This window comes from Heteronotia binoei, chromosome 19 (assembly GCF_032191835.1).
Source record: "Heteronotia binoei isolate CCM8104 ecotype False Entrance Well chromosome 19, APGP_CSIRO_Hbin_v1, whole genome shotgun sequence".
Classification (NCBI taxonomy): domain Eukaryota; kingdom Metazoa; phylum Chordata; class Lepidosauria; order Squamata; family Gekkonidae; genus Heteronotia; species Heteronotia binoei.
In genome coordinates, this window is record NC_083241.1 from 23,865,262 (window position 1) to 24,002,782 (window position 137,521).

Consider the following 137,521-nt stretch of genomic DNA (forward strand, 5'->3'; position numbering starts at 1 on the left):
CCTCTCTATTGGGTTAGGTGTGTCATGGGTTGATATTTTCTCCCCTGCCTATCAAAGCCTCTAGTCACCACAAAATGCAACTGAGAGAAAGAAGCAAGAGGATGTGGTAGAAGTAACATTTTTCTCTGGAACCTGTGGTAATGATATTAACACGCATTAAACCATTTTTCTTGCACTTTTCTTTTTATACAGAACCAGGGATTGGACCAAATAGGTAGCTGGTCGCTTCTGAGAAACAGTCCGCTTGCGGAAAGGGCGGGATATAAATGGAAAGTAATGAATAAATAAATAATAAATAAATAAGTTCTGTGTGATCTAAAACATGATGTTTGAGGGGCAGGGGCGCAGAGGGCTGCCTTGGCTGCCCTCCCCAAATGGTGCTTTTGTATCTTTCTAGCCCTACCAGTATGTTTACACTGGTTCTAGTGATGAATACACCCTGCCCAAATCTGCAGTTATTTCCCTGAGAAGAAAGAGTTAAATACAAGTGCTGGTATATTGTTGTTTTCTTTCTACAGCTCTACTGGTCACTTTTAGAAAGCCATTGTGGTACGGTGGTTAGGGTATTGCCTAGGATCTGGAAGACCCAAGTTTGAATCCCTGCTGCCATCAAGTTTGGGTGATTTTGGGTCAGTCACATGTTCTCAGCCTAACCTATTTCACAGCCTTGTTGAAAAGATAAAATGGGAGAGGAATGACACCAACTTCCCTGAGCTCCTTGCCAGAAAAGATGAGATAGCAATGTACTAAGCTGTAGGAATGCCACAGAATGAATGCGTTAAACATTTCCTGCCTCAGCGACCTTTCACTAGTTTTCAAGACTTTTTAAAATAGAAAACCTTCAAGAGGTTCATGGTCCTATTGAAATCTGATCCTCCAGAGATGGCTGTCTGCCGTCCATGAGCTCTTTGTGATCAAGCTGCTTGGTCATGACATTAGCATACAACATTCATTCCAGATGTGGTATAGTGGTTAGAGTGTTGGATGAGAAGCTTGGGGATATGGGTGTGAATCCTTGCTCTGTCCATGGAATCTCACCAGGTAGCCTTGGGCTTACATTCTCAATAAAACTTTGTTGGTCTTAAAGGTGCTACTGGACTCCCAACTTTTTTTTATAGCCTTGGGCTGGTTGCTCTTATCTCCTTAACCTACCTAGAGAATTTCCAGGAATGTAGCTTGAAAAAACTCACACGGAAACAAGTCCCATCCCTGTTTCTGCTGTGATCAGCAGTTTCACTAAGTTATAATAGGAGTCCACTCTCCAAAGCATCCATTTTCTCCAGGGGCATTGATCTTCGTAGTTTGGAGATGAGCTGTAATTCCAGGGGCATTCCAGGCTGGCATTTCTATCATCTGGAGAGAATTGATGCTTTGGAAGGGTGGATTCTATGGCATTGTACCCTGCTGGAGTCTGTCCTCCCTAGACTCCATCCCTAAATCTCCAGGAGTTTCCCAGCTTGGTCTGGCAACCCTATTCCTCAATCCTCCATGGGTGATCATGTGGAACCTGGCAACCCTAAACCAACCTCACAGGAGGGGTTGCCGGGTCTGTGTTGGAAAATACTTGGAGACTTTGGGGGTGGATCCAGGAGAGGGTGAGATGAGGGGAGGGGCCTCAGCATGGGGCAATGCCATAGAATCTGCCCTTAAAGCAGACATTTTCTCCAGGGGAGCTGATCTCTGCCAGCTGGAGATCAGCTGTAAAAGTGGGAGATCTCCAGGCCCCACTTGGAGGCTGGCAAGCCTACTCACAGGTTAGTTGTTGAGAGGATAAAGTGAAGGCCGTTTTAAGCCACATTGGGGAGAAAAGCAGAATATAAGGAAAGGAAGGTCCCCTGTGCAAGCACCAGTTGTTTCCAACTCTGGGGTGACGTTGCTTTCACAACGTTTTCATGGCAGACTTTTTACGGGGTGGTTTGCCATTGCCTTCCCCAAGATTTTACACTTTCCCCCCAGCAAGCTGGGTACTCATTTTACTGACTTCAGAAGGATGGAAGGCTGAGTCAACCTTGAGCCAGTTACTTGAATCCAGCTTCCACTGGAATCGAACTCAGGTCGTGAGCAGAGAGTTCAGACCTCAGTCTACATAGCTCACTTCACAAAGTACTTGTCACCTGCTGGGAACAAGGCAAATTACCACAGGACTTTCGCGATGCAATCATCATCACCCTATACAAGAACAAAGGGGAAAAGTCAGACTGCTCCAACTACCGGGGGATAACCCTGCTCTCCATCGCAGGCAAAATCCTTGCCAGAATACTCCTGAACAGACTGGTGCCCACCATTGCAGAAGAACTCCTCCCAGAGAGCCAGTGCGGCTTCAGAGCTAACAGGAGCACCACCGACATGGTATTTGTTCTCAGGCAGCTCCAAGAGAAATGCAGGGAACAAAACAAGGCTCTGTATGTGACTTTTGTCGACCTTACCAAAGCTTTCAATACCGTTAGCAGGAAAGGCCTGTGGCAAATCTTGGAACGTTTAGGATGTCCCCCAAGGTTCCTCAACATGATCATCCAGCTACACGAAGACCAAAGAGGCCAAGTCAGACACTGCAACGACCTCTCGGAGACCTTCCCAATAGGCACAGGTGTAAAGCAAGGCTGCGTTCTCGCGCCAACTCTCTTTACGATCTTCTTTAGCATGATGCTTCAAAGAGCCGCAGTAGATCTAGATGATGACGATGGTGTCTACATCCGCTATCGCACCGATGGCAGCCTGTTCAACCTGAGGCGACTAAAGGCCCACTCCAAGACAATGGAAAAACTCATCTGAGAGCTACTGTTTGCTGATGATGCTGCACTCGTCTCCCACTCGGTATCAGCTCTGCAGCATATGATGTCCTGCTTTGCAGAGGCTGCCAAGCTATTCGGCCTAGAAGTTAGTCTGAAGAAGACAGAAGTTCTCCACCAGCCTGCACCCCAGGAAGGTTATCACCCTCCCTGCATCACTGTGGGTGAATCAGTTCTGAAGACAGTCCAGCAGTTCAGCTACCTGGGGTGCATCATCTCCTCAAATGCTAAGATCGACAAGGAGATTGACAACAGGCTGGCAAAGGCAAACCGTGCCTTTGGCCGACTGCACAAAAGAGTGTGGAGCAACAAGCATCTGAAAAAAGGCACAAAGATCAATGTTTACAAAGCGGTTGTGATGACAACCCTCATCTACGGCTCCGAATCGTGGGTTTTATACCGTCATCACCTGCGACTCCTTGAGCGCTTTCATCAGCGCTGCCTTCGCACCATCCTCAACATCCACTGGAGTGACTTTGTGACCAACACTGAAGTTCTCAAGCAGGCGGAGGTTACCAGCATCGAGGCACTGCTGTTGAAGACGCAGCTGCGCTGGGCAGGGCATATTTCTAGGATGGAAAACCACCGCCTTCCCAAGATTGCTCTGTATGGCGAACTCTCCACCGGCCATCGAAATAGAGGGGCACCAAAGAGGTACAAGGACTCCTTGAAGAAATCCCTTGGCACTTGTCGCATCAACCATCACCAGTGGTCTGACCTAGCCTCAGATCGCAAAGCATGGAGGCACACCGTCCACCAGGCTGTCTCTTCTTTTGAGAATGCATGCATAGCTGGTCTTGAGGACAAAAGGAGATTGAGGAAGAATCGCACTGCTACAGCACCAACCCTAAATCAGACTTTTCCCTGCAGCCACTGTGGCCAGACCTGCCTGTCCCGCATTGGTCTTGTCAGCCACCAGCGAGCCTGCAGCAGACGTGGACTATTGCACCCTTCTTAAATCTTCGTTCGCGAAGCCAAGCCGAGACTGCAGTACTACTGCTTTACCACTCTGCGCCACAAGGCAGAATATAAACATCTAAATAATTAAAGATATCAAAGCAGTGTGTGGTCATGTGCCATGAAACCCATTGAACTTTTGTGCTGATACTTCATTTTCTCATTCCGCTGCTGTTGGTAATGTAAAAAGGGCCTAGTCTGAGGGAACCTGACTATTATAACTAACTTAGTGGAACTGCTGATCACAGCAGAAACAGGGATGGGACTTGTTTCCGTGTGAGTTTTTTCAAACTACATTCCTGGAAGTTCTCTACACTGGGAGATTTATGACCTGACAGTTTTAAGTCAACGTTTACTTCAGTAGTGGACTGGTTGCAGCTTCCTGCTTGAGCAGGTTTGAAGCACCTAAGCTCTTTGAACACTGTCTGTTCCTGTGTCCTAAAGATCAGTGTTGAATAAATTACAGGGGTCATGTGAAGGAGGGAAGAAACTACGCTGTTCCACCACTAAACATACTGCAGCCACTGGTAGCAAATGCAACTTTTCACTGGTATCCATAGCTCTGCCACATAAAGAAGGATAAGCTGTTGGACCACTCCCGCTCTCTCAAAATGGTGGAATATGCTTATTGTGATGGAAATGAGACCAGGTGGCAGCTATTAAGCCAAATGTAAGGATTTTCAGAATTTCTACTTGTGGGTAGTCCCCACACAAATACTGCACACTGCAGAAGATACGTTTTTTTGAAGCTCTGTGTTTATGTTCTGAAGTACACAAGCCTTTTTAGTGGGAGAGTTTACCTAGGCCTCACTGCAAGCTGGCATTGCTTGAGGGAACTTGGCTAATGGGCTGAGGAAGCTGGTGGTGCCAGGGGGAGTTTTATCAGGAAAAGTGCCTAGCAGGGATTAGTGTCAACCCCTCTCATGAGGCAAACTGCCTCTCTTGAAGACTCATCTGTGAGGTCAAGGCAACATGTGCTTTCCTTATACGTTGAAGGCCACAGCTAGATGTGGGGAGAGAGATTATTTGCATACAACATTTATGTATAAATGGGAAGTGGGTTTGTTAATCACCTCCATTCAGAGCTCCAAATAGGGTTGCCAGTAGGGTTGCCAATCTCCAGGTGGGGGCAGGGGATCCCCTGCCCCCGCTTCAGGGTCATCAAAAAGCGGGGGGAGGAGAGGGAAATGTCTGCTGGGAACTCTGCTATTCCCTATGGAGACACATTCCCATAGGAAATAATGGAGGATTGATCTGTGGGTATCTAGGGCTCTGGGGGAGCCTGTTTCTTGAGGTAGATGCCCCCAATTTTCATTATAGCATCCAGAGCCCATCCCCAAAATACCCCCCCAAGTTTCAAAAAGATTGGACTAGGGAGTCCAATTCTATGAGCTTCAAAAGAAGGTGCCCCCATCCTTCATTATTTCCTATGGAAGGAAGGCATTTAAAAAGATGTGCAGTCCCTTTAAATGTTATGGCCAGAACTCTTGGAGTTCATTTATGCTTGTCACACCCTTGCTCCTGGCTCCACCCCCAAAGTCCCCAGATTTTTCTTGACTTGGCAACCCTAATTGTCAGGTCCCCCTTGGCCACCAGCAAGGGGGTAAGGGTGGGAGTGAAGGTTGCCAGCTCCATGTTAGGAGACTCCTGGAGACCTGGGAGTGGAGCCTGGGGACAATAAGGACCTCAGTGGGGTACAAAACCATGGAGTCCACTCTTCAAGGTGGATTTTCTCCAGAGGAACTCTCTATGGTCTGGAGATGAGCTGTAATTCTGTGGAATCCCCACATCCCCCCTGGATGCCGGCATCCCTAGCTCCAGGCCCCACCTGGAGGTTGGCAATCCAAGTTTCACTGTCTCATGTACTTCCCTACTGTCCTCTCCTGTCACTGGCAATACTGCTAATAAATTAGGATGAAAAATCTTCAAAACACTGAAGAATTGAAAGGGCAAAGGATTTTGCTGCCTTCTTCCCTTTCAACAGAAAAGTAGGTTCATTATTTTTTTTTAAAAAAGCACCTATCCCCATCTTGTCCTTAGTGCAGCCCTTTTGGAGCACACCTCAAGCCTCCCTGCAGCAGTGCATTGCAGGGAAAGGCAGATCAGGGTCAGCAACCTGTTGCCCAAGAACACTGGCTCGCTGTTTTTGATCTTTGCATTGAGGAACTTATTTGTTTCCTTGGAATAGAGTCTAAAACACACAGCTTTGTGGACTGCTCAGAGTCTCCGCATGTTTTGGGACGCTTCCTGTCAGACGTTTGCTGCCAAATGTAACTTCCTGATAATGGAATTTAAACCGTACCGAGGCCTTGAATTCAGAAAGGTCACTCTGACTCTAAGTTCTGTGCTAGAAGGAGATGCTGAAATTTTTATAGTCTTTATACATAACTTTATACCAGGAATTGTTCCAGGATCTACAGGGTAAAGTGAGGCGGGATCGGGCATGCATTGACTTGCAGTTGAGTGTGTGAGGAGGAGACCTTCTAAGTGTCTCAGTTTGTGTGTCACGGAGAGCCATCTGACATGGCAAACCATGATTGGAACCAGAACTGGAAATCAAGGATCAGCACAAACCAAGCACATACTTGGCAAGCTATGGTTTTCTGTGGAGTGGAATCAGAAAGACAGAGAGCGTGAGCCTAATGCGGCCTCTTCATTTATAAAGAGTATATAGGTTGGGCCTGGTTCAGTACTGTGTGTCAGGCTAAGTAACACTTGTACCTAGGGGTTGTCATCAATCCCCAGGTGGGGGCAGGAGATGCCCCAGTTTGGAGGCCCTCCCCCCGTTTCAGCATCATCAGAAAGCGAGGGGGGGGAGGGAAATATCTGCTGGGCACTCCATTATTCCCAATGGAGACTGATTTCCATAGGGTATAATGGAGAATTGATCTGCAGGTATCTGGGGCTCTAGGGGCCCTATTTTTTGAGGTAGAGGCACCAAATTTTTAGCATAGCATCCACTGCCTCTCCTCAAAATTCCCTCTAAGTTTCAAAAGGATTGGACCAGAGAGTCCAATTCTATAAGCCCCAAAGAAGGAGCCCCTATCCATTATTTCCAGGGGAAGGAAGGCATTTAAAAGGTGTGTGGTCCTTTTAAATGTGATGACCAGAACTCCCTTTGGAGTTCAGTTATGCTTATCACATCTTTGCTCCTGGCTCCACCCCCAATGTCTCCTGGCTCCGCCCCCAGATCCCCAGGTATTTCTTGAGTTGGACCTGGCAACCCTAAGAGAAACTGCTTCTGTCTTCCCCACTGCACCATTTTCCTGGCCTGAAACAAATTGCCCCAGCAGGTTGCTACATATATCCTAGGAAACATGTAGCTTTCCACAAACACCTGCTGGAATTATTCCAGGTTGAGAAAAATGGCATAGGGAGGAGAAGGCAGAAGCACCTTTTCCACATACACGATAGCCTTTTTCTGAATCGGGGAGAACCCATACGTGTTACACAATTCCTATAACACCAAACTGTTGTGGTTAAAGTGACATGAAGAGATAGAGAATATCTTCTGTTGTGGTCAGAACTATGGACCCTGCCCCCCGCCCTGGCTGAATAGGAACAAAGGATTTTTATCTCATTACAGAGGCTAACTGAACAGAGTTTAGTTCATTGGCACATTTAAGACCAACAAAGTTTAATTCTGGGTGTATAAGCGTTTATATGCATGCACACTTCATTAGATAATAGAGTAATTAATATTCTGCCCTGAGCATTTCCCCTCTGTTCTAATCAAGCTGATTACAATAGGCATGGTACCTTAGCATCCTTTATAAGCATTCTTTACAATGTCCATCCCACCTTCTGACTGGGATAAAGAGACTCAGATCTACATTTCTCCTCTACTGTGTCTAAGCAAGCTCTGACGCTCAACAGCTGATACCCTGGAATTTCTAAGGCGTTACTAATGTCCAGTTTAACGGTTCTACTGCAGACCCTCTGAAAATATATTCTGTTGTGTTGTAGGTATAAATGAGTCCCACATACATTTTGGAGATTCAGAAAATATTTAGAGGCTTACGGCATCTCCAAAATGTATGTGGGACTCATTTATACCTACAACACAACAGAATATATTTTCAGAGGGTCTGCAGTAGAACGGTTAAACTGGACTCTAGTAACGCCTTAGAAACCAACAGGAATTGATTGATTGAATATTTCTTCATTATGGCTTGGGTTGGGTGTTTTGATGGACAATGTTTATTATCAACCTTTGTGTTTTTTGGTTTCGCTGTTTATAGATACTGATCATTTATAATATTTGTTGCTCTTTGTTTATTCTGACATTCATTTTTTAAAAAATGAAACCTATATATGTTTTCTGTATCTTTGCTCCACTCTTCCTAAAAGGGATTCAAGGCAGTGTGCTCTAAGAGGCAAACTAGACTGTAAACGTATGGCTGGCCCAAAGTTACCCAGCGAATAAAGTGAGGGGGGATTTGAACCCAGATGTTTCCTCTGACATTCTAACCATATTACCATGCTGACTTGGATATAAGTAATTGTCTGTTGCTGAAAGTACGAACAATCAAACATAAACTAGCCCTGTATGTAGTTGATAAAAAAGATGCATATGCTTTTTAGAATATGGCTATGACTTCTACAATAGAATGTAAGGGAAGAGGCATATTTTCAGGGCCTCTGCAATATGTTTCTTATCATTATTGGCAATAGTATTTGCGGAATTGATGGTAACAGTCATAGGATTAGAAGAAGCACTTTCAGTTAGCATACGGTGCATGAATAAATAATCCCACTGGTTCAAGTGCAAAATGTGCATGCAGACATTTTTTAAAAGCAGAGAATGTATTTTCTGTGACTTCCAGTAGATGTCCTGCTAATTGTTACTATAAAAACACAGCTTGCACCTTTAGAACTAAGAACAATTCATTGTCAGAGTTTAAAGGTTTACTAGCATTGACCGATATACTCTTCAGAATCTGTTGTGATGGTGGAAACACAGCCTGTGCCCTGTCCTACATCCTGTTAGGAATATAAAGAATACTATACAAATCCAGCTAGAGTAATTGGCTGTTGTAGATTTTCGGGGCTCTGTGGCTGTGGTTTTGGCATTGCGAGACCTGATGTTTTGCCAGCAACTGTGACTGGCATCCTCAGAGGTATAACCCAGAAACCTGGAGTTCTCTCTGGCAAGAATTTGATAAAAATCTACTTCTGAAACTACAATTTTTAAGGCAATGAGGACAGAGGTTAAGACTACTTTTGCCACTGTTCATACTCTGCAGAATCCTTTATTTGAATGTCTACCATATTTTTCATTGGTGTGGTTAGTGGTTAGAACATTGGATCATGAATTCACATCCCCATTTGCTATGAAACTTACTGGGTGACTCAGGGCTAGTCATCTTCAGCCTAACCTACTTTGCAGGAGCGTTACCAGCAAGGCTTTTTTTGTAGCAGAAACACAGAGGAACACAAAGATTTTTTTTAAACTTAAAACATGCTTAAAAGATTAGCAATTTTGTGATGTTTTGTTTAACAGTTTCTGATAACTCTTACTCTGAATTATTGCATCAAAATATGGAGACAATGTCTGTGCTGTAGCAATCTTGAGTATGCTGTTCAGGTGTGTGTCTATAAATTGCAAACCTACTTTTGATTTATTGACATTCATTACAGAAATCTCATGGTCCATGCTTTGAGCCTAAGACACAGGGGAAAACACTAAATGGCAGGGCATTGCGAGTTTTTGTACAAAAGTTGCTTCATGTGCTGGTCAGTCATTGGAGAAAACAGAGGCTTTGCTCTGTAGCTCTTGTGCGATTGAGCAAGCCTGGCAAAGCAAGCTGTGATGCAGAAGGAAGCAAGAGAGAGCGAGAGAGAAAGAAGCGGATAACAGTGAGTTGCTCATGGACCTGATAGGTATCTTCTAGGGGCCTGATCTGGCCCTCAGGCCTGCGCATCTGACACCCCTGTAGGGCCTTCAGAACTGGCTTTATGACTTTCAAAAGTTTCCTTAGCAGCTACCTGGATTGGAAATCACAGCACTGACCTGAATCACTTATTCCTCTCCCCTCTCATTGCTAGGTTCTGCTGCTTCTGCTAGGGGTGCCAGCCTTCAGGTGGGACCTGGGGATCCCCTGGCATGATAGCTCATTGCCAGACTACAGAGATCAGTTTTCATGGAGAAAATGGATGATTTAGAGGGTGGGCTTATGGTATTGTACCCCATTGAGGTCCTGCCCTCCCTGGGCCCATCCCCAAATCTCCAAAAGTTTCCCCACCTGGATCTGGCCACCCTATCCCCCCATCTTCCACCGGTGGCCAGGGACAACCTAGCAACCTTTGTTTCCACAAACATCTTCCTTCATTTTCCCTCTCCCCCATCCCGCCCTCCCTCATCACAGCACATACCACTGTGTGAGTGCTTTCTCCTATCCCATCTATTCCAGCTACTTTTTCTGTACTAACTTCTTATTCATTCAAAAGTGTAGCCCTTCACCTTGTGTTTGAGGACAATTCTTTTTATTTTTGTTCCCTTCCAGTCCACTCCTGCCCCATTCTGCAGATTAGCGCGTAAACATCCCTGCACACATCACATACCTGCAGCCCATGGGGTGCTTCACAGTTGTATTCCAATCCTGGTAGGTGTAAATTATAAACAACTCAATTGATTTAATTACAATAGCAGCTATAGAGTGCTCCCATGCTGGCTCCTTGTCAGTCTTTATTTAGCTTGGTTAATTGTGCAACTTTTTAAAAAAGGAAATGAGCAAAAATACAATGGAGGAAGGAAAATGTCATAAACTGCTTTAGTTCCTCATTGGGGTGAAAGGCAGGGAATGAATGAAATAAATACCTAAATACCTAATCTACATAGTGAGGTTTTAGCAGTCACAGTTACAGCTCCATCTTCCGGAGGGGCAGAGGTGTTAGTGAGCCTGTTGTAAAAAAACAACTGTGGGGCTTGTGACATCTAAAAGGCTTTGTGGCCTGAGACGCCTGATTGAGATGCATGTGAAGTGTGTAGTGATACTCTCACTTGGCAGATAATCATCCAGTGAAGGGGAAAATGGCAACCACTATAGGGGGCTGAGGGTCAGAAAGTGTGCACCAACTACTGTGTGTGGGTCCCATTACTAATGTGCACGGCCTCAGCATTTACACCTGCTGTGAGAGCAACATGAAAACAGCCCTTGCTGCATGGAGGCAGCCAAGAAGATAATCTCTGTCCTTCATACAGACATAACCAGTTTTAATTATTCTACCTCCTGTTATTTAATCTGTGTCTGTTAGGTTGCAGGTACTCCTTGGCCACCATTACGGAGTGGAGAGGTAGGGCTGCCAGCTCCCCCTGTGCTGCTACCCTTCTCCACAGCACCTTCACTGCCTCACCTGAAAGGCAGAATCTGGGGAGGACAGGGACCTCAATGGGGTACAATTCTTTTTGACTTTTTAAAGTTTTTTAATAGTATTTTTGTGTGCATGTGTGCACAGGGCTTTTTTGGGGGGTAGAAAAAGCCCAGCAAGAACTCATTTGCATATTAGGTCACATCCCCTGACATCAGCATTGTTTCACATGGGGCTTTTTGTAGAAAAAGCCCAGCAGGGACTCATTTGCATATTAGGCCACACCCCTGACACCAAGCCAGTCAGAACTGCATTCCTGCTCAAAAAAACCCCTGTGTGTGCATGCCTGGAAGTCATGGTTGACTTCTGGCAACTCCTAGTGGGACCTGGACGTTTCAGAGAGGTGCCTTGCTATTCCCTGCCTCTGTATCCCAGCCCTGGTATTCCTTGGAGAACTCCCATCCAAGTACTTGCCAGAGTCAACCCTGCTTAGCTTACGAGATCTGACAAGATCAAGCTAGCCTGGGTTCAGTTCCATACAGTTTACCTCTATAGCATCCTTTTCTTCAGGGGATCTGAGATTTGCAGCTGGAAATGAGCTGTGATTCCAGGGCATCCCGAGATCCCATCTGGAGGCTGGCACCCCTAGGTCTATAGGAATTTTTGTTGTCATGTTGCATTGATACAGCATCATGATTGTAAAACTTTAGTAAGCCATCTAAAGGAAGGTGGGTCAGCAGTAGAAGTAAATTAGAGTCAATGTGGTGTAGTTAAGAGCTGTGGACTCTAATCTGGAGAACCAGATTTGATTCTCCACTCCTCCTCCATAAGAAGCCTGCTAGGTGACCTTGAGCCAATCACAGTTCTTTCAGAACTCTCTCAGCCCCACCTGCCTCACAAAGTGCCTGTTGAAAGGCGAGAAAGGGAATGTGATTGTAAGCAGGGCAGCCCTAGGGCATATGGTGCCCAAGGCAGGACCTCCCCCTGCCCCCCCACTGTGCTGCTGCCCTCCTCCACGGCACCTTCACTGCCTCACCTCCTGCACCCTTCCCCCTCCCCAAGGGCACATGCAGTGGAGGAGGAGGAGGACAGGGAGGGTGCACACGGCAACTTTATGGTTTGTAATTAGAAGTAGTGAGAAGCGAAACTAAGTAATCAGCACCTTCCCATACATCCCGACAAGGGAGTGAGAGTCATCTGGGAAAGCAAGGAAACAGTCTGATAACACTATGGGAATGTAGACAGTTATGATGGTTTATATGTGAATGCTACTCCGCAACCCCATCCCTTGGAATCCCTTTGAAGTAGGCCTTAAAAGTATTGTATCAATGTATGACTGGCATTACTCTCAAGAGCCTGTTACACCAAAGTATCTGTCTATAAATAAACGCAGTCTTTGTATCAACTTCGACTTGTCATTGAACCTGCATGCTTGACAGGGTGGTGGGGTGTGGGCAGGGGGACGGTGAGGGTACCCCAGAGGAGGGCGAGGGGGCAGTGAGTGGCTCTCCACCTGGGTGATATCAATCAACCCGGACGCAGGGAAGGGGGAAGGCCTGAGACCCATGCCCTAGGCAAATAATAATCAGGGAAGGCCACCCCTGATTGTAAGCCACTTTGATACAGGGTCATTACTGTATAGGCGTAATGTTACTCATAACCTCTCAGCCTTCTTTCTGCAGAATCTTGTCTTGTTTAAGAAGTTAAGCAATCCTGTATCTTTAGCCCATTGTAGAAATCCAAGCCAGTTACAGGAAAAAACACGTTCTCACTGAAAACCAAATTGCACAATCTATTTAGAGGGATCAGCCGTGTGGTGGTGCTTTCTTTCTCTTACAAACTGGGTGGAGCAGATTTCCTTGTGTCCCAACCTAGCTGAATGGATATGAGTTAATAAATAGCTCTTGGAACCAGCGTGTTCTGCTGTATAGGAGAACTCTACCTATATGTATGGACTGATGGAGAGCCAGTTTGGTGTAGTGGTTAAGTGTGTGGACTCTTATCTGGGAGAACTGGGTTTGATTCCCCACTCCTCCACTTGCACCTGCTAGCATGGCCTTGGGTCAGCCATAGCTCTGGCAGAGCTCTGGTTGTCCTTGAAAGGGCAGCTGCTGTGAGAACTCACTCCATCCCCACCCACCTCACAGGGTGTCTGTTGTGGGGGAGGAAGGTAAAGGAGATTGTGAGCCGCTTTGAGACTCTTCGGAGTGGAGGGCGGGATATAAATCCAATATCTTCTTCTTCTGATAACTTCCATTTCAATGTATCTGAGGAAGTGTGCCTGCACATGAAAGTTCATACCTTGAATAAAACTTTGTTGGCCTTAAAGGTGCTGCGGGACTCTAAACTTTGTTCTGCTTCTGAATGATAGACATAGATATCTCTCTAGGAGAAGCCGGGCTTTTTTTTGAGCAGGAATGCACAGGAATGCAGTTCCGACTGGCTTGGTGGCAGGGGTGTGTGGCCTAATATTCAAATGAGTTCCCGCTGAGGAGGAGTATCTTATAGACAGGGTATCACCACTGAGAAGGCCATGCTGTTTATGTTTCTGAACCCAGTGTTGGAAAGGAAGGCAGAGTGAGCAGTATTTGACCAAGTGATCTAGGTGCCTAAGGAGATTAATATGGGAGGAGATGTTCCCTAAGGCACCCTAACTCCATGACTTTAAAGTATACAACCAGGACTTTGAATTTAGCCCTGAAACAAACTTGTGGCCAGTAGAAGTCTTGGCACAAGAACGTAATACATACTATGGTGATATAAGTGGGAGGCACTGGTGCAAGGGGGGGGGGGGTGTTTCAGTTTTTTTCTTCTTTTGCTACCAGCAACACCCCGCCACACCTCTTTGTTTTTTTCTCTGGACCAGTTCCCTGTTTCAACACAAGTAAATAAATTCCTGGAGACCGGGAAGCAGAGTCTAATGAGGGTGGAGTTTAGGGAGTGGAGGATGCTCAGCAGGGAATTAGTGCCACGAAGCCCACCCTCCAAACTACCATTTTCTCCAGCAGAACTGATCTGTGTAGTCTGGAAATCAGTCATAATCCTGTGGAATGATGCCATTTTCTCCAGGGGAAGTGATCTCTGAAGTCTGGGGAAACTCCAGGTCCCTCCTGGAGGTTTGTAATGTACTGCGTGACGAGACGGTTTAAAGGCAACATGCTTTATTCGGTGGTACATTACAAGAGAGAGAACATGCGGGCCGGGTCCCGCTTATAGACATTTCCCGGAACTGCCCCCCAGTCTGACCAGTCCAATCCTGGCCAGTTAAACTTCCCGCCACAGATCTTGATGGGCGGGGCGTCTAGCGAGCTACATCCGGGGACCCGTGGGTTTCCCTGGGTTGCCTCTGTAGCGGTCGCCATGCGGTACATTAGCTTATGTTTCAAGACATAACACTCCTCCCCCCCTAATTCAGGACAAATAGTCTTGTAAGTAAGCGGGGGCCTTGCATTCTCTGGTCAACCTCCTTGGAGTTACTTGTGGAGTAGGAGTGGTCACCGGGGCTACCGGGGCCGCAGCTGCTGCGGCGGATGGGGCGGCGGTTTCCCCGCGTGGGGGTAGCGCTGGCCTATGGCTGTCTGCCAACTGTTGCCCTTCTGGTGGGCCTACTCCGGGGGGGGGTCACCCCCGCCTCTGTGCTGCTCTTCTGCCCGATTGGTCGGAGCGGTCAGCAGGGGCAGGGTAGCCCTCAGCGTGGGTGCTGCTGTTGGTTCATCCTCATTTCGTACTACAGCCGGCTCTTCCGGCAAGGTGCGGCGGCGCATCTGATCTATATGCCACCGCAGGATTTGGCCCCCCTCCGTTGAGACATCGTAGTGGCGGGACCCGGTCACATACAACACCCGACCCGCTACCCACTCGGGGCCACTTACATAGTTCCTTGCGTACACTGGATCCCCCGGAAAGAATCCCCTAGCAGCTTCCCTGATCTCAGGAGAGCTGCGAAGGTCGGTGGCCCAATCAGGGTGCAACCGGTCTAACCTTGTGATCAGCTTCCTTCCCATTAACAACTCGGCTGGGCTCACGCCTGTGACTGGGTTGGGGGTGATTCTATTGTCAAATAAGACATGCGTCCCAGGGCCCCCTTTGTGGTGCATACCATCCGCTCTGCTTGGCCGTTGGTGGCCAGATGAAAGGGGGCGGACCGTATATGTTTTATTAGATATCTCTGCAAGAACTCCCGGAATTCCCGGGAGGTGAACGCGGTCCCATTATCCGAGCCAATGGTGTCAGGAATCCCGTGTGTGCAAAGGACCCTGCGTAACGCTCGGACCGCCGTCGCCGTTGAGATGGAGGCGACGGGGATAACTTCCAACCACTTGGTGTAAGCGTCCACCAGAATGAAGAATGTTTGGCCCTGAAATGGCCCCGCAAAGTCAATATGTAACCTAGACCACGGCCTCCTATGGGCTTCCCAGCGGTGGACCGGGGCACTGGGTGGTTCGGGCTGGGACTCCTGGCAGGCTTGGCACCTTTGAACCCACCCCTCGATCTCTTCGTCCATCCCCGGCCACCATACATAACTGTGTGCTAGGGTCTTCATCCGTACAATCCCAGGATGAGTTTCATGTAGGGCCTCCAGCACTTGTTTCCGCAATGGGGGGGGGGGAACTACCACCCTACTTCCCCAGAGAAGACACCCCTTATGCGTGGACAGTTCTTCCCTGCATGTTGTGAATGCCCTGAATTCTTCCGCCTGTTTTCCCTCGGGCCACCCCTTCCCACCCAGTCGATAACCCGCACAAGTATTTTGTCCCGCCCTGTGGCCTTCGCTACCTCGGCAGCGTGCAGGGGTCTCTCCGGTAGCGTTTCAATGAGCATCACATCGTGGGCTGGGGCCGGATACATGGAGGGCAGCGGCAGGCGACTGAGGGCGTCCGCATGGCCCATCGCCTTGCCCGGGCGGTGGACCAGGGCATACGAATAAGAGTTCAGGAACTGATTCCACCGCAGGACTCGCTGCGACAGAATCTGTGGCGTCTGGCGGTCTGGGGCGAGGAGGCCCAGCAGTGGCTTGTGGTCTGTGGCGATCATAAAACATCTACCGTACATGTAGTCATTAAACTTATGCACCCCCGCCACTATTGCCAAGGCCTCCTTATCAATCTGGGCATAGTTGCGCTCTGCGGGGGTCAGGGTCCTGGAGTAATATGCTATCGGGACCTCCCTCCCGTCCGGGAGTTGGTGACCCAGGATGGCGCCCACCCCGTACGGTGACGTATCGCACACTAAGATCACCGGCAGGGCTTCATCGAAATGGTGGAGCACGTTATTGGATACAAGGAGCTCCTTGACTGCCTGAAAAGCGGCTGCCTGCTTCTTTCCCCAGACCCACTGGGCATTTTTATCTAAGAGCCTGTGGAGGGGTTCTGCTATGGCTGCTTTGTGGGGCAAAAATGAATGATAAAAATTCAATAACCCCAAGAAACTTTGTAGCTCCGCCTTGCATGTGGGGGCCGGGGCATCTACTATGGCCTTGGTTTTGTCGGTCATCGGGTGGATCCCTGCCACGTCCACCGCAAACCCCAAGAACTCCACCCTCGGCACCCCGAGGGAACACTTTTCCCGCTTGACTTTCAGTCCGGCCGCCTGGAATCTGCGGAGTACCTCTCGCAGACGGTTGCTGAACACCGCCTCGTCGGGTGCAGTGATCAGAACGTCGTCGAAAAAATGTTGCACCCCGGGGATCCCTTTGAGGAGAGAATCCATCAGGCTCTGAAAGACCCCCGGAGCCACACTCACCCCAAATTGCAACCGCCGCACCCTAAAAGCTCCCCTGTGGGTCACTATGGTCTGGGCCTCCGCCGTTTTGGCATCCACGGGGAGCTGTTGGTAGGCCTGGGCCAAGTCCAGCTTCCCAAAAAATTTTTGACCCCGCTAGTGCTGCCAAAACGTGACTGACCACGGGGACAGGGTAGGGGTTATCTTGTAGTGCCTTGTTTATGGTGCACTTGTAATCAGCGCATATGCGCACGTCCCCATTTGGCTTTACCGGGGTAACTATTGGGGTTTCCCATGTGGCTTAGGAAACCGGTTCTAGCACTTCCTGGGCTGTGAGGTGGTCCAGCTCTGCTTCGATTTTGGGCTTCAGAGCGAATGAAACCCGCCTGGCCTTTAGCCGTATCGGCCTCACGTGGGGGTCGAGGGGGAAGGATATGGGAGGACCCTTGTAGCACCCTAGGGCCCCATCAAACACCTCCAGAAATTCCTGGCACACATGCTCGAATCCCTGCGTCCCCAGCTGCTGCATCCCCACAATCTGAATTCCCAACGGTCGAAACTAGGCTAGCCCAGCAGTGTGGTGAGCTGGCGTTTAACCACAAGTATATCCAGTTTCCCCCTAAAGCTCTTAAACTCCACCCCCACGTGGCCCATCCCAGGATCTGTACGGGGTTCTTTTGGAAGTCCTGTAGTATGAAACCAGCCGGTCGCAGCCTGGGCCGACCATGTGGGCACAGTTTTCTTAGGGACCCCTCCAAAATTATGGAGATGGAGGAGCCCGAGTCCAGTTCCATCAGGCAGGGGCTGCCCTCGATCCTGATCGATACCTTGACCTTGTCGGGGGTATTGTTGGGCAAGTTCATTACCTGCAGGCTGGTCAAGGCGGTCGAGTAGCCCTCGGTCGAGTCTTGGTTGGTGGACTGGCGTCTGCGGGCAGCCTTGGCCCAGCAAGCCCTCGCGATGTGGCCCATTTTCCCGCAGTTCCTGCAGTCCACGTTGCGATAAGGGCAGTCCCGCCACTCGTGTGGGTCCCCACAGCTTGTGCACTTGTTGGTAGTTGGTTTCTCCATCGCTCGTGGCCGCTGGGTTGCTCTCGGTCCCATCCCTGGTTGGCGGCGTAGCTGGTGTGTTTCCTCCTCCTCTGGGGTGCTCGGCGCCATCTCCTGGTGGACGGCTTCTGCCCGCGGGTTGTGGAAAGCTTTAGTGGCTCTCTCAAATGTGGTGGCCTCTTTGAAGGCACCCTGGAGGGTGAGCTCTTCCTTCGCGAAGAGCTTTTGCTGTAGTCTTTCGTCCCTCAGGCCCCAGGCGAAACGGTCCCTCAGGGCCTCCTCTAGCTTCTCAAAGCTACGGTTTCCCGCAATTTGGCAGAGAGTGGCCAGGTATTCGGCTGCCGTCTCTCCCACCTCTTGATCCCTCTTGTGGAAGAGGAATCGGCGGGCTATGATTGAGGGTTGGAGCAAGAAGTGCCCAGTAAGGAGTCAAACTATCTCTTCGTACGTCTTCTCCGTGATCCTCGCAGGAGCCGAGAGACCCTTGGTGATCTCGAATGTGGCCTCTCCGCAGACGCTCAGAAGCACGTCTCTCTTACAGCTGTCATCCGTTATCATGTTTGCTCGAAGGTAGCAATCTACCCGCTCCGTGTAGGTCTCCCACCTCTCTGGTTTAGCGGGGTTGAACTCTTCGAGGCAACCCGTCATTCTGCCCTGGTTAGCCATGGTGGCTGCGGCGGCGGTTGCTTCCATCTCCCCAGACAGTGTGCCTTCTTCGTCTCCAGCCAGCTCCACGAAGTCCCTCTTCAGGAGTTACCTGGCTAGGATCCCACCTTCGTCGCCACTGTAATGTACTGAGTGATGAGACGGTTTGAAGGCAACATGCTTTATTCGGTGGTACATTATAAGAGAGAGAACACAGTTCTGGATGGCTTGGCACCAGTAGGTGTGGCCTAATATGCAAATGAGTTCCTGCTGGGCTTTTTCTGCAAAAAAAGCCCTGATCACACCTAACTTGTTTCTGAGAAAGATTAAATGTATTGCTGCAATTCAGGCTGAAAGTCCAAAAGGCAAAATATATTGCGATTTCTGTTTAAAGTGGAAAAGGCAACCAGGAGCTGAAACTATATAGTTCCTTCCGTTATAACTGTTCTTGTATCATAAGGAAGAGTAAATGATTTATTTGCATGAATTATTGCTGACCAGGTTTTCCTACTATGCAAACATGTTCCTGCTGCTCTTGGGAGGGTAGTATAATCATATTGCGGAAGAGGGTTATATGTCTCCTAAAGAGCAGCTTTTCTAAACACCCCTAAAAGGATGGATCATGCATGCTTGGATGTCCCAGTTTCTCCCCTCTTCTGCCTTGCTCTATTTGCCTTATCTGTTCTTCCATCTCCAGTTTCACCTTTTCTATCCTACCCTATCTTGTTCTCCATGTCTTTTTGGCTTGTTGCCCATTGCAGGCCAAGGAGTTGCTTGCATGCAGGGCCTTGCCAGCCCTTGACAGCATTGGGCTTTTATGCTCACTGCTCCATTGCCCTGTGTTCTGTGAGTTTCATCAGCAACTTGTGATCCTGTTGCTTTTGACCTTTCCAGCTCTCCAGTGGGAGTTGCCCAGTATTTGCTTGCTGGTGGATTGCCCAGATTGATGGGGCTGGTGGCTGGGTGTGTGACTGGTGTATTGCACAGGGTCTATCATAATTCTGGGTAAGGGCAATGAATATCTGATAGGTTCTTCTGTGGTGTTATCTTGACTGGCTTTTTGGTCGGTGTAATTTTTTACTTGGGTTCGCCCATTTTGGATCTTGTCTGTTTTATCTCATTAACGGGTTTTAAAAAAATGTTTAATCATGTCCCCTGTTAAGGCCTTTTATTGTAAAATTTCATTCTTTTTTTTGTCTGTGATACTCAATATTAAGATTATTGTCCTTTTTATCATTATTATTATTTCTATTTTTATATGCAGTTTAATAAGTTACATCCATACATGCTTCACAACTGGATTAAGATTCTTGAATGCGGGTACCACGCGTTATCTTTAAGCTTTGTTATTTATAACAGTGTCTAAATGCTTTGGCAACTTGGTCTATCTTCAAATTGTTCAGCTGTACACATTTCTCTCTGACAAATTCATATCGAGCCCATAGCTTGGGCTGCGCGTCTGAGCACTCTCTGATCAGAATAGGGAAATCTGGATTTTCCTTCTTCAGTGGAAAATACTGTTTTTCAATGAAGTCTCTGATATCCTGGCTGCTTGGCGAGCACTGGCAAAGGTGGATCCGAATCTCCTTGATGACCTGCGCAGCCGAACTTGCCATCATGTCCAGCCTCCGGCCCGCCATCCCTATTATTTTAATTATCAATTGGTGTTACAGTTCGATGTATCTATATTGTTGTATCTTAACATATGGGCAAATTGTACGCTCATTCCTTTTGGTAAACTATTGTTATGCCATTAAAGGTTATTGGAATTGTCCCCGTTTCTCACTCCACGCTCACTGGGTTTACCAGGCGTGGCAGCTGTGCATTAACAGTTACCAATTTATTACGGTCAATTGACCAGCAATAACAAGAAACAAAATCTCATAGTCACAGACCATAATTTCTGACTACATAAAAGCATTCTCATATTCAAATTCCACCAATGTTAAACCTTGAAAATGGGATTATTCGCTATCTCTACTTTGTTAAAAACTTTATGGCTAAAAAACAATATTTTGCTACTGCCTGAGTTACAGACTTAGTATCTTCCAGTAAGTATTTCAGTAGCACAACATCTGCAAACTTCAGATGATTATCTATAGGTTTAAATTTAGAGAGTAATGGAAATATTAACTGATGTGAACTCAATCCAATGAAAAGTGTGTGAACTCAACCCAATGAAAAGCATTGCATTCAAGGGAAGGCCATGTGAAGTTTGAGCCGTGGTGTTTTGTTCTGTGATGGCTCACCCACCCATGCCATTCCTTTCTTGGCAAAGTGACCATGAAGTGATGAAAATGTGCACGCGAATGAGTCACAGCCCTGTGATCCTCGCAAATTATAGTGTGCCAGAAGAAAAGAAAGGAGGACTTAAATTTATCGCCTCTAGAAACTCTAATGTCATTTTTGTCAGATACTTCCGGGATTGCTGATGGAGTCTGACTCTGCCATCGCTTGAAGGGCACAGCCAGCCTCTCCTTTTTCGAGTCCTCGCCCCTACTGACTTGAGACAAAAATCAGGAGTTGGAACATAAGGAGTTGGCTTGTGTGCTTCCAAACTTTTGATAGATAATGGCACATCCCTTTATAAATTGCCCTTCCATTCGAACACTTTTTGCCAATTTATATTGCTGGCTCGGCGTGGTCCATAAGACAAGGCTGCATGGTATGTTCAAAGTCTCCAGTTGGGATCTGAACAGATCCGTCTGGGAGCAGCAAGATGAGCGATGGGGGGTCTGTGCTCATTTTATCTGAAAGCTTTGCTGGGAAGTGTCCAAAAGTCAGAGGCTGCCAGAACCAATGAATCATCCCCATAATAACTGCTAGCAACACGCTTTAGCTAGCCCTGAAGCAAGCCCTGAGACCTACTTTGAAAATGAGACCAGCGGTGGCTATGAGTGACATGTTCTAATTACTTCTCTTAGCAACCTACTGCTGGGTATTCTCTACCCAACCCATAAAGAAATCACTAGGATTAGACTGTTGGCTGGCAACACCTGGATCATACACAAACAGAGCCAATCCAAGCAGGAAGTAAATATTAAATCCACAGAAGGGTGGAGAAAGACGTTCAAATGGCCCAGGAACAAGATCATTGAGCTATGCCCTACCCAGAGACCGTCCTTGCTCTTGGCCCCCTGCTCCCCCCATCCCCGCACAGCAGCCCATCAGATCCATTTGCATTAAGTAGAGTGGCTAATTTGCTTCTGGAAGTGGTGGCAGTCAGAACTGATCAAGTCTCTCTCTCTCTCTCCCCCCCCCCCCCGCCTGATATGCACTACACGCTACAAGAGTGTTGTTGACACCCTGACGGATGTACCAAATCTTATCAGGGTGTCAACAGCTTGGTCTGATAAAAGTTCCCAGGGAAAGTGATAAGTCACATTGGCTCTGGTCAACAGTTACAATCAAACATCAGGCAAAATAATTTTAAATAAGGGTTTTATATGTTGGTGATGTGGAAAAACGGAAGACCTCAAGTATGCTGAACAGAGAAATCAAATCAATAAACAGATTTTCCCCATTATTAATATTCCTATTTACAACCCGATCTAATGACACAAAGAGGCTGGGAGATGTATATTCCTTATATGCAAGTATGTTATTTTTTTGTCCCTGTTCCTAGTAAATCACCATTGATATCTTGTTCTTATTTTTGCCTTTTGTGGGATGCCATCTCCTAATGTGGAGAGAGCCCTTTCTACATCTACTATTGTATGGACGTTTCTATTTAGACCTTCAAATCGCTGTGTTGAACTCAAGAGCAAGGACAGCAGGTATGAGTTTACTCCTTCTTCTATATGATGAAATAATGCACAAAGACCATAAAATAAAGTATTGCTGGAGATATCTAGATTGATAATTCTTTGGGAGACTTCAACATTCATGCCAAGGATATCTCGCCAGGGCCAGCCCAGAATTTTAGAACTTCTTTTTCCGCCTTGGACTCTCCCAAATCATGACTGGCATGGCTTATGAAAGAGATCCCACCCTGTACAATCTTTTGCACTGAATCTTTGGGGGGGAGTAGGGTTGGCAGCCTCCATGTGGAGCTTGAAGATCTCCCACCTTTACAGCTGACCTCCAGCTGGCAGAGATCAGCTCCTCTAGAGAAAATGGCTGCTTGGAAGGGTGGACTCTGTGGCCTTGTACCCTGCTGAGGCCCCTCCCCTCCCCAAACCCCACCTCTCCCAGATCCACCCCCAAAGTCTCCAGGTATTTTCCAACACAGACCTGGCAACCCTAGAGGGAAGGTTTGATTTCAGGGCTGGAGATTCACCCTGAATCATAGTCCGACTACTACCACCTCAAAGCCAAGGTGAACGTGGTTGCAACATCCTGCAGAAGAGGCCCCCCCCCCCCCCCCGCATTAAAACGAGCCACTCACAGCGGCTCATGAATCCTAGTGGATTCCAGAACACTCTGGGGGACGTTAGGATTCCAAATGCGTCCTCCATTGAGGTTGCATTGAAAGCAGCAGAACAAAGTTTGTGTCCAGTGGCATCTTCAAAACCAATAAAGTTTTATTCTGGGATTGAGTATAAATTTTCATGTGCACACACACTTCTTTTTCTGATTACAGAACTGTAGACGTGAAACTGAGTCATATATTGAGCAGGAACTTTGGAAACAATGAGAAGATTTGAATTGAGGTTCCAGACTGTCACAGGACACTCCGTGTCTGAATTGTGTTAACAGTCAGTGATTGCATATCATGTCAAAGATAGTACAGGGGGAGGCATCTTTGACTTCTAGCTTGGTGTGGCTTAATTGCTGTTGTCCTGTTGGCACCCCCTGACTTCTCCCAGAAAGGCTTCCATTCTTGGTAGCATTTCCTGGGGTCGTTGTCCCAAGTTCCTCTGCTGCGTTCATCATGGCAAGGTATCCTGTGAGAAACAAACCATGTCAATTGCTCTCCATGTTCTGTGTGTGCCTTCTTGGACTTGCTCCCAGTGTTACACGTGCGGTAGTACATTCAGGCTGGGAGGGAGGGTGTGCGGATGAAATTGTGTGGGTGGGTGTTCTGGCAAAAGACGTTGACAAGGTTCTGTCACCCACTACTTGTGCTGTGGATCCTAGTTCAACCTGGCTTCTAAATTCACATAAAGACCATTTCAAGAAGTCATTAATATTTTATATACATCAATCATTAACTCAGGGCATCTTTCTTTGACCTCTCAAAAAGGCAGTTATTGCTCTGCTGCTTTGAAAAAACACAACCCTCTCTGTAAGGACAGGCAGGGCTGGCCCTAGACTGTCTGGCTTCCTAGGCAGGGCTAACTTCTGGTGCCCTCCCTTAACTGATAACATCACTGAGTCACATGGGGGGCATCCAGTTTGGTGCCCCCAGAATGCTGGCGCCCTAGGCAATTGCCTAGTTTGCCTAGTGGCAGAGCCAGTCCTGAAGACAGGACTTTTTTGGGGGGGCGGGACATGGCAGAATGAAGATCCAGAACCTCTCAAGAGGGGGGAAAATGTTTAAGAGGGGGACCTGTGTGTTTCTCCATTGTTTACCTCTTGAGAGTTCGAGCACCTCTTTTTCCAGAAAAAAACCCCCTGCCTAAAGAAAACTTATGTGGCCAATTATTGTCCTCAAAGATTTCAGGTTTTCACGGCTGGTAACATCATTAGGGTTTGTAGAATCTTTCGGGATCAAGTGCCGTGTTCTACTGGAGAAAGTTTTTCTTCCAGACGTTTCGTTCTCAGCTGCGGAGAATATCTTCAGTGGCGTTGCAGCCGGAGCAGGCGCTCAGACCTTCTTGGCTGCTGTGCATTGAGTGGGGCCAGGGCTGCTGGAGAGCTGCTATTTGTAGGCTGGAGGGGGTGTGATGAAAGGGCAATTAGTTTGTGGATGTGCCCATTGTTTGGTGGGGCTTCCTGGAAGTACCTGGCACTACCCAACGCAGTATCAACACCTGTCTCACCGAACACAAGAGACACTGTCGCTTGTTTCAGCCAGAAAAATCAGCTGTAGCTGAACATGCACTTCAAGAAGGAGACCACGTCATCCACTTTGAAAGAACTGAAGTCCTTTCTACGGTCTCACATTATCATACCCGCCTGAACAGAGAAGCTATTGAGATTTACAAACACCAGCACAATTTTAACAGAAAGGAAGAAGGCATTTTCATCCACCAATCTTGGTACCCAGCTCTGCAAAACACCCTACAGACTATAAATTGCAGAAAGTCTCAGAACAACCAGCAAATTCCACAGAACAATCAGCACAGTCAACAACCATCTTCGTTATCTTCAAACCCCTTCCAACCTTCCCAGCAATTAACACAGAACAATGGTCACATTCAACAGCCAGTTTCCTTATCACTACCCTTCCAGGAAGCCCCACCAAACAATGGGCACATCCACAAACTAATTGCCCTTTCATCACACCCCCTCCAGCCTACAAATAGCAGCTCTCCAGCAGCCCTGGCCCCACTCAATGAACAGCAGCCAAGAAGGTCTGAGCGCCTGCTCCGGCTGCAACGCCACTGAGGATGTTCTCCGCAGCTGAGAACGAAACGTCTGGAAGAAAAACTTTCTCCAGTAGAACACGGCACTTGATCCCGAAAGATTCTACAAACCCTAATAATTATTGTACCGTCTCTTATCAGCCCTTCCTGGGCAAAGTGACTGAGAGAGCAGTAGCAGACCAAATCCAGGTCTTCTTGGATAACACATCTGCTCTAGACCATCATCAGGTTTCAGACCAAGTTATGGAAATGGCTCTGTAGGCTTTAGTTGATGACCTCAGTTTAAATGCAGACAAAGGCCAGGGCCTCCTAGTTGCTCCTACTGGATTTCTCTGCTGCCTTTGACACAGTGGACCATGCCACCCTGTTGAGGTGCCTGGAAGCAGAAGTAGGCATCAGGGCTTGTGTGTTAGAGAGGTTCACATAATTTCCCATGGACTGGACCCGGAGAATTGACATTGGAGACCAGTTATCATCAGCGTGAGATCCATCCTGGGGAGTCCCACAGGGCACAATCTTGTCCTCCATGCTCTTCAATCTAGGCGAGGAGGGCAGAATACAAATGGAATAGAATAGAATAGAATAAAATAAATAAATAAAGCCCTTAGGCTAATGTAATATATAATGCCTGGCTAATGTGGTTAAATGGCTAAACCTAAAAGCAAATACATTGAATCTAAATGCTGGACAGACAGAGGTAATGCTGGTTGGGAATTTGGAGCTCTTGAAGGACATTTCTTTCTTTCTTTCTTTCTTTCTTTCTTTCTTTCTTTCTTTCTTTCTTTCTTTCTTTCTTTCTTTCTTTCTTTCTTCCTTTCTTCCTTTCTTCCTTTCTTCCTTTCTTCCTTCCTTCCTTCCTTCCTTCCTTCCTTCCTGGTATTTTTGTATTGCTATGTGCATGTGTGTGAGTGCATGTGTGTGTGCAGCTGACTATAAATGACACAAATAAATAAACAATTGTTTATTGAGACAGTTTGGTGTAGTGGTTAAGTTATCTGGGAGAACCAGGTTTGATTTTCCTCTCTTCCACCTACAGCTGCTAATGTGACCTTGAGTCAGTCACAGTTCTCTCAAAGCTGTTCTCTCACAAGCAGTTTCTGTCAGAGCTCTCTCAGCCCCACCTACCTCACAGGGAAGGAGATGGTAAGCAGCTCTGAGTGAAGGGCAGGGTATAAATACAAGATCATCATCTTCTTCGTAATTTTAAAATGTCCAGATCTGGGCCTTCCAGGGCCTCCCCCCCCCCGCCCCATTCACTTTTTAAAAAATGTAACATAGATTTTCTTTCTGACTGTTGCAGCCTTGGTTGCCGTTTTTTGCATCTTGCATCAACCCTTTGTCCCTCTCCAATCTTACCCAGTATTCTTCTGTCCTGTAGAACTGCATTTCCCCCTCCAGAACCGCTTCTCAAATGCTTCTAGTTTTCTTCTTTCTTTGTACTGCCTGTGTTTCACATCCACATAAAGCTGTATTGCATGTGTCTGTTTTGCACATTTTTTTTCAGAGGAAAACTTATTCCTCTTTCAACAGGTGTGTCTTTTAATAAAATACTCATTTTTCCATACATATTCTACTGTAGAATTTCTCTCATCCTGGAAGCGAGAAAGAGTCCTCAAGCCATTAAGAGCATAGACAAAGTTTTACTGCATGCTTTTTCGTACCATGGCACTGAAATGTTGGAAGATGTTCCTGGTAGATTTATTTTTTCCTTCTATGGAACCCTTAAAGATACAAGAGTATCTTAAAAGTCTAGTTCTTGCAGCTGTAACAAGTGGGATGAGCAAAAATAACACTCCTCCATCTCCTTTCTTTAAGTCATCTTTCCCCGTCACTAAAATGCCAAATATGTTGCAATCAGCTACACATGCTTTTGTGTTTTGTAGTTAATTATTAAACAAGATTCATCTATCTTGTTTTTTGTGTGTGCTTTTACTGGCATTTTATAGAACCTTTATTTTGGCAGGTATATAACTTATCTTTTGCTTACCAACACAACCTTTGAACTTCATCTATGACAAATTATATTTTCTGGCCGTATGGTAGCTCTTGTGTGTATGTGAAACCCACTGACAAAACTGTCCTCCACAATGAGATTCGCACTCTGATGATAACAGTAAACGAGATAGGGCACTTTTGTGGTCACTTAAGGATCTATAGGGGAAGCTATTAAGAGCGATACAAAGCAAGAAGACAAACAAGAATTATTTGTTAGATATGCGCTATATGTTATGCTTTCTTTTATTCCAGTCTACTGTCATGCCTGCCCCTGCTGACTCAGAGCAGGTGCCTGCTTCTGACCCCGCCCCTGCTGTGCAGATGCCTTCAGCAACAGAGGACGTAAGTCCTGAAGGAGCCAGCCAGCAGCAGGGGCCACCTGAAACCAATCTGACCACACCAGGTACTAGCTCATCTCCCCCAGACTCACCAACACCTGGGGCCCGCCTGCGCGAGAGGAGACGCCTGGAATTCAGGAACAGGCGTAGAGAGGCGCGCATGCGGGCTAGAAGAGATCTGAGCCCGGAGTTCTAACGAGCCAATTAGCCAGCAGTATATCTGGGATCCTGGCCTCAGGCCAAACTGTGCTGGCAACAAGCGAACACCCTTGGATGTGTCTGCGTCTCGCACCCCTTGCTTCGGAAAGAACCTGTGCATTCCTGACCCGGCCTGACCCATAGACTGGTATTCTGGACTCTGGCTTTGCTTATCGGACTGGCTTAGGTATCGTTTGATCTCGGCTTTGCTTCCCGGCTTCTGACTCTCGGCTCTGTTTCCCGGCTTCTGACTTTCGGCTCGGCTCCCCGGCTTCTGACTCTCGGCTTCCCTGACCAAGCTTCCGTCCCACCCTCCAGCCTGCCTGTTTACGTTATCAATCAACTGGACTGTTTTACGACCACTCCCTGTGCTTCGCCTGGGCTGTCTGCGAGAGGTCCTGGCTCGTTGCCAGGACGATAGCAGCCGCAGCTTCGTGTCAGAGACTCGGGCCGTGACAGCTTGCCAGCACCCAAAACTCACCAGGCACGCTCATGACGGACCAAGCGGCAGGAGGCATGGACCCCTTGCCGGGGCTCCTAGACCAGGTGCAGCAATTAACCCAAGCGGTGATTACTCTGCAGCAGCAGACTGCGTCCAATGCCGTGGCCTTGGCTGCCGCCGCTGCTCCCCGCTCTCGCTGCCCGGTGAGCATTCCTGAGAAATTCGCAGGAAACTTGGAAGAGTTCCCTGCCTTCCTCGCCCAGTGTGAACTATACATGGAGATAAGGCAGGGCGACTTCCCTACAGACAAAACAAAAGTCTGTTTTATCCTGAGCCTGCTTAAAGGGCCAGCGGCCAAGTGGGCCACTCCTCTGCTGCTAGAGCCCTCGCCGCTGCTAGCAGACTACACACGGTTCAAGGCACACTTCCAGGCCGCCTATGCCAACCCTGTGCGTGCTGAGACAGCTAATCGCAAGATACGGGCTCTGCACCAAGGCCAGAACTCTGTGTCTCAGTATACCACAGAGTTCCAGCTGCTGGCTCAAGACCTGGCCTGGAATGAAGCTGCCTTGGTGGACCAGTACACTGAAGGCCTCTCCGATGCCGTCCTGGACGAACTGGCACGCACCGACCGCCCAGCCGCCCTCCAGGACCTGATCCTGCTGTGTCTACGCATTGATGGGCGACTGCAAGGTCGGCGCCAGAGGCAGAAGAGGGGCACTACTCCAACAAGGCCCCCCCCGGCGGCTCCCGTTCCAGGTACCCCAGCTTTACCGCCGGCTGTAGAACCCATGCAGCTGGGCGGCGCCCGCCCTCGCCTGACCCCTGAGGAGAAGAACCGACGGCGCACCCACAACCTGTGCCTGTATTGTGGAGGGGACGGGCATTTTGCAAGCTCCTGCCCGGCCAAATCAAAGCGCACCCCGAGCTCCGCTGCCTCGGTAAAAGGCCAGCCCCAGGTCTAGCCGGATCTCCTGGCCTGGGGCACTCCTTGAGGTCCTCTAGCTCCGTCCATCCACCACCCACCCCGTTCCTGGTCCCGATCCGCCTGCAGCTTCCCGACGACCGGTGGATCTTCGTCCATGCCATGTTGGACTCAGGGGCTGCCTGCTGCTACATGGACAGCCACTTTGCCAAGGAGCATGGCGTCCCCGTTCGGGAAAAGGGAACTCCTACACTGGTCGAGGCAGTGGATGGTCGTCTGCTGCGCTCGGGGCCGGTCCGCCACGAAACTCTACCACTCGTTTTGTGGGTCCAACAGCGCCAAGGGAAGCAGACCTTCGATTTGGCCCGCATGCCACGCTTCCCTGTTATCTTGGGCCTGTCCTGGCTGCAAGCCCACAACCCCCATGTGGACTGGGTGCAACGTGAACTGAGCTTTTCGAGTACCCTCGCACCCTGTTCCCCGCTACCACCCGACTCGACTCAGGTGCCGCCTGTCAACCAACCCGGTTCCCCACGCACCACCAGCCTCCTGGGGGCCGCCACCACACTCCCAACTCCCTACCAGGAGTTCGCGGACGTCTTCAATGAGAAGGAAGCAGACCAGCTTCCCCCACATCGGCCCTACGATTGCGCCATCGACCTGGTGCCCGGCGCTCCGCTACCCGCAGGCCGCCTGTACCCCATGGCAGACCCGGAACTGGCTGCCCTCCGGGAGTACTTGGACAAGAACTTGGCCCGAGGGTTCATTAGACCCTCCACCTCGCCCCTGTCTTCACCTGTCCTGTTCGTTAAGAAGAAGACCGGGGACCTGCGACTCTGCAACGACTACCGGGCCCTCAATAAGATTACCATTCGGAACCGCTACCCGCTCCCACTGATCCCTGAGCTCCTCGACCGCGTCAAAGGGGCCACGATCTACACCAAGCTCGACCTTCGCGGGGCCTACAACTTGGTTCGTATCAAAGCCGGGGATGAGTGGAAGACCGCTTTTGGCACCAGGTATGGCCAATACGAACATCTGGTCATGCCCTTTGGGCTCACCAATGCCCCCGCCGTCTTCCAACATTTTATGAATGACGTTTTCCGTGACCTGCTAGACCGGTTCCTGATCATTTATTTAGATGACATTTTGGTCTACTCTGCATCCGAACAGGAGCACATCCACCACGTCCGCCAGGTGCTACAGCGACTCCGAGCCAATCGCCTGTATGCCAAGCTGGAGAAATGTGCTTTCCACCTCCAGTCCGTTGAGTTCCTGGGGCACATCATTTCCCCCCAGGGAACCCAGATGGATCCGCGGAAGGTCGACGCCATCCTTCAATGGCAGGCCCCTCGAAGTCGGAAGGACATCCAGCGCCTCCTGGGCTTCGCCAATTATTACAGGCAATTCATCGCGGGCTACGCCGACCTCACCAAGCCCTTGACCAGACTCCTCCGACCGAAGGAGCCCTTTCAGTGGACCCCCGAAGCCGACCGGGCCTTCCGCCAGCTCAAGCAGAGTTTTTCCTCCAGTCCCCTTCTGCGGTACCCTGACCCGAGCTTGCCCTTCATGGTGGAAGCGGACGCCTCCAATGTGGCCCTCGGAGCCGTGCTCTCCCAGCGGGACGAGCCTAGCCAGCCATGGCAGCCCTGCGCCTACTACTCCCGGCAGCTCTCGGCTGCCGAACGCAATTACACCATTTGGGAGAGAGAGCTCCTGGCTATCAAGGTGGCCTTTGAGGTCTGGCGCCACCACCTTGAGGGGGCCAGGCATCCGGTCCAAGTCTTCACCGACCATCGTAACCTGGAACATTTGCAGACCACCCGCCGGCTGAACCAGCGGCAGATCCGGTGGTCCCTGTTCTTCTCACGATTTGACTTTACCATCACCTACGTCCCGCACTCCCAGAACCAGAGAGCCGACGCTCTGTCCCGCCGGCCGGACTATAACACCTCTAGTGCCACCGAAGCCCCCAGGGCTAGTATTCTGCCACCCTCGGTCTTTGCCGCCACTCTGACCGCACCCGCCCTGGTGGCCGAGATACAGGCCAGCCAAGACACCGACCCGTGGGCGCAGAAACACCTGCAGGAACCGCAGCAAGACCCTGCCGGAGAACTATCCACCCGGGATGGGCTGCTCTACCATCGGGAGCAGTTGTACGTCCCTCCCGGGCCTCTCCGATCCCGCATCCTCCGGCTGGCCCACGATGCCCCCCCGGCTGGGCACTTCGGGCAGCACAAGACCGCCCATCTGTTGACCCGGGACTTCTGGTGGCCTCGCGTCCGAGCGGACGTTAGTCGCTACGTGGCTTCTTGCGAGGTCTGCCGCCGAGCCAAGAACGTACCGGCCAAGCCCTCCGGTCTCCTGCAACCCCTGCCGACTCCCGCCGGTCCCTGGGACGTGGTGTCCATGGACTTTATCGTAGACCTGCCACGATCCCAGGGCCACACCTGCATTTTCGTTGTGGTGGACCTGTTCACCAAAATGGCCCACTTCGTCCCCTGTGCCAGAGTACCATCCGGGCCGGAGACTGCCCAGCTGTACCTAAACCACGTCTTCCGCCTGCACGGGTTACCCACGCAGGTCATCTCGGATCGGGGCCCACAATTCACATCCCGCTTTTGGCAGGCCTTCCAGCACGGTTTGGGGACAGAACTACACCTGTCTTCCGCCTACCATCCCCAGACCGACGGGCAGACCGAGCGGACCAACGCCACCTTGGAGCAGTACTTGCGCTGCTATACCAGCTATCAGCAAGACAACTGGGCCACTCTGCTACCCCTGGCAGAGTTCGCGTATAACAACGCAGTCCACAGCTCTACGCGGACCACGCCGTTTGCCGCCAACTATGGACTGCACCCCCGATTCTTCCCTCCGCTCGGCCCCTCCGCCAACGTTCCCGCAGCCACCGACCGACTTGAGGAACTCCACGCGCTCCACGCCCTCCTGCGCACTCAGCTCCAGCGCGCCAAGGACGCTTACAAACTGGCCGCGGACCGACATCGCCAGGACGGAGCCCCCCTCAAGGTCGGAGATTCTGTCTGGCTCTCGACCCGGTACCTCCGGACTCCTGGCCGGTCCTCCAAGCTAACCGATCGATTCATCGGGCCCTTCCCCATAGAGGCGCAAGTCAACCCCGTGGCATTCCGCCTACGCCTTCCGGCCCACCTCCGGATACACCCCGTATTCCACCGCTCCCTCCTCCAACCAGCGGCAGCGCCGGACCCAAACAGGGACGTTCCACCACCGCCTCCGCCACCGGTGCTGGTGGACGATGAGGAAGAGTTTGAAGTCCACCAGATCCTAGACTCCCGGCTGCACCGAGGTCAACTCCAGTACCTGGTGGACTGGGAAGGCTACCCTCCCGAGGATCGCTCCTGGGAACCGGCTGCCCACCTGCATACCCCTGACCTGCTCCGGCAGTTTCATGAGGCCTACCCAGATAAGCCAGGCGGCTTGGATGAGGGGGGGCCTGAGGGGGGGGATAGTGTCATGCCTGCCCCTGCTGACTCAGAGCAGGTGCCTGCTTCTGACCCCGCCCCTGCTGTGCAGATGCCTTCAGCAACAGAGGACGTAAGTCCTGAAGGAGCCAGCCAGCAGCAGGGGCCACCTGAAACCAATCTGACCACACCAGGTACTAGCTCATCTCCCCCAGACTCACCAACACCTGGGGCCCGCCTGCGCGAGAGGAGACGCCTGGAATTCAGGAACAGGCGTAGAGAGGCGCGCATGCGGGCTAGAAGAGATCTGAGCCCGGAGTTCTAACGAGCCAATTAGCCAGCAGTATATCTGGGATCCTGGCCTCAGGCCAAACTGTGCTGGCAACAAGCGAACACCCTTGGATGTGTCTGCGTCTCGCACCCCTTGCTTCGGAAAGAACCTGTGCATTCCTGACCCGGCCTGACCCATAGACTGGTATTCTGGACTCTGGCTTTGCTTATCGGACTGGCTTAGGTATCGTTTGATCTCGGCTTTGCTTCCCGGCTTCTGACTCTCGGCTCTGTTTCCCGGCTTCTGACTTTCGGCTCGGCTCCCCGGCTTCTGACTCTCGGCTTCCCTGACCAAGCTTCCGTCCCACCCTCCAGCCTGCCTGTTTACGTTATCAATCAACTGGACTGTTTTACGACCACTCCCTGTGCTTCGCCTGGGCTGTCTGCGAGAGGTCCTGGCTCGTTGCCAGGACGATAGCAGCCGCAGCTTCGTGTCAGAGACTCGGGCCGTGACATCTACAGTGTGCATTCAGCAGCAAATGTTATAGTCTGGAACTCACAGCAGTAGCAACAAAATGACTAGATATGATCATGTTTCCATTGCAAAATTTAAAACAATTTCTGATATGTTTAGACATCATGACTCCCAGTCACTGGGTCTCCAACAAATCTCTAGATCTCTAGAGAAAGACACAAATCCTGGTAAACTACTTTCAAATGAGTTCAAAGTCAATTTGGTGTAATGGTTAAGTGCATGGACTCTTATCTGGGAGAGCCGGATTTGATTCTCCACTTGCAGCTGCTGGAATGGCCTTGGGTCAGCCATAGCTCTTGCAGGAGTTGTCCTTGAAAAAGCAGCTTCTGGGAGAGCTCTCTCAGTCCCACCTACCTCACTGGATGTTTGTTGTGGGGGAGAAAGATAAAGGAGATTGTGAGCCACTCTGAGACTCTGTGATTCAGAGAGAAAGAAAGGAAAGGTCCCCTGTGCAAGCACCAGTCGTTTCCGACTCTGGGGTGATGTTGTTTTCACGGCAGACTTTTTATGGGTTGGTTTGCCATTGCCTTCCCCAGTCTCTTACACTTTCCCCCTAACAAGCTGGGAAGAGTGGGATATAAATCCAATATCATCTTCTTCTTCTTCATCATCATCATTGGTAGATTAGATGCATCCAATGTAGGGTTACCCTGGAGTTCACCTGGAATTACAACTGGTTCCCAGGTAAGTCAGTTTCCCTGGAGAAAATGACTGCTTTCGAAGGTGAGCTCTATGGCATCATAACCCACCAAGGTCTCTCCCTTTCCCGAATTCCACCCTCCCCAGGATCCACCCCTAAAATCTCTAGGAATGTCACAATCCAGAGCTGGCAACCTTGTCCAATGGTTGCTTTACTGGTTTTATACAGAGATGTAGGGGATTTTTGTACCCCCAGTACATTTCTTCCACTGTACATTCTATTTGCTTGTTTTCCCAGCTTTCCCTATGTCATGACCTCGAAAGCTGAAACTCTACCTACAATTATTTGTGAATACAGTCCAGTGAATACAATGCGTTTAACTTCTGAACACAGGACAGGGCTACATGAACATGAAAACAATCTTGTATCCTGTTTCTGCTGTCTCAAAAACACTTGTCCTGCCTGAGTGACTTTCAGCAACTTACTTTTTGGCATCTCTAAATTGTTTAGCTGGCTACAACCCAAGCTACTCATTATGTGTGTGTGCGTTTTTTTAATTTAAAACAATTCTTTGCCTTTCTCTGAGGCAACTGGGACCTAATGTGCACATGGTTGTTGTGTTTTGCCGTCAAGTCACAGCTGATTTACAGCAACCAGGCAGGATTTTCAAGACAAGAGATGTTCACATCTCCACATGATGACCCTGGTATTCCTTGGAGATCTCTCAGTCATATACTAGCCAGGGTTGACCTTGCTTGGCTTCCAAGACCTGACAGGATCAGGATCTTAGAGTGCATAACAGGTTATTAATCACATAAAGGCCACAAGCAGGCGGCAATAGAAAGCACATTTGTAGGGGCTGGGAAAGCCAGTGGGTATTTCTGTGATGAGAAGAGCTGCTGCATGGCTCCTATTGGAAGGGATTTCCTTCAGGTGTATGCATCCCAGGTTGTGAAAAGCTAAGCACTGTCATCTTTAATAAAACTCTGAAAGCAATAGGAAACTAATGAAAATATTGCAAAATGCAATATATTGATAGCAAATGGGCTGCCACAATTGGCGCCAAAAGTAGTTTTTGAATTGTCTTGGCTTTGGTTCCTCTTAGTTAGAATAATAGAATCACAGAGCTGGAAGGGGCCATACAGGCCATCTAGTCCAACCCCCTGCTCAATGCAGGATCAACCTAGATAGAGCATCCCCAACAAGTGTTCGTCCAGCCGCTGCTTAAAGACCGCCAGTGAGGGGGAGCTCTCCACCTCCCTAGGGAGCTGATTCCACTGTTGAACAACACTTACCGTGAAAAAGTTCTTCCTACTCTCCAACTGGTATCTTCTTGCCCTTAATTTATTGCGAGTCCTCTCTTCTGCTGCCTGCTCCCTGCCCCCCTCTAAGTGACAGCCCTTCAAATTCGTAAAAAGAGCCATCCTATCCTTCCCTGCAACCTCCTCTTCTCCAGACTGAACATTCCCAAGTCCCTCAGCTTGTCTCCAAGAGTGTCTCCAGCCCCCCACCCTTCATCCTTGTTGCTCTCCTCTGCGCTCAGTTCTTGTCATGGGCATGGTTCCTGGCTTTCTGTTTCAGCTGACAAGATGGTTGCCTACTCCTGTCAACGGAACAGTCTCTCTGGGACCTAATCCTGCAAGGGCTTTTGGAGAAATAAAACAAGCAAGGGTATGTGGTGATCACTTGCTTTTTGTAAACGGGTCTTGGTCTGGTGCAGAGTGTTAAAACTGCAGTACTGGTGCTTGCACAGACCTTTCCTTGGCCTGGTTTGCCACTGAGGCCCTTTGTGCTACCTTTGGTTGCGTTCTATGGTGGAAGAAAAGCAGTATATAATTTTTAATCTTTCAGAAATGTAACCGGGCCATAACTACAAAAAGAATTGAAGTGGATGACAAAGTCTGGGCCATTTTTTTAAAATGCAGTTTCACTGTAAGAAGTCCTTTCTTCTTAAAATAGCCTTCCTTTGTCTTCTTGGGTATTTATTGTTTCCAAATTAATTACCAGTGTATTTTTGTTCTAGCAAAGAAGACAAATCTATTATGCATGATCGTATCTATCGCCTATCCAATAGTTAATGGACTTGGGCAGCCGGTATTGCTTTCTTTCTAAAGGGCTTATGATGGAAAAGCACAAATGCAGCAGTTAATGGCTTGCATTAGTGCCCTCATGAGGAGACATGCAGGGCACTGAAAAGTCCTTTGAAATCCGCTGGGGAAGCAAGTCTTATCAAGTTCTAAAAGTGTACCCATTTAAATGCTGTTGGAGATCATAGGATTTATCTGTACAAGTCTGGGTGCTGGGGGTCTTCACAACGGGCTGCGAGGGTTGCCAGATCTAGGTTGGGAAAGACCTAGAGATTTTATGAATGAAGCCTGGGGAGGACAGGGACTTCAGTGGGGTGTAATTCCACAGATTCCACCCTCCAAAGCATCCATTTTATCCACAGGAACTGGTCTCTGTAGCATGGAGATGAGCCAGAACTCCAGGGGTTCCCCAGGTCCCACCTGGAGACTGACATTCCGAGCTGCAACCCAGTTTTATCCTAGCCAGCTGCATAGTCTTATTTATCTGCCAAGAGACTATATCTCCTGCCACCCCAATTAAGTGATTTGGGGAGTTTTACCCATTCTGCAGAAATCAATGTCTAGGGAGCTGGCGGAAGATGTCAGTCCTACAGGAAACGCAGTTCTTCCTAAATGCTTCTTCAGAGGCTAAAGTGACGCTGCATGTTACAATAATAGCATCCATAACCAGGGAGCTGCTTTTTGTAGATTTATCATTTGACCCTAGCAGCTGCTTTCTAGTTACTTGGCAGTGGGTCCCTCATCCCCACTATCTGCCTTGTCTCGCAACTGATTTATTTATTAGGCGTTTATCTTGTAAATACCCCACTCCCCCCCCCCATGGGAACCTAATACACCTTGCATCATTCTCCTCTCTTCCATCTTATCCTCACAGAAACCCTGTGAGGTAGATTAGAATGAGAGTACGAAAATAGCCAGTTTGGGGTAGTGGTTAAGAGTGGCGGACTCTAATGTGGAGAGCTGGGCTTGATTCCCCACTCCTTCACATGCAGCCAGCTAGGTGACTTTGGGCTAGTCACAGTTCTCTCAGAATTCTCTCAGCCCCACCCACCTCACAGGTTGTCTGTTGTGGGGAGGAAGGGAAGGATTGTAAGCCACTTTGAAACTCTGAGTGAAAAACGAGGTATAAATCTAACTCTTATAATTGGCCCAAGGTCACCCTGCAAACTTCCATGGCAGAATGGGGATTTGAATAAATGAGCTCTTACCACTACACTACATTGCCGTTCACTGCATGAGCACTTCTAAAATGCTACACTGGGTTTCCATTCTGTTGGCGCAAGCCAACCAATATACTCTAAACCTGGCTGCGATTATTTATTTCTGGCTGTTAGTCCAGAGGTCACTCGAACAAATAACAAAATTTATTCCAGCACAAAGTTTAGTGAGCCAAAGCTCACTTTATCAAATCCAAGCTTATACTTTTATGTAGGTATAAACAGGTCTTTTTTTGAGCAGGAACACTTTCCCTATGAAGAAAGGTTAAAACGCTTGGGGCTCTTTAGCTTGGAGAAACTTCGATTGCGGGGTGACATGATAGAGGTTTACAAGATAATGCATGGGATGGAGAAAGTAGAGAAAGAAGTACTTTTCTCCCTTTCTCATAATACAAAAACTCGTGGGCATTCAATGAAATTGCTGAGCAGTCAGGTTAAAACGGATAGAAAGAAGTACTTCTTCACTCAAAGGGTGATTAACATGAGGAATTCACTGCCATAGGAGGTGGTGGCGGCTACAAGCATAGCCAGCTTCAAGAGGGGGTTAGATAAAAATATGGAGCAGAGGTCCATCAGTGGCTATTAGCCACAGTGTGTGTGTGTATGTGTATATATATATATATATATATATATATATATATATATATATATATATATATATATATATATATATATATATATGGCCACTGTGTGACACAGAGTGTTGGACTGGATGGGCCATTGGCCTGATCCAACATGGCTTCTCTTATGTTTTAACACAGTTCTGGCCGGCTTGGCATCAAGGGGGTGTGGCCTAATGTGCAAATGAGTTCCTGCTGGGCCCTGTGTGAAACAATGGTGACATCAGGGTGTGTGACCTAATACGCAAATGAGTTCATGCTGGGCTTTTTCTACCACCCCCACCAAACAAATATATGGATTGTGTGTTTTACTCAATTCTGTAAGATGTAAAATGTTTGTAGTATTGTATAATATTGTTATATTGTCCCAGGACTAGCTAATGTACTACTATGTTGAGTTGTTAAAAGTATTGTTATTTGTACATTATATAAAATTTTAAAAATTAAATAAAAAAAATTGTTGGTAAAATAAAACAGAAGTCCAGTGGCATCTTAAGACGTCTTATGTTGGTGCAATGGACTAAACACAGCCAACTCTCTGAAAATGGGCAGGATCACTTCCTTTTTTAACTGGTCTTACTTCTGCATCTGCAACTGCAGGCTGACACACATTCCAGTAGCTGAAGCTTTCCCTGCTGCTTTCTCTCCTTGCCAGGAAAATCCCCACCTGTTACATTTCTATGGGTTGGGTTGATTTTTAGGGCAGAGAAGATGGAACAGAAGAATAGGCGGTCATCATCATTCAAATGCTTCTTATGCTCACTGTGGTTAGGGTGGGGCTGCCCGCCTGTATCAGCCTCTCGTGTAGGCCCTCCAGTGGTTGCCAGGCCCTTGGCAGGACAGCAGTATTTAGCTGAGACAGCTGCAGGCCCGGCAGTAGGGATACTGGAGCCCCAGACTGTACTCTGCATCCCTCCCCCTCCCAGGGTCTTCTAGTATGCACAAAGCGCATGCAGCCTGATGATGTCACTGGAAGTGACGTCATGGGGTCACATGCACCGTGGAAACACTCAGCCCCTTGGCCAGACAGCTGCACCCGCCACCCCCACCGCCGGTCAGGTGTGCCTGGACTGGGTGGCTTGGCGGCCCCCTCCCCTCTCCCCCCGGGCTGTGAGCAGGCCGAAGTGTGCTGTGCTGGGGCACGGGCCTGGCTTGGTCCTCCAAGTCCCCACTGCCCGATGAAGGCAGGCTGCCGACTGAGCTCTCCACCACCACGTCTCTCCCGCTCTCTGGCAAAGTGGAAGAGGGCTGGGCAAAGGACAGGCTGAGCCGCACGCTTGGGTTGGCGCGAGCAGGGATGGGGCGCCCCCCCGCCCCTGTGGTGAGCTGGCACCCCAGGCCTACTTCACCGACTCCCATGCGTGGGCCCTGGACAGGTGCCCCATTACGTGGGCAATTAGAATGCTACCCCCCTTACTGTCCTTATCTCTTTGGAGCTTAAAAAAGAGAAGAAATCACACAGCATACAAAATACATGCTCTGTAATAAAACTTGCTTCCTTTCTTCCCTGTAGCACGTAGGCAAACAAAACTTTTATGAGTCATTAGACTAATGGCGTGACAAGTGAAAGGCAGCCCAGCTGTCTTCAGCGTGTGAAGGAGGAAATTAAAAAGTCTTGCTGTATTGCAGCTGCCTTATGGAGTGGGTGGCTGGAACACCTGTCCCTTAACCTTACCACAGGAAACTAAAGAACCATTCTGCTTATTGAAACAATAAGAACTGGTCCCACTTCTGTTGTCAGAGGTGGCATCCAAATGACACCTTGTTCCAGGGTTGGAGGGTGGAGGTGACGTGAATAAGACAGCACAAAATGGAGGTTTAGATCAGGGGTGGCCAAACTTACTTAACGTAAGAGCCACATAAAATAAACGTCAGATGTTTGAGAGCTACAAGACATGAACATCAGATGTTTGAGAGCTGGAAGGAAGGAAGGAGGCAGGCAGGCAGGGAAGCAGGCCTCATTTTGGGTGGGAGCTCACAACAGTGGCACTCTGGAACCTCTTACTTTTATTGTGCTCTTTCTTTTTTACCCCCCCTCCCAATATTTGCTTCTGGGCTCCATTGTTGAAACCCCTTCTGAGAATTTTGCTGAACTCTAAGATTTGACAAACTTTTTAATATTTTCCTCACAAAAAAATGGGAAAGTAACCAAAACACATAAAACAGACAGATGAAAATCTTCCTAATGCCACTGTGGCCACATAGGAGAAAGTAATTTAAAAAGTATGATGGAAGTAAGGTTTTGTTATGACAATTGTAATTCAAGAAGCATTTTAAGGTAGGTGCTGAGCTGATATAATTTAGTACACCTTCCAATGGTGTCAGGGGTGTGAGGCATATGCAAATGAGTTGTGCTAATGAGCTTCAGCACCTCTTTTTCTATGAAATGACCCCTGGAAGGAAGGAAAATAAATGGAGGGGAGGGAGAGGTGAAAAGAAAGCAACTTTAACTTTTACTGCATTCTTCAAGCTACTGGCTGACTTGGTTTGGATAAGTGATTTGGATTTGGATAAGAGACAAATGCCTTCTCCAAGCCGGCCAGCGGGGTGGTGGGGGCTTCAAGAGCCACACAATATGTGTGAAAGAGCCACATGTGGCTCCCAAGCATTAGTATGGCCACCCCTGGTTTAGATTAATGTGTATTTCGCATGACAGTAATTGTTCTGGAACATGCCATCTGTGCTTTATCCTTGTCTATGTCACAAGGGTTAGCTGCCAGAGGTGGGGGGTGGGGAGCGTGTTCGGTATAAACTGTTACTGGGTACAGTGAAGCTGTGGAGGCTCGCAACAGTTGTGGTGCCTTTATGAGGCAGATTGTTCTCCTGTACACATAAAACGTATTTGAACAGAGAGGCTGATAGACTGTGGGGTGGGGTAGACATAAATGTATGTGCTCACCCGGAGTAAAGGTAGCTTTCGTTATACCACCTTCAGGTCTATGAGAAAAAAATCTTTTAGCACTTGGGAAAGATATCAGATTGTGCCTAATCTGAGGGAGTCACCATGCCTATCTCCCTGGCCTTTCAGAGTTGAGGGGGAAAGATGATACCAGAAAGAAGAGAAATTGATTGGCTTGACTGAAGGCTGCTTACAGTCGCCTTCCCATCGTCTCCCCACAACAGACACCCTGTGAGGTAGGTGGGGCTGAGAGAGCTCTTGAGAGAACTGCTCTTGAGAGAACAACTCTGAGAGGGGTGGAATTCTAGCAGGAGCTCCTTTGCATATTAGCCCACACCCTCCTGATGCAGCCAATCCTTCAAGAGCTTACAAGGCACTTTTTTTGTAAGCTCTTGGAGGTGTAAGCCAAAATGCCCTCAAAACCGAGGTTGGGGGAATTGACAGGTGGGCACGACTTTAAAAGGAACAAGAGTCTATATATACAGGCTCCACGTCCAGAAACTATTGCTCAAATATACCAGGGACACTAATTAAGTAAAAACAATTAAAATTTATTCCAGAAAAATTTAGATCACACACACAAGATCAAAATACTCATCAAATTATACATACAGTCATAAGAAAATTAGATAGAGATATAGAGAAACACATGGGTAGACGAACAGGGTGATATTTACCGATCGTAGTCTTCAAAGAAGGCTCCAATGGCGACGAGCGAGGAAGTGGGAGAGGGGACCCGAAACTTGGCCTTAGAATCGGGGATGGATCTAGACAGCAGAATTGGGATACTGCTAGAAGCACACCTGTTGGTAGCTAGTCCACAGGTTATAAGGACTATCTTGAGCCCTTAGGGGATGGGAGGTACGAGGGAGGAGGAAGGTGATTAGCTGATGCATGACCTCACAAAAAGGGGAGGCTTCGCAGTGACCATAAGGGCTGGACTACTGCGATAGCCAATAGCAAGTTAATTGGTGGCACCTAATTGGGTGCCCATAACTGACCAAGGAACAGGCTTGGGTCCTGGTTACCTGAGTGAACTTTAAGGTTGAAATGGACCAGGGTGGGGATGCTCCAAGGTGACAGTACAGAGAAGAATGGGGGAAATCACTGGGGTGGAGGTTCATGGGAGTGGTTTGAACTAGGCCGAGGTGATGACAATAGATGGCCAAAATGTTATCTAAGGTAACACCCAGTCGGTAAAAAGACACTTGGCTCCGGGTGAAGATGTTCTTCCTCTTCTTCAATCTTCTATTGTCACCAGTGTTTTGTCCAAGGTTTCACTGGACAAAGACAGTGGCAGTTGGACAGTTGTCCACGCCGGGGGTGGGTCGATTGCTGCAATTACAGGTGACATCTGGCGAGTACGTGAGCTGTTCGCTTTGCTGGAATGGAGTCTGACATGGTAGGAAGATAGTTGCGTGTGGTGTTAGCCCTCCACAGTGGATTCCATGGTCAATGCTTCAAAACTGTTCGCCTGGATAGCTCCTGGTGGCACAACCTCTTCTGCTCCACAGCTGAGATGGACGTCATACAGAATGACGGGAAGCCATCTGTTCTCCTGGTGGGCACTCTTGTACCGGTCTCGAGTGCCTTCGTAGCGTTATGGCTGCTAGTACTGCATAAGTTCCTTTCGCCCCTGGATAGGTTTGTCAAGTCGGCAGATTCAGTAAGGAGTCCTTGTTGATAACAAAGTAGCTAGTTTATTGATATCATGGTTCTCGACTATAAGGAGATTGAAAGACTAAAGATCATACAGTAGAATGCAATCATATAAGGTACACTTCAAAGGGATTCTTGAGGGAGGGGTACTATGCAGGGCACATTCACACATTGATGTTACAATTTCGTTCTCAGACCTGCTTTGGCCTTGAGCGTCTCCTCGGCTCCAACCTCCCCCGATGCCCAGCCTGAGAAGGCCCGATAATCTCTTTCACATATTCCCATTTCAAAGCACAACTACATAACAAAGGAAAGGAGGGGGGTGAGGAAAGTTCAAGCTAGCAGCATTGGCATACAGTATGGCTTTACCCAGGATGCTTCTCTCCTGAACCAAAGATTGAGTGCAGGCTTGACCAGAGTTAAAGCAGACTTGACAGTTTACTTACACTCTCTGGCCAGACGTGTGTGAGCTACTTCTCAAGGTGCTCTGGCAACCAAGTTTGGTGACTATGACATTCTATAAGGGGTTTTTCCTCACAATTTCCCGCCTTGAGAGTGGTTTGAACTAGGCTGAGGTGATGACAATAGATGGCCAAATTGTTATCTATGGTAACACCCAGTCGGTAAAAAGACATTTGGCTCCGGGTGAAGATGTTCTTCCTCTTCTTCAATCTTCTATTGTCACCAGTGTTTTGTCCAAGGTTTCACTGGGATGGGTCGATTGCTGCAGTTACAGGTGACATCTGGCGAGTACGTGAGCCGTTCGCTTCGCTGGAATGGAGTCTGACATGGTAGGAAGATAGCTGCGTGTGGTGTTAGCCCTCCACAGTGGATTCCATGGTCAATGCTTCAAAACCGTTCGTCTGGATAGCTTCTGGCGGCGCAACCTCTTCTGCTTCACGGCCGAGATGGACGTCATACAGAATGATGGGAAGCCATCTGTTCTCCTGGTGGGCACTCTTGTACCGGTCTCGAGTGCCTTCGTAGCGTTATGGCTGCTAGTACTGCATAAGTCCCTTTCGCCCCTGGATAGGTTTACTCACACTCTCTGGCCAGACGTGTGTGAGCTACTTCTCCAGGTGCTCTGGCAACCAAGTTTGGTGACTACGACATTCTATAAGGGGTTTTTCCTCACAGAGGATTGGCTACATCAGGGGTGTGTGGCCTAATATGCAAAGGAGCTCCTGCTAGAATTCCACCCTAGGAGAGATTTATGACTGACCCAAGGTCACTCCAGCTTGCTTTATGTGGAAGAGTGGGGATTCAAACCTGGTTCTCCCAGATTAGAGTCCACGCACTTAACTGCTAAACCAAACTGGCTCTCTTACACATCAAGAGAACTGGATCCTCACTGCAAAATAGAAATTAGTTTTCTGTGTGCATAGGATTTGCTATGGTAAATTTTAAATGTGATACAAAATATTTTCCAGCATTTGGGACAACCAAGGTGTCCATGCTGTGAGTGAAAAGAACTTAAAATGTGTCTGAGACCCTGCTATGAATCTGATTGCTCAGGTATCAGGCTGCACATTTTAACAGCACTTCATCCTATCAGAAACTCCTGCTTCGGTGATTTTTTTCAGAACAAAGAAAAACAATTGATTTTTTTTTTACTGAAAGGTCAGCTGAGAACATTGGATAATGCCAAGTCATGCAGCCAAAAGTTAGAGTGTTGGACAAGGATCTGCGGAACCCAGGTTCAAATCTCAATTCTGCCATAAAGAGTGCCCAGAGACTTTTTACAGGGTGGTTTGCCATTGCCTTCCCCAGTCATCTACACTTTCCCGCCAGCAAGCTGGGTACTCATTTTACCGACCTCGGAAGGATGGAAGGCTGAGTCCACCTTGAGCTGGCTACCTGAACCAGCTTCTGCTGGGATTGAACTCAGGTCGTGAGCAGAGGGCTCTGACTGCAGTACTGCAGCTGTACCACTCTGTGCCACGGGGCTCTTTCAGTTTGTTGCATAGCTGTTGGTTTTTTAATAGACACTGAAAGCTGGAAGGTGCTTAAGTGAGCACTGATGGCTAGTTCTAACTTACTATTGGACAGTCCACAGAAGAGGATGCTCCAGTTTAGTAGGCAATGTGTAGCTCATGCAGAGGTATTCTTTGCCAACATACTTAATGATGTGCTGGAACTAAAGATATGCCCAAATGGCAGTGACATACATTATCTGAGATTAGGCAGGGAATCTATTACATGCCAAGATAGATAAGGGGGATGGGAATCTTACAAAACTTCACATATGTATTCATTGTGAGAGCAGATTTTGCATGACAAGCCAGTTTGGTGTAGTGCACGGGGTGTCGAACTCAATCATTATGAGGGCCAGATCTGACATAAATGAGACCTTGTTGGGCCGGCCGGACCATGTTGGGCCAGGCCTTGTGTGTACCTATTTAAGATTAGGTAGCAGAGGTATAAACTTTTTAAAGGACACAGACAAACATGACTAAAAACTTAAAAAAAAAACCCTTAAAATATAAATACTTAAAACATTAGCACTTGTTTGTCTTAAAGGTGCTTTCTTTGTATTTCTCCCATGGGATCAAGGGAACTGGGCAAAGGAAGCGCTGTTTGTTTCCCTCCCTCGCAAGGGGACCAGGAGGGGGAGGAGCCTCAACCAATAGAGAAAATTGAGGTTTTGCTCTGTAGCTCCTGTGCGATTGAGCAAGCCTTGCAAAGCAAGTTGAGATACAGAAGAAAGCAAGAGGGAGTAGGAAGTAGGAGAGGGAGTAGGAACCAGACAAGAACCAGTTGCTCGAAGGCCTGATAGGAGCCTGATTCAGCCTCCGGGTCGCATGTTTGACACCCCTGGTGTAGTGGTTTGGAGCATGGACTCTAATCACACCAGCAGGTTTGATTCCCCATTTCCCCACACAAACCTGCTGGTGTGACCTTGAGTCAGACACAATTTCTTTCAGAGCTATTTACTCTGAGTCTTTACTCAGAGTCTCAGAGCATCTTACAATTTCCTTTCCCTTCCCTGACCCACACCCTAGGTAAGTAGAGCTCAGAGAGGTCAGTAAAATGAGGTCAGTAAAATGAGTACCCAGCTTGCTGGGGGGTGGGGGAAGTGTAAATGACCAGGGAAGGCAATGGCAATCCACCCTGTAAAAAGCAAGGTATGCATCCAACCGCCTCCTTCTCCTCCTCTCACTTCCCTTGAAAGCCCCTTGTTGAAGTTGCCATCAGTTGTTTGTGACTTGTTGGCACTTTAAACTCTCTCTCTCACACACACACACACACACACACACACACACCTCATTTTGATTGTAAACAGCCTTGAGCAAGACTCTGAAGAGCCAGCCGAGAAATATCCTAAATAAATAAATATTAATCTCTTTAAGAGAAAAGAAAAGTGAACAGAGGAGGAGAAAGCAGAAAAAAAATAGATGGGCAGGAAATGAAAGACATATGCAGTGGCAAGTGGGGATTGTTTAACAGGGAGGTGACACAAGAGAGTGTTTTCTGGAATTAGGATAACTGAAGTCATCTCCATCTACAGCATGCCTGCATTTTGCTGAGTCATTTCTTGTCCTCAGACGTTCTAATGCTACTTCCGTCACATGGGATAAAAAGGAAATATGACATTAGTCATCATCCTCTTTCACACATAAAATATGTTTTAAGAAGAAAAAAAATAGTCATTGAAGTCAGGATGCCTTGCTTTCTGGCTTTCCTGTGTGCCAGCTTAGCTGCTGTTGTGCATAAACAACGCGTGACCTAATGCAGCTGCTGACATTTTTGGGGAGGTCGTAGAGGTTATCTTTCTGGTGCAAGCACCTCTGATAAGGTGGCACATATGCCATGGTTTTGCTTTCCTGTTAACTCACATGAAGGAGCCCCGTGGTGCAGAGCGGTAAAGATGCAGTACTGCAGTCCTAAGCTCTGCTCACGATCTGAGTTCGATCCTGGCAGAAGCTGGGTTTTCAGGGAGCCGGCTCGAGGTTGACTCAGCCTTCCAACCTTTTGAGGTTGGTAAAATGAGTATCCAGCTTGCTGGGGGGAAAGTGTAGATGACTGGGGGAGGCAATGGCAAACCACCCTGTAAAAAATCTGCTGTGAAAACGTTGTGAAAGCAATGTCACCCCAGAGTCGGAAACGACTGGTGCTTGCACAGGGGACTACCTTTATCTTTTTAAAAACTCACATGAAAGTGTTCCACAGAAGAATCAATCAAAAATGTGAGGTGGGGTGGAGGGAGACAACAAAAACTTCAAGATGCTGATATTTCCCCAAATCTTGATATTTAACACCTCAAAATATAAGTTCTGAATTTGGTTTCTAAAGTTCCTTGCTAATTTTTTGTACCACTAGATTATTTAAGTGGGGTTTTTTTTTGGTGCTTCTGGGTGCTGCTCTTTTTGATGGCAGCAGTTTGCTTATGCAGGAATGGCTGGTATAGGAAAACTGTGGAGAGCATGAGCTGTGAGCAGCAATGTGTCTTTTTCAAGTCTCACCTCAGTCATGAATTGAATAGAACCAAGTTTGAGTCCAGTGGCACCTTCAAAACCAACAAAGTTTAATTCTGTGTATAAGCTTTGCTGGTCTTGGTGCCACTGGACTCAAACCGTGTTTTCTGTTGCTTCAGACCAACACGGCTGCCCACCTGAATGAATTCAGTCGGTTAACTTACAGCCTAAACAACAAGTTACATGGAAGATCAATAACTGGATTCGCTATCACTTTCTTAAACATTAAAAAGTAATGATGGGAAGGGTGGCACCTGAATTGGAAGAAGAAGAAGACTGCAGATTTATACCCCGCCTTTCTCTCTGAATCAGAGACTTAGAGCGGCTTACAATCTCCTATATCTTCTCCCCACACAACAGACACCCTGTGAGGTGGGTGGGGCTGAGAAGGCTCTCACAGCAGCTGCCCTTTCCAGGACAACTCCTGTGAGAGCTATGGCTAACTCAAGGCCATTCCAGCAGCTGCAAGTGGAGGAGTGGGGAATCAAACCCGGTTCTCCCAGATAAGAGTCTGCACACTTAACCACTACACCAAACTGGCTCTGGATCAGGGCCATCATTAGGATGAGGGAGAAGGGTTAACCCCTCTCTCTGTGACATCTCCTGATATTTGTCTTTCTTAAAAGAAGTATAAGGCTGCCTTTCTCTCAGGCAGGTAACAGAAACAAGAATATTCAAACCACAGAACACAGGAACATCAAACCATTAAGGCATCCCGCAGAGCTTTTACAGGCTCCCCTGCCCCCCAATTCCTCACAAATCGTAACAATGCTTGTTGGGGCCCCAAAAGCCCCGGTAAGTGTTCAGACTTACAGCACACACAAATATACAAGAGTGCTGAAATCTTCCTTAGTCCATCTGGGAGAACGTCCAACCAGGCTGGAGCGGCTTCTGAGAAAGCCTTTGATCACACAGCAGCGGAATGCGCTCGTGAAGAAGTCGGAAGGACAGGCAGGTGCTGGTATGCCAAATGCAGTTGCCACACAGGCTCATACTTCCTTCTTTGTAAGAAAGGTGGAGTATAAATTATCAGTCAATCCTGAGAGAGACAGTCTTTCTCTACATTCCTGATCCCCCCACTAAGCTGTCATTAGCTATATTCAGTAGGGGAAAAGACTGATACCTGGGTTGTATCTGCGGCTAATCGGTCAGTGAGGTAATCATTGCCAGGGAAATGGCACAGGGGGAAAGGGAAATGGTTAATGCCTTCCCTTCCTTTTATTTATTTATTTGTTTGTTTTATTTGGTCGATTTATATTCCGCCCTTTCCCATATGGGCTTTGCATTGCACCTCGATTCTAACTGAGCTTGTATTTGGCTGCTTTTAGTATTAAAGAAAAAAATGAAGCTCCAATCCTACAGCCCCCATACGATGTAGAAGAAGAAGAAGATGATATTGGATTTATACCCCACCCTCCACCCTGAATCTCAGAGTGATTTATAATCTCCTTTACCTTCCTCCCCCACAACAGACACCCTGGGAGGCAGGTGGGGCTGAGAGAGCTCTCACAGAAGCTGCCCTTTCAAGGACAGCTCTGTGAGAACTATGGCTGACCCAAGGCCATTCCAGTACCTGCAAGTGGAGGAGTGAGGAATCAAACCTGGTTCTTCCAGATAAGAGTCTGTGCACTTAACCACTACACCAAACTGGCTAGTTATGTGTGCCTCACTTCTTTGAGCAGTGAAGAGGTTCTGGGGCTGCCACTTACCCTGGTGGATTCCCAAATCGGAAGAGAGAGCACGGGAAGCTCTGTTTTCAAACATTTCAGAAATTATTGAGAGAACAAGATCGCTACGCATTTTGCAAAACTGAAAAAGAAAAAAAAAATATCACCAAGAGAGGGAGAAGCGAGAAAGAAACCTAAGCCCTTAAGGAAAAAACCACAAATGCTAGCGCTAAAGCTGTCAAGCTACTTGTTGAATCCATTTCAACAGGGAAACTCAGCCCTCTGGATGGCATTCAAGATTTGATTCCTGCTCATATTGAACTGTAAGAAGATTCCGTTCAGTGTACAAATGTGCGTCCCAGGTTTATTGAAAGCATCATAAATGACATACAGTATTGTGTCAGACAAAAACAATGCAACTTCTTTGAAAACTCACAAAAAGCTTTTTCCTCCTGCTGGAATATCAAACAGCAAACTCCGTGTTTCAAAACGAATGTGGCTGTTGAGAACGTGGACCAGACCTTTGTTTTTGGACTGTGTGGATGACTTTAGGGTAACTTGCAAAGCAAAGAGTAATGTCCTCATCCAGAGTAAAAAAAAAATGGAGGGAGACTCTAAAAATGTAGCAGAAGCATTTCCGCACACTGGTTTCAATCCTCTAGTTTGTGCAGAAATGATTCCACTAGATTCATAGAGTGTTATTTGGAATGTCTGCTTCTGGCTCACTTCATAAGTTTTCGGACTTTTTCCAGCTCTTCAATGGGTTTCCACTCCTGGTTGATTGATAGCAGCTACCAAAAAATTGGAGACAAAAAAGACAAAAAATCAAAATATTAAAAAATAAACAATCACAAAAAAATAAATTACTACAGTGCTACGTGTAGCAATACCTCCTGCCTGCTTCCAGTATTAATTAGATGTAGTCAGGGCTATTTTTGTAGGAAAAGCCCAGCAGGAACTCATTTGCATATTAGGCCACCCCCTGATGTCACCATTGTTTCACATAGGACTTTTTGTAGAAAAGGCCCAGTAGGAACTCATTTGTATATTAGGCCACACCCCCTGGCACCCAGCCAGCTGGAACTGCGTTCCTGTGCATTCCTGATCAAAAAAAGCCCTGGACATAGTATAGTATCAGTGTGACCTAGGTACGATCCAGCCAAAGTTCAGCATTTCCAAGTTTCACTATCAGGAGAGAGATTAACACATAGAAGTGCTTTACTTCGGCTGGATCGTGGTGTAACATTTAAAACTGCTTTATAAATTGGAGAGACAGAGCAGACCTGCGGTTATGAAGAATGGAGTGCCACCTTGGTCATTTTTGAACAGATAAATGACTCTCATGTTTTGTATGTGATCAGACAGACGATTATATTTTTGCAGTGAAAACAATCTGAACATCTCAGAATAAAAAGCCGTCATAAACCCTATACCCAAAACACTTTTACATGGTTCTCAAGAGCTGCGGCTGGCTCTTAAGATTTCTTTGCTTACACGTAGAAGGCTTTGGAAGCCAGACTATGTTATCTATCAACACATTTTAATCAGGCTTGGCAACACTTTCTATAACCAGTTCCTGCTCCCCAAACTGAAGAATTATTTCTGGGACTGAAGTGGGATTGATATTGTTAAATAATTCCAAAATCTGAGATATTTTAACTTAATGCTGATTGACTCCTATATACAGGTGTTCTCCCAGGTGATTTATTTCTTAGCTAATACTCAGAACTATTTGTGTCTCTGAAAAAAACACACAACAGCCAGGGTGGTCTAGGGTTTAGAGCGTCAGACTAGGACCCAGGTGTCCATGGGTCAAATCCAGCTCTCCCGTAGAAACTTGCTGAGTGACCTTGATCCAGTCACAAATTCTTAGCTTAACCTACCTCACAGGGATGTTGTTGTTGTGAAGATAAACTAGAGAACAATGTAAGCTGTTTTGGTCCCCGCAGGGGAGAAATGCAGGGTATAAATGAATAAAAACCCCCAAGGATTTAATCGGCTCCTGAGGGAGGTGGTGAGCTCCCCCCCACTGGCAGTCTTTAAGCAGTGGCTGGTCAGACACTTGTCAGAGATGAGCCTGTATATATTGAGCAGGGGGTTGGACTAGGTGGCCTGGATGGCCCTTTCCAGCTCTATATTTATTTAGATCCAAGTGGGCAGATCCAAGTCAGCAGCCGCGTTGGTCTGAAGCAGTTGAACAAAGCAGGAGTCAAGTTTCACCTCTAAGACCAACAAAGTTTTATTCAGAACATAAGCTTTCGTGTGCTAAAAGCACTGTACCTTATTCCCTTGTCTGAAGCGTGCTTACATTCTGAATAAAACTTTGTTGGTCTTAAAGGTGAAACTTGACTCCTGCTTTGTTCAATCCCTTTCCAACTCTGTGATTCTATTATTCTGTTCTATGGTTTATTACTCTGTAATAATAGCTTTCTTGGTTAAGTACTTTCATTACCTTCTGGGGTTTGCTGGGATCCACCTGTTCCCATGGTTCTGGATTGCCTTGTTTGTTTACACTAAAAATGAAATATTATATTTATTACAGGAGCTATAAAACGTCCGGATTAAAGAGCAAAGTTGTTAATTAAAGTCCTGCTTTTCATTTTTGCAAAACTGGACATTGTAGCCTAATTGTAAATATATCTATTTGGAAGTAAGTCTTATCAATTTCAGTAGAAGCGATTTCTTCCTTCCAAGAAACGCTGTTTGACAAAAGTAAAAGAAATTACTTAATGGTCTGCTGCTCTCTGTGGGACGGACCACAGTAGGATTTCTTAATAGTATCATTTAACATTAAGATAGGCACATTGATTTAATGTTAAGGAACAAAGCACAAATAAAATGCGTTGAAGATGGATGTAGAAAATGAAAGCTGCTGGCTATAGAAAAGAAATTGAAAGCTGTGCTGTATACTGTTGACAGGAAAGCAGTATGATTTAGTAAAATACTGCAAGCACAGTTTAGCCAAAGTATTTAAAAATCCACCGCCACCTCCCACCCCCAATTTCAGCAGGAGCACTTGAAAGGTCTTTGTCGCTCTCCCACTAAAGTCAGGGGGATTCTCTTTGGCTAGGCTGAGTCCTTAATTTTCACTATAACATAGAAACTGAAAACATTCAAACAGTAAATGTTTCTAAAGTATAATTTAAAACTCTGTGCCAGAGTCTTTTCCCCTGTGCATTCAGTATGCATTTTAGGCACACTTACTCGATTTACCTTTTGGGGAACATGCTAGGCTAATCTTTTGCCCGATATTCTCCAATCAATACTAACGCCATGTATCCAATCCCCCAACAATTTCTACTCCCCAGACTGTTTCCTAAATCCAATCTTGTTCAGCAAAACAAAACGAAGGGAGCCTGCAGCAACTGATTCAACACAGATGTAAAACAAGGAGGTTTCCTTTCTTTTTGCTTACATCACATCACTTTTGGTGAAGGCGTACAACGAAGAAAACACTGCTGCGACTCCAGCAAAGCTCACAAATGAAACCAGAGGAATAAGCTGCAAGACACAAGGAAGGCAAAGTTTCCTTAGTAGGGTGGTCTCTCTCTCTCTGACGGATCCTTGGAGATGCAAGATTGAGCCATCCCTTCAAGTGATGATCCATCCCTCCTCTAAAGAAAGATGTGAATTCAGGGAAGGATGAGCGGAGTCTCCTTTCCAGCATCTCCATCGTCCTCCTCTTGGCTTGCATCAATGGGATGCTCTGGGATGCGGAGGAAAGACTAAACAGACTCTGATCTGTCCAGCGTCAGCTCTGTGCTGCTTAGGCAAAGAACTTACTTCTTTCTTCTTCTTCAGCAGCTGGAAGAACCCCAGACTTGCCATGGCAGAAGCAGGTGGGAACCTGGGGAGAAAAACCAGGTCCCAGAGTTATTATCAGCTATGTGGGCGGAAGTATCCCAAGTAGGAAAGAGACCTCCACCCTCGGGCACCTTGTTTCTCCATCACTCCCTCTTCCCAGGATTTCCTGGGAACCTTCTAATTTCAACCTCCCCCCGCCCCCCCCCCCCCAAAACAAACCCAACAACCTTGCTGTCTGGACCTGCAGCAAGTTCAGAAGGAGTTAGCTTCCCCTTTATATAGAGCAGCTAACGCCCAAGGGAAGGAAGAGAGGGCTGGATGTGTCCCAAGTCACGTAGCCCCGACAAGACACCCGGTGCAGAAACCGCACCGGGGACCTGCCAAGGTATCCTGGACCTAGTGGAGCTGTGACGCCCCCTGCTGGACAGCAGGCACAACGTTTCAGCACCTAGCTCTCCCCCCCTTCTGATGTTAGTGGAGGAGGAAGGAGGCCTTTCAGTGAGCCTTTGGTGAAGAATGAGGATGGGAAGGAAGGTCTACCTTGCATGCTGGTGATGCTGAGCTGTTAGAGAAAGGCAACCCACTGGGGGTCTTTGGAGGCAGGCTACATTTGTCTTGTGGTTTAACCCTTGAAAGAGAGCCCCGTGGCGCAGAGTGGTAAAGCTGCAGTACTGCAGTCAGAACCCTCTGCTCACGAGTCCGACCTGAGTTTGATTCCAGAGGTAGTTGGGTTCAGGTAGGCGGCTTGAGGTTGACTCAGCCTCCCATCCTTCTGAGGTCAGTAAAATGAGCACCCAGCTTGCTGGGGGGAAAGTGTAATGACCGGGGAAGGCAGTGGCAAACCACCCCATGAAAAGTCTGCCGTGAAAATGTTGTGAAAGCAACGTCTCCCCAGAGTCGAAAATGACTGGTGCTTGCACAGGGGACCTTTCCTTTTCCTTTTCCTTAACCCTTGAAACCACTAGCCCTGTGGTGCAGAGTGGTAAAGTTGCAATACTGCAGTCCGAACTCTCTGCTCATGACCTGAGTTTGATCCCGGCGGAAGCTGGGTTCAGGTAGGCAGCTCAAGGTTGACTCAGCCTTCCATCCTTCCGAGGTCAGTCAAATGAGTACCCAGCTTGCTGGGGGGAAAGTGTAGATGACTGGGGAAGGCAATGGCAAACCACCCTGTGAAAAGTCTGCCATGAAAACGTCGTGATGCGACGTCACCCCAGAGTCGGAAATGACTGGTGCTTGCACAGGGGACTACCTTTTTTTTGACCCTTGAAAGCCATTTTCAATTTCATGCCTCAGTTGCAGAGAGAGAAATAATGTCTCTGAGCATGTCTGGAGTGCCTTTCCCACACCCGCATAGGATTAGATGGGGAAAGGATGCCTGGGGCAGAGATGGATGGATTTGGGGGCAGGATTGACCCGCCCACACTGGGCAACAGGTGCTTCAAGGCATTTCTTGAATGTGTTTCCTATCCCATGTCATGGTTAGGGTTGCCTAGTAGGGAAATACCTGGCGATTTGGGGCATGGAGCCTAGGAAGGGCAGAGTTTGGGGCAAAACACCATACAGTCTACTTTCCAGAGCAGCCATTTTGTCCAGGGGAACTGATCTCTGTCAGTTGAAGATCAGTTGTAAAATCCTGGGAGATCTTCAGCCCCACCTGAAGGTTCAGCAACCAAAGAGAATCGTGGACAGAAGTGAAACCAACAATTATAATACTGCGATGAACCAAAATACCACCTAACAAATATTTATATCAGTAATTATAGATGCCTTATAAACACCTTATATTTGCTAATTCCAAAATGCGTACGATAACAAACAATTTATAAATACAGCAAACCGTTCACAACCCCCAAGTTCATGAAAGTATGATGAAATCAATCCCCAAGTTCACGAAAGCCAGTCCAAGCTCCAAACCTGACAGGCAGAAAGTGCTTGTCATAGAAGGTACTTGTAGTCAAAAGTGCTTGTAAATTTGTCTTCATCTGTGTAAAGAACTTCTCATGCCTCCTTCCATGGAGACACCAGCCTCAGCCTCAGCGCTCCAGTACTTCTTATGCTCCAGTGCTTCACGTTCTCTCTTTCTCATGCAAGCACCCATTCCTCGAAGAGAAGGAAGATCAATTGTAAATCCTGGGAGATCGTCAGCCCCCACCTGGAGGTTGGCAACCCTATCGGCCTATCCGAAACAGCTGCCTTTCACTCAGGGTTTCGTTGCAGCCACATTAGAGCCTTGAAAAGAACTTGATAATCGTAATTAAAGAGTGTTCCTGAGCACATGCCCCTCGATGAATCATTATTTCAGTCCTGATTTTTTTTTAATCCTGCCTTTGCTTCTTTTTCACCCCACAGCATATGCCCTCCCTCCAAGGAGCTTACAGCGGTGGCTGTGCCTTCTGCTCCACCTCTTACCCTCCCAACAACCCTGGCAGAGGTGGAAATAATGTGACCAAGTATAGTTCGTGAAAGAGCAGAGATTTGAACCCAGGTCTTCCAGCCATAGTCCAGTCCTCTGGCCTCTGTGCTCCATCGGTTGTTATTTGGAGTGGCTATGAGAGTGCTGCCTGCAGCCTTTGATCTCTGCTTATCTGGTAATTGATAACAATTGATTGATGACTCCTCTACATGATGCTCGGCGGCAGATTGAAGACCAGAGTCAGCACTGGCATCACTCTTTGCATCCCTTCCAGCCCTGTGCTTTTTGGTTGCAACCACCAATCATGGAATGATGAGTTATCAACGTAACTGGCATTCAGATTAAGTAGATTATGCTTTAAGGGATGCCTCGTTGGGAGCACTACCCCTGTTACGAAAAAGCAGTGCTCCGTGTTCTGATGGCATCCAGGTAAAACCGCTGCAATGCGTCTTGTATGGAATTCTATTTGAGAAAGGACTGCAAACTTCAAGGGGCAGAGGCTAGAAGTCACAAGGATCATGTGCTCAAGGATGAGCATCGGTTACTCATCTGTTTCTGGGAATGAGTCAGACAGTGGCGGACTGGCCAGGGTGTCAGCTTGCCCAGTGGCAAGTGGGCCCTGCAGGCCCCTGATGAAGTGGGGCTCCTTAAACATTAGACAATATGTTAAAAATGTTAATGACCTTTTAGTAGCTTGAACATTTAATAGAAGTCCCAAAGGGACCTGTTGGGTGTCATATACCAAATGTAAAAGAAGCTTTTGCCATTGTATTTGAATATTCAAAGAGTTAGAAGTGTAGGTAGGCAAGGACCAAACTCTAGAACCCTGACTTCCCTAATAAGGGAATACAAGTAACAATGAGAATACAGGAACTGGCTGTAGAAATCCCCTCCAAAAATAGAAATTCTACATTGAAAGACCAAAGTTAGGGAGCCAAAATAGAAATCAAATACCCCCATTCCCGCCCCCCCCCTCATCTCAGCCACAGAATATGAGGCAAATGAATATGAGTCCAAAAGCTCAGCTTGGCAGTGTAACACTGTCACATTGAACAAGGTTGTATATGTGTATACTCATACACACCCAAATGCAAACATATACACATTAATTCGTTTATAGAGACATACCAATATTCAACTGTATACTCACCCCAATACATTCATAAACACACAAACAGAAACACATTCACACACTGATATCCATACACAGACACTCATCCTTGTACTTATATCCATTCATACTCCCATATAAATAAAAATAATCACACATAAACACAGAGACATGAAGACAAACATACCAACACATGCACACATTTGCATAAACAAAGCCATACACATGTATAAGCTGTACATACAAACATAAAGATATACACATGAAGATACACCCACCTACATATATACATATAGACGTATACACTCTCACATTCATACACGTAAACACCCCGACACATAAACACATATACAGAACTGAAAACTGATACACAAACTTATGTACTCATCGCCATCTAGTGGGTGAAAAGGAAAAATCAACAAGAGTCAGGAAACCACTAGGTAGGTACTTAAAGGGAAGTACTACAACAGAAAAATCACAACATTATATGTAAGGAAAGTCCCAAGCAAAATATGGGAGGAGATTCAATGAGAAGATGGATTGAGAGGTTTAGAATGACGCCATCTTGAATCTGAGGAATTAGTGTTATCAGCTTCTTCTACGAGTTCTAAGAGTTAGAAGCAGTTCCGTGGCGCAGAGTGGTTAAGCTGCAGTACTGCAGTCTACTGTCTGCTCACGACCTGAGTTTGATCCCGGTGGAAGCTGAGTTCAGGTAGCCGGCTCAAGGCTGACTCAGCTTTCTATCCTTCCGAGGTCAGTAAAATGAGTGCCCAGCTTGCTGAGGGGAAAGTGTAGATGACTGGGGAAAGCAAACCACCCTGTAAAAAGTCTTCTGTGAAAACGTTGTGATGCAACGTCACCCCAGAGTCAGAAATGACTGGTGCTTGCACAGAGGACGACCTTTACCTTTTTAACCTAAGCGTTCACTTGGTATAGGCAGTTTTAAGTCTCAAAGTAATTTGATCCCAGAGTCAAAGTCATGTGCTTGGTATAGTTGATCCTGAGGAAAAAACTTGCAATTTGAAGAAAGCAGACCAACAATAGTTGATGTTTGCATCATTTAAAACAGAAAGGAAAGGCTTTATGGCTTTCCGCTTTTGTAGTGTTTCAGATGACAAATCCTGGAGGACTTGCACCCGATGGTTCTGAAATATAAGCGGTCCACAGGTTTGAACTTTAGACATGAGCTTGGATTTTACTGAGAGATTAGATAGGTGCATTAAAATGCCTCTAGGGAAAGAAGTTTTCTGTTTGTGAATGGGTCCTAAATGACAAACAGTCTCTATCACATGCACATCCTCTTCATTAAAGTAACTTTATTTTAAAAGTCAATCTTTCACTAGGTATTTTAAATCAGAGAAGGTTTCCAAGTTCTCAGGAATACCTCTTAGCTCCATGATGGTGGAAGCCTTCAGTTTGTTCTCCAAGGCTATAATTTTTTCATGTCGGTAATACTAGACGTCATCTTGAGAAGAGAGTGCCATGTTGAAAGCAGAGTCGACCACCTTGGCCACTTAATCTACTGAGGATTTCAGTCCAGACATTTGGGCCAATATAGGCAGTGTCAAGCATGTGGGTTCAATGACGAGTCGAAGTTGATACAAAGACTACGTTTATTGATAGACCTATACTTTGGTAACAGGTTCTTGAGAGTAATGCCAAATACACATTGATACAATACTTTTAAGGCCTACTTCAAAGGGATTCCAAGAAATGGGGTTGCGGGGTAGCATTCACACATAAATGTCTACGTTCCCATACTGTTATCAAGACTGTGTCCTTGCTTTCTCCAGATGTCTCTCACTCCCTTACCGGAATGTATGGGAAGGTGCTGATTACTTGGTTTCAGTTCTCACTACTTCTAATTAATAGCCATAAAGCAAGACAGGGGGAAGGGAAAGAATAACAAGCTAAGAAAGTTGGATCCTCCATGATGCTTCAGAGACCAAGTTAGGCAGGACCCTTACACAATCAATTATCAATGGAATTTCACCATGCTTGACAGGCTGCAGTAGATTAGTCCTTAACAATGGAGGCCCAGATAGCTGCCACTGCCAAATCAGCCTTTTATCACCTTCGGCTGATAAAGCAGTTGCTTCCCTTTCTCGAACGTGATGACTTGGCAACAGTGATCCACGCTACGGTCACCTTGGGACTGGATTACTGCAACGCCTCGATCAATGTGATTGGCACAACAATTCATGTGAGCCGCCCTGAGCCTGCCTCGCAGGGGAGGGAGGGATATAAATAGAATAAATGCTATTTTATCAGTCATATTAGTCTCAAGTGTGTGGAAGGCTTCCATGACCTCAGATCTAAAGGCAGCAAGATCATCTGATGCTGGAATCCAGCCTATGGACACCATCTTGTCCTCGTGGCTGGGAGAAGTCTCCAAGGCTTTAGGCCTGGTATCACGCTCAAAATAAGCTTGCACAGAGCTTGCATATGGGACAGCTGGTCTCCCTTTACATCCCAAGTTCTTTCCCATACTAGAAAAGTGACCAGTAACGGGGCTGAGCGATGTTGTGGCTATCAGGTGGAGGTTAAGGAGCAGAGTCTCATGTTTAGGTATCCATTAGCAAAGTTCGTGATGCCCATCCCGCCAGTCAGTAATGAAATGTACTAAATTAAAACAATCAGTCAAAAATGTGGGAGGTGGGCTGGAAGAAGGCAACTAAAAATTCAAGATGCAGATATTTCCCCCTCTTCTGACATTTAACACCTCAAAATATAAATACTGAATTTGGCTTTTTTACAGCACCTTATTATTTTTCTGCATTTAGATTATTTAAGTGAGGGGTTTTTTTTGTGCTTTTGGATGTTGCCATTTTTTTGTAGCAGCTGTTCACTTATTCAGTAATGACTGGTATAGGAGAACCGTGGAGAGCGTAAGCTGTGAGCCAAAACATCTTTTTCGAGTCTCACCCCAGTCATGAATTCAGCAGAACAAAGTTTGAGTTCAGTGTGCTGCACGTGAAAGCTTATGCCTAGAATTAAACCCGTTGGTCTTAGAGATGCCCACTGGACTCAAACTTTGTTCTGCTGCTTCAGACCAACATGGCTGCCCACTTGAATGAATTCTGTAGGTTGCCTTAAAGTGTGTTACACAAGAGATTGATGACTGGATTCCCCTCCCCAGCACTTTCCTGAACATAAAAAAGTAACCGTGAAAAGGGAGGGATCTGATTTGGATCAGGGCCCAGAGGATGAGGGAGAAGGGCATGTTTCGTCTGGAGAGGAGGTGGCTGAGAGGTGATATGATCACCATCTTCAAGTACTTGAAGGGCTGTCATCTAGAGGATGGTGTGGAATTGTTTTCTGTGGCCCCGGAAGGTAGGACCAGAACCAATAGGTTGAAATTACATCAGAAGAATTTCCGGCTCAACATTATGAAGAACTTCCTGACTGTTGGAGCGGTTCCTCAGTAGAACAGGCTTCCTTGAGAGGTGGTGGGTTCTCCTTCCTTGGAGGTTTTTAAACAGAGGCTCAATGGCCATCTGACAGCAATCAAGATCCTGTGATTTTAAGAGGAGGTATTTGTGAGCGTTGTGCAGGGGGATGGACCCTGGAGGTCCCTTCCAACTCTGATTCTAAGGGTTAACCAGTGACATCTTCTGATATTGGGCTAAAGGAGGCTAGGCTCAACTCCACCAGAGCAAGAGCCTTCTCGGTTGTGGCCCCAATATTTTGGAACACCCTTCCCGAAGCCATCAGGGCCCTGCGGGATTTATTGCAGTTCCGCAGGGCCTGCAGGACTGAACTGTTTCGGATGGCATATAACATCTAATGGGAGAGGGCTGCCACCACCTCTGGATCCATAGCGCTTTTATTACTAACTGCCCAGGATCTGTGCGCGTGAGGAAGAAAATATTATATGATCTGCCTGAAGTAGCGCCATTGTTATTTATCTGATTGTTTTAATATTGTTTTGTTTACTGTCTATTTAATGCTGTTAGCTGCCTTGAGTCCGTATGGAATGGGCAGGATATAAATATAACATCAATAAAATAAAATATTAGTTTAACTTAAGATATTTATAAGGCTGCCTTTCTCTCTGGCAATGGGGGCCCACGACGGGTAATAGAAATAAGAACATTCGAACCACAGAATGCAAAATGGATGTCATTCAAGATTTGATCCCTGCCCATATTGAACAGAAAGAAGATTCCATTCACTGTACAAATGTGTGTCCCCAGTTTATTGAAAGCATCACAAATGACACACGGCATTGCATCAGACAAAAACAACGCAACTCCTTTGAAAACTCACAAAAAGTTTTTACTGCCTGCTGGAATATCAAACAGCAAACCCCAGGCCTCAAAACGAATGTGGCTGTTGTGAAAGCAGACCAGACCTTTATTTTTGGACTTGTGTGGATGACTTTAGGGCAACTTGCAAAACAAACAGTAACGTCGTCATCTAGAGTTGAAAAGAAAAGGGAGACTCTAAAAATGTAGCAGAAGCATTTCTGCACACTGGTTTCAATCCTCTAATTTGTGCAGAAATTATTCCACTAGATTCATAGAGTGCTATTTGGAAAGTCTGCTCCTGGTTCACTTCATAAGTTTTCGGACTTTTTCCAGCTCTTCAATGCGTTTCCACTCCTGGTTGAGTGTTACCAACTACCAAAAAATTGGAGACAAAAAAGACAACAAAAAAAATTAAAATATTAAAAAAAATCACAACCACTAAAGAATAAAATACTAAAGTATTAGACGTAGTAATACCTCCTGCCCACTTCCAGTATTGATTAGATATATCTTTTCATTACTTGGTGGAGGTACACAGTGTTCTAATCATCCAAGGTATGATCCAGCCAAAGTTAAGCCTTTCCAAGTTTCACTAAGAGGAGAGATAGTAACTCCTGCATAGAAGTGCTTTACTTTGGCTGGATTGTGGTCTAACATTTAAAACTGCTTTATAAACTGGAGAGACAGAGCAGGCCTGTGTTTATGAAGAATGGAGTGCCACCTTGGGCATTTTTGAACATAGAAACAAATCCCCCTTTTTGTAAGTGATAGGTGATTACATTTTTACAGTGAAAACTGTCTGTTTGCCATTGCCTTCCCCAGTCATCTACACTTCCCCCCCAGCAAGCTGGGTACTCATTTTACCGACCTCGGAAGGATGGAAGGCTGAATCAACCTGGAGCTGGCTACCTGAAAACCCAGCTTCCGCCGGGGATCGAACTCAGGTCATGAGCAGAGGGCTCCGACTGCAGTACTGCAGCTATACCACTCTGTGCCACGGGGCTCTTTAAAGGTAAAGGTACCAAAAACTCATCCACTTGGTTCTCAAGAGCTGTGGCTGGCTCTTAAGATTTCTTTGCTTAAGGCTTTGGAAGCTGGACTATGTTATCTATCAACCCATTTTAATCAGGCTTGGCTACATTTTCTATAACCAGTTCCTGCTCCCAAAACTGAAGAATTATTTCTAGGATTGAAGTGGGATTGATGCTGTTAGATAATTCCAAAATCTGAGATATTTTAGCTTAATGCTGATTGACTCCTATATATTGGCGTTCTCCCCATTGATTTATTTCTTAGCTAATATTCAGAACTATTTGTATCTCTGAAGAAAACACACAACAGCGAGGGTGGTCTAGGGGTTAGAGCATCAGACTAGGACCCAGGAGTCCCTGGGTCAAATCTGGCTCTACCATGGAAGCTCACTGAGTGACCTTTATCCAGTCACACATTCTTAGCTTAACCTACCTCACAGGGATGTTGTTGTTGTGAGGATAAACTAGAGAACAATATAAGCTGTTTTGGTCCCCACAGGGAAGAAAGGCAGGGTATAAATGAATAAATAAAGCAATGATTTATTACTCCATAATTGCTTTCTTGGCTAAATACTTTTATTACCTTTGTGGGTTTGGTAGGATCCACATGTTGCCACGGTTCCGGATTACCGCGTTTGTTTATACTAAAAATGAAATATATTATATTTATCACAGCAGATATAAAACATCATGGTTAAAGAGCAACATTTTAAAAAATCCTGCTTTTCATTTTTGCAAAACTAGACATTGCAGCCTAATTGTAAATAGTTTGGAAGTACGTCCTATTGATTTCAGTAGAAGTGATTTCTTACTTCCAAGAAAGCCTATTTAACAAAAGTAAGAGAAATTATTTGACAATTTATTGCTCTCTGAATGAGAGACCACAACATCATTTCTCAACAGTATTATATAATGTTAAGATAGACACATTGATTTAATGTTAAAGGAACAAAGCACAAATAAAACACCTTAAAGATGGCTGTGGAAAAGAAAATGAAAGCAGTGGTGTTGACTGGAAATATGTTTGTTTTAGTAAAATACTGCAAGCAGAGTTTAGCCCTGATTTCACTGGGGGGGGGGAGCCTGAAGTGTATTTGTCATTCACTAAAGTCAGGGCAGCAGGAACTCATCTGCATATTAGGCCACACTCCCTGACATCACCATTGTTTCACACAGAGCTTTTTGTAGAAAAAGCCCAGCAAGGACTCATTTGCATATTAGGCCACACACCCCTCATGCAGAGCCAGCCAGAACTGCGTTCCTGCTCAAAAAAGGCCTTGTGCATTCATGAGAGCCAGTTTGGTGTAGTGGTTAAGTACATGGACTCTTATCTGGGAGAACTGGATTTGATTCCCCACTCCTCCATTTGCAGCTGCTGGAATGGCCTTGGGTCAGCCATAGTTCTCACAGAGCTGTCCTTGAAAGGGCAGCTTCTGGGAGAGCTCTCTCAGCTCCACCTACCTCACAGGGTGTTTGTTGTGGGGGAGAAGGGTAAAGGAGATTGTGACTGCTCTGAGATTCAGAGTGTAGGGTGGGATACAAATCCAATATAATCTTCTTCAAAGAGAATTTTAGGCACACTTAAACTTAATTTGCCTTTTGGGGAACATGCTAGGGCCAGGGGTGGGGAATGTTGGCTCTCCAGATGTTTTTTGCCTACAACTCCCATCAGCCCCAGCCATTGGCCATGCTAGGTGGGCTGAAGGGAGTTGTAGGCAAAAAACATCTGGAGAGCCAACGTTCCCTACCCCTGTGCTTTTGCCCTATATTCTCAAATCAATCCTAGCACTATGTATCCAATCCCCCAACAATTTCTACTCCCCAGACTGTTTCCTAAATCCAATTTCGTTCAGCAAAACAAAACAAAGGGAGCCTGTAGCAGCTGATTCAACACAGACGTAAAACAATGAGATTTTCTTTTTTTTTGCTTACATCACATCACTTTTGGTGATGCCGTGCCATGAGGAATACATCGCCCATAATCCGGCAAAGGTGATAAATGAAACCAGAGGAATAAGCTGCAAGACACAAGGAAGACAAAGTTTCTTTAGCATGGTGGTCTCTCTGACGAATCCTGGGAAATGCATGATTAAGCCATCCCTTAATGTGATGATCCTGTTACTGGAAATGCTTGGGGTCTCCTCTTTTTAGGGGGGGAATTAGCAAGAGGGAGACCTTAGGGAGAGCAATTTTGTATCAGGGATCTTTTCCACCTGATACGAAGGTCCAGTTTTGGAAAGAAAGACTCCAGAGTAAATATATTTTAAAACGTTTACTTGAAAAATATGTAAAAAGGTACAATCACACACACAAGCAATAAAATACACGCAAACAGGGAGTAGGAAGAATAGAGATGAGTGATAGGGAACTTTAAGGTTTATTTTTTAAAATTTAGGGTTTTTTAAAATAAGGTTTATTTTTAAAAATTTATTTTTAACAATATTGTTATGTTACTGGCATAACAATAATTTTTTAAAAAATTGCAGTACAAATCAGCCTATATCCAAACAAGGAGAAACAATCAAAGTATAACGACTTGTAACATTATATGTAGTAGTAATAATAATAATAATAATATAACAAAGTGATAAAAGTTTGGAACAGTAATCTCATATATTACAGTAATTAAAATGGTTATAGTAAAAAGCTTAACTATCCAAAGTGGGATCATAGAAAGGCAATACTCCCTGTCGGATGAGCAGAGGTCTATTTAGACATTAAAGATGGAGACACGAACTGCCATCGTGCCATGTCTGAGGGTCCCCTTACTTAGAGTAATGGGGGGAACAATCTGTCTACAGGTGCTCAGACTGAACAAGGAGGTGTGGCTTGCTGTCATGTTTTACAAGGTTTGGTGGGTTGAAGACCCTCCCAGAGCTATCATGGTGCTTGATGGGTGCTGATGTGACTTTCCTGGGTACCTGAATGGATTCCCAGCTCAAAACAATAGGTTTAGCTGACTCAGTTATGTTTGTCAGGATGGGTTTTAATGGTTTAATCAATTTAGCTGAGACACCCAGAGGAGGAGTAAACATAGAAGCCAAAGGATTTGTCCAAGTGGCAGGCATCACCATAGATGTAAACAAAAGAGAAGCTGCATTGCAGGAAGGAGTTAGGGAGATGGCTGATTAATCAGAGGTCAAGTATGACGACAGAAACAATGCCTACCTGTTGAACCCTTAATGAATTTCAAAGTTCTGTTGGGAGGGGGAGAGAGGCCAGACTAGGAGGAAGCCTATGTTGTAATCCAATGGTTCCCAACCTTTTTGGCACCGGGGACCGGTTTTGTGGAAGACAATTCTTCCATGGACCGGGTGGGGGGGTATACTGGGATTTTTGCCACCCCAGGCTATCCCTCCATCCCGACTCTGCCCCGCATGGGGGTCTTCAGATGAGGGATAGGTGAAGGTTGCTGCTGCAATACCCTTTCCACTGACCCGGGCAGATGAAAGAGGTGGTGCTTTGGAGCCAGGCTGCGCTGTCTTTTTAGTCCGCCCAGGTTTTAGGCGGGCGAAAGGGGCGGTGAGGCTGCTCTGCCTCTTTTGGGGAAAGGGTTGGCAGAGCTGCTCTGCCTCACTCTGTGGCCCGGTTGCTAACAGGCCACAGATGGGTAGCGGTCCACGGACTGGGGGTTGGGGACCCCTGCTGTAATCAGAGCCAGGCCTAGGCACGTTTCTCTGATACTTTGCAGAGAGAAGTGTTCCCCCTTGGCCTGTTTTCTGACAAGCAGCATCCATTTTGGTTTCCTTAGCTGGGACCCCATTACCCAGTGGGGCACCCCCACAGAGGCAGGCAGCGTCTCCTGGTCACAATCCATCCCTCCATTAAAAAAAAATGTGAATACAGGGAAGGCTGAGCAGAGTCTCCTTTCCAGCATCTCTACCGTCCTCCTCCTGGTTTGCATCAGTACCAGGATGCTCTGGGATGCAGAGGAAAGACTGACAACAGAGAGACTCTGATCTGTCCAGTGTCAACTCTGCACTTAGGCAAAGAAGTGAACCGCCCTGAGCCTGCTTCAGTGGGGAGGGAGGGATATAAGTTGAATAAATAAATAAAATAAACAAAGAACTTACTTCTGTCTGCTTCTTTATTATCTGGAAGAACCCCCGATTTCTCATGGCAGAAGCAGGTGGGAACCTGGGGAGAAAAACCAGGTCCCAGAGTTATTATCAGCTGTGTGAGTGGAAACATCCCAGGTAGCACTTAGGAGAAAGAGACCTCCACTCTTGAGCACCTTTTCTCCATCGCTCCCTCTTCCCAGGATTTCCTAAGAACATTCTAACTTCAAACCATGCCCCTCCCCCCCCAACCCCCCCCCCCATCCTTAACAGCCGTGCTGTCTGGACCTGCAATGGGTTCAGAAGGAGCCCAGCTAACACTGAAGAGAAGAAAGTGAGGGCTGGATGTGACCCATGTCATATAGGCCCAACAAGACCCCTTGCGCAGAAACCACACTGGGGGCCCTGCCAATTTGTTCTGGGTAAAGTGGGGCTGTGATGCTGCCTGCTGGGCAGCAGATGCAATGTTTCAGTGCCCAGGTTCCCCCCTCCCCCACTTCCTTCTGAAGTTACTGTAGGGTTGCCAGGTTTCAGGAACTCTCTGGGGACTTCAGGGGTGGAGCCAGGAGACTTTGGGGGTGCAGCCAGGAACAAGGTTGTGCGACAAGCATGACTGAACTCCGAAGGCAGTTCTGGCCATCATGTTTAAAGGGACTGTGCTCCTTTTAAATGCCTTCCCTTCATTGGAAATAATGAAGGATGGGGGCATCTTACTTTGGAGCTCATAGAATTGGATCCCCTGGTCCCATCTTTTTGAAATTTTTGTTTGGGGGGACATTGGGGTGCCAGATGCTCTGCTGAAAATTTGGTGCCTCTGTCTAAAAAAACAGCCCCCCAGATATCCATGAGTCAATTCTCAATAGGGTATAAAGGATTGGCCAGTAGACATTGAACGCCCCCCCCCTGCTTTCTGCTAACTCTTTAGTGGGAGGGAGGCCTCCAAACCAGGGGATCCCCTGCCCACAACTGGGGATTGGCAATCCTATGAAGGAGGCCTTTCAGTGGGCCTTTGGTGGAGAATGAGGATGGGAAGGAAGCCCAGATAACACCGAAGAGAAGGAAGAGAGGGTGGGTGTGTCCCATCCCTTGCATGCTAGTGGTGCCAAGCCATTTGAGGGAAGCAATCCTCTGGGGGGGTCTTTGGAGGCAGGCTAAATTTTTCTTATGGTTTAACCCTTGAAAGCCATTTTAGATTTCATGCCTCAGTTGTGGAGACAGAAAAAAAAATTAATGTCTCTGAGCATGTCTGGAGTGCCTTTCCCACATCCACATAGGATTAGATGGGAAAAGGATGTCTGGGGCAGAGGTGGATTGATTTGGGGGCAGGGTTGACCCGCCCGCACTGGGCAACAGGTGCTTCAAGGCATTTCTTGAATTTGTTTCCTATCCCATGTCATGGTTAGGGTTGCCTAGTTGGGAAATACCTGGCGATTTGGGGCATGGAGCCTAGGAAGGGCAGAGTTTGGGGCAAAACACCATACAGTCTACTTTCCAGAGCAGTCATTTTGTCCAGGGGAACTGATCTCTGTCAGCTGAAGACCAGTTGCAAATCCTGGGGCTTCTTCAGGCCCAGTCTGGAGATTGGCAACCCTAACAGCTGCCTTTCATTCAGGGTTTTGTTTCATTCATGTTAAAGTGTTGAAAAGAACCTGCTAATCATAAAGTGTTCCTGAGCATGTGCCCCTCAATGAATAATCATTTTAGTCCTGTTTTCTTATGTTGCCTTTGACTTCTTTTTCTAACAAAGACACGTGGAGGTGAAAAAATGCCCTCTTTAATGACCAGTCCTTAATGACTAGGGAGTCCTCCATACCAATTTTCTATCCCTTCAGAGATAGAAAAGAGGGTATAATGGATAGGTCAGTAGACATTGAACCCCTCTTGCTTTCTGCTAACCCTTTAGCGGGGGGAGGGTACAGTTAAAGAGGATTCTGTTGGGCAAGTCCATGATCATGGGTCAGGTCTTCTAGAGTTTCCAACCTCTAGGTGGGGCCCAGGGTTATCCTGGACTGACAACTGTTGTCCAGATGACGAGATCAGTTTCTCTGGAGGGAGAAAAAATGGTGGATTCTAGGGCATCATATCCTACTGAGGTCCCTCCCCTCCCCAGTCCACACCCCCAGATCATAAGGCATTTTGCATCCTGGAGTTGGCAACCAAACTCTTGCTGTTCAACATGGCCTATTTGATAGTAGACAGGTAGTAGGCTTCTTCTACATCCCCTTTTCAACGGGGGGGGGGGGGAGAAAGTGGGTGCTGAACGGGCACTTACAGGGATCTGGAGACAGACCAACGGCCACCAGTTCTTAGCTCCTGACTAACTCCTGATAGTAGGATGCGGTTGCCAACTCTGGGTTAGGAAATACCTGGAGATTGAAGCCTGGGGAGTGCACAGTCTGAGGAGAGGAAGGATCTCAGTCAGGTATGATGCCAAGGAATCCACCCCACCCCTCCCCAAAGCAGCCATTTTCTTCAGGGAAACTGATTCCTATAGTCAAGAAATCAACAGTAATATCAGGAAATCTCCAGGCCCCTGACTGGAGCCTGGCAGCATTAAAGAATTGCCAAATCCAGTTTGTGAAATTCCTGGAGATTTGAGGGCAAAGCCTTGGTATGGCAGAATTTAGGGAGGGGAAGTACTTCAGCAGGGATGCAATGCCACAGAGTCCACCCCCCAAAGCAGCCATTTTCTTCAGATCTCTGTAGTCTGGAGATCAGTTGTAATTCCAGAGATCCTCAGGCCTCACCTGGAGGCTGGCAACCCCGAGGCCCTTAGGCCTAGAGAAGCCTAAGGCAGATGGGATGACAGCTGTCCTGTCCCCTCCATTTTCCCTCCGCTAGGATTAAGCTGACACCATCTTTGAAAAGCAGGCTGCAGCAGGCCGTTAAACTGACTTACACCAAGGCCCCTTAGTTACCTACAAGAGGCCCCAAGTCAATATCCACTCCCCAATATCAGTGCACTTCAGGTTTCATCTCCGTCTCCATCCCGTATCAGTCATTTTGATCAATTCAGTCGTCTTCTCATCGCCAATTTTCAACTGTATATCCCACTTTGTTTTTTTCAGTTAGGCCAGTTCAGGCCCTTTCCCCTCCCCACACCTCTTCCCCCCTCTCATTTCCTCTCTCCCACCAAGTGCCTCAGGATTACCCCAAGAAGAAAAACAGAAGGTCTTTGAGGGGGGCAGGGGGCTCCGGATGAAGTCTTTGCCTTCCGGCCTCCTCTCTTGCCCTGAACTGCTGTCTGCAGTGGCAGAGCAGAAAAGACAGAGGGCGCCTGGCTGTGTTCTGCTGTCCCCTCCCCCCTCTGGAGACAGCAGCCCCACGCAAGAGAAGCCCCATGGCAAAATGAGGGGACTTTCAATAGGGTGAAAATCAGGATATGCCCATTTAAGTGAATGTCCCAACTCACTATGAAGGGTGTGTTTTTTATTTGGTTATTGACTTTATTTACATCACACTTTTTTCGCCTACAACTTTCTCCTCATGACAATGCTGTGAATGAAACTGGCTCAAGGTCATCTCGCAAGCTTCCATGGTGGGGTGGGGATTCAAACCCGGGTCCTAGTCCAACGCTCTAACCACCACACCACGAGGCTGCAGTGTGTTTTTTACCCACAAGTCTCAAGAAATTCAAGGGGATGCCTCACTCCCAGATAAATATGCTTGAGAATGAAGCTCCACCTCCCAAGATTTTACTTTTTAAAAGCTGAATCCCAACATGTAGTTATCCCCATGTCTGTTTGTGTAAATATTTGTCACCTCTGTTGTGTTATAAATATGGGAGGTTGACAGCAATTAAAGCCACCCAGATCTGCCACCTAAATGCTGAGCTCAAGCCTGCTTCTGTCTCTTCTGAAAACCATGGAGCCCTGAAGGTCACAGAGGAAAGATGCATTTGACTTCCAGAAGATTCCTCAACATGCAAGGCATGCTTACTGTTCAAAACCTCTAGGTGGCAAATCTGGGGCTGTGATCACTGTCAGCCTCCCATTAGACCAGGGGTGTCCAAACTTGCTTAATGTAAGAGCCACAAAGAGCAAATGTCGAATGTTTGAGAGCTGCAAGACATGAACATCACATTTGAGAACCGCCAATATAGGAAAGGAGGGAGGGAGGGAGGAAGGAAAATAGATGAGAGGAGGAAGAGGTGGAAAGCAACTTGAACTTAAAATGCATTCACAAGCCTCCAGCTGACTTGGCTTGGAGAAGTGATTTAAAGAAATGCTTTCTTCAAGCTAGCCAGTGGGGTGCTGGGGGCTTCGAGAGCCACACAATATGTGTGAAACAGCCACATGTGGCTCCATTAATTTGCATATTTCACAAAGGCTTTTGGAAATGCTTTTGAAACCCTCACCAAGACCTAGCGGTATACAGGTCTACACTAGCAGAAATGTGGAGTGCTTTTCTTAGCTGTTTTCTGCCTGTTTTGTTCTTACAGACTGGAGAATTTTCTTCAAATATACTTGCTGGGTTTTGTTTTCTGGAATTTAAATGAATCTTTCCTTGTTGATAGACACCAGACACCAATGAGCCGTTTCCCACCTGAATGGTCACGTGATCAAGCAAACACCTCCTGTCAAACACTGCTACCCCAGCTACTCAGGCAAGCAGGACAAATGGCCTCTGTGAGGAAAATAAGCAGACAGAAAATGCTCATTGTCTAAAAGCTGGAAGCCAGCTGAAGAGCAAAATTCTGTCTTATCTGAAGTATGCCTAGCAAAGCTTCCATGGCAAGGTGAGGATTCAAACCTGGGCCCTAGTTGAACACTCTAACCATAAGAACAAAGTTGGGAGTCCAGTATCACCTTTAGGATCAGCTAAATTTTATTCAGACTGTAAGTGTTCATATGCATGCATACTACTTCAGACAATGGAATGGGGTAGTGAACAAAGCTACATATAGCTGGTGGGCAGTGGTTAAGAATCACAAGTGGTACAAAGTTAGAATCCAATGGCAAAACAGTGAAATTAACGAACTGAAAGAACATTTGATCTGGACAGCATTTGTGTGGGAAACCAATAAAGCAGTAACATGTCAGGAGAATGAAGGTGAGAGTGTCACAAGGCAATAAATGCAGACTGTTAATTGCTCTATTGCTCTGCAAGTCTGGTTTAGACTTCCATCAAAAACACCACCAATAAGTAGTTTTCAAAAGGTCACCTTTTCAGTCTGTTGCAGTTAAGGTGGCCAGATGCCCCTCTCCTTTTTAGGCCAGTTCCTGAAATGTCCAACCTGTCCAAGACTGGCTGAAGTTGCTATGGAACAGCCACATGCAACCCAGAGCTACTAGCACTTTGAAAAAGGTCTGCGAAGGCTGACCAGGCTGTTTTGTGCAAATTAAAGATGCCAAAATGCAGGAAGAGACAGAGGAGTTTGCACACACATAGCAGACAGAGAAAGCACTGTGGCAAATTGCATTTGTTTTCATTATAGTAGCTGCCTGTATATTTGCAATTTTTGTGCACTTTTGAGTCATCTGTAGAAAGCCACTGTAGTTTAAACTCACCTAATACCTGCCCAATATTTAGGCTCTGCACCAAGGTCCACATTATCCCTTTGAAGTGTGTATGCGAATCTATTAGTACAGAAACTGAGAAATGAGCCAATTCAGAGGGAGGGGAGACTGTAGCCATGCATCTCATCAACACATAAATCTGCTGTATCCTGAATCATACAAGTGGTCCATCAAAGGTCAGCATTGTCCTCACAGATTGGCAGCAGTTCTCCAGGATTTTAGGCAGAGAGATCTTTCACATCACTTTCAGCTGGAAATGCTGGGATTGAACTGGGACCACTGGCCTGCCAAACAGATGCTCTGCCCTCCCCCATCCCTCTGACAGTTTTGGATTCACATCGAACTGAAACCCCCTTAGCAGCATTTTTAATGGCACTGTCCTATTTTAATTGGATTTTTATTGCTGTGAACTTTCAGGACCTAATTAATGACTGAAAAACAATATCACAATACAAGTCATTCATATTTGCTTATATTTAACTATCCTTCCCCTCAGTCTTTAAACTGTTATTTGGAGGTACACTGCCTCAAAACTCAGCGGCTCACTTAGCTACCATGACAGATGCTCAACGAAGACATGTAATCCTCGTGGAGACCACAGAACTTCCTCCTTTCCGCTATGAAAACTGTTCATTTTTACCCACTGCCTCCTGCTTTTTAACCAGTTACTGATGCTTTAAGATGACATAGCCTCTCAACACATGACTACAAAGATTTCTTGGAAGATGTGGGGAGGGACATTGTCACAAACCTTCTGGAAATTCAAGTGCATAACGTCTACTAGCTTACTCTCATCTACATGTTTGCTGACTCTCTCAAATAAGTCTACAAGACCTCCTTTTACAGAATCCAAGCTGTTTCCCCTTCAGCAGTCTCCTCCTTAAATATTTTCAAATTTATTAGTGTTTACCAGAAAAGTACCAGGCACTTAGGTCAACCAGTGTGTGATTGACAGGATCCCTTTTATGTAGGCTACCTTCCAATCCTCTGGTAAGGAGGAGGATTTTAGGGATTACATATTTTTATTAAGAGTTTAATATTCATACTATTAAAAAAGCAATTCAGGCAAAGGAGATATTAATATTTTTAAGCAATCTGCTCCTCAAGTTTTCTTTTTTTTTATTATAAATTTTGTTTTGCCAATTTTTTTGTTCCTCATTTGAGCAAGACTTTTCCAAAATCAGAGGACTGGAAAGTAGCCAACATGAGTGCTATAGTTTCCTTGATTCCATGCATTATGGCATCTTCACAGTAATATTCAAACTGTTAAAAAAGCAATTCAGGCAAAGGAGATATTAATATTTTTAAGCAATCTGCTCAAGTTTTCTCTTTTTTTTATTATAAACTTTGTTTTGCCAGTTTTTTTGTTCCTCATTTGGGCAAGACTTTTCCAAAATCAGAGGACTGGAAAGTAGCCAACATGAGTGCTTGATTCCTTGATTTCCTTGATTCCATGCATTATGGCATCTTCCACAACTTGTTCGTTTATTCAGTTTTACTCTCTCTCATAGACATACATGGAATCTGATAAAGTTATGGTTACTCTTCTTGAGTGGCTTGACAACATATGTGCCTCTCCTGGGATTCTGGTGAATACAGTGATCATCTTCCCTCACTAGCTCCACATCTAATTGGTTTTAAGGCATAAGCTTTAGAATCGCAATCTTAGAAACAGTGGGGGGCATATGTAAAAACTGGAGTAGGCTTGCTGGGGATCTGTATTTTTACTTTCCGGGAGATGAAGATTCTTTTCCCCTTCAGGACCAAGGACAAGGGAAAGTGGTTTTCCAGTTCACAGTACTGATTGGTTGCTAACGTCAACAGAAATTCTCTCGCATGTCAGTACAAGTACAGAGTTCTATTGTAGTCTGGGCAGAACCGCTGTAATATATTGCACAGCCTTGGCAGAACTCCTATAATAGATCCTTCTAAGTTACTTTTCTTTATAGATCTTTGATTGGGTTTGATTACAGAAATGCAGAGTACAAGTTTTTCTCTTCTTGTTGCTTTACAAAGGCCATTTATGTTTTGTAAATAATCTTTCATAAAATTCCAACTCTTTGGGTGTTAATGATGGTTTCACTGTCTCAAATGACATCACAAAATGTTTGTGTTTCACAGCTGTTGCTTCAATTTGGTTCTCCTGCAGCGCCAATAAAGCAGCCTAAAAGAGAAAAGAAAATGGATAACGCTTGAACAAACAAACTGTGTGTCTGTCGTTTGCAGTTGACATCTGGCATAGTTGTGATCTCCTTTCCTACATGTTTATTTCAAACATTTCTATGCCACCTTTCCACCCAAATCAGAGTGCCCATGGTGGTGAATGTTAAAACAAACATTAAAAACACCCAAAAGACTGGCGGCGGCGGGGGGGGGGGGGGGTCTTATAAGAGCTAATGAGGAAACACCAGACAAAAAAACCCCTTTGCTTTCTGGCAGCCGATGGCAATAGAGAGGCAAATAAACCTCCCAGGGAAGGAAGTTGCCAAGTTTCAGTCCCATGACTGAGAAGGCCATTTCTGGGGTTGCCTCCCATCTAGCCTCAGATGGGTACACATGCTGTAAAAGCTGAGCATGGAAAGTGCACTGGAGAGTGGACATAAAAAGAGAGAGTTTTTGTTTGTATAGTTAAACAAGGAAAATTTTCTAATCAAAATTATAATTATATATATTCCAGGGAAACTGGAAGCCTTTTTGTTTTTTCTTGTTCTTTGTGTTGTATTTTGTTTGATGTCTGTGATGGCTTTAAGGTTTTTTTGGTACGTCTCCTAGTTCTATTCCTTAATAAAATTAAAATTTCTCAAAATAGAAAGAACACAAGGGTTTGTAGAATCTTTCAGGCTCAAGTGCCGTGTTCTACTGGAGAAAGTTTTCCTTCCAGACGTTTCGTTCTCAGCTGCGGAGAACATCCTCAGTGGCGTTGCAGCCGGAGCAGGCGCTCTGACCTTCTTGGCTGCTGTGCATTGAGTGGGGCCAGGGCTGCTGGAGAGCTGCTATTTCTAGGCTGGAGGGGGTGTGGTGAAAGGGCAATTGGTTTGTGGATGTGCCCATTGTTTGGTGGGGCTTCCTGGAAGGGTAGTGATAAGGAAACTGGCTGTTGAATGTGACTATTGTTCTGTGTTAACTGCTGTGAGGGTTGGAAGGGGTGTGAAGATAAGGAAGATGGTTGTTGACTGTGCTGATTGTTCTGTGGAATGTATTGGTTGTTCTGTGACTTTCTGCAATTTATAGTCTGCGACTTTCTGCAATTTATAGTCTGTAGGGTGTTTTGCAGAGCTGGGTACAAAAGATTGGTGGATGAAAATGCCTTCTTCCTTTCTGTTAAAATTGTGCTGGTGTTTGTAACTCTCAATAGCTTCTCTGTTCAGGCGGGTATGATAATGTGATAAAGAGCACTGTAGGGGAAGAGAGGTAGTCACCCCTCATCCTCTTTTATCCCAAGAAAAGAATGGGAACCCTAGCCTCTGTTATTTTGCCCCACAGGGAAGAAATGAAGACATGCCATTAATTTTTGCAGAAGCACCTGTAATCCAGCAATTGCTGACCTATCTTGTAGGGTCTTTTAAGAAGAGGCAGAGAACACCAGAACTCTTAGTTTGGGAGCTGTAACAAGGTATGTTGCCAGCAGACTTCCCTACAAAAAAAGTCGCAACATCACACTGTTTGCAGTGCTGTTTCACAAAGTCATGAGACACTCTAGGCTTACTCCAGAAATGAATGCATAATATGAAATTATAAGTCACTGAGAATTTAAGAGAAGAAATCTTGCCTTACCTCCTTACAGAGATTTTCAAGATCAGCTCCAGAAAACAGATTAGCTCGGGCTGCTATATCTTCTAGGGACACCTCAGAATCTATAGGAATTCTTTCAGTGCAGATTCTCAAAATAGAAAGCCTTCCCTATTGCAGAAGGCAAAAGACAGAGCTATGTGTGTATTCTTTACAGGGCAAATGCTGCAATTCTACACATATTCAAAATGAAATCACATGCATGCTGTAAAATACAGCAGTGCTAAAATGCAATTGTAGATTATCCTTCATGTATGTCAATTTAGTCAAATCAGGAAGCAGGCAGAAGAGCACAAAACTGTGTTTTTATTTTTCATACATGTACAATGATGGCAGGAGAAAGGCTCAAAATAGCCTTATGAATTTGATTTTACTTAGGAATAAGACTTAAATGGGACTTTCTCAGTAAACATAAATAGCACTTGGGTGCATGAGTGCAATATTGTACAGTTACTACTTTAGAGTATGTTCCAGAAGACTAGAAAAGCAAATGAGGAGATATACAAAGATAAAACAAAATTCTGTCATACTCTCAAATGTTGCTTAGTATCTGCCTCCACAGTGACCTGAATATCTGTCTTGGCAATTCTTCTCTAACTACTGTGTAGCAAAGATACACAGCAGCACCCCAACCCAAATGCAATCTTAGTGCATTACAAAGGATTCTGGATATATCCTCTCTAACATTCTCGGTTAATATCTGACAATGGCTAAGCCTGCAAGGCCTGATTTTAGAGCAGTCTCAACCTTCTCTTTAGCTGATGAAGCAGCTGCAATTCAAGGAAATCTGCATATCTTCCATTACAGATATTCCTGATAACTTTTAAAGGAATTTCAAGTTTCCTAGGAACATAGCTTGAATATCAACAGTCACTTCAAAGTTGCAATCTTATCAAACATTTAGAATGATTAGTTACCAAATGACACACAAACTATAAGTAATATACCTTTCTATGTTTACCACCCTGTATTTGGAATCATATATTCCTTTGGTTCAGTTATGTATGAGTTTTAGATTTCTTCCATCTACCCTTCTTGATGGGAGATATGATTGGATCCTGTATGAAATATTTCTGTCCATCTCATTCCAGTACGGCAGAAACAATTGAGCATGTCCTCTTATACTGTCGGTTTTACTGGAACATTCACTTACACACAATTATTCTGGTGTGTCTAATCAATTCTATATTTCACTCCTTCTTGGTGATCATTGTAATGAAATAACTTTTAAAGTAGCTAGAATTTGTGCCTTGGCATGTTTAATTAGGCAGAAGAACACGGCTTCTGTTTTAACAAATTTTAATTAAGAACTACATTTTATGTTAATATGTCTTTATATATTTATGACATGCAGGGCTATTTTTGTAGCAGGAACTCCTTTACATATTAGGCCACACCTCTGATGTAGCCAATCCTCCTGGAGCTTACAGTAGGCCCTGTACTAAAAACCCCTGTAAGCTCTTGGAGGATTGGCTACCTTGGGGGTGTGTGGCCTAATATGCAAAGTAGTTCCTGCTACAAAAAAAGCCTTGATGACATGTATTCAATGTATATGTCTATCTATTATTCCGATTTTGACTTTTGATCTTGGATTGTAATAAACATTCATTGATTGATACTGTACCTTCTGATCAGGAGGAGGAACATAGATAATCCTGTCCAACCGCCCAGGACGCAACAAGGCATCATCCAACATGTCCGGTCTATTTGTTGCAGCAACAACCATGACATCTTTGTTGAAAACCTCCTGAAGTTCCAACTAGTAAGAAGGTACAAATTTAGACTAATGAAATAAATATCCATTCATGCATTCCATTTATATCCTGCATATTCCTAAAGTTACACCAGACTCTTTACAGTATATAAAGGAGAAAAAAAAATAGCCACAGAACTAACCGCATTCTGCCCAGGGTGATAAAACTATGCACATTTCAAGAAAAGCAATGCTTCTGAATCCAGGATTAACCATGGCATTTCAAAAGAAAAGGAATGGCAGTTCAACATGAACGGTATAGTCCTAAAGTGAATTATATTCTAAGTCCATGGAAGTCAAGGGGTTTAGACGGGTGTCTCTCTGCTGGAAACAGGGCCAGCCTTGTTTCACTAAAGACGCCTTAGTAGCCTTTTATGGCTCTAGATTCTGCTTATGCCACAGCTGCTTCAGCTTTAGGAAACAATGAGTTGTTCCTCTATAAAGAAGAAGAAAAAGGCAAGGCAAATGCAATTCTGGGCTGTATCAACAGAAGTATAGTGTCCAGATCACATGAAGTGATGGTATCGCTTTACTTTGCTCTGGTAAGACCTCACCTGGAGTATTGTGTTCAGTTTTGGGCACCACATTTTAAGAAGGATATAGACAAGTTGGAACAGGTCCAGAGGAGGGCAATGAAGATGGTGAGGGGTCTGGAGACCAGGTCCTATGGGGAAAGGTTGAGGAAGTTGTGGATGTTTAGCCTGGAGTGGAGGCGGCTGAGAGGTGATATGATCACCATCTTCAAGTACTTGAAGGGCTGCCATATAGAGGATGGTACAGAATTGTTTTCTGTAGCCCCAGAAGGTAGGACCAGAACCAATGCGTTGAAATTAAATTAAAAGAGTTTCTGGCTCAACATTAGGAAGAACTTCCTGACAGTTAGAGCAATTCCTCAATGGAACAGGCTTCCTCAGGACGTGGTGGGCTCTCCTTCCATGGAGGTTTTTGAACAGAGGCTAGATGGCCATCTGACAGCAATGAAGATCCTGTGAATTTAGGGGGAAGTATTTGTGAGTTTCTTGCAGTGCGCAAGGGGTTGGACTAGATGACCCTGGAGGTCCCTTCCAACGCTGATTCTAAGAAGACGGCAGATTTATATCCCACCCTTCTCTCTGAATCAGAGACTCAGAGTGGCTTACAATCTCCTATATCTTCTCCCCCCCCCAACAGACACCCAGAGAGGTGTGTGGGGCTAAGAGGGCTCTCACAGCAGCTGCCCTTTCAAGGACAACTCCTACGAGAGCTATGGCTGACTTAAGGCCATTCCAGCAGCTGCAAGTGGAGGAGTGGGGAATCAAACTCAGTTCTCCCAGATAAGAGTCCGACCACTTAACCACTACACCAAAGGGAAAAGATTTTTTAAAGTAGCTATTTCTACATGATCACACACGGAGATACCTCTTTATTGTTTTTAATTTGTTCTTGACAGTCGCCATCCATCTCTGCTTTTCTTCCTCTTCTCTCGGTGACCTTAAGTCCGATGCCATCCAATTCATTGAGGAGGACAGAAAGAACTCTTTCCTGGACACCATGTCCCGTTTTACCAACTGATCGAGAACCCAGGATAGAATCAATCTCATCCAGAAACACTATTGCCGGAGAATTAGCTCTTGCTTGGTGAAAGACCTTGAGGCAGATTAGAAAATGAGATAAAATGGACATTTTGTATATCCTTGCTTTCAAGTTTTTAAGTAAGTACACTTTGTCCTGCATTTTTTAATGATAAAGTCAAAGAAAACTAATTTTAGCTATGCTTCCTTCGACCCATGTTTTTAGCAGCATCTCTAATACCAAAAGCATAAATGAGAAAAATAGTTCAATGATGCTAGTTAGTATCAGCCCCCAGATAATCTAACTTAACATTCCTTGACTGAAAGGATGATTTTCAGAGGATGAGATAATGGCTGGATTCAGACATATTATTAAACCATCACTTGGTGCACTAAAACAAAAAAATTAACCCTTTGCTACCTGGAAGAGTTTTTTAAAATCCTGGGGCTCATAAGACCCCTCCTCTACCTTTTCATCTCTGCTCATCTGCCCATTAATCAATTTCAGCAAAAGGTAGTTTGATGTAATATCTAAATTGGTACTCTCTGATTCTGTACTAGTCCTGCAAATTAAGATTCTAATCAATTATTTGTTCCCGGTCTGAAATCCTGCTTTGAAGGGCTAGTGGAAAGCACTGCTTACCACTTCTGATGTCACGGCCAGCAAAACTTAGAAATTACTTAGAAGATGATAGTTCTTGAACAGAGCTCACAAAAGCAAGCCTCTTGCAGGACTGTTTTGTAGCTCCATACTATGGTTTGGTTTCACTTCTGAACCTACAGTTCTTGCAAATGAAAGTGTCGGAATGACTATATAAATATTTTCTCATGGATTAAGACAACAAAAATCAAACCTGGGACAAAATCTTCTCCGAGTCGCCCACATAAGGTGAGAAAAGATCAGCACTGCTCACGGACAGAAAGGAGCAGTGGCAGCTCGTGGCTGCAGCTTTCACAAGGGTTGTTTTGGCACATCCCGATGGTCCGTACAAAAGGATACCCTTTGGGCGGGCCAGCCCCATCCTAACAAAAGCTTCAGGGAATTTTATGGGCCATTCAATGCTCTGTTAAAAAAAAAAAGCGGAAACTCCCATCAGTTTCTCTTGCTGTTGTGTTGTACAAAACTAAAAAACAAACAAACTTCTGTGGCCTACGAGTAACCACAATACAAAAATATCTTTCCATCAAGTGAAAGACTGAGCAGCTGGCCAGGAGATTGTTGACAAGATTTGAGGTTTCAAAAAAGAAAGCCTTCAACCTTGAGAAAGGGGGCCCCAAAATGTGAAGTACACCAGGAGAAGCGTAGTGACTTGCAGGCTTCATTATTCAATTCTGAGACTGAAGGTTTGCTGCAAAGATGTTATTTTGTACCTCTTGTTACAAAATACTGTTGCTTTATGTCATTACATCCAAGTAGCAGTTTATCTATTTGCATACCTGCGTGTGCATGTCTGTCTGCTGTCTGCTTATGTATATTGTTTTCAAATGGAATGAAAAGTGTTTGTGGGCACCTTTTAGGATCCAAACCAGCTCTGGCTTTTGATATAACTTTTATATAATGTGTGTTGGGTACAGATAAATTTAGTCATTCAATGAACTGACGGCATTTTGGGCAAGATATTTTTGTATTGTGGTTATGTTGTATAAGCCAACACACTTTTGAGCCTTCGTACTGGTGACTGCCCTCTGCCTCTCAGGCACACATAGGCCCCACAATCTACAGAGGACTGCAGTCTTTCTTGCGTTTCTTCCCAGGCCTAAACAACTTGAACCTGTAAACGTCTTTGTAAGCATGGGAGAAGATTTTTAACAAATATATAAAGTAACTGTATAGTCCCCACCCTACCCCAGATTCTATAGGACAGTAGCTAGCATAAAAGTTGAACATCCAGTGTTCAGACAGGTGAATACATTTTTTTCCCCTGTCAAGTCACTGCTATCTTATGGTGACCCAATGGGCTTTTCAAGGCCAGAGACATTCAGAGGCTGTTTGCCAGTGGCTGACTCTGTGTCATGACCCCGCTGTTCCTTGAAGGTCTCCCATCCAAATACTGACCAGATCTGCTGTTGGGATCGATTATTGCAATGTTCGATTATTGCAATTCATAATAATTCTTGCATTTACATAGCTCCTAGAAGGTTCAAAATTCTTCAGAAACAGTCTCCTCAATGCTTAAATTAAAGCAACTCTGCAAGATTGGGGCTCGGGAAGGAACGGAATCTGAGAGACAAAGAGAGACAGCAGCTTTCCCTACTTGTTTTTTATTAAAAGATGTTCAAAACCAAACAGCACTGGAACTGTACCGAATATCAGTAAGGAAGTTAATATCCAGTGTTAGTGAATTTGGAAAGCAGAGGAGCAGGGAGATCTGAGTACAATTCCTGCTCATGAACAGCATCCATCAGGTCTCCTGCAGCATGAGGAATACAAAGTTTACAGGCATTAAGACAACATTTCAGAGTAAAAGAAGTAGTCAGAAGAAGAAGCAGCAAAGAGCCTGCTGTGGTACCCTACCTGCTTTAACTTCAGCTTCACATTTCCGAGCCCCCCAATCTGATCCCAGGTGACAGGCTTAAAGTCCGATAGACCGATGCTGCTTCGAAAAGAGGATGGCCGAATCTTTTTCAGTGCTTCATAGAAGTCTGACATGTTGACTGCATTAACTGATTCCTGAAGAAATACAAAAATAACAAAGGTTATAGGCATTTATTTCAAAGTCAAAAAGTGTTGCAATCCTTACAACAGCCTTGAGAGGAAGAGACAGAGAGATAGGGAAAATGCGAGATAGGGAGATAGGGAAAATGCAGCAAGGCAGAGAGACTGCCTTGGCTAAGGGCATGTAATGAGTGAGGCAGAAATGGGATATGAATCAGGGGCATTCTGGATTGCTGTTCATTTTCTTAGAAGTTTGGAAGTCACTTACCTGTGAGCAATCAAAGTACTAACTCTTACACGTTGATTCTACAGACACAAAATGCTGTAGCACATAAAATCATAGAATCACTGTGTTTGTCAGGCTGCTGCTTAAAGACTGCCAGTAAGAGGGAGCTCACAACCTCCCTAGAAAACTTGATTCTACTGCTGAACAATGCCTACTGCAGGGGTGGCCAATGGTAGCTCTCCAGATGTTTTTTGCCTACAACTCCCATCAGCCCCAGCCATCGGCCATGCTGGCTGGGGCTGATGGGAGTTGTAGGCAAAAAACATCTGGAGAGCTACCGTTGGCCACCCTTGGCCTACTGTAAAAAAAAAAAAGTTTCCCCTAATATCTAGCCAGTACCGTCCTGCCCTTAATTTAAACCCATTATTGCAAGTCTTCTTTTCTGCTGCCAACAGGAGTAGCTCCCTGCCCTTGTCTAAGTGACAGCCCTTCAAATACTTAAAAGAGAGCAATCCTGTCTCCCCCTTCAGCCTCCTCTTCTCCAGCCTGAACATTCCCAGGTCCTTTGCCTTTCCTCAGAGGGACTCCAGGCCCCTGATCTTCCTCACTGCTCTCCTCTGCACTCCCTCCATGCTAGTGCACTGGCACAATTCCACAAAAGATGTGCTTGTGCTTGGCGCAAGGACATTCAACATGCTGATCACGGATGAAGCACCTGAGTAATTAACTCAAAACAAAAGAGGTTTGGTGGTCAAAGAAGTAAACACAGGTAACAGGCTTAGGGCTGCTGCTCGAAATGGGATTCATACCGAAGAAGCACGAAACATAGCCTGCAGGGCAGCTTCTCTGCAGAGCGCCGTGAGGTCAGCTCCGACGTAACCTGTTGTTATTTCTGCAAGCTCAAGCAAACTGACGTCGCTGGACACAGGCATGCCAGAAGTAATCAGCTGCAGAATGGATTTCCTCTGTGAAACGGTTGGTGTCCCAATGATCACCTGAAAGCAGCCAGAAGGAAAAACGACCAGAAACATGTTGCTGTATTTTTATCACTTGGTTTAATCCTAGGCAAGTCAGAGCTTAATTTACTTGTAACAAAACCTCAGTTGGTCTCTATGTTGAAAGCCGGGCCTAAGTGTCATTCAGATGATCTAGATTTTAAAAACCTGAAGTTTTTGCCTGAAGGATCTTCTGATGGAAATCTCTCCTCCTCCAGAGGAAGACCGCTGTTCCTTGCCCCTCTCTGATGTTTATCAGATAAAACAATAAGGGCATTGCTGATTAACTATCATTATCTTGTATTCCACCCTACAGTGGCATATAATTGTCCACACTGTAAATTTAAACTAAACTAGGTTCAAACTCATTTAATTGTAAAGTGAATGCCAACAATGTAACTTTGTTTCTGAGAAAGGATGAGGTAACAAAGAATTTTCTTTCAAGAACTACTGCTCTTACAGTCCTTTGAGGGAATCTGCTAATTGACTGAAGCCAAAAGGAGGTGTCCCCAGATCTCTAGTGGATCATACTCTCTCTCACGTCCTGCCGAAACAAAACACCAAATGGAAACCACACAGTCAGAAATGAGACATAACTACCTCACGGTCAATTCTGCCCGGCCTTCTCAGGGCAGGGTCTAGAGCATCAGGCCTGTTTGTTGCTGCTATGATCACCACCTGGCTTCTTTCATCAATCCCATCAATAAGAGTTAGCAATTGAGCCACCAGACGATTTTCAGGAGCATTATTTGAACTTTCTCGTTTGGGGCACAAGGCATCAATTTCATCGATAAAGAGGACTGTTGGTCCTTCACTGGACATTTCTCTGGCTTGTTCAAACGCACGTCGCAAGTTCTCCTCGCTTTCACCAGGTCTCGGACCATACACAACAGGGCCATTAATGCAAAGAAGACAAGCGCCCACTTCTTTAGTGACTGCTTTGACACAAATTGTCTTACCCACACCTGGAGGCCCTACCAGAAGCACTCCTCTTGGGACAGAAAGGCCTAGCTTCTGGAAGGTTTTTGGAAAGCGTAAAGGCAAGTCAATCATCTCTTTCAATGACCTGCTGATATCCTCCATGCCAGCCACTAGAGTTTTTGAACTGTCTTCTACCAAAAGGTTATACCAGTCTAGCGTAACCACCTCTTTAACACAGACATTAGTTTTGACAGTCACTAAACCAGCTTCTTCTGTGGCAGGCTCCATAGACAATATTTCAATGCATGCCACTGGATTGCCCAGAACTGGGCTGAATGAAACAACTTGAAAAATGGAAACACAAGCATTTCGCAGTAGCTCTTTGGCCAATTCCTGCAGCATGGCTTCCGGAGTGTATTTTTTCATGGCATGGTTCTTAAGGACCACCCTGACTGTCAGTTTTCTTAGCCTGTGACATTCCAGGATTTGCAAGCAGTCGGTGCTCAGAGTGAGATTCCATAAATGGTTCATCTTGACAGTGCGACTTCGACACTTGAGGTCGAATTGCAAGTAGCCATCAGCCAAGTCATGACGAGGCCAGGCTGTACACAGGCAAATGCCAGTGGGCAGGGTGATCTTAACCAGCGAGCCTAGCTTGGCACCCAGGCAGGAGAAAGCAGCAGGCCCCAATCGGCACCTCTGTGTGCCTTCATCTCCTGGATCCAGTGGGAGCACTCTTAATGAAACCATCTTCAACAGCTAGGCACAGGTTTCTGCACAGCACACATGTGGGCATGTCCCTGAAAAAACAGAAGAGAAAAAAGAACGATCAGCTCTATGAAATCGGAACAGTTGACAGGAGTCCCTTTTCAGATTTCACTGGGGAATGGATAAGCAAAGGTTTTGGTACTGGTGTGGATTCAAATTGAGATTTAAAAACCTCCTCTTGGGTAGATTCAGAACTGTCACAAAAAAGCACTGCAACTTCTGAGAAGTTCCTTTATCTACAAATGACTGAAACGTGGGATTGGAGAAAGACAATAATGCTTAGAACAGCCAAAGGAAGCATGAGCTGGATTGACCTATAAAGGAAGCCACGGCCCTCGGCGGGACATTCTGGAGGCCCCCAATTCATAGTCACCTAAGTCAGAAGGCAACTTGACAGCACTTAACCCCCCCCCCCCCACACACACAAAGTGTCTGTTTTGCACCTGTTGGGTAGCTGTGATTGGAACCAGGCTCCCAATCCCTGCAAATCTCTCTTTTTTTGGTAACCAAACTTTTATTTTGCAATATATTGAAATACATTCATCTATTCAAATTCAAATATACTTCTCCAATACATTACATATTTTCCTCCCCCCCCCCACTCTTATTCATGACCTCCGCCGGTACTTAAAACAAATTAAAAGCATATTAAAGGTAAATTCACAATTATAGAATCTTTAGAGAAGAAGAAATATATATATATATATATAATTCACTAACCTTCTCTCTAATAATCACTTAGCACTTATTAAACACAACACTCATAATTATTAATTCAGTTCCAGAGTTCCTTCTATCTTAGTCTTATCTTAACTCTCATATATATATATTTACCAAGTAGCTATGTTCTACTAATACTTTTATCACAATAGCACAATACCTCTTTATCATTAAAAGTTCAATTAATGTTGTCATACACTACTAAATATCTTTTCACCATTATAAAATTTTTACACAGAGAGTTATCTTTCCCCAACCCTTTCTCTATAATTCACTTAATGCTTATTAAACACAAAACACAAAACCCAAAGTTATAAAATCAACTCCGGAATTCCAACTATCTTCGTTTTATCTTAACTCACATATGCATAATTACCATGTAACTATATTCTACTAATTCATTAATCACGATTCTTCTTTATCATTTAAATTTCAGTTAATGTTGTCATAAACCACTAAATGACTCTTCACCCTCCATTGTATTTCCACATAACTTTGAAATTTACTCCAGTCTTCTTTAAACTTCTCCAAGTTGTTGTCTTTTAAGATTCTAGTAAGTTTGTCCATTTCACTCCAGTTAAGAACCTTTAAGACCCAGTCCCATTTTCAGGTATTCTGTCTTGCTTCCACATTTGCGCATACAATGTTCTCGCAGCTGAAAGCAAATACCACAATAATGTTCTGTCTTGCTTCGGAAAGCTTTCCATTTGTAATCCCACCAGAAAGACAGCTGGTGCTCTCTTAATATTATAACCCAAAATTTTCAAAGGGCCACACAGTCTTTGTGCATGTAACTGTTTACCCTTCTAGCTTTTCCCCACACCAGCGAGTAGTCTTGCAGGGAGAACATGATATAGAAGAAGATATTGGAGTTATATCCCGCCCTATACTTTGAATCTCAGAGCGGTCACAATCTCCTTTACCTCCCCCCCTCCCAACAGACACCCTGTGAGGTGGGTGGGGCTGAGAGAGCTCTTGCAGCAGCTGCCCTTTCAAGGACAACTCCTGCGAGAAATATGGCTGATCCAAGGCCATTCCAGCAGGTGCAAGTGGAGGAGTGGGGAATCAAACCCGGTTCTCCCAGATAAATGTCCGTGCACTTAACCACCAAACCAAACTGTACTGTATCAACCCAAACTATGCTCTGGGTTTTGGTTCAACCCTGAAATCTAGCAGAACTTACTCCATATGTTATGCAAAGACTATGCCTGGGCACGTACCGAGTGGCCTTCCCACACCATTGACAACTGTAAATCCCCAGATTTTTTTTGGTGGGGGGGTATTTGCTGATTAGCAGCTGAATAGCCAGGCAAGGTTAATCCCTCAGCACATCTCTGGATAAGAATCTGAGCATGTATATCTCAAAAGGAAAGGGAAAAAAACCCCCTACCTTCCCAAAGCAACACCTCCGCCTCCTAAATGCAAACGACTCAGCGAGACACGTGAACTGTAGATGCTAACAGCAACGTTGAACGTCCCATGCGGAATAGCAATGCACCAATTGGCTCGTGCGTTTGCCAATCAATCCTAAAGTGGCGTACGCAGACTCTGATTGGCTCGGCTTTCCCCTGGTCTAATCAGAGGCGGCGGCGGAGTAGGCGGTGCAACTAGCCCCCCAATCAGAGAACGTGGGAAGGGAACAGGAAAGAGGCTTCTGATCGGGCGGAGGGAAGCCTCGTTGCAACGCGGGAATTTACTCAAAGGCAGGTGACAAAGTTGGAGTCCAAGTTAGAGCACCTTTAAGACCGTATACAGACGGGCAAGTCCAGCCCAGCAGGAACATATCTGCATATTATCATGCCACACCTCCTGGCATCACCATTGCTTCGCACAGGGCTTTTTTAACCAAAAAGCCAATCAGGAATTAATTTGCACGTTAGGCCAATAACCCCCGGATGCCAAGCCAGCTGGAATTGCGTTCCTGCTCAAAGAAAGCCTTGGGCAAGTCTGATTCCATCCTGTTTGACAAAATGGACATGTGCGCACGAAAGTTTAGAGACGGAATACAACAAAGGTGGCCTCATGTGGCTCTTTCACCCACTACCCTGTTGGCTGGCAGCTTGGAGAATGCATTTAAAGTTAAACGTTGCTTTCTTTCCACCTCTTCCTCCCCATCTATTTTTCTTCCTTGCGGCTCTAAAGTCTCAAACATCCAGCGTTTATTCTATGTTAAGTTTGGCTTAATAAATGTGTGACAAATTAACAAAGGTGTGACAAATGAACAGTGCAAAAATGAATTACAAAGGTAGAAGACAGGGAAGTAAAAGCAAGATAATACAATAAATGTTAGAAAAGGGCTTCAGCCTTCTTTCCTTGCAAAAGCACACTCCTGGACGTCCTGTGACTGTTATAGTCCTATTTCCTACCAAGGATTATGACCCAACAGCCTACCTCCACTGAGTGTATTCTGTATTCAGCCTGGTTCACACTTGCTGGTGAAAAAGCCCCTCCCACCAGATTGTAATGGTTAGAGTCCAGATTTTAGTGTTCCTTGCAGACTGCACACTGCATGATTCTTTCGTGTGCACTTATGTGAATGTGCCTTAGTGACAAGAATGCATATGCACTAAGTTCACCGGATCAGCATTGCTGTCAGATGGCCACCTAGCCTCTGTTTCAAAACCTGTCACCTCCCAAGCAAGCCTGTTCCACTGAGGAAACGTTCTGTCAGGAAGTTCTTCCTAAAGCTTAGCTGAAAACTCTTTCAGTTTAATTTCAACTCATTGGTTTTGGCCTGACCTTCTGAGGCAACAGAAAACAACTCTGCACCATCCTCTATATGACGGCCCTTTAAGTATTGAAGATGTCAGTCAGTCGGTAAAAATTTATTACAGTCAAAGACCAACATAAGTTCAGAACATTTCTTAAGACCATTTTACATTTCTACAACTCAGAACGCTAAAAACTTTTGATCATTCCAAACATTTCCACTTTCTAATTACTATAGTAAAGAATTTTGCTACTGCATAAGTTAAAAGTTTCTGCGTATCTTCTAAGAGCTATCCAGTGTACTTCAGACCTAAAATTCTTATAATACTTTAGTGGTACAAATTTGATATTCGAGAGATGTGGGGCTGTTGCATAATTCAGCCACATTTTCAAACTACTGTAGTTAACGGGAAGCATTGCTACATCATTTTGCAATTCAATATTGCAGGGGTGGCCAACAGTAGCTCTCAAGATGTTTTTTGCCTACAACTCCCATAAGTCCCTGCCATTGGCCATGCTGGCTGGGGCTGATGGGAGCTGTAGGCAAAAAACATCTGGAGAGCTAACGTTGGCCACCCCTGCAATATTGCTCAATCTTTGTAATACCAGAGCCTTTGCTTTATTCAAAACCAGGGCCTTTTTTGAGCAGGAACATACAGAAATGCAGTTCTGGCTGGCTTGATGTCAGGGGGTGTGGCCTAATATGCAAATAACTTCCTGCTGGGCTTTTTCTACAAAAAAAGCCCTGTGTGAAACAATGGTGGTGTCAGGAAGTGTGGCCTAGTATGCAAATGAGTTCCCACTGGAACTCATGTCAAAAAGCTCTTCTGGATTCAACCTAATCATTCTAACTTTATCAATTATCCTTATAGACCATATGGGGTAAGGTTCAGAGGCTAGGAAAAAGGGTATATTAAACCCTTTGGGTTTAAATGTATCCTTAAAAGTAAAGGTAGTCCCCTGTGCAAGCACCAGTCGTTTCTGACTCTGAGGTGACGTTGCTTTCTTTCACGGCAGACTTTTTACGGGGTGGTTTGCCATTGCCTTCCTCAGTCTCTTACACTCTCCCCCCAGCAAGCTGGGTACTCATTTTACCGACCTTGGATGGATGGAAGGCTGAGTCAACCTGAAGCCGGCTACCTGAAACCAGCTTCTGCCGGGATCGAACTCAAGTTGTGAGCAGAGAGTTCAGACTGCAGTACTGCAGCTTTACCACTCTGCACCACGGGGCTCTTACAATGTATCCTTAACCAGAAGTAAATTGCATATTCCTATCTTTTAAACTCTACTCTGGGAAGGCCTGTTTCTTGCCTTCGGATAGCGTTCAAAGTACATATAGGCGCATTAAAGAAAGCCCTAAGACATTTCAATTGTGCCGTTTCTAATATCTTCACAATAGCAGTTAAACCAATTTGTGACCCATATAAAAGTTTTTGCTTGGAATAATTTTAGAGCTGCAGGTATAAAACCTGAGTCCACTTTCCTAAAAAATCTGATAGCATTAGCACGCTTTTCTGCAGTGTTTGCTGATGCAATTGTAAGTGTCTTAAAGCTGGCATTGTATGTAAAAATGACTCCTAGATACTGAAAGGTTTTGGCCTGGTCAATGCTGTTAACTTTGATGTAAAATTGTAGTTTTTAAATAGTTGATTGATAACCGTTCAATATCACGTTATTCACTGAATTTTTTAAAGGGACATTTTAGGCCAGCTTTAGTTTGTGACAAAAGAACTGCATTGTCTGCGTACATCAAGATCAAAACCCTTTTTCCTCCCAATAAACTAGGGGTGTGGGTGTCCATTGTATGCAGACATTGAATCAGAGTTCACATATATATTAAATAGAAAGGGTGCAAGCAGACAACCTTGTCTGACTCCCTTTTGTACTGGGATTTTATTAGATAGTTTACCATCCTGAGTATATCTTATTTGAAGATTGTTATTTTCAAAATAGTTTAATTATCAAGTATAGCAACCTTTTATCTATTGATGTCTCTTCCAGCTTTGCTCATAGTCTTCATCTTGAAACAGTATCAAAAGCTGCCTTGAGATCCACAAAAGCAGCATATAGATTACCCTTTGCTGACTTTGTATATTTGTGGGCAAGATAATCTAACAGGGGTGTCGAACTCATCATGAGGGCCAGATTTGATATAAATGATACCTTGTTGGGCTGGGCCATGTCGGGTGGGGCCAGGCCATGCTGGGCCAGGCTATGTGTGTACCTGTTGAAGATTAGGTAGCAGATATATAAACTTTAGAAAGGACACAGACAAACACAATTAAATTTTTTTTTAAAAAAAACAAACTTTAAAACATGCCTTAAAAACCTTAAAATTTGCTTAAAATGTTAGCATGTTTGCAATTGAGCAAACCTTGCAAAGCAAGCTGTTATGCAGAAGGAAGCAAGAGAGAGGGAGAAGGAAGCAGATGACAGTCGGTTGCTCAGGGTCTGATAGGAGCCCTGCAGGGGCCTTATTCGGCCCCTGGGCTGCGTTTGGCACCCCTGATCTGAGACCAAATAATGGTCTAAAGTTGAGTAGCCTTGAGTGAATCCTGCCTGTTTAATTTCTAATGGGTTTTCTTGTTCTAACCATTTGCACAGCTTCAGGCATCAATGCTTGATATATTTGCAAAAGGCATTTAAAAGACTTATTGGCCTGAAGTTCAGGTCAGTATTATTCCTTTCTTATATATAGGCACTGTGATGGCCAGGCCCCAGTTCTTTGGTATTTGTGCTGGTGGTGATCATATCACCTCTCAGTCATCTCCTCTCCAGGCTAAACATACCCGGCTCCTTCAACTTTTCTTCATAGGACTTGGTCTCCCAACCCCTCACTATCTTCGCTGCCCTCTCTGGACACATTTCAGCTTGTCTATATCCTTCTTAAATTGTGCTGCCTCAAAATGAACACAATACTTTGTCTCACTCCCAAATATTCACAGGTCTTTTGCCTCTGAGTATGGATGGAGGTTCCATTGAGCTATTGTGGTTTATCAGGGCTTTTTTGGTAGGAAAAGCCCAGCAGGAACTCCTTTGCATATTAGGCTACGCCCCCTGACACCATGCCAGCAGGAACTGCATTCCTGTGTGTTCCTGTTTTTTTAAAAAAGGCCCTGTGGTTTATAATTCCAAGTGGATCCAGTCTGCTCGTTTTTGTCTGGGTTATTATTGAAACTGACGTGCAGGCACAGAAATTCATACTACAGATGTATGGAAGAATTCAACCCACAACCAGCCTTCCTAGAGCTTTGAAGCAGCTGAGTGGAGGCTGCTAATTTTAAAAGCAGAAGCTAAGCAGGGCCAGTACTTGGAAGGGGAGACCACCAAGGAAGAGAGGGGCTGCTTTGAAGAGGAAGGCAATAGCAAACCACTACTGCTTGTTATTGCCTTGAAAACCCCATGAGGACTTAATGAAGTCCCCAGGAGGCTGATCTTTGATTCCCGGTTGGACTCTAATGCAGTGGCCATCACCTCATCCTTGAGGTCCTAAGTTTTTAAAAGGTTATTTGATCTCCACTAGATGGCAGCTGAGCACCATTGATGAAAGTCTGCCTCCTTGGCGAGAACAGATTTTACAGGGAGTTTTCCTCCCTTGAAGAAACAAAAATCTAATCCAGCATTTTCACGAGTAACTAGATCATTTTTTAAATTCAGAATTGGAAGGGGCCAAATAGGCCATCTAGTCCAACCCCCTGCTAAGTGCAGGATCAGCCTAGGGCAGGGGTGTCAACCTCATTTGTTATGAAGGGCCAATATGACATAAATGAGACCTTGTTGGGCCGGGCCATGTGTGTACCTATTTAAGATTAGGTAGCAGAGATATAAGAACACATGAAGTGCTCAGATCAAATTGAGTTTTTGTAGTGGTTTCTGCTTCTTATGGGATCTTTCTGCCTCAATTTACTCAAATTTAAACCTATTAATCTTGCTGATGGTGTGCATGTTATGCGGACACATGAAGCTAGGGTTGCCAGGTCTGTGCTGGAAAATACCTGGAGACTCTGGGGGTGGATCCAGGAGAGGGAGGGGTTTGGGGAAAGGAGAGACCTCAGTATGGTACAATGCCACAGAGTTCGTCCTTCAAAGCAGCCATTTTCTCCAAGGGAACTGATCTCTGCCAGTTCTCCACGGTACCATAGAGTTCTCCACGGCACCATAGAGTTTTCTTCCCAAATTGCTAGAGCGTCCGGGAAAACCATAGAGTTTTGCCAGACACTCCTAGAGCGGCTGGTGCATGATGTCGCTTGATGCAATGACATCACTTTCAGGTGGGCCGGTGGGCTGAGAACCTCCAGGACAGTAGAACCCCTGCCCAGCTCGGGAACCTGGCAGCCCTACTGCCAGCTGGAGATCAGTTGTAAAAGCAGGAGATCTCCAGGCCCCACCTAGAGGCTGGAAACCCTACCCACTTCACCCTACCCAGTCCATCAGCCACTCTGTTCAAACAAGTTTTGTTTGTAGAGAACAATGCACCTTGTAAACATACCACAACTGTTGCCATCCTCCACAGCTTCACTGTGCCCAGCAACATCAGTTTACACAAAACACCCTCCTCCAACCCTTATGACATTGACAAGGGCATAGCACAGATTGGCTACATCAGGGGTGTGTGGCCTAATATTCAAAGGAGTTCCTGCTACAAATAAAGCCCTGTACGTCAGGCACATGACTGTCCATCTGCAAGGTTTTACATAAACTGTGCCTCCTCCCACACTTTGGTTGAGGAACTTGATGGAGAAGCTTTCTTTGTTTGTTTTTACAAAACTCAGTATATTACTAATCTGAAGGCAGTGAGGGTGAGCAGTAGGCTTCCCAATCCCCAGGTCCCAGCGGGGGATCCCCTGGTTTTACAGGCTTCCCCCCTCCCCCAGCCAGCTGGCCGGCGGGGGAAGCTCCACCCCCATAGCCATTATGTACCTCCAGGAATGATGGGGAATTGATCCGCGGGTGTCAGGGGCTCGGGGGGGGGCTGTTTTTTTGAGGTAGAGGCGCCAAATTTTCAGTATAGCATCTAGTGCCTCTCCCCAAAATACCTCCCAAGTTTCAAAAAGATTGGACCAGGGGGTCTAATTCTATGAGCCCAAAAAGAAGGTGCCCCTATCCTTCATTATTTTCTATGGAAGGAAGGCATTCTAAAAGATGTGCTGTCCCTTTAAATGTGATGGCCAGAACTCCCTTGTTCAATTATGCTTGTCACACCCTTGCTCCTGGCTCCGCCCCCAGTGTCTCCTGGCTCCACCCCCCAAAGTCCCCAGATATTTCTTGAATTGGACTTGGCAACCCTAGTGAGCAGCGTAGTAAAATCGTAAGAACAATTATTTTTTTTTTGGACTTTACACTGGGAGGAATCCACAGGTCAAGACAGATGGTGTGATTGGTTTGTTTGCTCACTCTCTGATTCAGAGGCACAGCAGAAATAGGCTGCTTGCTGCATCTCTCTACAGTTAGGTACTTGTTCTAATTCTGCCTCCTTCCAGTCAACCTATGCCTGGGAATCAGTCATTGTTTCCCCTGGCTATTGGGTAGGAATAGTTTTCAGAATGACCTTTGAGGCAAGGTTTAGCAAAATCCCATTCTCAGAAAAGGCTGGCCTGTTGTATCTCTGCATGAGCCACTGATCTAGAAGGAGATAATTTTTGGAAGAGTGGCTCATACAGAAATATAGTTGGTGGGTGGGCTTTTGCAACATGAGTAATTCTTCCTTTTCCTTGATTCTTTGGGTGTAAATGTGAAGTGTGCCACCCGTTCTAAGAATACAAGACAGTGCTCATCAGTTATCTAGAGTCTGGGAAATGCTGCTTTAGAGGCATGTTTGATTCTCTGATTGAGCCTTCTTAAACTTTTTGTTTGTTGCCTTTGTATGACTGTTGGTCTGTCTATAGTACATACAAGCAGGGCTTTTTTTCTGGGAGAACGTGGTAGAAAGGTGTTCCAGAACCTCTTTGTGGAAACAAGATTCTAAAAAAATGTTTAAATGTTCATGAGGGACAACTGTGTGTTTCTTCTTCATTTCCCTCTTGAGAGTTTTGGCACCTCTTTTTCCAGAAAAAAAGCCCTGCATACAAGTGCATAGCTTTGGAATGAAGGGGGAGAATTTATTAGCTGATATAACTCTGCTGGTTTCTAAAAGTGTGACAAGCACATCAAGTCTATTTACTTGTAGTTTCCACTACATTTCATATCAACACTAAAAGATCTGAAGCCAGAATTCTTTTTGCCCCATAGTGGCTTATTTTCCTGTATTATTATTATTGTTGTTATTGTTGTTGTTATTTCTTCTTCTTCTTCTTCCTCCCTTCCTCACACTTTATTCTGTCATTTGTCCCTCAAATCTTTGCAGATGCTGCAGTCAACGCCCTCATCAAAGCTTAGCCAAAATATACATTTTTAAAAATCAGATTTGGTTTCCAGCCCCCTAATAAATCATTCCTTTTCAGCATACTAGTCATTTCTGTTTTTCTGTTCTGAATGAACTCCAGTTTTTCCTCTTTGGTACAGAATACAGTGCAGGGTCCTAAGTGTTGACCTGCCAAAGTTACATTTCTAAGAATGAACATGATCCCCTCCCAGATCTGAGATATGATTAATTTGCAAGCTCACATCCAAACACCATTAGGCCCCACAACCCTAAACAAATATCATTTTGAAAACTTCCTAAGTAATTGATGGTCTACTATTAACTTTCAAGAATCTGTTGGCACTTGAAGTGGTTTTCTCTGACCATATACTCTAGCTGTCTCCAGCAAGCTGTTGCATTTTTATCCCACCCTTCCTCCGAGGAATAATACATAAATAAAAATATGTTATTGACATGATAAAGAAATAGATTTAGCTCAGTCATGTATAACTGATTATCACGTTAAGGTTTAGCAGGTTTGTTTTGGATTATTTTCTCAGAGCTGTTCTAATACGCATTTGTACTACAGGCTATATAGTATGAGAAACAATTACACTTGGCTTAAACTACCATAGAAGGATACTTTGCGTTATGGAGGGAAAAGGTGGCATCTCTTGCTGGCCTTGTTGAAGGCTGCCCCACTAACTGATACTACCTTCTGAGATCTCATGAGAGCAGCTGGTCTTGCAAAATTTCTCTCAGCTTTATTGTAATGTGTAGCCCCTTGAAATTGCCTGATTTCCACAAGAACCCCTTCTCCTGCCCCAGGTTAAACAAGGTCTGAGGTTGATGAGGGCTTATTTTGAAGATGGGTGTGGTTGATTTGGGCCAGTAGTTCTTATTTGGGATGGACCTCCTCTCTACTGCAGGACTTTCTCATTCCTTACACAGTTTGTGTTGTGAATATATACAGTTTGCTTCTTGAGGTGAGGTTGTAGAAAAAGCCCAGCAGGAACTCATTTGCATAATAGGCCACGCCCTGACACTAAGCCAGCTGGAACTGTGTTCCTGTGCATTCCTGCTTAAATAAAAAAAGCCCTGGGGTTAGGATCTGGGGGCCCCGGGTTTGAATCCCAACTCTGCCATTGAATCTTGCTAGGTAATCCTGGGCTGGTCACTCATTCTCAGCCTAACCTGCCTCACAAAGGATAACAGGGAGGAGGGAAGAGCCCTATTGTAAGCCATTTTGGAGTAAAGGTGTAAGTATTTAACTAAAATGGCAGGGCTATTGTTGAAAAGGTCCCAGGAGGCAGGAGCTGGAAAGTCAATCAAAATAGAAGATAGTGAGCTAAAGGGACCAATGGCTTAACTCCATATAAGGCATTTTTATACATTTATCCTATTTATGTTAGTTTCCCAACACATTTGGTCAGTTGTATTGAGTAAGCTGGCATTTTAATGTGAGAGAGGGTGAAAAAAATCTTGCTGAATTCTGTGACCTCTATAAAACAGAGGAGAATTGTGTGTACGTGCATCTGATGGATCCCGGTCTTTCTGCCAGGGATGATGTGAGGTTATGTGTTTATAAATTCAAAATATATATGTTTGGTATTATATTATAAATTTTGATCTTTAAAAAAAGAAAAGCATTACTTTGTGGTTTCTATTAGGCTATTCATGTTAAGGCTTGTCTACATAACAATATCCCAGCTTTTGTATATAGCCCTAATTCCATGAACTTGGGAGCTATATAGATTGCTGCCAGATGTAAATACTTGAATTATTACCTCACTCTATTGGCTTAGGCAAAGCTTCATTTCTTGAGCTGTCAATAAAAGCTGTGTTAGAATACCGCTGTTATTAAATCCTAATAATAAATAATGTTTTTGGAAAGCTATTTTGAAAGGCAATTCAAATTTGCCATGTCCTCCTTCACTTGGCTTGGATTTTGCTATCTCAATAGCTCTGTCCTGTTCACGCAAAAGTAAATCCCACAGAGGGACTTGTGTACAGAATTGCAGCTTTAGCATTTTTTTTTTTTTTTAAAAACAAGTTTCTTGAAAAAGCCTAACTAGAGGAGAAAGCCAGCATGTTAAAAAGGAAAACTGTAGCTGGGAGGGGAAGGGGATGTGTGTGAGGATGTGTTATGTCTTTATCATATAATCATTTATAGTGAAAGTCCCCCCCAATCATATTTGGACAAGTTGTTTCCTGTGTCTGTGTTCAAACTTTGACAGCATTAGAAAGTAAGATGCAGTGAAGCACTTAATTGTTCAGTACCCTTTTATGCTTCTGCAGAACCTTTTGTTATCAAGGACTATCCATGCAAGAGTTTTGTGTGACTGAAATTTTACTGTTCTGCAAGCAGCATTTCATTCAGGATTCCACACAGCATTTAACACTGCTATTTTCTTCATGAAAATCCACCTCCCCCATTTACATGTACTTAAAATAGTTCCTGTTTAGCAAACGTTCTGTTTCCTCCTGTATTATTTCCTTTTGTTTCATTGATTAATTAAACTGTAAAAAAAATGATTCCCTGTGCTGACCTCAGGGCCGGATCTAGGGGGGGCAGAGGGGGGTGCTTGCCCCAGGCACCACTGGAGGGGAGCACCAAATTGAGTATGGAGTCCATTCTATTCTATGGGCCCAAAAGGTAGAATGGGCCCATAAGGGGGTGCCATTTTTTAATTTTGCCCCCCCCTCAAAAAACATGTAGATCCGGTCCTCCATGGCTCAACAGGACATTAATGAATAATTTGCTAATTATCAGTTCTTGATTATGTGTGGGCAGAGACTTAAGTGCTGCTTTTCACATTGCAGGTTAAAGCTGCTACTCTTTATTTTATGTTCTATTACATTTTCACAACAATGCTGTAAACAATCTTAAAAGAAATTCTAAAAATGAAACGAGAGTTGCTTTGTTGAAAGCAGTTCATAACACCATGGTCCCCCCAGAACAGTGAGTAAACTGATGCATAAGCAGGTCCCTAAGATTGAACTGGAAGTAATCCAAGCTGGAAGTTGAAGGAAAGGAGGAACATTTAAAGAGGTAGGCCTGAGAAGTTCTTTCTGGATAGGCCAGACTGTAGTTTCATTTTATGTTAAAAACAGTCTGTAGAAAGATGAGTCTATTTTACCTGTTTTCCATACAGAGAAGGTGTTAAAGTGTCGGCCAGGAGGAAACCACGTCTGCTGGATAAAGGAAGACATAACTGAAGGGTTGGAGGATAAGCGTGATCGATATTTGGACCAGATTAATAATAAGGTGTGATGCAATGGTATTAGGGTTCCCAAGTCCAACCCCAGAAATATCTGGGGACTTTGGGGGTGGAGCCAGGAGACTTTGGGGGTGGAGCCAGGAGACACTGGGGTGGAGCTAGGGGGGAGGGGGGGAAACGGCCCTTAATTTGCGTATTAACCTTTTACATTACCAGTTCTCAACGCCTGCGGGATCCGAGGCAACTTTCAGCAAGCCCTTTTCCCCTAAATCGGCGCTGCAGCTTCAAAAACCCGCCCCAAAGCCCACTTTCACTTTTTCTCCAGCCCCGAAGAACTACAACTCCCAACAGCCCGCACGTCGAAAGCGCCCATAGGAAAAAGTAGGTGTTCCTTCCCTGTGCTTCCTGCCCAGGCAAATTTCTTTTTGCTAGTTCGCGCCCTGGTTGGAACTTTGGAGTTTCTTTCGCTTAGCGGGTGATCTCTTGCTGGAAAGCCTTTCCCAAAGGAGGGAAGGAACGGCTGCCTCCCGGTGTGAATGCAAGTGGGATTTCTCTTTTGGGCCGAGAAATGGAAGGGGCGGCGGCTTGCAAAGACCCCCTCGTGAGTTGCCCCGTTTGTTCCTGCGAGCTCCCGGCCCTGAGCATTAACTTGCATCTGGACAGATGTTTGCAGGAGAAAGGGGGCGGCGAGAAAAGTGGGGGAAACAGCGGCTGTCCGACGGGCCTACAGTAGCCCTGCAAGAAGAAAATGCGCCTTTCCGCGTCCCCGGAGGGCAGCAACCGAGAGGACGAGCCGGTCAAGAGTCTCAGCCCCCCGCCGCTGTTTTCCCTCTTCCAGAAGGGCAGAGGCTTCGGAGCAAGAGCGCCTCCTGCTGCTGCTGCCGCCTCTCCAGCCCGGGCCCAGGGGGAAGAGAAGCCGTCGGGGGAGGAGGAGCCTGGCATCAGCCCTAATGCCCGGGGACCTGAACTGAGCGGCGAGCCTCCCCGGCAGCCCCCGACACCGCCAGCAGCAGCAGGAGGACGCCGCTTCTCCCCCCGCTTCCGTTTTTTGGGGGAGCGGGGGAAGAGGCTCGGAAACCTGGGGTCCCCCGCTAGAGCGGGAGGGTTGGGACCCCTAAATGGTATTGGTTGAGATTCATTTAAATGTTTATGGAACTTATCCCATAGGATTTCTTGGAGAGGTTTACTCTCTAGATAAAAATTTGCAATGTGTTTCCAGTCTGTTTGATCAGTTGGCATGTAGTGCTTTATTACATGAGATGAAATTGTAGCTTTGTAGTATTGTTTAAGATTAGGGAGGGCTGGGGGTGGTGGGGGGTGGGCTCCCTCTGGGAATCCTACCCCCCCAGGGAAAGTGCATGCGCAATACATAGCCTCTCCTCTCCCGGTGTAGTGAACGCCGCGTGGTCACTGTCTGGCTATGCCTGGCAGATGGTCACTGCAATGGCCTCTCCTGCATTACTGCATCCGTAGCAACACCTTCTCGCTGGTCCCCCCCGTTTTCACAGAGTTTGCTACGTCATGGTGCGACCGAATTGTCCGGCGGTATAACCGGATGGGCAGGCTGGGCTCACCAACCTCGTCAGCCTAAGAGAAGGAAAACTCTAACATCAAACCCGGGCAGATAGAGCTCGTTAATGTAACACCTACCACCTGGAGGACTCACTGCCGGCGTCCTGGCTTACTGGGCCATGGCAGATGACCCCCAGGTGAAAGGGTGGAGCCAGTACCGCGCACACTGCGCTTCACCTAAAAAATTCCTCTGCGCAGGCCTGAAGGGCATATCCACACACACAACCCACAACGCATCAAGTCCTGCAGCGATAGGCAAGGGGCAAAACGGCAGGTGGAAGGTGCCACTGGAAGCCGCAGTCCCGATCCTGCATGTAGGCGGTTCAGGATATTGGTCGCCTGATGCTAACCCGGAGACGAAAGCATCTTTCGGCAGCACCCTGAACGACCAAGCAGCCTTATCTAGGGACAGCACTGCTTGCTCCACACGGAGAGGGGCCTAGAAAAGGTGGCCTAAACAAAGCTCGTCTCCCCCACCCCAGTTGGCTAGCCGCGGTCAACGGGCATCCTTACTTGCGGTCGAAAAATAACAACAAAGAAAAGGCATGCACCTGCCTCACAAAGTGTGCAAAGACTAAAGCTTGCGTGTTGGAACATCAGAACCATGCTTGACACAGTAGGCAGTGGTCGCCCTGAACGACGCTCTGCTCTAGTTGCCCACGAACTTCTCAGGTTGAATATCGACATAGCAGCTCTCAGTGAGGTCCGTTTCCCTGAGGAAGGTAGTCTTCAAGAACATGGTGCTGGCTATACCCTCTACTGGTCAGGTAAGTCAAAGGCTGAGAGCCGCCTTTCTGGCGTTGGCTTCATGGTCAGGAACTCCATTGCCTCCAAACTCGAAAACCTTCCAACCGGTCACTCAGATCGCATCATGTCCATGCGCCTCCCACTTCAAAACAAGCAGCATGCAACACTCTTCAGTGTGTATGCCCCAACCCTTCAAGCAGATCCTGCAGAAAAGAACAAGTTCTATGCTGATCTACGCAACCTCGTACGGAAGACCCCTACAGAGGACAAGGTGATCATCCTTGGCGACTTCAATGCCAGAGTAGGTAAAGACTCGGAAGCCTGGAAAGGAGTACTTGGCAAACATGGCATTGGCAACTGCAATGACAACGGGCGCCTCCTGCTAGAATTCTGCATGGAGCACCAGCTCACCATCACCAACACTATCTTCCAGCAGAAGAACAGTCTGAAGACAACCTGGATGCACCCACGGTCCAAGCATTGGCACCTTATCGACTACATTCTGGTGCGCCAGAGAGACCTTCGAGATGTCTTACACACCCGAGTAATGCCCAGCGCAGAATGTCATACGGATCATCGTCTTGTACGCTGCAATCTCCGTCTTCACTTTAAACCCACACCCAGGAGAGGAGGTATCCCTCGGAGGAAGTTTCAGGTTGGCAGCCTTCAGTCAGCCGAAGTTAAAGCTGCCTTCCAGGCAAAACTCCAGTCAAGAATTGAGGACCTCAGTTGCCCCACAGACCCTTCTCCAGAAGCACTCTGGGAACACCTAAAAACTACCGTCCTGCAGATCTCTGAAGAAGTCCTCGGGTTCTCCACAAGGAAGAACAAGGACTGGTTTGATGAGAACAATCAAGAGATCCAAGAATTACTGGCAAAAAAGAGATCTGCCTACCAAGCACATCTTGCTCAGCCCTCCTGTCCTGGGAAAAAAGCAACCTTTCGCGCTGCATGTAGCAACCTCCAGCGCAAGCTTCGAGACATTCAGAACGAGTGGTGGACCAAGCTCGCAGAGAGAACCCAGCTGTGTGCAGACACTGTTGATTTAAGAGGGTTCTACGAAGCCCTGAAGGCAGTATATGGTCCATCATATCAGGCTCAGAGTCCCTTGCATAGTGCAGACGGCCAAGTGCTCCTCACAGACAAGGCATCCATACTGAACCGGTGGTCGGAGTATTTTCAGGTTCTCTTCAGTGCCAACCGCGTAGTTCAAGATTCAGCAATCCACCTCACCCCACTTCAACCGGTGAAAACAGAGTTGGATGAGATCCCCACCCTAGAAGAGACTGTTAAAGCCATCAAGCAACTGAAAAGTGGCAAGGCAGCAGGAGTTGATGGAATTCCACCAGAGATCTGGAAGCATGGGGGCACAGTACTACATAGCTCACTTCACAAAGTACTTGTCACCTGCTGGGAGCAAGGCAAATTACCACAGGACTTTCGCGATGCAATCATCATCACCCTATACAAGAACAAAGGGGAAAAGTCAGACTGCTCCAACTACCGGGGGATAACCCTGCTCTCCATCGCAGGCAAAATCCTTGCCAGAATACTCCTGAACAGACTGGTGCCCACCATTGCAGAAGAACTCCTCCCAGAGAGCCAGTGCGGCTTCAGAGCTAACAGGAGCACCACCGACATGGTATTTGTTCTCAGGCAGCTCCAAGAGAAATGCAGGGAACAGAACAAGGGTCTGTATGTGACTTTTGTCGACCTTACCAAAGCTTTCGATACCGTTAGCAGGAAAGGCCTGTGGCAAATCTTGGAACGTTTAGGATGTCCCCCAAGGTTCCTCAGCATGATCATCCAGCTACACGAAGACCAGCGAGGCCAAGTCAGACACTGCAACGACCTCTCGGAGCCCTTCCCAATAGGCACAGGTGTAAAGCAAGGCTGCGTTCTCGCGCCAACTCTCTTTACGATCTTCTTTAGCATGATGCTTCAAAGAGCCGCAGTAGATCTAGATGAGGACGATGGTGTCTACATCCGCTATCGCACCGATGGCAGCCTGTTCAACCTGAGGCGACTAAAGGCACACTCCAAGACAATGGAAAAACTCATCCGAGAGCTACTGTTTGCTGATGATGCTGCACTCGTCTCCCACTCGGTATCAGCTCTGCAGCATATGACGTCCTGCTTTGCAGAGGCTGCCAAGCTATTCGGCCTAGAAGTTAGTCTGAAGAAGACAGAAGTTCTCCACCAGCCTGCACCCCAGGAAGATTATCACCCTCCCTGCATCACTGTGGGTGAATCAGTTCTGAAGACAGTCCAGCAGTTCAGCTACCTGGGGTGCATCATCTCCTCAGATGCCAAGATCGACAAGGAGATTGACAACAGGCTGGCAAAGGCAAACCGTGCATTTGGCCGACTGCACAAAAGAGTGTGGAGCAACAAGCATCTGAAAAAAGGCACAAAGATCAATGTTTACAAAGCGGTTGTGATGACAACCCTCATCTATGGCTCTGAATCGTGGGTTTTATACCGTCATCACCTGCGACTCCTTGAGCGCTTTCATCAGCGCTGCCTTCGCACCATCCTCAACATCCACTGGAGTGACTTTGTGACCAACACTGAAGTCCTCAAGCGGGCAGAGGTTACCAGCATCGAGGCACTGCTGTTGAAGACGCAGCTGCGCTGGGCAGGGCATATTTCTAGGATGGAAAACCACCGCCTTCCCAAGATTGCCCTGTATGGCGAACTCTCCACCGGCCATCGAAATAGAGGGGCACCAAAGAAGAGGTACAAGGACTCCTTGAAGAAATCCCTTAGCACCTGTCACATCAACCATCACCAGTGGTCTGACCTAGCCTCAGATCGCAAAGCATGGAGGCACACCATCCACCAGGCTGTCTCTTCCTTTGAGAACGCACGCATAGCTGGTCTTGAGGACAAAAGGAGATTGAGGAAGAATCGCACTGCTACAGGACCAACCCTAAATCAGACTTTTCCCTGCAGCCGCTGTGGCCGGACCTGCCTGTCCCACATTGGTCTTGTCAGCCACCAGCGAGCCTGCAGCAAACGTGGACTATTGCACCCTTCTTAAATCTTCGTTCGCGAAGCCAAGCCGAGAGGGAGGGCTAAACCTCCGTTTGATTTAGTTCTACAAAGGGTCTTGAGGTTTGCTCTAGGTTTCTTGTAGAACCATACGAATTTGGTGAGATCCCACTGCCATTTTTGGAGTTGAGAAGAAGCAATATAGATTGGAACATTTGTTTGGTAAAACAAAAGTACACAGCATTTGGATGCGTTCTAGCCATAAAAAGTGACCTTCATTCCATTTTTTAATGAAGCGCAAAACGCATTAGTGCATAGTTTCGTAATATTTCCTTAATTTGGATAGGGATCTGAATTTCTGAATATTGCAAAGTTTTTAAAAATCCAAGTAAAAGAGAATTGTTGTTGGATTGTTTGGCTTTGTTCATTAGAGAGTGAAATGGGAAAAATAAAATATTTGGAAAAATTAACATGGTGGCCTGAAAAAATAGGGAATGTATTAAATATTATTCCTATTCTGTAGCGATTTTGTAGGGTTGGTAACATAAGATTATATAATCTGCGAACAAACTGATTTAATTTGTGTTTCTTTTATAGGGATACCTTACATAGATGGATTGTTCCTGATTGCTTGGGCCAAGGGCTCCACTGCTAAGGCAAATAAGGTAGGCGAGAGGGGGCATCCTTGGTAGGTGCCTCTTTCTAGTAAAAAAAATCTTCAGAATCTTGTCCATTGATAAAAAGATTGTCTGTAGAAAGATGATTGGAAAAATAACCCTTCTGTTAACTGAACAAAAGATTGCCAATGTTTTGATGCTGTTTTAATGGAAGAAAGAAGGAATGATCTCAGAGAGGGACTTAAACAGAGATGCACTTGAAGTGATTCGCTGGACATCATGACCATTTCCTTCCTGGAGGTGGAGCCAGGAGACTTTGGAGGTGGAGCCAGGAGGAAGGGTGTGACAAGCATGATTGAATTCTGAAGGGAGTTCTGGCCATCACATTTGAATGAACCACACATCTTTTAAATGCCTTCCCTCCATTTGGAAATAATGAAGGATAGGAGCACCTTCGATGGTGGAAAGTTAGGTCAGAATAAGACATTGGTCAAGCAGGTAATGAGCAGAAGAGGGCTAAGGTTCGTTGGTGGTGTCCAGCAATGTCAACTACAGATGCCAGGTTTGACTATATGTGATCTCCTACAATTTACCCTGGAAATGGGACTAAGATTACTCTTTTCTTCTTCTCCACCAGCGTTGTAGTAATTGAGCTTCTCCTGTGACTGAATTTGTAACTTGCACGCAAAGTTGGAACATTTTAGGGCTGAAGTTTGTTCCGTAAGCCATTGTTGGGAAATGATTGTAAGACTGAGATTTCTGGGAAGATCTTGATCTTGCAAAAATGCAGATTTATATAGTAAAAAGCCAAGTACATGTATTAGGATTATACTAGCTTGATGATAGATTTTTGTGTGATAAGTATGGTTGGAGGAGCCAATTGGATATTAAGAGAGCAGTTCCAAGTTTCATTTCTTTAAGTTATTCTTTATAGTTTCTGTTACTGCTCTTATGCCATATCAGGAATGTAAACTGTACTTTAGGGCTTTTTGGGGAGAGATCGTCACTATTTTGATATTTCTGCACCCGAGCTGTAGGACTGCAGTCCATATTTTAGCATTCCAGTTTGTTAATGGGATTAGTCATCAGCTGTAGCAATCCCTAATATTTCCATGTATGGGTGCCAGGTCTCCCAGACCACTGGTGGGGGATGGGAGAGTACAGTTGCCAGCTCCAGGTCAGGATGGGAAACTGTTGGCGATTTGGGGCTGGAGTCTGGAGAGGGCAGGGACCTCAGTGGGGTACAGTGTTGGAAGATGCAAAGTCTATCATGCATAGATAAACAAAATGAAAAAGCATCCTTTTTTGCAATTTAGCATAGTGAGATTCTGGACTTCCTACTATTTTCAAATAGACTACCCCCTGTCTTCTGATTGGCTCAGTTAGGGTTCTTTCTTTCTCCTGTTGAGAACTGTTAGTTTTACTGACCTCTTCCTATGCTAGTTAAACAGTTTTCATTCTTTCTCCTACAAAGATTGTTCTCTTCTTAATAAAGCAACTTTATTCTTTAAACTAGGGTTGCCAAGTCCAATTCATGAAATATCTGGGGACTCTGGGGGTGGAGCCAGGAGATATTGGAGGTGGAGCCAGAAACAAGGTTGTGACAAGCATAATTGAACTCAAAAGGGAATTCTGGCCATCACATTTAAAGGGACCGCACACCTTTTAAATGTCTGCCCTCCATTGGAAATAATGGCTAGGGGCACCTTCTTTTGAGACTCATAGAATTGGACTCCCTGGTCCAATCGTTTTGAAACTTGGGAAGTGTTTTCAAGAGAGGTACCGGATGACGTGCTGCAAATTTGCTGCCTCTGCCAGAGCCCCAGATACCCACAGATCAATTCTCCATTATACCAGATAGCCACAGATAATTCTCCATTATAACATTATATCAGTTGTGCTTGCCACACCCTTGCTCTTGGCTCCACCTACAAAGTCCCCAGATATTTCTTGAGTTGGACTTGGCAACCCTATCCCCTAGGCAGGGATTTTTTTGAGCAGGAACACACAGAAACGCAGTTCTGGCAGGCTTGGCATCAGGGGTGTGGCCTAATATGAAAATTAGTTCCTGGTGGGTTTTTTCTACACAAAAAGCCCTATGTGGAACAATGGTGACATCAGAGGGTGTGGCCTAGTATGCAAATAAGCTCCTGCTGTGCTCTTTCTACAAAAAAGCCCTGTTACATCTAGTTACATCTTCAGTTTCTATATCATTGGAGTATGTGGGGCAGCCAAGGTGAAAGTGAGGCTGGAAGGGCAGGAAGGAGGTAACAGTTAAAATAAAAATATGCCCTGTCACAGAGAGCAGCAGCAAAGTCCAGCTTCTGTTTCATTCCGATGAGCAAGCCGAGTTTTTATAGGGCTCAAGCACTGGACAATTACTGTTAAGGGCCTTCTTCAGTTATCTGGTTTGTAATCCCAACTGGGGAATGGCAGCCTATGCAGAAAGGGTTTGGTTTTCCAAAGGCAAGGTTGAAAAAGGACACAAGCTCTAATGATACAGCAAAAAAAAGATGAAGTAGCTCAAAAGCTGGAAGGAAAAAATAGGATTTAGTTCAGTAATATATACTTGTAAAACTATGCATCAAACCAGCTTGGAGGTTAAATAAGCAAAACTGACATTAACTATACTTAAAGGAAAACCCACTAACTGCAACTGTCCCACAGAGGTTACTAAGTGCCATTAATTCTCCGAGCTATGAAATCTGGTCTTGTTGAAAGAAGGTTATGACATTTTTATGTTCCCAGTGTTTCTTCAGAGAATTTTTAAAGTGGAGTATATTTCCAATTTCTTCTTAAAACTTCATGTTATAAACATGCTGGTTTTCTGTATGCTGGAAATTTTAGCTCCAGTATTATATTTACAGCGTTGCAGTCAAAAGAAAGTCCCCATGCATTCCATTAAAATCAACAAGACATTTAAGTTAAGCAAGCTCATTTAAGTTTTCTTAGGTTGTCCCCAGTTTGAGCTGAATAACAGAAGGTTAACCGCATACTGCACCTCTCTTGATTGCTTCACCTAGTTTAGTTGAGTTCAGACATAATTGTCAGCGAAGGTTCATTGAAGTTCCCAAAATGAGCAGACTTAGTTATTTGAAACAAAGTTGCATTTATTGTATTCTCCAAAGTTACTTCAGCATGAAAGACATTGGAACTGATGGCTAAGCATTCACATCTACCCCCCCAATTCCCAAAACAAAGGCTGTCTTTGCATGTGAGACATTTCACACGGCTCCCCCTTATCTCCTACAGTTGGTGGTTACATTTCCCAGCGGCAATGTCCTTGCTGCCTCTAGGGAGGAGGTGAGAATCGGCCAGGCACTTTCTACTTCAAAGACAAGCTAACAACCTTTGATATTCCTGGGAAGCTACTCTTGGGCTAGCCTCTACTTGGCCCCCCCTTCTACTACTATATTAATATGAGTTAGTAAGCATATATCTTTATTAATCAGTATGGTTAGTGGTCAGTATTCAAGAAGAGTATCTTTGTTTTAAACAATTTATTGGTAGCATATGGTTACAAAGCTTATCTATTTCTTAATTTTTTCTTTTTTTTCACAATAACCCATATGACATTTCCATCCCCCCTCCCTCCAATGTTGACTTCCCCGAGGTTATAAGTTCAAATCCATACTAAAGGCACTTCTGATTGCTCAAAGTTCCGTATATATATTCTTACAACTAAAAAAATGTCCAATATTTCTTTACTTTCCAAGTTTTCTCCATATATCCTTTAAATTTTCTCCACTCCCTTTTGAATATCTCTAAATCATAGTCTCTTAGTGTTCTGGTTAATTTGTCCATTTCACACCACGATAAAACTTTCATGGTCCATTCCCATTTCTCTGGTATTTTTTCTTGCTTCCAAAGCTGCGCGTACAAAGTCCTAGCAGCTGATAACAGGTACCAAATTAAAGTCCTGTCTTCTTTTGGGTATTTTTCTAATTGTAATCCAAGTAAAAACGTCTCTGCAATTTTCTTAAAATCATAGCCCAAAATTTTGGTGATTTCTTGTTGTATCATCTTCCAGAATTCTTTCGCTCTTTCACATGTCCACCACATATGGAAGAAAGAACCTTCATGTTTTTTACATTTCCAACATCTATCCGACATTTTCTTACTTATCTTAGCCAATTTTTTCGGAGTCATATACCACCTATACATCATTTTAAAACAGTTCTCCTTAATGCTTTGACAAGTTGATATCTTCATTGAGTTCTTCCAGAGGTGCTCCCATGTTTCCATTTGTATTTCTCTATTCACATTAATTGCCCATTTGACCATTTGAGACTTTACTACTTCTTCTTCTGTAGACCATTTCAATAATAACTTATATACTTTTGATATCAATTTTTCATTGTCACCTAACAGGACTCTTTCCAGTTCTGTTTGTTCTCGTCTAATCCCCTCTGATTTTATGTCATTTTCCATCAAACTTTTAATTTGTTGCATTTGAAACCAATCATAATTGTTATTTAGCTCTTCTGAGGTTTTTAATTCAATTTTGTCTCCTTGAATCTTAAGCAGTTGGTTATATGACATTTCTCTTTTTTCTTCAGAATCAGCTGTTATTTTTATTACTTCTGCTGGCACTATCCATAATGGTTTTCTCTCGTCCCCGTATTTCTTGTATTTTATCCAAGTATTTAGTAATGTATTTCTGACATAGTGGTGAGAGAAAAAACCATCCATTTTATTCTTCCCATAGTACATGTATGCATGCCAGCCGAATCTATTTCCGTGAGCTTCTAACCACAAAGGTTTTTTATCTAACAGCATTATCCAATCTTTTATCCATGTCAAACAAACTGCATCGTGGTATAGTCTTAGATCGGGAAGTTGAAAACCTCCTCTCTCTTTGGCATCCGTTAAGATCTTCATCTTTATCCTTGGTTTCTTTCCGGCCCAAATGAAATCAGAGATTTTCCTTTGCCATTTGTTGAATTGTTTTGCTTCTTTTACAATCGGGATGGTTTGAAACAAATACATTATCCTTGGCAAAATATTCATTTTGATTGCAGCTATCCTGCCCAGTAAGGACAAGTTGAGTTTATTCCATTTCATCAAATCTTTGTCCATCATTTCCAACAGTTGTTTTTCTGTAAAAAGAATGCAATATACATACAATTTCTCCTGCTACCACTAGACAACACTTCTCCTAAAAAGGATTAAAATTAAAAAGAAAATAATCTAACATCTATCATACATGTATATGCAAATTTCATAAAGATCTCAAATATGTTAACAAATCAGTGACGTGCAGGAAGTATATGTGTCTTAAATTGACAAAACTGGCACAGATATGTGTAGCTTTGTTGATATTAGCGTCTGAAAACAAATTTGAGAGAGCGACTGATTTCACACTAGGGTGAAGAGCCCTTTTGCCCCTGGCGCTTCTCTGTTTCTGCACAAGCTGCCGCAGAGCTGCGAGTTGGCGTGCCGCTTTCCTGTGGCAAGCAGAAACAGCTTGTAAGAGGATCCTGCTTGCTGCTGGAAAGTGGCATGCCAACTTGCAGCTCCACAGCAGCTTGTGCAAAAATGGAGAGAAGCACCAGGAGGCAAAAGGGCTCTCCACAAGCCCTAGTGCAAAATCGGACGCAATCTTTCACCAAGGCATAGTTTATGACACCTAGAATAAAATTCCTTGATTCATTTTATGTTGTTGTTGTTCAGTCGCACAGTCGAGTCCAATTCTTTGCGACCTCATGGACCAAGTCACGCCAGGCTTTAAGGAAATGCCCCTAAATTCCAGAACATCATAGTCACCCATCTGGTTGCCAGAGTGCTTGGAGACAGAGCTCTCACAAATCTGTCAGAAGGACATGGGTTTGTCTAGCAGACTGGAAAGGACTTATGAATACTAACAACCACAACGCTAAAGCAGCGCTCCGTGTCCCTGGAAGAGCGCCGGCAAGGAGAACGGATGGTTTCCAGTCTCGTCTGGGCGAACGCCATCTCTATCTTGGAGTGGAAGAAAGCGCGCCGTTAGGAGCTATCCAGGCCATGCGGTTTTCAGCCATGACCATAAAATCTACTTTGGGAGGCTAATACCAGCTATCTTCCAGCAGTGCCAAGACTCCATTTCAGCACAGCGGGAAGCACATGTACGCAACAGATGTTACCCACCCATAGAACCACCAAGCTTATCCGGGCGTGGATCCTGCCAGACCGCCCAAGCATTTGTCCAACAGAACCCAGGACAAAGATTGGTAGCAAGAAGAACACAGAAGAAGAGGAAGAACATCTTCAGCCAGAGCCAAGTTCCTTTGTGTAAACTGGGTGTTACCTAGGCAATAATTTTAGATAAGTTTAATAATCTTAAGCACCCCTCCACCCAGTAATTTCTCCCATTCTTCTCCCCAACTGTTATTTTGGAGCCTCCCCCTTGGCCCATGGTTACCTGTACAGCCAATCAGGTAACCTAGGCCCAAGCTTGTTCATTGGTCAGTTATGGGTACCCAATTAGGTGCCACCAATCAACTTGCTATTGGCTACTGCAGAAGTCCAGCCCTTATGGTCACTGCAGAGCCTCCCCTCTCTTCTCCCTTGTACCTCCCATCTCCTGGGGGTACAAGGTAGTCTATTTAACCTCTGACCCAGCTCCACTCATGTGTGAATCTAGCAGTACCCTATTTCCGCTGTCTAGATCCATCCCCGATTCTTGGCTAGTTGAGGGTCCCATTTCCCCCGTCCTCTTGCGTCGCCATTGGAGCCTTCCTTGAAGACTACGATAGGTAATTATCACCCTGTTTGTCTACCCATGTGTTGTCTCTCTCTCTCTCTCTATTTTTCTTAGGATTGTATGAATGATTTTATGAGTATTTTATCTTGTATGTAAGCCTATATTTTTCTGGAATAAATTTTAATTGTTTTACTTAATTAGAGTCCCTAATATTTTTAAGCATTAATTTCTGGACGTGGAATCCTGTATACACAGGTAAAAGATCCTGATTAAGCTAGGCGCCCACCTGACAATTCCCCATCCTCGTTTTGAGGGCATTTTGGCTTACAAGGACCTCCTGTCTTCCACCATCCTCTGAAGTCTTCTCAAATTCATGTTAGTTACATCAGTAATGCTATCCAGCCATCTCCTCTTTTGCCATCTCCTTCTTCTTTTGCCTTCTGTCTTTCCCAGCATCAGGATCTTCTCCAGGGAGTGCTCCCTTCTCATTTGGTGGCCAAAGTATTTGAGCTTCAGCTTCAGCATCTGACCTTCCAGTGAACAGTCAGGGTTGATTTCCTTTAGGACTGACTGATTTGATCTTCTTGCAGTCCAAGGGGCTCTCAAGAGTCTTCTCCAGCACCACAGCTCTAAAGCATCTATTCTTCTACGCTTGGCCTTCCTTATGGTCCAGCTCTCACAGCCATACATTACTACTGGAAATATCATCACTTTGACTATATGGACTTTGATTCATTTTATACACAAATAATATTGAGAGATCACCCTATTTCCTGGACCTTGCCTTTCCGCAAAACTCTGTGGCTCAGTACTTTTCAAGCTTAACAATACCTTCTCAATGCAGAACATTTATGCTGGCCAGACTCAATATATTTCCTTCGACTGTGGTTACAGGCAGATACAAGGGTATCCCCTATGAGGAAAGACTTCAGATGTCTTTGTAAAGAACCCAACTCTGTTCAGCATATCCTCTTAAACTGCCTGCTGTTTACTCAGCTATATTGATATTTGATTAGTCCTCTTTTTAAACTCTCTAAGACTGCGACCAATAGAGGCATTGAGTTCTTGTTAGCAGAGAAAACCCCCGAAGTTACTGAGCAGGTGGCAGAGTTCCTGACGTACTCAGGGACCAAGAAAAAGTGGAAAGAAAAGAGGGAAGAGGGAAGGGTGGGAAGAGTTAGTGAGAGAAATAAAATGTATCAATTATTCCTCTTTGGATAGTTAAGTTTTTTACTGTAACTATTTTAATTACTTTAATATTTGAGATTACTGTTCCAAACTTTTATGACTTTGTCCTATTATTATTACTATACCTAATGTTACAAAAAAAGCCCCGTGGCGCAGAGTGGCAAAGCTGCAGTACTGCAGTCCTAAGATCTGCTCATGACTTGAGTTCGATCCCAGCGGAAGCTGGGTTCAGGTAGCCAGCTCGAGGTTGACTCAGCATTCCATCCATCTGAGGTCGGTAAAATGAGTTCCCCGCTTGCTGGAGGGGGGGTGGGGAGTGTAGATGACTGGGGAAGGCAATGGCAAACCACCCTGTAAAAAGTCTGCCATGAAAACGTTGTGAAAGCAATGTCACCCCAGAGTCGGAAATGACTGGTGCTTGCACAGGGGACTCCCTTTACCTTTTAATGTTACAAATCATTGTACCTTGATTGTTTTTCCTTCTTGGCATATAGGCTGATTTGTACTGCTACCTTTTAAAAAATAATTATGCCAATAAAGGTTTTTGGAATTGGTGTTTTAAAAGGAATTGAGAGATCCATATCTTCTTATCTCAATCTGTGCTTAGAAGCATCACAGAAGCAGCTGCTGTACACTTCTTGAAGAAGGAGGTGGAGAGAAAAATGTTGGTATCTTTATCAGGAAACCCCATCTGGCAGGGAGGGGAAGGTCCCTTAGCTCACAGTTGGCCATCCTAATAGTAGCTAGATTAAGAAACAAAGTAAATATTGCCATCTTGATGAGGTTTCTCACCTTGTACTACGTGCAAACTAAGAACATGATATAAATGATGAACATCTGTAGTCATGCAAGAGCGAAGCTTCCATGGCTTAAATAAATGTCTGTATCAGCAAACTAGATGGATAACTGGTCTTGCCAGACTGACTTTGGGATTCATCAGGAACAGATAGTAAGCTCTCATGCTGGCTTGCGCAATAGCACAAAGGAAAGCCTAACATGCTAGACGTGCACAAGATAACAGCATGCTACGTGCAACTCTAGAAGGAACATGGTGTGTTAATTCCCTTATGTCAGCTGGTCTTTTAATGTAATTTTACAATCTCCAGTGAGGTGGAGTGCTAGATTTAGATTAGGGGACCCAGGTTCAATCCCTTGCTCTGCTGGGAAGCTTACTGGATGACTTTGGACAAGTTAACACTCCTTGGCCCAACTGGCCTAGTAAAATAAGAGTTTATCTCAAGATCCTTGGAATTGTAGGATGCAGGTGTGATAAATCTGAAGGGCCACCGCACCCTCTATGCAAAATGCACATCTGTGTGCCAACCATATTCTTCCAGTTGGCTACTTCTGGTCCTTTCTCTTCTGCTACAGCATGTTATCTATACTGCACTGTGGCTTTTCAGAAGTGGGAGAAAGGGCTGATTCTTCAAACCTTTAGGAAAAGAAGAGAATGCATATATTTTTAGGGCTTTTACTGGGTTTGAGTTTATTTTTCTGAGATGAATTACTGACTCATGGTGGGAGGTATTGCTGTTTCATTGGGTTCTTGGATCAGTAGAAACTGCAGGAAGAGGGAACAATTCAGAAATCTTCCTTAACACCCCCCCCCTCAAAAAAAACCCTCTTACCTTCCAGGTTCAACAAAAGGGGGGGGGGGTTGGGGGGGGAGGGAAGGGGGGTTAAACAGGCCAGTTTCTCCCATCCCCTTTTCTCTGACTCTTTCAATTGCTACCAGCATTCTGGACTACATGGAATGTACTGTTTTCATCAGGCTATTTTGGCGGGGAAGTGGGCTTAATTTTCTTTTGGATAATTTGCAAAATAGTAAGACCCTTGGGTATATTGAATCCCCTAATTTGTAAGAATGAGTATTCCAGTTTTGCTGCCTTTGCGATCATAAGGGGCTTAAACTATTGGGAGCGATTAAAATATTGCGAGTTTCATAACACTGGAAAGAGAAGGGGTGAGGCTGGTTCATTAAAGAAACTTTGTACATACCATATCAAAGACAGCAGAAGTGAAGAGTTGTTACGAACTGGTTGCATTTCAGTGATTGAAGACTTTCAAAGAAATCCGAATAAACTTGTAAGTGATAGTGCCTACAAGGTGATGCTGACAAGAAGAAACAAATATATTTTACCCAAGTGTTAATTAAAAAAAAAATTCCTGGAATTTCACAATCTACCCCATGAAATCTATAATAGATCAGGAACCATAATAAAAAGACACATCCAAATAATGAATGGGATCCAGGTACAATTTTCTAAGCTTGGATTCTTTGTGTATTATTCAACAATTTAAACTGAGTTTTACATTAATCATGTTTTGGGGTTTTTTTCTGAGTTGAGAAATGCTCGGGAATTAAAAAGCCCAAAAGGAATGCAGAATTCTCAGCCATTAGCATCAGCTGCATCCTGATTGGACCTGAAATTTGACTTGAATTCCACAGAGTATGGATTTGTACCAGTTAAAAGTTTTAGTTATGCACATTTAGGTCGTTTAAAATATAATTGGTTCAGCTGTTATTGGCTTTTAACCTCCCTATTATAAAATATTATTTGAATTTAAACTGTGTAAAATACAATGATTATTGCTTTGGTTACGTGTATTGGCAAGACAGCCCTATTTAGCAGCATTCTAAAGGAAACAGCAAGACACAAATTGGTATGCCGCTGACTCCATTGTTCTGTCTATTCTGTTTAATGTATAGATTTTTGTTCCCTCATACTAGCCCGTTGTTAAATCTTTTTTAAAAAATTGATTTAGAACAATTGCATCCAGACATCCATGTATAACATCTTAACTTTTCTGCCTATAAACTTGTTTGAGCAATTCCAGTGAGCTGCAAATGACTATTTCTTTTTCATCCTGATTTTTCAGATAAGATTTAATATTGATAAAAGAGAGGGGAAAATGTGGCTTGCATTCCCCTCTGTTTTTGTCAGCCTGGTGCATCAGAAAGAGTGCCCTGTTATCCTCTAGTTCACTGTTTCACTGGGAAGTATCACAATTTTATCGTTAATGCTATGTTTTACACTTTAAGAACCATTCAGATATTGTAGTGAGCCTTGTTATTTTTTTTAGCAACTTGGGGGAAGTTAACTTTTCTTTAGTGACAGTGTAGAATATGCAAAGATTTATGTTAGTAGACCCAACAATATGGTAACCCCTTAGAATGCCAATGGTTTGGAATTCTCATGCAATGCAGAAGCTACTTGTCTAAGTTAATTCATCAATCCCAAAAAGACTCCAAATTTGGAGGTTATTTTTTCCCAGCAAGTGATCATAGAACCATAGAATTATAGAGTTGGAAGGGACCTCCAGAGTAATCCCCTGCACAAGGAGCCGCCCCAGTGGAGGAAGCAGGAAGAGAGCACAGGGTGCACATGCATGCACTCTCTTTTTCCTTCCCTTGGGCTTCCTCCTGAAGCGAGGCAAAGCAACAGCCCCAGTGGAAGAAGCAAGAAGAGAGTGGAGGGAAGATTTTCCATGGTGCACATGTGTGTGCACTCTTTTTCCTTCCACCGCAGAGAGGCTTTTGCACAAAGCAGCAGCAGTGGCCTGGAGAAGGATGCAGGGGACAGTTAGTTGCTCTCAGTACAGATACCAGCCCTGCAAGGGCTGGAGATGGCCTGTGGGATGAACATTTGACATCCCCAAGTAAGCTGTTCCACTTGACGGGTGCAGTGAAAATCTAACAAAAACGAAAGTAGAAGTGAAATTCATCTTAGAGATCATTTTCGCTTTCTTTTTAAAGTTTGGGAACTAATAGTTTCATTGTGCTTTACCACTTGCAGTTTTGTTGTAAGCATAATGACAACCGGGTGAACAGCAGGCAGGCTAAAGTCCTCTTTACAGCAAATAAGAAATGTATATTTGCAGCTCTTCAATTTATTTGCGTGTTTATTTTTATACAATGCATTTTTACATCTCCTTTCTGTCCTCATATGGGCCACCAAGGCAGTTGTCAACCCAGATGTTAGACCCAACTCTTTTTACCAGTATCCATTCCCAGTAAACATGACTGTTTAGACACCAAAAATGGGACATGTAAGCATCAAAGTAGTGTTCTCTTCATTGTAGGTAGCAACCCACTCCTTTAAATCATGACTTCCTTGGATGCTTAAGAAAAAAAATCAATGGAACTTCAGGGTCTTTAATATTGTATTCTTGAGGAATATATAGTTTTACCTCCCTAAGGCAAAGTTAGAAAGTTGATGGTAAACAGCAATGTGTTAATTGATGCAATTGTACTGTTGTGTATGTGGACTCATGCTTATGTTCTTTTACTAGTGTTCCTGCCTGACTCATTGGAGTTTTGAGCACTGAGCTTGGGGTTCTAGAACAATGAGCAGTAGGATCCAAATCCCTACTGCCCTGGTCCAATCAGAAGCCCCCTGCTGGTTCAAATGATCCAATGGTGATCTAGCGCGGGAACCCCGGGCTGTATATAAGTGGCCCCATTGGCCCAGTTTATCAGTCTTCTAGTTCAGTGGTTACCATGCTGTAACTTAAGAAAAGAGCTATGATCATTGCAACGCAACCTCGTCTCCTCCATGTGTTGAACCCACTATATTATATGTACATACCCATGAATCCCATGATTTTCTTCAAGGAATGTCTTGCAGTTTCCTCTCACGCAACTGCAGAATCATAGAGTTGGGACCTCCAGTGTCATCTAAAAGGGACCTCCAGGGTCATCTAGTCCAACCTCTGCACAATGCAAGAAACCCACAAATACTTACCCCAAATTCACAGGATCTTTATTGCTGTCAGATGGCCATCTAGCCTCTGTTTAAAAACCTCCAAGGAAGAAGAGCCCACCACCTCCCGAGGAAGCCTTTTCCACTGAGGAATCGCTCTGACTGTCAGGAAGTTCTTCCTAATGTTGAGCCGGAAACTCTTTTGATTTAATTTCAACCCACTGGATCTGGTCCTATCTTCTGGGGCCACAAAAAACCATTCCACACCATCCTTTATATGACAGCCCTTCAAGTACTTGAGGAGTACTTGAGAAATAAATTTGAGAAATAAATAAATAATAAGATGGTGATCATATCACCTCTCAGCCGCCTCCTCTCCAGGGGGGAGTATCATTGATTCTATCTGCTCAAATGATTTTGCCTAGGGTGAAAATCCAGCGGTGGCTTACCCTGGTGGGTAGGTGTATATGTTGACATATGACAAGATCGCACATGTTCACTGGATGTGTAGTGTTTGCGGCACTAAGCCATGCTTTGCTTATGTGAAAAAAACCCCTCAAATACCACAGGCCAAGTTCAGCAACAATAATCCCTCTAAGATGTGGAGTCTTGCGAGCAAAAAATGCTACTTCTTGAGCTACTGGCATTAAAGTTGTGAGCTGCTGCATCAATTGCTTTGCTCTGGAACCATTCTTCCTGAGCTAAGACAAAGATGCGTAAGCCAGAGGCTAAAAAACTGTGAGCTACACTAACTGAACGTAGAGGGAACACTGCTCAGTAGTAGCCCCTGCCAGTGCCTGAAATGTCACATCATTCAGAGGAAGGAGGTTCTCCCAACTGCATGTCAAATGCTGCTGTGCTGTTGAGCACCAGAACAATGAATGCGATACATACAAGATGTGAATGACTCCAAGAATGTGAACTTGGCAGCCAGTAGCTAGCTTAACTGCCGCCCTTGACAGTGCTTTGCTCATTAATGCCTTGACATCTATGCCACAGCAAATATCATGTAGTTTTTATGAGCAATGCAGGTAAGTCCTGAAGGCAGCAGTAATGAAAAGCACCCAATTTGTTAATTTTGGTATTGCCATATTTGCATTATACAATTGAAATTAATATAAATAGGGTCCAAGACAGGAAGATTGCATTCTTGGTCTTTTCTTTCTGTTTGGATCAGAAGACAGTAGGGTTGCCAATCCCCAGGTGGGGGCAGGGGATCCCCCAGTTTGGAGGTCCTCCCCCTGCTCTAGGGTCATCAGAAAGTGGGGAGGGGCAGGGAAATGTCTGCTGGGCACTCCATTATTCCCTATGGAGACCAATTCCCATAAGGTATAATGGAGAATTGATATAATGGAGAATGGGGCTCTGGGGAGGGCTGTATTTTGGGGTAGAGGCACCAAATTTGCAGCATAGCATCTAGTGCCCCTCCCCAAAACACCCTTCAAGTTTCCAAAGGATTGGACAAGGAGATCCAATTCTGTGAGCCCCAAAAGAAGGTGCCCCTATCCTTATTATTTCCAATGGAGGGAAGGCATTTAGAAGATGTGCGGTCTCTTTAAATGTGATGGCCAGAATTCCCTTTGGAGTTCAGTTATGCTTGTCACAGCCTTGTTCCTGGCTCCACCCCAATGTCTCCTGGCTCCACCCCCAGTACCCAGATATTTCTTGAATTGCACTTGGTAACCCTAGAAAGCAGTGCTACAAACCTCTCGCAGTTGGCTTGGTAGCTGGTAGTACTAATGCTCAACTGTATTTGTTAGTCACAGGCAGCATTATTGAATATGCAGAATCTTGAGAAACACCAGGTGGCTGGCAACACCATTGATTTAATATAGTAAACTTATGAGGATGATGTTGTGTTCACCCTATCAGGTCTATGATTCTGATATTTGTGCCTCTCTGCCAGGCTGTTAAAAGTTGGTTTTTATAGTTCATCTTATGTAGAGGTGAACCAGGGAGACATTCTTTCCCATCGGTTTGTTGCTGTTCATATATGCTATGAGAGAAGGACCTAGAAGCAAAGGAAGGTTTCTGCAGCACTGAAGATAGATGGTCTTTCTTTAAGTGGAATTTTTTATTTTTAGATGGTTTCAAATAGAATGTTTAGCAATAAAGGAACTAGCGATTGTCCGAGAATTAATTTGTTTGAAATAGGATTTCAGATCATAAATATAGTGTTAACATTCTGCAGCTATAACAAACACAGACCTTTAAAAATAATCTGTGTATGACTGTGATGACTCATTCTCTTCCATTGTGTGAATTTTGTGTCATGTGCAAATGAGAAATTCTTGGGTTCATGATGGCCAGAATACCTGCTGGAGATCCAGAAATAATTGCTGAACCCTATCAAGTGTAAACACGGTCACAAATCTGGATTTGCAGCTGGATTTGCCCTATCAAGTGTAAACCCTATCAAGTGTAAACACGGTCACAAATCTGGATTTGCAGCTGGATTTGCAGATGTGTAGAAGGATTTCAGAATGCCTGAAAATAACTGCTGGAAACTTTCTAGCCCAGTATGCTTTTTATGTGATGGGAAGACAGTTGTGGGATGTGGTGTGCCATAGACTAGGGAATAATTTATTTATTTTTACTAATATGTCAGAAGAATTTCTAGAACACTGGTGACTAAAAATTCTACTTTGTGAGCTACTGGCATTAAAGTTGTGAGCTACTGAATAATTAGTTTGCTCTAGGGCCATTTTTCCTGAGTTGAGACAAAAATGTATGAGCTGGAGGCTAAAAAACTGTGAGCTAGCTCACACTAACTCAACTAAGAGGGAGCATTGATGTGTGTGTATAGAGAGAGAGGGAGAGAGCACCTTTTTTTTGAGCAGGAACACACAGGAACTCAGTTCCTGCTGGCTTTGTGCCAGGGGTGTGGCTTAATATGCAAATGAGTTTCCTGCTTGGCTTTATCTACAAAGAAAGCCCTGTGCGAAACAACAGTGACATCACAGGGTGTGGCCTAATATGCAAATGAGTTTCCTGCTGGGCTTTTTCTGCAAAGAAAACACTGTATATATAGTTAAAGATGAGTAGCTGTTTTAGTCTGTCTGTAGCAGAAAAGAGCAAGAGTCCAGTGGCACCATAGACTAACAAAATTTGTGGAAGGAGATTCCACAAATTTTGTTAGTCCTTAAGATGCTGCTGCACTGTTGCTCTTTTCTGTATTTTTTTTAAAGAATGCAGGACTTTATAAAGTCTATTACAAAACAATAGTGCTTCCTATGGAAGAGAATAGCATGACCAGCACCGGTACTGATATACTAGGCTATGAGGCTACTTTACATTAGGCATTCAGAAACCCCAAGTGAGTTTTCCCCCCTAATCTTCTTGGACTAAAGAAGGTCAAGAGAGAGCAGAATGTTTGTTTGAATCTAAAACCCACCCTGATTGTGCTGTGCATTGAGTAACCTAGTGATTTGTGCAGCTGCAAAACATACACAAAAGAGAACTGCTGGGTTACCCAAGAGGGATTGCGGGGTGGTGGTAGGCTCCTAATATCAATAACTTTCTTTTCTTTTCTTTGTGATTTTTGTGAATAGTTTCTGGCAGGGCCTTTTTTGTAGAAAAAGCCCAGCAGAAACTCATTTGCATATTAGGCCACACACCCCGACACCAAGCCAGCCAGAACTGCATTCTTGTGTGTTCCTGCTAAAAAAAACCCCTAGTTTCTGGGGCTCCCTCACTCCTAACTATTCATCTGTGCACTTGATTGGCCTTCCAGGAGCATGACAAAAAAAGTGTAACCACCAAATCCTATCATAGTTTTATGTTCAGGCTGTCCTGTTTTCCCCTGCCCCCCTCTTCCAACCGTAATGGACAGGGCTTTTTCTGAGCAGAAATGCTGTTCCAGCTGACTTGGCATCAGGGATTGAGTTCCTGCTGGGCTTTTTCTTATTCTAAGGGATTAGGCCACACCTGCAGGCTGGTAAATCTAAGGCCACCTTATGAATGCCCTGAGAACACCAGAGCCTCCAGTAGGTTCACCTGCAAACCCACCCCCCACCGCAATTGATAGGCTTGTTTTAAAACTTTAGTGGCCCTAGGAATAACAAAGCATGCAGTTTATTCTTGCTGGAAATACTTATTTTCATAAACTATCTCCTTCAGATTTAAAAGAGGGGGGAGGGTAAAACAACCCCCTAAGGTGCTAAGTGGAGTTTGCTGTAACAGGTTTCTCCTCCAAGTGAGAATAAAATGCGGAGGAGAACAGGTTTGCAAGACCCATGGTATACTGGCTCTAGATGAAAATGCTGCAGCTGAACACTTCCCAGAGCAGCTTGTTCTTGGACTGGTATTAAAGAAAAGAAGGCTTTCAAAAGTATAAGCAAAACAACCTAATCATATGGCGGTACAGGGCATTTTTCACAGTTAGCTAAATATTTAAACTGTTTTCCGCTGTTTAAAATAAACAGATTAGCAAAGGAAAATGCTAAAAATATTTTCCTTTCTTTTTAGCCTCTTCAGAAGATTGGTGCACACTCTGGGGTCTGTTGAAGCATCGGAATAGATACATGCTAAAGGGAATGATGCATATCATGTTCTTACGTCTTAGCTATTTGATGTCCTGTTTTAATGATGCTGGGTGTTTTTATGCAGAGACCTTAATGGAAAACCCATTCCATGTGTTTCCTTGCATTTTTGTCTCTGCAGCAAGGTATTTTAATGGAGTGGAGCTCAGTTTCACTTTCAAGCCAGTGAGAAGCTCTTCCTTGTTGGAGTTGTGTGACTGCAAATAAAGGGTTGATGCTTTGAGCCAGCATGTCTTTGCTGAATGGACCTTAGAACTGCTGCCCAGTGAATACTCTAACCTAGGAACCCACAGCCAAAGGGGGATATTACACTGAAGAGCCATTGCCAATCTGAGTAGACCTGGGGACAGGGGGAGAAACTTGCAATGCCCAGCCATTTCATGTTTTCCAGAGCATTTCCTGAATTGACCCAGGAAAGCTGAGCCAGGGTGGCACATGCACTCAGAGGTGCTCAGAGCAGGCCCTCCCTTGCCACCTAGTGCGCCAAAAACCCTGGTGCCAGTGCTGCCTTGAAGTGAGGCCACCATAACTGCAAACAGTACTCCAGTTGTGGCCTGGCCAATACAGTGTACAGTGGGACTATGACATCCTGCAATTTGGATGTAATGCCTCTGTTGATTCAATGTTGTTTGCTTGGTGGATGGGGAGGAGAGAAGGAAGCAAGGAAAGATAAGGATATGGGGGCTGTTAGGAGGAAATTGTGCGTGGGGAAATATAAGGAAAGTGAGGTACTTGCCACAAGTTGTTGTTGGTTCTACTCAACTGGCCCAGTGCTTGGCACTCTGCAACCCAGATAGAGTCTCCCCAGGGTGAAGGTGCCAGGGTTAGGGATGGAAGGAAAGCTGAAGACAGAGGGGAGGATAAGACTAGGTTGGCTGGTTGATGGGACAAAGGGATGGCTATGGGGGCTTTCAAGAAAGACAAAGAGGAAGCAGTGGGGCAATGAGATGTCCTCTGCAAGTTCTTGCTGGTCCCCTACTTTCTCCCCTCCCTTATTTTCTTCCTTAGAAGAGCCCCATGGTGCAGAGTGGTAAGCTGCTGTACTGCAGTCCAAGCTCTGCTCATGACCTGAGTTTGATCCTGGCAGAAGCTGGATTCAGGTAGCCGGCTCAAGGTTAACTCAGCCTTTCATCCTTCTGAGGTCGGTAAAATGAGTACCCAGCTTGCTGGGGGGAAAGTGTAGATGACTGGGGAAGGCATTGGCAAACCACCTCGTAAAAAGTCTGCCATGAAAATGTGATGATGCAACATCACCCCAGAGTCGGAAACGACTGGTGCTTGCACAGGGGACTACCTTTACCTTTAGTTCCTTCCTTATCTTTTCTTGAAGTCCGTATGTTATTACAATGACTGGAAGAATAGAACCGGGGGTAACTTTCAAAGCCAAACAATATCCATTTTATGTACATGAATATTTTCTAGAGGCCAGTTTGCAGTTGTTTATTTTTTATTGTTTTGATCTATCATCTTTCTCAAAACTATTGGTATTTTTGTTAGGTTTTTGTTGTAGAAACACTTAATACAGCTAGTATTTGCTTTTCAGAAATTGAATTCTTCCAGATTGAGAAGGATTTACATTGTTTAGGCCAAAGAAATAGCCAGGAAACTTTAAATGGTTGGGCCAAGTGATATTTTGGTTTGGCTGAAACAAATGACATTTTTTCCACACAATGTATTTTTTAAATTTAAAAAAACACATAAATTATCATTGTAAGTAAATAATATTTGAAGCCAACAAATGTTTGTTTAAAATAAAGACTGGAATATTTATAGAGCCAATGTTCCACTAACAGCAGTGAATATAATGATGGGTATGCGTCAAAGGATTATGAAGTTAATGTGCAGTTCTCTCCGAGATTTCAAAATATTCTGCTCATCTTGCTCTTTCCAGCCTATCTTTGGTTTTAAAAATCACAGCGCAGTATTTGTAGACAGTAACTTATTTCAACACCGTTGATGGAATGGAGATTTTTAACCCCGCTTCCTTTCCCATCCTCTGTTGCCTCCTTGGAGTAGGGGACTTGGTGTTATTTTGTATAGCATCAACGATGTTGATAGTTCTCTGTAAAAGTAAGGATGCCAAATCCAGGTGGGGCCTACAGATCTCCTGGGATTACGGGTAATACCCAGATGAAAGGGATCTGTTCCCCTGAAGAAAATGGCTGCTTCGGAGGATAGACTCTGCAGGGGTGTCAAACATGTGGCTTGGGGGCCGAATCAGGCCCTCGGAGGGCTCCTATCTGGCCTCCAAGCAACTCCCTGTTGTCTGCTTCTTTCTTCCTCTCTTGCTTCCTTCTACATTGCAACTTGCTTTGCCAGGCTTGCTCAATCACACAGGAGCTACAGAGCAAAGCTCCTCCCTTGGGAAGGAAGTGTGGGAAGGAGAGCTAGCTTTGCCAGGCTCCCTCAGTTGCACAGCAGAGCTACTGAGCCAAGCATCTCTTCCTTCTGTTGGCTGAGGCTCAACAAGCTAGTGAGGTGGATTAGGCTGAGTGTATATGTGTTTGTCTGCGTTCTTTATGAAGTTTATATGTCCCCTACCTGGCATTACATTTTATGACACATATGGCCCGGCCCAACAAGGTGAAGATCTGGCCCTCATAACAAATGAGTTTGACACCCCTGCCCTATGGCTTTATATACCCTGATGAGGTCATTTCCCTTCCTGAACCACATCCTCTCCAGTCTCCACACCCAAAGCTACAAGAATTTCCCAATTGGCAGCTCTAAAAGACGTACATAATATATTGAACAGAGAGGACTCTTCTTGTAATAGACCAGTATGATGTTCTTAGTCATCCTTACAAAAGACAGCAAGTGTTGTGTCATGCATAGATAGCTTCTCAGACTTCACTTGCATGGAGTTTGTTATGTACTGGACTTTATGTTTGACAGGAAGCTTTTGCATGTGCCTGGGCAGCAGCGGGAACGCTAGAGACTTTTTGATGCATCACTAGCTCTGGACGCTAAGCAGTAACCAATTAGCAGTCTTGGTGTGAAACTTGACTGTCATGATTTGGTGTGGGGATCTGGGGGTGGTGGTTCTTTTGCATGTATATAATCAGGGTCATGGCCCCGCCATTTTGCCTTAGTATGTAGTTACCAATAAAGCATGTTCCTGTTTGAACTCTAATGCATTGAACCCAGTATTTAACAGAATTCTTCCTCAGTGGTGTCTCTTCCATTGTCCTCCTGCATCACATTGGCTTGCCCATGCTGGCTCAGTTCAGACACAGTTAAGTCTTGGGGTCACCCATTTCCTCCACCCTCTCCTCCGGTTCCCTTCCTCTCTCTGCTTCCCGGTTTGTGTTAAATCATAGTTTGCTGTTGCATCTAAACTTGAAAACTATGATTCGCCCATGGATTCATGCCACATAACTCTTGGCACATAGGCTCTGACCTTTCACCTCCCTTGATCAATTCTGGACCATGTGGTGAGGCATATAATAAGACACTAGATGCAGTATGTATGCCCTTGATTAGGACATAAGGCTGTAGAATAAGAGGCCTCAAGAATATCTTTAAGACTTTGTCACTTCATTAAATTTCCTTGTGGTCCAGCATTGTTCTATTGTTTCATTGTATTCTGTATTGTGAACCAATATGTGTACTTACTTTTCTTACCTCTGAAGAAGACCAGTCTAGATTGAAATGCGTCAGGTCAAGTTAAATTAAGTGGGTTCCGATTGTGGTTTTATGATTGTACAAAGGATAGAGGCTAATGATGAGCCCCTAAATGGTTTTAGCTTTCTGTAATAAATACATGAATGTTTGCTTATGATTTATTATACAGCTTTTAATGTTTGGCTTTTTAATTGCATATTAACCTTTTAGGTTTCTTACTCCAGTTTTTGGGTTAAGTTTCTTTCCCTTCTCTCTTTTTCTCAGCCATGGATTGTCCCGTTCGCATGTACTGGCTTCAAACAAGGGAACATATGAGCTTCCCCCTACTCCAGGATTTCTCATGAAAGACTGAGCCGTAGTTTGTCTCTGCATCTGAACGCGTTTTCTCTCTTAGACTTGCTGCTTCAAGTTCAAGATATTGTGAGATTCTTGGTGTGTTTATGTAGCCATACCTTGTGCATCTCCTTGCTCTGTTTCCTGGCTCATTCTCCCCTATTGTCTGTGTGACAGACTTTCTGGCTTGCTCTCTGCATGCAGTTCTTCTGCATTCTGGTCTCTGTTTTTACAGTAATTGCATCTGGATTTCTTTTCCTTATTTTTAGCCCGCTGCTGGTAATCTTAGCTGCCTGGCACATTCTAACCACTTTGTCTAAATTGAGATCCGTGTTTTCTAAAAGTTTGTCTCGCAGCCTTGGTTCTTTCTAATGCCAATCGCAATATGCTCTCTTCTTATGGCGTCGGTAAACTGCCCGTAACTGGTGCTCTGACTCATTGGTTTCAAGTTTTGTTAGATTCTTCAAATGACTGGTCGTCTCTTGGAGTCCTCTTGTGAAATTTATATCCACCCTCTCACTTTTCTTTGGAATGCAGCATTGCACAATGGTGTCATGGCTTGCCCTCTCAGCCTGGCTTGGTTGCATACCATTAAAAATGAAACAAAGAAAAAAGCCAGTTGCTTCTAGTTCTGCAGCATTCAGTAATATAGCTGTGATTCTGCTGTGGTTCTTTAGGGACCTCCCCACATTTGAACCCAACATTTTCTTTAAATACCCTTTTGCCATGCTCATTCACCTGGAGGGCAGCCCTCAAATTAAAATATGCCATTCTGAACCTGTGCTGCAGCTGTTAACCATTTAGTTGTGTCCCACTCTTGACAATTCTATGGGCCAGCTCTCTCCACATTTTCCAGTCTTGTATTGTTTCTTTAAGTTGTTCCATGCTTAGGCTGGTGTCAACTTTTATGTCCCATGTTCTTTGGCAGCTGGGTTTCCTTTTGCCACTAACCAATCCAAGCATAAGTGTTTTTTCTAGTGTGTTCATCCGCACAACATGTCCAAAATTAGTCAGTCACAGTTTTGTGATTTTTCCTTCCAATGGCATGTCTGGTTTTAGGTGCTGCAATATTTGCTTGTTTGTCACCTTTGCTGTCCACAGAATGTACAAGAGCCTTCTCCAACACCACAACTCAAATGAGTCGATTTTCCTCCTGTCTTGCTTCTTCAGGGTCCAACTTTCACAGCCATAGGTTGCTATGGGGAACACAATAACACAGACTAATCTGCATTTGGTCGCTAGGCTGATGTCCTTGCTCTTCCATATTCGATTCATGCTCATCGTTGGTGTACTATGCTTATTGTGCTGGCTGAAACCAATTCTGTGGGCTCAGACATGCTTGTTCTTTCAGTCCACCATATATTTATCCCATTTTTCCTCCTAACAGCCAAGATCATCATGCATGGTTCTCCCTCCCTATTTTATTCTCAAACTCTTCTCTAAGAGGCAAGTGTGACTGGGAGAGTATGATCCACTCTAACCAAGTGACTCCATGGTGGACTAAGCATTTGAATGTGGGTCTTCCAGATTTTGGCCTCTATGCCACAATGATTTTCTCAGTTTGGAGGGTGGTTTCTTTTTTTCTTTTTTTAAAAGTTTAAATGATTTTATTGAAGCAAATTCATAATAAACATGACATAAGTACCATAAATGCAAAGGTTACATGAGCTGATAAAAACAATGACAAACATTAATTTTAACAAAGTAACAAGGACTCTTCAGACAATATAAATAAAATTTCATAACCAAAAAGAATACATAACAAAACTAATAGGGAAAAGTGGAATAGTCTAATACATGGATTGCACAGTTGAATGCACTAAAATAAAGTTATAACCACAAAAAGTCTTTACACAATTTGCTCTTGTTATAGGAGTTAATATAAAGCGGATCGCTATTGATTTTTTCCAAGATGGGGAGCCAAGTCGCTATATACCTAGAGTAAGCCTGGTAAGGATTGTTAATGTCTAAAGCTGCCTGGATTTTGTCCATTGCTATATGCTCCCAAATTTTCAGGAGCCAGGTGTCGAGGGACAATTTATTAGGGTTTTTCCAAGACTGAGCTACCATTGTTTTTGCAGCCATTAGAAGTTTGGCAATTAGAGATCTTTTCGAGGGTGACAATTTTACTCCGGGCCAATGGTTAAGAAGTATCACAGTAGGGTCATCAGGAATTATAATACCCAATAAGGCTGAAAGGTGAGTACAGATTAAGGTCCAGAAGGGTCTTACTTTGGGGCAATCCCACCAACAATGAATGTAAGAGGCTTTGAGACCACAATTTCTTCAACAATCAGAGGAGTTTGAAGTGATCATATGCGAAAGTTGAGTAGGTGTAAGGTACCAACGAGCTATTAATTTAAAGTTCTGTTGTTGTCAGACATTGTAACTGCTTTAACTCACTTTTAGCCCCTTGACCTGACTAACGCCATCTTGTTTGCTATTACTAACCCTGGGCACACAGCTGTGCATTTCAAACAAAGAGGGAAGGTTGTAAATCCCATGGGAGGAATTTCTCACTTGGCATCCACAGGCCCCACAAACCTTTGAAGATGGTTTGCTTCAAGGTAACCAGCGGGGAGCCTTCCTGGGAATGAGATAAGGGAATGTGGGAAAAGACAACTGTCTCTCTGAGTGTGAGAATGGTTTCTTTGTTATGTTATTTTCTTCTACAAAAGTCCAAGAGTAACCTTGGAATGTATCAAACTCAATCTGCTTCTATCCCAGACCACTAGTTCTCGAATAAATGGATTAATTTTGGCAACAGAATGATTCATGCTTATTTCGACATTCAATGTCTGACATTTGTGATATATTTATTATGTTGGAATGCAATATTTCACTGGCCCAAATAGAGTCCCATTGATCTGGAGAAAGTGTAATATTGCAGTCCCTATGCCACATGGTCGTGTAAGGAGGTAGAGAGGATTCCAATTTAGATAGAAGAATATGGTATATTCGCGAAATAAGACCTTTTGTCATCTCACTATCCTGCAGGTGAAGGATCAAGTATTCGAAGTCCGTCACTGGGCGGGAAAGTGACGATTTCAACCTGGTGTGTTGAAGTAAGTGTCTAATTTGAAAGTATTGAAACCAAGGTGATGGAGTTAATAATTTTTGATCTAATTTATCTTTGGATAGAATTTGTTTAGAAGAAGAGCTAAGATCGAAGAAGAAAACTCTTGAAAAGTCTCGCCAAGTTTTATAAGAGGAAGGTGGTTGGGCCGGGGGGAACTATTTTTGACCAATAAAAGAAGAAATGATAGAAAAACCTGGTGCTAGGTAGGAACGCTCCGAATCCCATATTGGAAGAAGTGCCCTGAGAAATACCAAAATACCATAAAGGACGATCAGGTCTCTTGAGCCATAATAGCTCATATTTTTTGAGAGGAGTAAAGTGGGCCTCTTCTATAAGCTTCCATGCTGGAGGAGGGTGTTGGTATAGAATTTTGGTCATTTGAGAAAGGATAGTAGCTTTATAGTATCGAGTAATATCAGTAACCGCCAGGTCTCCTTTTGCTCTTGATCGGCAGATAGTTGTTATTTTAATTCTGGCTTTTTTGTATTTCCAAATGAAAGAGGTCAAAACTTGTTGCCAAGAGTTTAGCACCTTTTGGGGTATCTCAATAGGAAGGGCCCGAAATAAATATAAAATTTGTGGAAAGATAAAGGATTTGATCGTTTGGATTCTTTCCATCCAAGACAGTTGCAATTTGTCCCACTGTTTTAGAGTAGTAGAGATGTCTGTTAAGGTGGCTGTATAGTTCGTCTTTAGAAAGCCAGAAGGTTTAAAGGAATTTTTAGCCCTAAATATGGCCAATTTTCATTGAACCAGTGGAAGGGATACTTGGTGTTTATTTCTTTTTTAGAGTTATTAATTGGGTAAATTGGGTAGAATATTAATTGGGTAAAGAATAGATTTAGAATGGTTAACCTGAAGACCAGAGAGTTTACCAAAATTATCCAAAAAAGTGGAGATAACGTCCAAGGATTGCAGAGGATTTGAAATATATAAAACAATGTCATCAGCAAATAAACTGGTTTTAAAAGTGGAGCCTTGAACTGACACGCCTGGAATCTCAGGAGAAAGTCGAATCAAATTTGCAAACGGTTCTATAGCCATTGCAAATAGTATTGGCAAGAGGGGGCAACCTTGACGTGTCCCTCTTTCCAGCTTAAATGTAGAAGACTGTTGGCTGTTAATTTGTAGAAAGGCAGATGGACATAGGTAAAGGGAATCGATGACTGTCATAAATTTTGGGCCAAAGCCCATGTGATACAGAACTTTGTGGAGAAAAAGTGGCTCTACACTGTCAAAGGCCTTTTCGATACCTAGGGCCAGGATATAAGATTCATATTTTTGAAAGGCGCAATACTGTATTGTTTGATTAAGTTGATTGTTTGTCTCGTATTGTCCGTAATATCTTGATTCAGAATGAATCCTGATTGGTTGATATGAATGTAAAAACCTATAATTTTATTCAGTCTGGCAGTCAGAATGGACGTAAATAACTTATAATCATTGTTAAGTAAAGAGATAGGGTGATAAGATTTAGTGTTTAATGGATCCTTGTCTCTTTTAAGTATAAGAATTATCTTCACCTGAGACCATGAAGGGGGCATATGACCAGTCTCCATCATTAGATTGCAAATTGAGGTAACGTGGGGGATTAGGGATGGGCCAAATTTTTTGTAAAACTCTGAGGGTAAACCATCCTGCCTGGAGTTTTCTTAGGTGTGGAAGATTTAATAGCATCAATCACTTCTATGGGAGGGATAGGAGAGTCTAAAAAATGTCGATAGTCAAGAGATAGGTGACTAAAAATGTTTTGGCTTTGTAAAAAATGGTCTATTTAAAAAGGAGAAGGATTAGTTGAAGTGTACAGCTTTTGAAAATATTCGTGGAAGGTGTCTAGAATTTTTTTGTTAGAAGAATGCCTTTTACCTAAGTGATCAGTGATGACGTTAATTTGTCTCTCCCCTATTTCTTTTCTGAATTTCCAGGACAGTAATTTCAGTGAGTAAGGGTGATTATACCTGGAGGGTGGTTTCAATTCCCAAACCTCCAGTTATTTAATTTTCTTTTGATAGATGTGATGCAGATTGCTAGTGGAATAGATAATCTGGATTTTAAAAAGGTAAAGGTAGTCCCCTGTGCAAGCACCAGTCGTTTTTGACTCTGGGGTGACGTTGCTTTCACAATGTTTTCACGGCAGACTTTTTACAGGGTGGTTTGCCATTGCCTTTCCCAGTCTTCTACACTTTCCTCCCAGAAAGCTGGGTACTCATTTGACTGACCTCGGAAGGATGGAAGGCTGAGTCAACCTGGAACCGGCTACCTGAACCAGCTTCTGCTGGGACTGAACTCAGGTCGTGAGCAGAGGGCTCTGACTGCAGTACTGCAGCTTTACCACTCTGCACCATGGATTTGGTCCCTGCTAAAATATAACTTGGGGGTGTGGAATGGTAGAGTATCAGATCTTGGAAGCTAAGCAGGGTCAGTGCTTGGATGAGAGATGGGAGACCGCCATGGAAGATCTTGCAGTGGAATTTATTTATTTCTATTTGTACCCCGCCCTCCCTGTGAACAGGCTCAGGCAATGGCAAACCAGCTCTGCTTAATCATTTGCCTTGATACCTGTGGGATCACCATAAATTGGCTGAGACTTGATGGCTCTTTACTCACAAAAGGTATTGCTTGCATCAAAGATTGAATGAAATATCATGCATTGTACCTCTTGCAGGTTACCATTTTTGACTCTGCTTTTTCATAATTTTTAATGCTTGTGTATGTGTATCTGCCAACAGACTAAATAAGCATCTGATGAAGCAGACTTCAGAATTTTAAGTTTTTAATTTGTCTCAGTGCTCTGAGAAACCAATCTGCTATCTGAAAACATATTTTTTTAAAAAGTTGCTTCAGTCACAATAGCATGATGTAATCTGGGAGACTTTTCAGGAAAATATGATGTTCTTTCATGATGGACTGAAAATAGTTTTGGGGAGTTCATTTACAGATACGTGGAAGGGTTCCATTAGCAAACTTTCTTTCATTTCAGTGTTCTCTCAAAATGATTTGAGGCCCATTAGAATACAATTTTTGCAACTTATCAAGTCAATAGTCAGTGGGAATGTTGCCACTAACATCAGCAGCCTGCAGTTGCCCTAGAAACGGCAGCTGAAAGTTTTATATAGTATGATGTATTCGACAGTTTTCCATGAGAGTCGAAATACATCCTGTGATTTAAATTTAAATAATTAACTCCCCCTCCCCAAATTGCTGACCTGACTGATTTGAATGAGATATTTTGACATGATTTGCAAGCATTGAAAAAGTCCTATAAACCTAATGGTCTACATCTTTTTAGATTTAGTTTGTAGCAATTTAAATTTTATTTGACATTTCTGCAGACATTAAAATGTTTTCCTTGAGGGGGCTTCACAAGGCTAAATCAGCCAGGCAACAGCTATTGTTCCAGTTGTTATTGATGAAAAAATTACAATATATTTTTTCATGTTTTAATACTTGGTTGTTGTGTTTTTGTTCCAGCTTCAGATTTTTGACTGTTGTGGTAGTCTGGTTTTTGCTACTTCTGACAAGTTTACATATTTTGCATAACTGTTCAGCCATATGGTGGGCACAGCGTGGAGTAACAAAAGCCCCAGCAGGAAACATCTTGTATCATGTGCTCATCCTGACAGCACATCATGCAACCGAACAATAGGAATGTAAACCATAAACTGTTTAGAAAGTGGAGCCAGGGACTGTACCCACTTTAGTATGAACTCTCTAACACAGGGTTGTCGAACTCATTTGTTATGAGCACCGAATGTGACATAAATGACACCTTGTCAGCCGGACCATGTCAGGCCGGGCCACATGTGTACCTATTTAAGATTAGGTACCAGAGATATAAACTTTATAAAGGACACAAACTCAATTAAATTAAAAATACTTAAAACATTAGCACTCATTGGTCTTAAAGGTGCTTTCTTTTGTATTTCTCCCATGGGATCCAGGGAACTGGGCAAAAGAAGCTGTGGCTCTTTCCTTCCTTCCCTGGGGGGTGGTGAAGCCTCAGCCAATAGAAGGAAGAGAGGCTTGGCTCAGTAGCTCTGATGTGTGTTTGTAAGAGCCTGGCAAAGCAAGTTCTGCCTCCTCCCTTCCTCCCTAAGGTAGGAGCTTCAGCCAATGGAGAAAATAGAGGCTTTGCTCTGTAGCTCCTGTAAGTGTATCCAACACTTACTAGAGTGAGAAGTAAAGATATCAGCAATTGTTGAAGTGAGTGTGATTAGATTTATAACTGTGAAGAGTAAAGCAAAATATTGGTAAGTAGATATACTTGCTGAGGTGGTGATTTTTCTAAAACGTATGAGTGTTATCCTATATTAAATAGTTTATTGTATGATTGTTTTATAGGCAAAAACAGTACCTTGGATAAAGCAGTAATGCAAAACAGGAATACAGACCAGTTATTCCTGTAGCTGATGTTGGTACTTGGAACTGTTATTGGCTTTACAAATTTTTCTGGTGAAAGTATTCTTCATTGGAATTACAAGAAAGAACATTTGAATAAGAGGCATATAGTGCATGGAGCTGTTGCTTTTTTCTTGGTCTCCTGTCCGTGTGACTTTTTTCTGTTGCTTAATCCCCAGGTGGGGGCAGGGGATCCCCTGATTTGGAGACCCTCCCCCTGCTTCACGGTCATTAGAAGTGTGTGCGGGGGGGAGGGAAATGTCTGCTGGGCACTCCATTATTCCCTATGGAAAATATAGTATTCCTGTCGTTGCCCCAAGGAGGAGTTTAGATTCTGTGTCTCCTGCTTGGCCAAGTTTTCAACCCTAGGGGAAGGCAGATTAAGGCTGGGTAGACTGTAAATTGAAAATTGCAGGGGGTGCACCCTTCTGAATATGTGCTGTCTCTTCTGTACTTTTTTGTCTCTTTAGTACCTTTTTGCAAATTGAGGGATTTAGAGATAGAGTGAGGTCAAGGAGAGAATGAACAGCTGACTGAATTGACTCAGAAGAGAAAGGACTACAGGTTCTAGTGTGCACTACTGTAGGCAGGGGTGGAATTCTAGCAGGAACTCCTTTGCATATTAGGCCACGCCCCCTGATGTAGCCAATCCTCCAAGAGCTTACAAAAAAAAGAGCCTTGTAAGCGCAGTGAGGATTGGCTACATCAGGGGTGTGTGGCCTAATATGCAAAAGAGCTCCTGCTAGAATTCCACCCCTGATTGTAGGAGTACCTGTGCAGCATATGGCATGAATCAGGCATCAGGCGACCTTCCCTGTGGGCCAATGACCACTCCTCCCTCCCAGCCCAGCTGCTGGGGGAGCAACTGCAGAATGGCAAGTCCAGGGGTGTCATTCACTGTGTGGATCTTCTTCGTGGTCTCTGTGCAGTCCCACACATGGGTTATCCGCCTGGATCGAACCTGACCTCGGAGAATTCAAAGCAATCTTAGGCGTTAATTTTGGCGCTCACTCCCTCTCATTCTGGGGAGGAGGCATCCACAGCGCACTCCACCCACCCAGTTTCTTCTTTACCACCGTCTGGGATACACCTACCTCGCTGCGTCTGCGTATTTCTTTGCAATCTTCACTTTGTTCCTTGCATCCTCACCGTTTCTCTTCACCCTTTCTGAGTTTTATCTCACCTCTCCGGTATTGTAAAATATATATCTTCTATTTCCCTCTTCCCCCTCCCCTCTTTCCGGGCGGATGGAAGGGAAAGATACCAAAATCACCTTTAAGAAGTGTGTCCGGTGTGGGGCCAAAATTCCATCGACAGATGGACATTTTCTGTGCCTTTTCTGTCTGGGGGAGACCCATAGAACCGATACTTGCCTTCACTGCAGCCAATTTAAGAAACAGGCTAGAAAAAAATCGTGCGGCTAGGCTCAAAAGTCACCTTCTGGAGTCATCACTACGGCCTGTGATGTCCCATGCTTCGGAATCCCAAACTTTGCCATCATCCCTAACTGTACAAAGGGACATGGTTCGACCGGCAGCTTCCGTGGCATTGGCTCCCAGCAAGCATAAGTCCGGAAAACACTCCAAGAAGTCAGACAATTCCAAAAAGAAACACCGTAAGGAATCGACTTCTGGAAAACTCTCGGATTCGACATCCCAGAGCCGAAGACGAAGACGGATCATCGGTCTTCGGCCTCTAGGTCTCCTACCATGACTTTGGCAGCACACCTGACTGTTTCCTCTTTGACCTCGATGCCGACGATACTGACTCCACCGGAGCACCTCGACACTGTACCTGATGAGATCGTTCATATCCAATCTAGATCTCTATCAGTTCACGAATCCCTACCTGAAAACATTCTAGACAACGCCTGAATCATCGCGCCATCGGAGTCAACGAGCTAACCTTCTTGAAGCTCACTCCTTTCGAGAAGTTTCCTTGCCTTGCAATATTTCTGGAAATGCAAGGCGCCCCCAGCTAAACAGCCATTCCATCAAAGGACCCGTCCACAAACCACAAAAAAGATGGTCCCAGCTTCAAAACAGTCTCTTTGACTATGTCATACCACCTCTCAATCTGTCACAACATCACACAGACAACACCAGACTACGTCCGTTTTACCCCATGTGGGAATCGATAACATCAGATTCATGGGTCTTGGCGATCATCCACAGGGGTTACATCATAGAGTTCAATTCGCCCCTGAAGCTCCACAGATTCATAAGTACTCCTCCTTCCCTCCCTCTCCAAAAGAAATCACTAAGAAATTGCTGGACAAGGCGGCTAAAGAACCAGTTCCACCGCAGTTCCATCACACAGGGTTCTACTCCCGTTACTTCTTGGTTCCGAAGAGGGACGGAGATCAACGTCCTATACTAGACCTTTGCAAACTCAATCAACACATTCATTACAAAAAATTCCGCATGATTACTCTGCAGTCTATTCTGCCACTGATTCCAGAGCAAGCCTGGATGGCGTCGATAGACCTTCAAGACGCCTACTTCCACCTCACCATCAATCAACATCACAGAAGATTCCTCAGGTTTGCTGTTGGGGACCAACATTACCAGTTCCGCTCTCTCCCCTTCGATTTATCGACAGCACCGAGAGTCTTCACGAAATGCATGGTAGTGGTGGCAGCTTTGCTTCGCCAACGAAAGATCTCCATCTACCCCTACATAGACGATTGGCTTGTCGTGGCTCAATCCAAAGAGCAACTCCAAAAGGATATCTCTACCACCCTGTCTCTCCTGTCCTCGCTAGGTCTTCAGGTCAATCTAACGAAATCCAACCTGATCCCTACGTAGAACATTCAGTTCATAGGGGCATGCCTCTCAACACTAGTTCACAAGGCTTACCTCCCAACAGAGTGCAGCATATCCATTCCCTAGCCAGTACTATCATTATGCACTGTTATCAAAGATTTCAGGTTTTCACGGCTGGTAACATCATTAGGGTTTGTAGAATCTTTCGGGATCAAGTGCCGTGTTCTACTGGAGAAAGTTTTCCTTCCAGACGAATGAAACATCTGGAAGGAAAACTTTCTCCAGTAGAACACAGCACTTGATCCCGAAAGATTCTACAAACCCTAATTATGCACTGTACTCAAACAGCCTTCATCTTCCAACGTATGTTGGGTCTCATGGCAGCCATCACCTCCATCCTCTGCTTTGCGAGACTCCACATGCGCTCTCTTCAACTTTGGTTCGTCTGAACATTCTGTCCACATCATCAACACCAAATGACCCTACTTACTGTTCCATCTCACATTCTCCCATCTCTGGAATGGTGGACGCTGGAACGCCATCTTCTGACTGGAATGCCGTTCATACGGCCAACCCCATCTGCCATTGTTACGACCGACGCTTTGAAGTGGGGATGGGGAGCCCACTTGGGAATGTTGACAGTTCAGGGTCAGTGGACAGACTACGAAAAATCCCTCCACATCAATTGCCTGGAACTCATGGCGGTTCACAGAGCTCTAAGGTCTTTTCTGCCATCTCTTCACGGTCAACACGTTCAGGTCACTCCAGACAATATTGCTACTGTCTTTTATATCAATCGTCAGGGATGCACTACTTCTGTCCGCCTCTGCAAACGAGCCTTGTCCCTATGGCATTGGAGCATTGCTCACGACATATTTCTGACAGCTGCGCATCTGCCTGGAATCCAAAATGTGCAAGCAGACGCACTAAGTCGCCGCTTCGTCAATGACCACGAATGGACCCTCAATCGCCATTACCTTCAGTTTTCAAGATATTCGAGGTCCCGGCAATAGACGTCTTTGCCTGTCCACACAATACCCAGTGTCCGCGTTTCTACACTCGGGGTCCTCCATCCCCGCAGTCCATGGGAGACGCCTTCCTCCATCTGTGGTCGGGACCACTGCATTACTTATTTCCACTGATTCCTCTCATCACAAGAACATTGCAAAAAATCAAGCTAGATTGGACCAACTGTATTCTGATCACTCCATGGTGGCCCCGTCAACCTTGGTTCACCACTCTCCTCCTACTTTCAAACAGCATATTTCTCCGATTTCCCCAAGTTCGCAATTTAATCTCCCAACAGGAAGGTAAGGTCCTGCACCACGACCCTGGACTTTTAAGACTGACTGCCTGGAAAATCAGTTTTTGAATTTTCCTTTGGATGTTCGCCTTGTTATGCTCAATGTCAGAAAACCTTCCACTAGAAAATCGTACTCCCTGAAATGGAAACGTTTCTTGGCATATGCTACTCTACATAACTTTCACCCTGAACTTTCCACTATAGCCCAGATTTTGACGTACACGTTGTCTCTCCCTAACTCAGGGCTAACTTACTCTTTGAAAGTGTATTTGGCAGCCATCTCAGCCTTCCATCCACACATTGAGGGGTGCACCGTTTTCTCCCACTCAGCGACTAAAGTGTTCCTGAAAAGAATTCTGCGCCTCCAACCTCCAATCCGTCAGTTACACCCCACTTGGAGCTTATCTCTCGTGCTGAACCAACTTATGAAACCGCCCTTCAAGCCTATGGCATCTATCCCCCTGCACCTTCTGTCATGGAAGATGGCATTGCTGGTAGCACTCACATCTGGTAGAAGAGTCAGTGACATTTGTGCTTTCAGGGCAGATCCTCCATACACTATATTTCACCATGATAGAGTAATATTACGCCCTGACCCTTCCTTTCACCTAAGGTCGTCTCAACATTTCATTTAGGAAAACCGTCTACATTACTTTCCTTTTTTCAAAATCCTACTGACGCTGGTCAACAGGCCCTTCACAATCTGGATGTGCGTAGGGCTCTTGCTTTCTACATTGAGCGGATACGTCCTTTCCGCAATGATACTAGACTTTTCGTAGCCTATGGAACCCACAACCAAGGTCACAAAATCTCAGCACAGAGATTTTCTAAATGGATTGTGGTGGCCATTACCTTATGCTACCAACCGGCTAAACAGCCTGTACCAGAACGATTATGAGCTCATTCCACTCGAGCCGTTTCCACGTCATCAGCCTTCTTAAAGGGCATCCCGATGGAAGACATCTGTGCTGCTGCAGTCTGGTCTTCTCCATCTACATTTGACACGCACTACGCATTAGACATTTGTGCTCGACGTGACGCGTCCTTCGAACAGGCTGTACTGCATTCCATTTTTGACTGACATCTCCAGTCTTCTATTCTGTAAGTACATTACTTGATTTCTCATATGCATAATTAATTTCTGCCTTTTTATTACAGATCCAGCACCCGCCTTCAGGCAGAATAGCTTGCCAGTCACCCATGTGTAGGACTACACAGAGACTACGAAGAAGATGGACAGGTTTCTTACCTGTAACTGATGATCTTCGAGTGGTCATCTGTGCAGTCACACACGCCCGCCCAGCCTTCCCTGCTGCTGGTTTTGCTCTCCTTAGTTACAAGATTTTTCTATACAGCAGCTAGAAGAAACTGGGTGGGTGGAGCGCCTTCTAGGCATGCGCAGTGGATGCCTCCTCCCCAGAACAAGAGGGAGTGCGTGCCATAATTAACGCCTAAGATCGCCTTGAATTCTCCGAGGTCGGGTTCAATCCAGGCTGATAACCCATGTGTGGGATTGCACAGATGACCACTCAAAGATCATCAGTTACAGGTAAGAAACCTGTCCTTCTTTTGCCACCTGAGGGTTAGAGCTCAAGCTCAGGGTAGAATCATAGAATTGGAAGGGACCTCCAGGGTCATCTAGTCCAACCCCCTGCACAATGCAAAAAACCCACAAATACCTCCCCCTAAATTCACAGGATCTTCATGGTCAGCTCCTATTACTCCAATTCTGTGGCAGCTGTGCTGGCTACCAGTTAGTCTCTGGATCAACCTGCACATTTGTTGACATTCTTCATGAAATTCTGAGAGTTGCATTTGGGCTAACAGTGAAATTGTAGAAGTTTGTGGTGGCAATGAAGAGATCACTGACCCCCTCCCCCACATTCATCTCTTTGAAGCCTTGCCTAGAACTGTGCAGCCCCACCTCACGAGGAATGCTGCCTACAGCACTGAGCCTGCAACTTACTAATGAATTGGCTTTTAGCAAGGCTGCTTTCTAAAGCTAAAACCAAATGTTCTCTTTTTGATTATTGCAGAAATCATGGAATGTTGTCAAGTTTCATGACGAATTCAGAAGTGAAGTTTTGTGTGAAGGCAGAACCCTTCATCAGAGAAGCAAAATCTGTTCTCAGAATCATTTCCTCTCGCATTCTTCAAGTTTATTTGTAGACTTTCCAAGCAACTCTCTCTATACAGTTAGTAGTATTCAATAAAATGATGTCGAAAAATGCATCTTGAAACAAACATGTGTAAGAATACTTGCAGTAAGTACTCATTGTGGTTTTTGTTAGTTAATAAAACACTAGGAAAAAATGTTGCCAGTTCTTCACATGTTTGTTTAATTGAGTGTTGCACTGATGTTAGGCCAAATTCTGAAATTTGCACTGTGGACTAGAATTTGCCACTGGTTCACTGCCTCTAGTAGGTGGCACAGAGAGTTACATCACCCCTGAGGGAATTTAAGGAGACAGTTTGTCTTAGGAATGCCTCCTAGACTATCCTGGCAAGCACAGGAGATGTTTAGTGCCAACCCCATTCAAGGGGCCAGTGCACAAAGGATGGGAATGCATCTCTTCTCAATACTGAACTAAGGGATTTTGGTTCTGTTTGGCCTTTGAACACTGTGTGTGCTCCCCACTGTATTTTAAGAGTCATATGCCTTTGCAGAGAACTTGATTACCTCTAGAGAGCAGTATCCTCATTTTAAGTGTTGTTGGGTCATTTCCTCTCCCTTGGAAACCCTCTGAATTGTCTATTCTGTGAAGTGTTTAGGTTTTCTAATGGGCAATTCT

At 45.0% G+C, this 137,521-nt stretch overlaps 4 protein-coding genes across 5 annotated transcripts; all 4 read right to left on the reverse strand.

The window, feature by feature from the left end:
- Positions 1–19,727: 19,727 nt before the first annotated feature.
- On the reverse strand, positions 19,728–20,112 carry LOC132587651 (NADH dehydrogenase [ubiquinone] 1 alpha subcomplex subunit 2-like). Its single transcript, XM_060259968.1, has one exon. It carries the CDS (start codon positions 20,110–20,112, stop codon positions 19,819–19,821), a length of 294 nt encoding a protein of 97 aa, XP_060115951.1. The 3' UTR covers positions 19,728–19,818.
- A 28,574-nt stretch (positions 20,113–48,686) lies between these two features.
- LOC132587633 (normal mucosa of esophagus-specific gene 1 protein-like) lies at positions 48,687–52,513 on the reverse strand. Its single transcript, XM_060259947.1, has 5 exons — positions 52,381–52,513; positions 52,133–52,196; positions 51,765–51,850; positions 50,802–50,862; positions 48,687–49,140 (listed from the first exon to the last, which is right to left on the reverse strand). The coding sequence occupies exons 2-5, from the start codon at positions 52,175–52,177 to the stop codon at positions 49,072–49,074; spliced, it is 261 nt and encodes an 86-aa protein (XP_060115930.1). The 5' UTR covers positions 52,178–52,196; positions 52,381–52,513; the 3' UTR covers positions 48,687–49,071.
- A 7,297-nt stretch (positions 52,514–59,810) lies between these two features.
- LOC132587635 (normal mucosa of esophagus-specific gene 1 protein-like) lies at positions 59,811–65,076 on the reverse strand. Its single transcript, XM_060259948.1, has 4 exons — positions 65,032–65,076; positions 62,891–62,976; positions 61,542–61,602; positions 59,811–60,299 (listed from the first exon to the last, which is right to left on the reverse strand). The coding sequence occupies exons 1-4, from the start codon at positions 65,074–65,076 to the stop codon at positions 60,231–60,233; spliced, it is 261 nt and encodes an 86-aa protein (XP_060115931.1). The 3' UTR covers positions 59,811–60,230.
- Positions 65,077–71,834: 6,758 nt separating this feature from the next.
- On the reverse strand, positions 71,835–85,416 carry AFG2B (AFG2 AAA ATPase homolog B). 2 transcript variants are annotated; one of them, XM_060260088.1, is made up of 9 exons: positions 85,304–85,416; positions 82,105–83,225; positions 81,319–81,504; positions 80,143–80,298; positions 78,482–78,691; positions 77,476–77,703; positions 75,949–76,083; positions 74,310–74,435; positions 71,835–72,699 (listed from the first exon to the last, which is right to left on the reverse strand). In XM_060260088.1, exons 2-9 carry the CDS (start codon positions 83,173–83,175, stop codon positions 72,544–72,546), a joined length of 2,268 nt encoding a protein of 755 aa, XP_060116071.1. In that variant the 5' UTR covers positions 83,176–83,225; positions 85,304–85,416; the 3' UTR covers positions 71,835–72,543. The 2 variants fall into 2 exon arrangements, with proteins under 2 accessions (XP_060116071.1, XP_060116072.1); XM_060260089.1 differs by having other exon boundaries at positions 85,097–85,321.
- Between the last annotated feature and the right edge of the window lie 52,105 nt (positions 85,417–137,521).

What these genes read in the sequence shown, in the direction of transcription:
- LOC132587651 (XM_060259968.1), bottom strand. Translation starts at nt 20,112, where the DNA reads ATGGCGGGCCGGAGGCTGGACATGATGGCAAGTTCGGCTGCGCAGGTC.
- LOC132587633 (XM_060259947.1), bottom strand. Translation starts at nt 52,177, where the DNA reads ATGGCAAGTCTGGGGTTCTTCCAGCTGCTGAAGAAGAAGAAAGAA. An exon ending in TGCTGAAGAAGAAGAAAGAA is followed by an intron (nt 51,851 to 52,132) that starts GTAAGTTCTTTG and finishes TGTGTCTTGCAG; the next exon opens with CTTATTCCTCTGGTTTCATT. An exon ending in ATCCCAGCAAACCCCAGAAG is followed by an intron (nt 49,141 to 50,801) that starts GTAATGAAAGTA and finishes ATTTTTTGGTAG; the next exon opens with CTGCTATCAATCAACCAGGA.
- LOC132587635 (XM_060259948.1), bottom strand. Translation starts at nt 65,076, where the DNA reads ATGAGAAATCGGGGGTTCTTCCAGATAATAAAGAAGCAGACAGAA. An exon ending in ATCACCAAAAGTGATGTGAT is followed by an intron (nt 61,603 to 62,890) that starts GTAAGCAAAAAA and finishes TTTCATTTTTAG; the next exon opens with TATAAACAAACGCGGTAATC. An exon ending in ATCCTACCAAACCCACAAAG is followed by an intron (nt 60,300 to 61,541) that starts GTAATAAAAGTA and finishes ATTTTTTGGTAG; the next exon opens with TTGGTAACACTCAACCAGGA.
- AFG2B (XM_060260088.1), bottom strand. Translation starts at nt 83,175, where the DNA reads ATGGTTTCATTAAGAGTGCTCCCACTGGATCCAGGAGATGAAGGCACA. An exon ending in CGGAGAAGATTTTGTCCCAG is followed by an intron (nt 77,704 to 78,481) that starts GTTTGATTTTTG and finishes ATCTGCCTCAAG; the next exon opens with GTCTTTCACCAAGCAAGAGC. An exon ending in TTGAAAATCTCTGTAAGGAG is followed by an intron (nt 72,700 to 74,309) that starts GTAAGGCAAGAT and finishes TTTCTCTTTTAG; the next exon opens with GCTGCTTTATTGGCGCTGCA.